General features: G+C 39.3%; 5 protein-coding genes across 7 annotated transcripts; 1 reads left to right on the forward strand and 4 right to left on the reverse strand.

The window, feature by feature from the left end:
- Positions 1-1,865: 1,865 nt before the first annotated feature.
- On the reverse strand, positions 1,866-13,359 carry cacng7b (calcium channel, voltage-dependent, gamma subunit 7b). Its single transcript, XM_041988102.1, has 6 exons — positions 13,133-13,359; positions 9,015-9,210; positions 8,635-8,721; positions 8,057-8,197; positions 4,381-4,526; positions 1,866-3,483 (listed from the first exon to the last, which is right to left on the reverse strand). Exons 2-6 carry the CDS (start codon positions 9,208-9,210, stop codon positions 3,028-3,030), a joined length of 1,026 nt encoding a protein of 341 aa, XP_041844036.1. The 5' UTR covers positions 13,133-13,359; the 3' UTR covers positions 1,866-3,027.
- A 3,342-nt stretch (positions 13,360-16,701) lies between these two features.
- prkcg (protein kinase C, gamma) lies at positions 16,702-39,926 on the reverse strand. Of its 3 annotated transcripts, none has more exons than XM_041988100.1 (17): positions 38,679-39,926; positions 37,430-37,697; positions 32,565-32,596; positions 32,368-32,450; positions 31,298-31,409; positions 30,244-30,372; positions 29,924-30,080; positions 29,627-29,828; positions 28,927-29,124; positions 23,207-23,380; positions 22,851-22,942; positions 22,287-22,349; positions 21,987-22,125; positions 18,781-18,861; positions 18,547-18,654; positions 17,694-17,834; positions 16,702-17,120 (listed from the first exon to the last, which is right to left on the reverse strand). In XM_041988100.1, the coding sequence occupies exons 2-17, from the start codon at positions 37,669-37,671 to the stop codon at positions 16,959-16,961; spliced, it is 2,115 nt and encodes a 704-aa protein (XP_041844034.1). In that variant the 5' UTR covers positions 37,672-37,697; positions 38,679-39,926; the 3' UTR covers positions 16,702-16,958. The 3 variants fall into 3 exon arrangements, with proteins under 3 accessions (XP_041844034.1, XP_041844033.1, XP_041844035.1); XM_041988099.1 differs by having other exon boundaries at positions 37,430-37,747; positions 38,679-39,925; XM_041988101.1 differs by lacking the exons at positions 21,987-22,125; positions 22,287-22,349; positions 22,851-22,942 and having other exon boundaries at positions 37,430-37,747.
- Positions 39,927-48,584: 8,658 nt separating this feature from the next.
- Positions 48,585-83,914, reverse strand: LOC121641400 (glutamate receptor ionotropic, NMDA 2D). The gene is made up of 15 exons (XM_041987505.1): positions 83,627-83,914; positions 83,149-83,355; positions 81,925-82,191; positions 78,352-78,680; positions 77,088-77,202; positions 71,790-71,995; positions 71,018-71,186; positions 69,173-69,326; positions 68,440-68,565; positions 67,335-67,564; positions 66,832-66,992; positions 64,361-64,430; positions 64,137-64,254; positions 58,056-58,291; positions 48,585-57,184 (listed from the first exon to the last, which is right to left on the reverse strand). Exons 1-15 carry the CDS (start codon positions 83,912-83,914, stop codon positions 54,962-54,964), a joined length of 4,899 nt encoding a protein of 1,632 aa, XP_041843439.1. The 3' UTR covers positions 48,585-54,961.
- LOC121641399 (proline-rich protein 36-like) lies at positions 53,971-54,504 on the reverse strand. Its single transcript, XM_041987504.1, has one exon. The coding sequence runs from the start codon at positions 54,502-54,504 to the stop codon at positions 53,971-53,973; it is 534 nt and encodes a 177-aa protein (XP_041843438.1).
- A 34,902-nt stretch (positions 83,915-118,816) lies between the features above and the next one.
- pitpnc1b (phosphatidylinositol transfer protein cytoplasmic 1b) lies at positions 118,817-136,585 on the forward strand. Its single transcript, XM_041989016.1, has 10 exons — positions 118,817-119,388; positions 123,646-123,794; positions 127,420-127,508; positions 127,732-127,739; positions 127,897-127,968; positions 130,747-130,839; positions 133,182-133,337; positions 134,012-134,075; positions 134,237-134,323; positions 135,789-136,585. Exons 1-10 carry the CDS (start codon positions 119,341-119,343, stop codon positions 135,944-135,946), a joined length of 924 nt encoding a protein of 307 aa, XP_041844950.1. The 5' UTR covers positions 118,817-119,340; the 3' UTR covers positions 135,947-136,585.
- Positions 136,586-144,179: the final 7,594 nt, after the last annotated feature.

Consider the following 144,179-nt stretch of genomic DNA (forward strand, 5'->3'; position numbering starts at 1 on the left):
CTTACACTAGTTTCCCTCCATCACAGAAACCAGCCAGAAAAAATACTTTTATCCGGTATGTTACATGCTGGCATCTTATTAATACAATATCTGACAAATTAGAACTTTTTTTTTTACTATTCTGATGTCACATAAATAGCAAAACAGATAAAACAGAAAATATACTTACCATATTTAAACCATTTTATAAGAAATATATATAAAGGAGAAAAATCAAACCACATTTGAAGTTTTATTACTTAACGTGAGTCTAAGATTTGTTCAATTTATAAACAGTAATCTTATAACAATTTTACTGCATTATGTGACTAGATTAAAAAATCAGCAGTCTCATTGTAGCATTAAAAACATTTATTTTAGCTATTTTGGAGTTACAAAAAAAGATAAAAGTCTTAAGCAAGGAGACTAACCTTCATGCAGAAGCAAGCACAGCTGCACCTCCCCTTATATAATCAAATAGACAAAAAAAAAGGTTTAGGGTAAAGAGGTCGGAAAAAAGAGATGAAGTGAAAAAGTAGAGAAATTCTACAATTTAAGAGGCACTAAAATGTTGAAAGGGTGGTGGAAGTTGTTGATGTAGAGGAAGAAAAGAGTCCTTGCTGTTCACAGGTCATGATAAAGTTTTCAGTCATCTGAAGGTTAATGATGCAGATTTAAGTAGGAAGTTCAGTTACATACTGGCTGCAAAAATACTTTGATCTTCTTCAATAGCCAATGCTGAAATGCCTGTGACCAAAGCACATGGCCCCTTAACTGACAGCCAAATCCACAGCAGCAGGCTGCAACTGCACTGGGCTTCAGTTCAGTTTACTGCATAAACAAAATAAGAAAAACAGGGAAGTGTATCAGACTGCATAAATAAAACTTCAGTGATATAGTAACAGGCCTAGTTTACGCTCCCCCCTGTCAATCTGTAAGTTTCCCTCTCTGCAGCATCACAGTGATAACTCAAACCATCCATTACACAATGACACTGGTTTGATTCCATTTAGGGTGATAAATCATATTGACATGCCACCATGAATAAAGTGCCTTTAAACAAACAACAAATATAATTATTCAAAATGAAGATGTGGTTGTGTTTTTTATTTATGTGCAGGTACTTCTGGTCCTGCTGCCTTGTCACAATGTGAGGTATCAACAAGAAGTTTTGTATGAAGATTAAACATCTAGCATCTGAAAATTTAGTTTACCACACACTACAACCTCCAGGAAATAACCATGTGTGGTTGAAGCAAAATCAAAGTTAGCTCTAAATGTTATCAGAGGGAATTACTATTGAACTGAAGGTGTGGAGGAAGTTGTTTTTATTAATTATAAGAAACATAGTTTACAACTAGTTTAGTCATCCATGAATTACTAACTATAAAATGGTACAATTTTATGCTTATGATATGAAAAAAATGCTCATTTTGGCTTCTTAACTACTTTAGAAAGTTACAAGATACTTCTTCATTTTATTTTCTTAGATTTTGCTAACATGAGTCACTGGAGATAATCAGCAATAAGGATTATTCTCTGTTTGCTGCTCTCAAACATAATCAAAGAGCTAAATAGTTAATCTAAGCAAATTGTTTGTACGGCAATGACGACCTGCAATAGTTTAAAATAAATCTAAAAAAAAAAAAGTGTGTGATCTTGGAAAGACATTAAACCTACTAGTCCCAAACAGTGTTGTTATTATTCAAGCAGTAAGTGCAAATTAATAAATACTTTTATCATGTGAGTTATAGAGATGTATCAACAGCTACAATGTTTTAAAAATATCCCTAACTAGTCCTTTAAGTAGATCTGTTGCAGTTCTGTGTGCAGTTTGTCCTAGCGTGTTTTATGTCTTCAGACGTAGCTTCAGTTTGCCAAAACCTACAGATCTAGATGGACAACAGCTTCAATCACCTGTTCTGCCCTGAGCACTGACATACAGTGCAGGTCAACCAAGAGAGAGAAGTGCATGAGAAATAGCCAGTCAATCCCACAGCTGGTCCAGAGTCAATGCAGGACTGTAGCCAGTAGAGGGCATCAGAGTCCCACAAAATTGGCAGCGGTTCTGTAATCAAACCAGTATTCTGTGCATCCTGTGGGGGTGTTGTTGGTTGTGATGCGGCAGTGGCAGACTCTTCATTCAAAGCAAAATGAGTCAGACATTTTCTTGATGTTTTTGCTCTAAAGTGTCTTTCACAATTTACAACAGTAGTCCTCATGTGTCATTATGTACAAGTTAGAAATCTGCCTTAAACAAATGTAAAAACAATAAGTTCTCCTTATGATATTTCATCATGTCATTCACTTTTCCCTGTATATTTATTTAAAAAATATGAACAACATTCTTATATTCTACAGTCTTTATATGTAATAAATTAGTTAAATTGTAACTAATACTTTTTACTTAATAGTATTGATAACACTGTCTTGACCTGGTGAGTTTTGGATCTGGATTGATGATGTAGTAAATTCAGAGAAGACAATATAGTTCACAACAGTAAAAAATGTACATAGTCCATGTTTCAGCATGATTTATATAGATTAAAAAAAGAAGAAAATATGTGCATTCTCAGTCTTTGAAAATCTGTGTTTTGCATTGTACATTTCCAAGTGCATACAAATGACCTGCAGCACTGCAGTGTCTTCAATTATACCGCAGCCTCTTGGTCTCCTTCCTTCACTCTGCCTCCCTAGTATCTCCTTCCCTCAGCCTAAACTCTACTGTCTTTCTAGGAAACACGTTTCCTCTCTCCAACATGGCAATAAGACTCGCATTATCTTATTCCATGTTCTCTTAATTGTTTTTTTTACTCAGTCCATCAGTTTCTGTAATATCTTCTATTTCAACTTTCAAAACGGCCCCTCTTCTTGGTTCATAATGTTCCAAAGCTACATTTTTTAATGTGTGATCACCTCTTCCTTCACTTCATCTGAAGTGACGTGTGATACAAGCTCAGCATTTACTCACAGCCTCATCTAAATGTACAGTACAGATGATTATGAAGAGTCAGTGTCTCTCCTTCCTTTTCCTGCAGCTCCTTCTTCCTAACAGGGAGAAGCGCTCATGTGCACGTGTGTGTGGTAGTGAGGGGGAGGTATGGGTGATGGAGGCATGGTCATTGGAAGAGCTTGGCCCTGGGGGTGTGAGGAGTGCGACCTGGGTAGGGTGTGTGTGGAGGGGTAGCCCACAGACTGTGGCTGCATCTGGTAGCTCCCTGCAGAAGAAGAAACCGAGGGTGGGCTGCCCTGGGTGCCTACTTGGAGGCTGCTTTTTGGCGGCGGTGGTGGTGTCTGATTGAGCTGGATAGAGATGTCGCTGGAGGCCTCAGAGGTGCTGCGTCCTCTCTTTGGTGGAGGCCAAGAGGACTCTGGGTGGAGGTACTGGCCACTGTAGTCGCTGCTTTCAGATAGACGGGGGCGGTAGATGGCGGGATGTGGGCGATACATCTCTTCCTCTGCGTAGCGCTTCATGAATAGATAAACTGACAGCACACCGGCCCCCTGAAAGAGTAGAAAAAGAATGAAAACACTGGGGACACTATACACGACTCAAATTTCAAAGAAACAAGTCACAAGTGACCAAGAAAATGAAATGAAAAGTGACAAAGGAAAAGAGTCAAGAGATGTGTTTGAACTTGGAACAAATAAACTAAAAGTAAAGAATAAAAAGCAGGGTGATGAGATAAAAGAGGAGAAAATATGCTGAAAACTTGGAGGCGACAGTTGGATGTGGATGAGAAAGAAGCAGCTGTAGAGGTGAATAGTAAAGAAGGGGACAGGCTGAACATTCATATGAAACTACACCATGCAAGAATGCTCCCAAACCCTCCAGTTCTCCATCATAACCACAGATACCTCACATTACCTTCAAAATATTAATCTTCATCACACACTCAGATATCAAACAGATATCAAAATATACCCTGCATTTAGTCTACTTAGTCACCAGAAAATGTGGTGGCTAAATTGGTCCACAATTTTATAATAAAGGCTAAAACAATGGTAAAATCACAACACCATCTGCATTTCCAAAAATAATTAAATGATTCATCATTACATGGTTACATTTTGCATTTCATGAAACTGTCATGCATGATCAGAAATTGTAAAATATTGAACATTACATCCCTTAGTTGTCCTTTTCAAATAGATGCATTCCTGCATCATGTGAAACTGTCTCAGAGGTGATACTGCACAACTACAAGTCACTAGTTGCTGGTTTGGGTTAGGCATAAAACTACGCTGTTAGATATGGATAGAAAACAATTATTATTACATTAGATTATTACACATTTTTCTATGAGACTGCCCTTCTGTAGCATATATGTGCAGCGACAAAATCACTCACCCATATTTCTCTTAGTAATACACAGACATACACACATGGCCTACACTGACCTCTTTGAGCAAGAAGGAAGAGGCAGCGAAGGCAAAGGACCAGCCGTAGTGGTAATTGAAGAACTGCTCAGGCTCCCTGGGCCGGTTCATCACCTCATCATTAATACTGGAGATGTAGAGCACCAGTCCCACCACCAGACTAAGGCCTGGCCGCAGCGCATTAACAGTGACAGAGAATAAGAGAAAGACGGTCAGTTGGATACAAGTCAGGTCATTACATAGTGATTTATACAGCTGCAGCAGTGTGGCCAGACAAAGAGAATGATATGGAGTGACCATGAAGACCAATTAGCTTTCAAAAAGCTAACAATCATGAAGAGGTTGGAAACACATCAAAGTGAAAGAGTCATAATAACAGGCATGAAAATTCACACAATTCTTTCTCCTGTTGTATAAGAAAGCAGTCTGCTATTAGAAAAATATGTCATCATTATGTTAAAATGATAACAACCTTGTCCTTAAACTCAACTGAGTGCTTCTGTTACCTTATAAGAAAGTAAATGTGCTGCAACTGGATGTGAGTATGCATTCTGAACATGCAGCGTCTCATTAAATATCGTCAATAATGGCAGGAGAAGAGTTATAACCACAAGAATATTTATATAAGTAGCCAGAATTTTACTCCCACTAACATTTTTATCAATTTAATATCAATATAATATTTTATCATTATGTTAACAACATATGTCAGGTCCATTATGGTTATGAAAAAGATGGATCATTTCTTGTAAGCAGGTTTCCTGCAGAAAGCCATTTAAATGCACAGTGTAATTCCTTTATTAATTCAAAGGCTTGAAAATCAAATAAATAGATATTTGACAAAGGAGACTGGTAAAAAAGGAAAAAAGGGTAATTGCAAGATAGCATCAAAACAGCTGCAATGTCAGGAAGATGTAAAATCATACAAATGTGAAAATTTTAAGTTCATAGAGCAGTTTCAGACACTGCTTTATTTATGTTTTATATAAATGTTTTTTTTTATATAAACTGAGAAGGATCCATGATCCCTCTTTGAGAGTTTTCTTAAGTTTTTAAGTATTATAAACCCTTTTACGACACTTGCAAATGACATTTGGATCAGGATCAGGGCATAAATACATACGACAAACAGTCTGCATAAGCTTTTACAGTTGGTGGTCTTATCTGAGTGAGAACTTAAGACATTAGATTGAGAAAACCATATCTAGACCCGCTATTCACATAGCTACAGGCACAGAACAGATAAATGATACAAGAAAATTGGAGGACAATTATCAGGAATCCACTTCCTGGGAGGTACATGAAAGATCCCCAAAATGCTCTAAATGAACTACTTGTAAAATCGTTCCTGCAATAAAATATGGTGATAGCAACATGATCTTGTAAGAATGTTTATTTTATTTTATTTTTTTGTTTTATTTTTGTTGCAGAAGCTTGGAGTTTAGTCAGAATAGAGAAGAGATGGATTCAGTAACTTGTAAAGCAGCTCTGATCAAATCTTTAAATAGGGCAAATGTTACATTGCAATAAGGTAAAATCTCGGCATATTGTCAAGGAAACGCAGGAATGGCTTTAGGAAAAAAAAATGGAATAGTCCAAAACTGACCGAGCCAAATGCAATGCAACGGAACAACCCAGGACCGAGCAGAAAATGGCTATCCTTATCCATCAACCTTGTTGAACATCAAAATTAGGAGAAATTAACAAAACAAAGAGATTTACAGAAAATGTGAAGTTCATATCATCCATTGGTTTGTTTAAATGCAGTGTGTTCTTCCTTACTTGGAAGCTTCCTTATGTTTGAACAATTGCACAAATCCTGAATTGTAATAATGAAATAAGGTTTATGCAGGATATAAAACTCTCCCCGTGTCCTCCACACTGGAGAAGTGGTTCCAACAGATTCCTGTAGAAACATCAGACATCCACAACTGGAAATGTCTCCAAGAGCACATTTTGCTATGATGATACACACAGAACCTAAAAAGATGAAACCAATATCAGCTTCACTCAAGGTTTCACCAGGATTTCAAATACAGAACCTGGTGAAAGCTTTGTTTTATAAGTGTAAAATATCAGTTTAATTACTGTATACAGAAAAACAGAGGTCACTTTCTAAAGTAGAAGTATATACTTTTCACCCTGAAGCAATCCATACAAGATTAAAACCTCTATTCTCTGAGGGACACATACATGCTTCTTTGCTGCCTTGGAAATGTTAAATGCATGAGATACAACATATGGCCAGCATCAAAGAATCAATATTCAAAGGCAGCTGCATGCTGTAAGCACAAAATATGAATATTTTTAGATTCAACTGCAACATTTAAATGTACCAAATGCCCCCTTACACAAATGGCTAGTTGGGGAAGTTCTCTTGTCAGCTTAAAATAGTAAATCATGGAAAATGCAGAAACCATGCTCTTGTCAATCCTGAAGCTTAAGTACATCTTTGTACATGGAGCACCAGAAAAACCAGGAAAAAAAGGAAGCATGTGTGCACGTGTCCAATGAGAGTCAGCGAAGGCAAGGAAATAGTGTTTTGTACAAGAAAGAAGCAAAAAAAGAAAAAAAAAAAAAAAGAAACTGAGGTAACTGCTGTAAGTACACATGCATCTTCAAGATGTCTGTGGCATGTTTGTTGGGGCGGTGGGATAGAGAAAGAGAACAACTTCAGCCTCTTAGCAAGCTTAAACATCTGCGGCTCCGTGAAGTGTTTTTGTTTTGCTTTGTTTTGGTTTTTGTTTGTTTGTTTTTTGTTATTTTGTTTCCTCGTTTTCAGCTCTGAATTCTGTAATATTAACCAGAACATGGTGTCACTGTACACAGACTATTCTCCAGACCACTGCCTCAGTGGTGCTGGTGGACTATTCTAATAATCTGCACAAATTACTACACCACAATGACACCTAAATAATACACTCTGAATGAAAGTGTAAGAAGGAAATGTGAGATAGCCAGAGGAATGGAATGGGAGGGTGGAGAGAGAAGGCAGGAAGGAGTGTTAAGAGGTCGGGATTAATGCAGCAGAATATCCTGCTATTAACAAACAATTCCATACAATTGCCCCTGATTATCCCCCTATTATCAACATACCTCATAAAGTACAACACTGTGACACATTGAGCACAGACTATAAACATTATATAACCTCTGTTGCATAACATTTTGTTCTGCAACACCCTTTATCACCAAGTCCCTGCAAGTCTAAACCATCAAATCAGACTCTGTTTGTTGCTCTGAGCTCTGTTTCCTCTTTAAAATTGTTTGGAGAAACAGCCATCAGAGAACACAAACTCCAGCGTGGCTCTTGGCAGTTTTAACTCCACACATTGGGCACCAGAAATGGAAACATTACAGCCATCTGCTGCTCAAGAGGCTTAACTACAATGTGAAGAAAAACCTGTTAATTAGGCGTTTTAGCTTTTTATCATATGGAAAACTGAGAAAACCCTTCCCCTAATCATGAACTCAGTTTTATTTTAGGCAAATTTAAAAGGAGGAAAACTCTCAAGCAACGGGGGTCATGAAAATGAATCTTGCCACCTTTTCTGATGACCACCTTACACACCTATATCCCAAACCAAAAATAGAGCCATAACGGAGGGTCTCCATGTGTGACACAGGACACGCTAGACTGCTGCAATCAATCACAGAGTGAGAGAGGTGGTGACAGAACATGAGCAATGAGTCCCACCTGAGAGGATGAAGAAGATGCCAGACACAAAGGCCAGGATGGTGTGCTGAGGCCGGATGTGCCCGATGTTGCTGATGACGAAGGCTGTGAAGACAAAGAGGAGCGACACCATCGGGAAGGGTGTGGCTGTACGAACCATTTCTGTGGGGACAAAAGGTTTCAGGGTTAAAAATAGCTAAAAGGAGGTGTCTGTTTGAATCAGGAAAATTATGTAGAAGCTTTAAAAGTACTCAGATATAGTCAAATATATTCAGCAGCTATACAGCTTATATGACTGATGGTTTCATCAGAAAACAAATTATTGCAAATTAAATTCTGGATGAGAGGTGAAGCTCCCTGTTGATCAAGACCTCACATTTAGTCACTTCACCCCTACTTGATAATATGGATATTAGAGAGTCAACATCATTATCCTTTTAAGTGAACTGTTGACTTGTTTTCTCTTGAACAACTAATTAAGATGACTACTTATTCTTGAAGCTCTGATATTGTGTTGCAGTTCCAGTACCCCCAATCAATCAGCAGGGGGACACACATGCAAATTCACGTGTGTAACATCATGTCTGTGTCTCACTCACTCAGTATGTTTGCAGTATTTTCTGTGGTGATCTCTATATCAGGTTCAGTGAAGTACTCTGATGCAACACATCTCCCGTTCTCTGATCCTATGAGAAAACAGAAAATGGAGAATGCTGGGTAATGCATGAAGAAGCACAGGTCTCTGCAGTCCTGCTCGCAGGTTAACGATCATGCTTTTTGACAGCTTTGATTCTGGAGGTCACAAGCTCCCCATCTTTCTCTTCTCTCCTTCAAACTTTATTCCTCTAGCTCGCAGGTCGTATCTTCCTCTTTCTGCATGTTTGTCACTGTAATGATGTGTGCATATGACCACACAAGATTATTTGCATGTCAGAATAAATGTAAACATTTACACACAGATCTAATTTTGTTCTCCTACCAGCCACAAAGCAAACTCTCCAGAGGCCTGAGTGTAGCGCCATCTTCACCTCCATGCTATGGTTCTGTTGCAGGATGATTCCCTCCACCATGATAAGCCAGTAGTCAGTGGACACAGCCACCCCCACCAGCAGCAGCCCACAGGCTCCAAACACCGTGGACAGGATAGTCAACGCACGGCTGCTGCATGAACTCATCTGGAGGGGAGAGTAGTAGAGTGAAAAGGTGTTGGAGAAGAACAGAGATTAAACATCAAATTGAGCAAGTGGATGCAATAAGCAAAGAGTCACATAGGGAGGTCACCAGAGATTGGGATACCCTTTGACAGACATGTGGCACAGCTACTGGCTATCCTCCTGTCTCAACTTGTTATTGCTAAAGATAATTTAGTACCACATGTGCTGGCAACCAATCATATTAAAGGTCACAGTGGAGTCAATGTAACATAAGATGACATCACCAATGAAGTTAGACATGGACTTAAAAAACCAAAAGATAGAGGGATAGAAGCAGGAAGGAAGGAGTGTCTTTTTTTTTTTTTTTTAGCTCTGGTTAAATAGGAAGTGCTTTGCTGCAGGTCCTTATAGCATGTTGTCTGTATAGATTTATGAGTTAGTGCATATGTCTATTTGCATGTAGTTGCTCTGCCGCTGGCCTCTACTTAATTTGGAGCAGAGTTTATTAGCATTAGCTTGGGAAGCAATGGAGGATAAATGCATGTGGAAATAAAGGAAATGTTGTTTAACATATTCACCCTCATTTTCTTAGGTTATTTAGTACAGTGGGGTTTACACTGAGATGAATTTGATGTACCAGTGACCTGTCATTTACCCTCTTATCTTGCTGCATAATTACTAAAACTTTAATCAGTATAATTTCAAGCTCATGTTCTTACTGAAATGTCTTTAAAACACATCCCCTTATTGTCCTACCACAGTCCAAAGGAGAGAATAGAGATGTCAGCTCATCTGAGCTGCCTTCAGTTATGCTGCACTACGCACACAATAAGCCTAACAAGCAGAAGGGAGTGCTTAGAAGACTTTTCTGCCCTGGTTTTTGCCTCTCAGGAAACATCTGTACCTTACCTTATTAGCAAACATTGTTAGAGTTTTAAGGAGAATGAAACAATGAAGACCCCAGACATTCTCACTAATTGCATGTCTGCTTTGTGCTAACGTACATGTTTTTTTAACATATACAAAGAAAATCAGTTTTCACTGTATAGATTTTAATGACCTTTAGATGTTCCAGGCTTATACACTCAGCAGCATTTTAATTGGCCATTTGCAGTAACTGACTGTGCAGCTTTAATTTTTGGATTCAGGACCTCTGCGTGTAACGTAGCATCTGTCAGTGGTTGCATAATTGTATTTATATGGATGCAGTCACTCTTATTGTATCTTGCAGACTGTGCAGTCATTAAAGTCTTATTAAGTCATTCAGAAATAAATATGACCCTGCAATTGCTGCTGGAAACAGCACAGCTGCAGCTATGAAGCAGTGGATGCAATTAAGTCACTATAAGCCAAAAAGTGTTAGCCAGGGAAACTCTCTCCCTCTCGTTACATATATATATATATATATATATATATATATATATATATATATATACTGTATATATACATTACTCAATACAATGACAATTTATGTTTAACTCCAGTAATTAACCATTTATCAAGCACTTTTGAACGCCGTTCCAGCAGAAACAGCAACATGAGAACCACTTTATCAGTGTTCTCTGTCAATGTATGACACACCTTTAAGCTTTTAATAAGTAGAGCTATAATAGTAATCTTCAAACTAAAGGGGAATTAAATCTTGAAGCTTGGCCTCATCTTATTTGGACAACTATTGTGGAAGACACTTTCTATGCAACAACAGGGATAAGAGGTTCTTAGTGAGTAGAACAGTGATTAAGAGCAGACCTAGCTGGTGAAAACAGCTGCATATCAAAAATCTTTGTGATTTGTCAAGTCGGGTTTGAAGTAAGCAGTTGAAGTAAAGGCTGAGTTATTAAAATGCAGTCAGACAAACTTGATGCAGAGAAGGTGAGATCAAAACAAAAAAGTTTTAGGACTGATAAAAGTTTGGGTGTAAATTAACACCTGAGACACCAGGGCATAATTCAAAATTTTATAAATTCTTAGGCTGCACATTGCTTCCCTGCAGACCAGTTCTTAAATTTTTTACTTTTTTGCTCTGAACTAGAGGCTGTGAATCATACAGAAGACCTAGAGTGGCATTGAGCTGGTGGGCAAGAGTTTGAGGCAGTTTAAGTGAAGCAGTGAAGAGGCAGTTCAAAGCAGAGTCACTATGAAATCAGCGACAACTCACTGAAATGACGTAGCGTGACTGGAAGCACAGATGAATGACATTTACAAGATGACCAAAAACATACAAGAGTGGGGATACAGTAATGAGCAATCACACCTTCCAGCAGTTGCCAGTTGTGCAAAAGTTGTCAGCTATAAGAGTGAATCAGATTAAGTAACAAAAAAAAAAAAGAAAAAAAAAAAAAAAAAGGTGAAAGTATCCAAGTGGGTCAGACTTTTTCAGCACCACGGATAGCACCACATCTCCCATACAGATGCTCAGAAGTAAAACACATAATTAAGTGTTAAAAAAATAAAAAAAGAAAGAAAGAAAATCCAGCAGCAATAACTTCGAGCCCAGAAGTCATTACTGGTTGTTTGTTTGTCCATCTGGCTGCAGGATTATTCAAAAACTATACTTAATTGAATTTCATTCATTGATGTAAAAAAGGGCTATGCATCACGAAAGGAACAACATATTAAATTTTCTTTCTTGCAAATTGGTTTGTCCAAAATGTAATTAAAGCTGCAAAACAGGTTACTGGCAATTTTCTTATTATACTGCTGTAGATGTCTTAAATTATAATTGCGGGGAAAAAAAAGAGGCAGGATTCGTTTCTCTGTTAGATTTGTAATAACAATCCCATTTTTGTGCTCTGAGACAGCACCCTCAGCTCCATCATCTTGAAAGCAATGAACCAATTAAATTGCTTAGATGGGAGCCAAAAGGGTGACAAAAGGTTTAATTCACTCTAATCTATTACAATCTACAAACTGACATTATCTGGAAGCCTCTCAGGAAAAATAGGCACCAAGAAAAAAAAAAGGGTAGAGATGTATAAACATTCAGGCACAGAAAACTGCAGTTTAAGAATGGAACTATGTTTGTATGTATGTATATATATATATATATATATATATATATATATATATATATATATATATATATATATATATATATATGTGTGTGTGTATGTATGTATGTATGTATGGATTAAAGGATGGATGGATGGATGGATGGATGGATAGATAGATAGATAGATAGATAGATAGATAGATAGATAGATAGATAGATAGATAGATAGATAGATAGATGAACAGGAGTATTGAAGATATACAAGAAAGACCTTGGCCCAAAAAATGTAAGAAGTGCCCAATGTGGACGCGCAAGACGGGAATGCGCCTACACGTAACTAAATTGTGTGCAGAACTAAGCAGAATTAATAGTTCAGTGTCTCAAAATTAGACTGAAAAAAATAATCAATAAAATCCCTCTTCAAGCAATGAATGACTTCAGGAGAACTAGATGTAGATATTATGACTCAGTGGGTGGGTTTGAGCTCTGGATGCATTTCATCTGCGCAGCCACACGCATGTAAAACTCGCAGCATTTTCACGCAGCAGAGCGGTGAGTTGAACATCCACGCTGTCCTGTTAACTACACGTATGTTAAACAAAATCTGGATCTGAGTGATATGCGCATAGGCTTGTAATGGACCTCCTCCTCATGCCACATACTCACACGCGGAGTTTTGAGATGATAAACACAAAGTAAGAGACATGTGAACGACTCAAATGGAAAATTTCACCCATACTGTTAGAAAATGAGAGCTGCTTAATGACTTGGCAGTCAGGTCCAAATTGTTTTCCTGTGTGTTCTCAAACACGACACGAGGACACGTTATGATTCCAGCTCTTTACACAGCTGTCACCACACACGCACTCACACACATACATTTTAAAAGACTGAGTCATCATTGCCATAACTACCAAGAAAACACAGATATTCAAAAGGAGAAATACTCACAGTGCCACGAGAGTCGTGCGCACACGTCAGTAACCAAAAAAAACTCACACCAGGGAGGCTTGCTGGATTTTTGGTCTCTTTCTTTCCTTTCTTCCCTTTCCCTACTCTCCTTCTCTCCTTTGCGTTTTTTTACCCTTAAGCCCCCCTGCCCATCCTGCAAATCCCTCTCCACTCCCTCTTTTACTCAGTCTGTCCCAGGCACTGCGGTGGATCGTTCACGGAGCTACTTTGGCTTCAAAAAGAGAGATACAGCAGCGGGAGCAGGAGGGAGAAGTGTTGGAGAGGGAGAGAGGGGGGGAGAGAGAAAGCGAGAGAGAGAGAGAGAGAGAGAGAGAGAGAGAGAGGACGGGTGTGCGTGAGTGTGGGGTGGTCACGTCAAACAAATTTATCGTTAGTAAAGTAGTTTGTTTTCATTATTTTCATTGCTTTTGCGCTATAGCACAATTAAATAATATAACGTACTGTATGTTGTTTTGTGATGTAAAAATACGATTTTTCATAGATTTTCATTTTAAATTATTGAGCTTTCCTCATAACGTTTACATTTTTATGTCTTGTGTGCAATAGATTATTATAATGATTGTTGTGTAACCTCTAAAACACAAGCTTTAACTTGTCAGATTTCTGACCTTTTAAATGAAAGATACAATATGGCTAGGATCCTTGTTTAGAAGAGAGTTTAAATCTTAACATGACTTATCCTAGGAAAATAAATGGTAAATGAAAACATGAATGAAAATAAATATACCTTCTTGGGTGATAAATTAGGGCTGAAAAAGACAAGAAAAGCTGAAAAAGAGGTAATGTGTGAGTTGAAGTGGCGACAGGAAGAAAGTTGCAAACATATTTACAGTATAAAAGATTAGATCTAAACGGAAACACAGATAACATATTGTTTATTATTTACTTATTTTCTTAAATGGCAGTAAACGAACACTTTCATTTTATTTCACATTATGTGTGCAGATAATAACTGTGTACATGAAGTATCCTTCTCTCCTCCTGCTCCCTCCTTCTTTGTCTCCTGTGGTCTGTGTCCCTTTATGCTATTTTTAGCTGGCTGGTGGAGGAATCCTATATTTTTAGTAACGATATCAATAGTCTACAGCACACTCTGACCTCAGGGCACAAGCGAGAGAAAGAGAGTTTGAGAATTAGAGAAGGAAAGTGGTGAGAATGAGAGATGAGGAAAGCTTGAAACAGAGGAGGATATAACTGGAGAAAGAGGAGACAGCGTTGAAGGAGAGAGATGATACAGTGTCACAGTGACAGGGAGTGATGGAGTGCATGCACAACTCCAGGGTTTAGGTTTCACAAAGACAGATTCAGCCAAGGTTGGGGGAATGGTTGAAAAATCAACATCAAACAGGTTTTTCTTTTCAGATAATGTGATTACAAGTTTTACTTGCTGTAGAACATGCATAACTTTAACTCCCCTTAGACAGCTCTGCTGTCAGTGTACATGTGAATTTAGTCATGACAGGAATTCATACGACATCCACACTTCCAAGAATTATCAGGAAACACACACATTTATATACAATTTTAAATTCCTAAGATTTTAAAATAGACCAAACTAGGTTTAGAAATATTTCTGTGCCCATATATCTAGTACTTTCTCTACTTGAGCACCATTAATGAAGAATATAAACCATAAGTGTGAAACCTAATAATATTCATATAAATTCGGGACATAAAGTATCAAGATATAGCAGTGGGGGCATCTCAAAAAAGACATTTGCAGCAACAATAAATTCTGACAGCATGAGTAATAGAGCATGACATAAAACAATACAGCAAAGCATTATCTGTACAGAACTGACAGACAATGAGTGAAGAAGAGACATGAAGGGCGGCTAGAGAAGAAGAGAGGGCGGTAGAGAGGGAGATGGGAAGTTGATGAGATTTTAATGTGAAGGTCAACTTGTTATAACTCAGATCTCCACAGGGATATTAGTCCCATCTTGATGCTGGAGGGGCTGGAAGGGGAGGAGAAGAACGTGAGAGGCAGCTTCAGAAGAGGAGAAGGAGGGTGGGAGGGTGAAATGCCTGAGAGGTGGTTTTGCTGGTTCGACAACTACAGTCCCACAGCAAACAGAAGGGTCAGCATCTTCTTTCTGTGTGTGTGAGTGTGTGCACATGCTGGAGATTGCACTTTTTTTTGTTTTAGTGTGAGTATGTGTGAAAGTGAGAGAGTGACAGAGAGGCGTGAGAAAGAAACACAAAGCGAGAGGTGGTGCATGTTTGTTTCTCAGCAATTTCATGAAATATCACAGAATGAGACGGCACTGATCTTGTTTCATGACTTTTCTCAGTTTATTTTTTTCAGCACATAAAACAAACAAAAGAAAAAGATTAGCTAAACTAACAGGTACATAGATGACCTATTATCTATTGCTGATCATTATATAATGTATTTACTGTATTGAAGGATTGAATGTTGTGACTTTTGACTCCAACGCAAGCTGAGCTAAAATAACCTTCTGACCTCATGGATAGGACACCTCCACTTATGCACAATTTTGCCTACACAGAAAGTGATAATCATTTTAAAGAAATCACGTTGTCCATTAAAGAAACAAACCATATTTCTGTGCACATGAGATCGCAGCCACCTGCTCCATTCAGACAGGTTTAAACAACAGTGCTGCAAGTATTTTTTTTTCCATGTATTGAACAGTCCCATTGAACCTCACTACTAATTACTCCCAATCAATGCTGTGACTACATAATGACACAGCAAAAACATTTCTGGTATTCACCACTAAATACATAAGTACTTGTACCTGTACAAGCAAATAAGACTCCTGTTGGTAAAATAAATTATTAGGCGATCTTTCTCTTTAAAACTGTGCTACAAAAAATCATCTTTGCAGTAAAAGGGGGGCATTAAGTGTCATCCAGTGACAATAAAGTCAAACAGCATGAGTCTTGGCTGGAGGGTGAGTGTTGTCTAAACTCACTGTCATATTATGTCCGCTGCATTGTTAGTGCATCTCAGTGGATCAGCTAAGGTCAGTATTTTGACATTAAACTAAGAGGTCAAGGCAGACCAGAGGGATCTGACTGTGCATTTTGACATGATGCCTATATAATTTTAAAACAAATAAACACAGAAAACGTGGCTATCTGCTCAGTTTGCTTCATAGTCAAAGTGTCATGTAGGCAGAGCTTGTAGACACAGCATATTGTTATTGAATCCAAGTCACTGCAGTGGCCAAACTGTTTAAAAGAGCTTTTAAGAAACCTCTTTAATGGGTCAAAATAATGAAAATGAGTCTTATTTTACATACTATGTTATCTGCATAGGAGTAAAAACCTGACAAGGAAAATTTTCACTTGTAAAATTGCAGCTTTGTACAACAGGATAACTTCAATAAAATTTAGGAAAATGTTAAACATGTTTATCTTTCTGGGATGATCTAACACTATAAAAACTAGCTGCATGCAAAGAAATTCATTTATCAGGTTGATACTACAGTACGCTCATCTTATTTTAAGATATATATATATATATATATATATATATATATATATATATATATATATATATATATATATATATATACATATATAAACTAAAGTGCTATCTGTAGTACTGGCTTTGTTTGCAGTGTTGATACAGATGCTGTAGCTAATTCATACATACATCAAAGAAAGTTCATGAATATCAAGGTGTCTTGGTATTTTCATGTAAACGTCAGAATTTGGTTATTAGTGGTGTAATATTTGCTGCTAGTTCTCATGCTCAAATTCTCTGCTATAAAAACTACTATTTGAAGGATTATAGGGGGGACACTTGAAGGAGCAGGTTTGGGAGCCATTTTCAAACAGCGGTGAGAGGTGAGGGGGCAAAGTCTGGGTTGAGGAAGGAGAAGCCCTGGAAGTCTTCCTGATTGATAGCTGCAAGCACATCTGGATCGGATGGAGTGAGCGCTGATGGAGCTCCTGTGAAGAACTTGTCAAAGTTCTCACCTTTCCGTCCACCCTAAAGAACAAAAGGGGTGTAAACACAATATATAGATTAGGACACATGTTTGTGCTTGCATGATGATAATTAAAAGTATTACCTTCCTCCTGATGAAAACAACCAGCATGAGAAATGTAAAGGTAGAAAAAAAAAGACAATGGACCTAAATATCCTTTTATCTCTTCACAGTGCCACTCTATTCTAAGAAAACTGGTCACATCTCTTCTTCTCATCCTTGACACCACATCACAGCCACTTGGCTGGATGATATGAATCTCATTTAGATAATAGGGCTGGCCTTTATCCTCTGAGCATGATCAGCTCACTCTAGGCATACCTCACCATTGGCCAGTAGGTCAGCAAACGTGCAAATGGGAGCCTAATGATGACACACATTTGCATATGGAGGAGTAGAAGACACCCCTGGGTCAGGGGGTCCTGTCTGTTATATATATATATATATAGAAAGAAAGAAAGAAAGAAAGAAAGAAAGAAAGAAAGAAAGAAAGAAAGAAAGAAAGAAAGAAAGAAAGAAAGAAAGAAAGAAAGAAAGAAAGAAAGAAAGAAAGAAAGAAAGAAGCTAAAACTGACAGTTCTGGGTTTGAAGGGCGCTTGGATCTCCAGCCTCTCCAGACGGTCCCAGTCAATCCAGCGGAAGAACAGATGCTCCCTGATCTCCCTCTCTGCATCTTCTCCTCCACCCAGACGCTTGGCTGGGTGCTTCGTCATTAGCTAGCATGAAAGTAAGGATGCCAACAAACATGGTAAACTTTCCAGTATTTCTAAATATTCCAATGTATTTGTTTAAATATAATATCACTTACTGTCCTTCACTGCCAATTTTTATTTAATACAGAGGCATTTTGGAAAATTAACTTTATTCAATTTCTTTTTAGAAGATTAGATTAAGTTTTTTATGTATCTACTTTGTTTTCATATAGTTCCAATGAACAACACAAGTAAGAGTGGGGTCACTCTTACAGCTTTCATGTCTGAGTGCTGATCATGAAGCTAACAGGTAAGCTGTGCATTTTTAATGCAAATTTTCTAGATAAGGAGGGTAAAGGGGTTTTTGGGGGTTCACCACTGTGACAAGGCACCTACATGCCCAACATCAGCTTCTCTCATGGAGATAATATCAAATTCAGATTTTTAAAAATTGCATGTAAACTAACTTTGTTGTTTATACGTTAATCTGTTAAAAAATTAAGGTGGTTTAAAAAGATTTATCTCTTCACTAATGGTTTTGATTTTGACAGCCCTGGTAAAAATCCCAAATTTATTTGATAAATGTAGGCAATATATATTTTTTACAATTATCTGGTGACCCCCATGAAATTGTCTTACAACCCCCATGGGGATCATGGCCTCCAGTTTGAGAACCACTGGCTTAAGTCAACAAAACTATTTTATTTATAAGAAAAGATCAGGAAAATTGACTTACTCCCTTGCAGATGGCGACTGCTTCACGTGAGAGACATTTTGGGTAAGACACACTTTGCTCCATGATGGACTGAAACAGCTCCTCCTCATCAATACCGTCAAATGGTGGCTTAAAAGAAACAAGTTTAAAAAACAGTGTAATGAAATCAAACATATTTGGAAGTCACTTTGAAGTGAATATGGTGTACTAGAGGCTTAGGTGTTTTTGTTTTTTCAAGACTGAGCTTAGTGTTACCTGTCCTGCCAACATTTCATACAGCAGTACTCCATAAGACCACCAGTCCACTGCTTTATTATACGGCTGATATGCCACAATCTGAAAGGATGGTGAGAAAATGAGAAAAGATAAAGCAGAAGAATGGCAGAGTAGATAAGGAAACAAAAAAGAACAGGAAAGGGAGAGTTGTAGCAGTCAGCTGTCTGAACAATATACAGCTTTCAGAGACAGCAGAGCAGGAAAAGAAAAAGTAAGTTATTATGGAGAGTAATTGCAAGAATGAGCTCAGAAATAATCAACACATGACTTTGAATTTGTGAGTTTGTGTTTGGCTGCTTGTTTGTTTGATTGCTGCATGCATGTGTGTGCATGTTTGTGTGTGCGAGCAGGGACAAGGGGCACGAGGGAATGATTCCTAGCCCCCTCGGGAGATATATCGTACTGTATCTCTTCCAAAATGGCAGATGCAAGGGAATCAATGGGTGTTTACATAAGAGAGTCAATACCCAGGGGTTTCATAGTGAGGCTTACAATATCAAAGACGAGTGTAACAGTTGCACCCTCCTTTCCTCTCTGTTCTTTATCTCTCAACAAGTCCAGCAACCAGACAAGCTCCTTCACTCTTTCTATGCTTATTTACACAGAAACACACATACATACATCAAACGTTTTGTAAGCTTAAAATCATACATGCAGACAGCTAGATTTTGCATATCAAAATGATCACAAATAAAACCTTGACTTGTACCTTACAGAAAAGAGGTTGACATTTGGATTACTGTTGCTGTTTTTAGACTCTAACTATTTTTCATTGGTTTGTCTTACAGATTAATTAATTATTCTATTTTCAATTATTCTATTTTCAAATTCACATATTTAGATGAAAGTGTCAGCACAGAAGCAAGATGCCATCTTTCTGAAAGCTACAATCAGAGAATGATTATTTCTTTCAGACTTTCCTTAACTATGCCTTAAGACCCAATATTAATCCCATGGTGAAAACATATATTTTTTTTACTTTTATTGGCATTTGGTTAGGTTTAAAACAAACCAAGTTTCCAACCTTAAACCCCTTTGTTCTGACACCTTTTGATGGTACACTGACATTCATTATGCACATGCCTGGAGCTGTTGTTACCCTGCAGCATCCTGGGGCTGAGAAGCCACACTTTACATCTTTGGGTTTCAGCACAGAGCATCACATGACAGCTGTGTTTTGCTTTACCACACCACTCACACACCAGGAACTGAACTTCAACATACTGGTCATTTTGAACCTGCTCAATAGCTGATTCAGCAGAGAAACCCAAGGAAGGGTAGAAAAGAAAGAAAGAAAGTATCGGAACAAGAGATAAGACAAATGTCAACATCAGACTGACTTTTTCTCACTGGAGAGAGCTCAGAGAAGAGACAGGATGCAAGACAGATGCCAAATTCGTCAGGGGGCGTCAAAATGAGACAATCTGCCAAAGTTCAGCAGTGCTGTTTTTCACAAGATAACAACTTCGGTAGAGAAAAGATCCTGGTTTGGGTTGAAATACAGCCTGCGTGTTCATTAAAAAATGTCAGATTTTCACCAGCTATCACTTTTAGCGAGCTTGGTCCCAGGGCTCGGATTACACCAGGGCTTTCAGGAGAGCCTTATTTTCGGGTGTGCACTGCAACTTTGCAAGTCATGTGCACATGCACGCATATTAATGTATGTAGCACAATCAAAAATATAGTTACTGTCAAAAAGCTTCTGCTACTCCTACATCATGCTTATTTAATCAGAAACAGGGATGGAGGGTTCTTTAACAACTACATAAAGAAGCATATCAGGTGGTTTTTGTATGGAGCTCCCAGCACAAAGCAACTAAACAATGTCGCTGTCCACGGTGCTGAAGAAAACAGAGCAGCTCACCTGCGCCATTTGGATTTAATTAGTTAAATAAAACAATTAAACACACAACCCAACAAATTAATGCTGTTCTTAAAAACAACAAAAAAAAAAAAAACAAAACATCCGGAATCTTATGGAAAAATTAAACACAATCTAAAACTATTTTTAGGGCTCCCCTTTAGAGTATAAACTGAATGTCTTTCGGGGAGCTCCTCTGCTTTTTAGGGGATCTGAGCTCCCCTTAGCTTTCCTGTAATTCAAACCCTGCTTGGTCCTCAGAAATAAGAATGTAGTGCTTTTTAGATTAGGTCTTTAGACTGTGGAGGGTTATAATCTGTAAAAACTACATGTCAACAACCTCCATGGGTAATGAGGCTTGTCACAGAAACAGCAAATACAGAGAAACGGAGATAACAAAACCGACACTTCTGTAAAAGATCAGAGATTAACTTCTTTTGGGTAATCAGGCTGCTAAAACCATAAGTTTGCCAAAACTATATATTTGCCTATAACAGAACAAATGTGAATCATCTAAGCACATCATTTTAATATATTACTATTACTACCACAAAATGTGACATGAAAGAGGTGGTTATTTCACTGATCTATTTGAGATTAGGCTGGTTTTGGCTGAGAAATGGTGAGATTGTATTCCTATCCATGGTTGTTTTAATAGATCTGAGAGACTGGACTGAAATATAGAAAGTGGAAACGTACTACTGAAGTACTAGCATGGCTGTAACTCTAAATGACACCAACTTATTCTACAAACCGACACCCACTGAGCCTTATATTAATTTTAAATCAAGTTGAACACTTTACATGCTGCGACCTTGAATACAGATGGATAAATTGATTTTTCTCATGGCAGGACTGCTGATTTTGTCTCTTATACCTATAATGGAAACATGTTTGGAATGGATCTTTTAAAGGCCAAACTCAACAAGGATATCAATTCCAGAAAAGAAGTTTTATGTAGCTGTCTTTATCTTTTATTAATAAAGACTTAAAAGTTGTCAGATGCAGGAAGAGAGTAGCTACACCAGTATCACAAGGTCATTGAAGGACAATAGTATTTCTATGCAACAATCTCAGTGCACAGGCACACACTGCTGCTAATTGAATAATGGGAAGTTAATTATTCAAAAACGCTGACAAGGTCAGAAAGGACAGAGGAGACGAAAGGAGCTGCAATGAAGCAGCTCGCCATCTCACAGCAAGGCAAAACAGGTCAAGCAGACAAAGAGGGGTGAAATGAGGTGAAATGGCAGATTTAAGGAACAAATGAGAGAAGTTTCAGGAGACACAATGGACAACTGAGTGAATACAGGTGCCATCATACCTCAGGGGCAATGTAGTCAGGAGTGCCGCAAAATGTGCGTGTGGTGTCGTCCTCGTACATGCCCTCCCTGCACATCCCGAAGTCAGCTATCTTTATGTGGCCCTCACTGTCAAGCAGCACATTATCTAGCTTCAGGTCTCTGAGAAAGATGAAGATAAATCACACAAGTATGAATCATTTTGATAGATAACATCTTTATAACAGTCATTAGCCACAAAAGACATGATAAATCTGCCATGTCCATGTTCTGCAATGACAGCAGCAAACAGGCCACAGTGGATAAGCAGCCCACATGCCTACCTGTAGATGATGCCTTTGCTGTGAAGAAAGAAGAGGCCGACTGCTATCTCTGCTGCATAAAACCTGGAGGGAGTGAAGAGGAGGAGGAGGAGGGAGGCTCACTGCTGGTTGCTTTATCTTTCAGAAAATTGGACAAGGTTTTCAGCTAATTCAAAAGAGGATGATAAGAGGAGAAGGAGCTTGAGAGGGTGATGAAAGTGGAGAGTAACCAAACAGATGAAAGGACAGAAGCTATAGAAAGAGAGATAGAAATGAAGAACAGGATAAGAATCACTTTTTAGAGGATTGATCAAAGATCATTGATTGAATGAACAGCCGCAGGAGGGAAAATTTAATAAAAAAAAAAAATAATAAAATAACAATAATAAAGATAAGATTATTGGGAGGAGAAATTTGGTGGAAAGTAAGACAGTTGGTACATGAGCTGATTAGTTACCAGGTGTAATGAACAAAGCAAAGACATGAATGTGCATCTAAAGCAACAGAGGATAAAAGGCAGGCAGGAAATGAGACTTGTGTAGATGAGCGCATTAAAAAAAAGGTAGAAATGATCTGACTACATACGCTGCATGCGCCTCTTTGAACTTCCCAACTTGCTGAATGTGAAACATCAGGTCTCCTCCATTGACATATTCCATCACATAATACAAACGGTCCTGCAGAAACAACATGCAATCTCTGCACATTTGATCACCTTGTGTTAAAATTAAAAAGCAATCTGCAAACAATGTTTCTTTTAAGAATAAAAAAAGCTGCTAAGTATCATATTTATTAAACCAAATTCACCCAACCTGGTCTTGTACAATTCCTGGGAAGACTACGCAGCCAAAATATCAGACCTGTTTATGCTCAATTTAATGAAAATAATGTGGTTTATTTAGGACCAGTAAGGACTCACTAACACACAGAGGTACACACACCTCAGTCTGGAAGGCGCAATACAGTGATGTGAGGAAGTGAGGGCGAGAGGGGAGCGCCAGTACCCTCCTCTCTACCAAAGCACTCTCTGTGTCCTCGTCCTGGAAGAGAACATCTTTCTTCAGGACTTTCACAGCAAACAGACGCTCACTACCTCGTTCCTCCGCCAAGAGCACCTAAGCAAGAACAGAGAGATAGAAAGTTATCTGAGTGACATGTCTCCCAAGACTGAACAAAGAGCTACTGTACGTCTTCAAACAGCAAGATCCTTTTAGTTATAAACAATGCTTCACAGACTGTCTGCCATGGGGAAAAACAAGCAAAGAAAAGTATCAGTTTCCAATTCCTAATTCATTTCTCTTAAATTTCTCACACATTTAATGAAGCAGCAGATTGCTTTGCCACATAATGAATACAAACTAAACACAGCTAATTAAATTTTTAGCTCTCACTCAGGTTTTATTCGTCAGCCCAGAAAGAAGAACGCATGTACGGTACCACAGTTCTGGCGGTTTTTTAGGTCACTGTGCGATGAGTGACAAGGTGCTCTAGTTGGGTGAAAACTAGTTTTACTGCTTTAGTAAACCAGTGAGCTTTTGAGGCACAGTTACAACACGAGTTCATACAAATGCCCGGACGTAATATTTTCTACTCTGAATGGTGGAGGGTAAGTAGAAAAGGAATCAAGTTAAAGATGGAACATTTTCTTTGATGTTTGTGTATTAATTCTGGTTTGAATGGCATTTAGATATAATGAAAGTCTGTAACATGCAAAAGTTTGGGCACCCAATCTGCTAAGCCCCCTGTTGCTAGGATTTCATCTTGTTCACAGCCATCATAGGGAAAGTCCAGCTTACACTTTAAAATTGCCATGGGCTCCTCTGACTGGTTCACTTATACAGTGAAAATTATAACTGATTACCACAAGGCAGAAAAATACTGCTAGATTATAGCACAGTGTTTTCACTGAGCTCTTTTCTTACTCTGTGTGATTGAAATGGTGGTTAACATTAATTGTTAAGGTCAAATTGAGAAAAGAAAATGTTACAAGAGAACTGCTGGTAGGACTTCTCACTACAAAAGCAAATGAAAACCCCCTTTTCAAATGTAAAAGACCCTCATGATGTCTCATGAGTGGTGGTGCATTGTTCTTCTGCAGCCACATGAATGTCTCTACAATCTTTGCTGAGAAGTCATCAGAGGAAGGTCTTCCTTGATTCATTGTTTTAGAATTCGGTCAGAACATTGTAAAGTAACAGTGTGATGTCCTTTTTCTTGTCTTTTGGTTGCAATGAGCAAAGATGCTTTTGGAGTTTAGAGAAAGAGATGCATTTCATGAAAACACCTTCCTACTTTTGTAGCACAAGCATGCTGGCATTGCAGCCAGTAATACAGAGATCATTTCCCCGAATGAGGTAAGCATCAGCAAATACAGAAAGAAAACAACTGAAAAATAAGGATAAGGACCTTAAACACACCTCAAAATCCAAAGAGACATAGACCATTATGGGCAACAAAAAATGTATTAATATTCATTGTTGCTCGACTTAAAGATGTTTTTAAAAAAAACATCTGCAAATAGATTTTAACAGAGAAAAACATGCAAGATGGCCCAAAATTCCTAAAAAACTAGAACCCTTTAAAAAGAAGCAAGGGGGAAAATCTACAGAGGAACTTGTTGTAAAAGTTAAGTATGAGTCCTTCACAACCAAGTGTCTGGGACACAACATCATGAAATCTCATCAAAGGATTGCTCTGACTTCAATGGTCTTTTAAAAGATTTCCTTTGGTAAAATTTTAAAGACCCATTTTTATATATCCTTAGCTTTAAAGATGGCAGAGATGGATCAGTGTCAGCACAGTATGCATCAAAAGTTTTGACTTGTTTTCATTGTGTTGTTTTGTCACCTCAGAAGTTGTTAGTGTTGTATTGGTTCCGTCAATGGACATAGGAGGAAACATTATCAGTGTAATTGCCTAGTCTAAACATTTCCAGTTAATGGTGGATGTTGATGATGGGACTGCTGTGTAGACATATGCCCACTTCTTTATGTGTTTTCATTATGTGTTTTCTGAACACAAAAAAAGAGAGAATCCACACATTACTAAAACATATGGAGACACAGAACCAACCTCAAACCATCCACTCTCAAACTATTAGACAACTTTGCTAACTATTGCACCACCATGCAGTGGGCCTAATTGTGAAAGGTGAGGGCATATTTTTCACAACAGCAAAAATATGTTCTCTTAAGACTGTTTCAGCAAATCAGCAAAGTACAACAAGATGTGTACTGAACAGGAAGTAAGGAGAAAAGAACATATAAGGGTGTGACCACAAAATAAGACAAAAAAACCACAAGACCCAAAGACAACTGAAACTAATGAACAGAAATAAACCATAGCAAAATCCTAAGCCAGGACAAATAGATGTATAATGGGATTTTCCTGAAACACACTTAATTCTTCATTTCACATTTTTCCCCATGACATTATTTGACATTTACCTTTAGAAAATATTCATTTCCATTCTCTGTTTTAAAATGATAATTCAACTTTATTTAGTTGGAGTTGTATGTGGTCATACTGAGGAGGTAGTGTGGTACCTGCAGCAGACAGAATTCAAAACAAACAAATTAGATTTTGCCCAAAAGTAATAAATTGTGCCTAACTCATGTCACAGTCCAAATTTCAATGTCTTTTTTAGGGGTAACCATAAAAGCAATATCCATGGATGTCTGGTGTTTGGTGGGTGGCTCGACCCAAACAGCCTCTACACTGTATAAAAGGACAGCCCCATGAGGTTATATGTGCTTATTTTATTACTTAAACTCCACTGTTTATAATGAGTTTTGCATTCAGAACTTACGTTAATGTGTTTTCAGATGTTTAACTTATAGTTGTAAGTTGTCTTGATTTTTGTTTAGGTTGTCATCATTGATTGAACTAATGCTGTTAAGTTTAAGCTTGCAGGGGGCGGGGCTACTTTCAAAGTTCAACATGCATGGACCACAGTCTCATGGGAAATGCAGATTCAGGAAAGGAAACTTTGCTAAATTGCTTTGCTTTAAATTTATCTGCTTTTGTTCTTGTATTTTCTTTATATTTACACAATGTTGGAAAGATTTGTTCTGTTTGAGCTTTAAAGTTGGTACCATGAGTGAGAAGGACATTAAAGGAAAACAAATGTACCACAGTCTCCAGATTATGTACTACCATGGACATATTTGCCATTGAATTAAATGGGATATTGTATTCAAACACCTGACTGATCGTGTTGGGGGTTTTGTGTATAGAGGTGGGTTTCATGGCTCTTTGAAGGGAGCTGGATCTTGAGGAGCCATTCCTTTCAAAGAGCCATTTAAAAGACTAGGTTGTTCTTAAAATATCTTACAAAATTTCACAATATATAAGAATGACAAACAATCAAAATATGTAACTACATAAAATCAACTAAGGATAAACCTGAGCAGTCAGTGCAAATGTTTTGGATAGAACTCAGTATTTGTTTCTGAACAATACTCTGCCCATAGATGCTTCACATGAATGGAGCGTGTTGGACATCAGACTTCTATGATGTCACAAATGTGTTTACAGCTGTGACTCAGTTCCCATCGTTTATTTAAAAGAGCCGTTCAAAAGAATCGATTCGTTCATTAATGTCACATCTCTATTGTGTGAATATATATAAATATTTAGTTATACCACCAGATGGGGGTTTTGGACACAGTTTCCCACCAAGTCCAACAGGGGAATGTGTCTAGGCTAGCTTGAGTGTAGATGAGGTTATGTTGAGTTGAGTGAGTTGTAACAGCGTGGAGTTCTTCAATAGTATAACATAATGAAATTCATTCGAATAACATTATGGATTAAGTTCTATCAGAAGGATAATGCAACAAAATAAGTAGTTATAAATCATAGCATTAAGTTAATAGAACACATAGCCATTAGTTAATATACTCGTAAAACTTGCCTGTTTGAGTCGAGACCGTGCTAATCTGAAAATTGAGTTTACTCAATTTTAAGGCAACTTTTGTGCTTTCGTTTCTAAGTTGAACACACTTCTAATTTACTGCAGTCTACAAGCTTTTGGATGGATGAAATGGAAGCTTTAATGAATGCCAAAGGTGATGTAACTTAGTACTGAGCATCCACAGGATTCCCCTTTTCATAGATGTTTTAGTGTAAAAGACTGAAAAAAGAAAAAAAATGCTTCTTGTATTGTAAATATGTTAATGAATTCTTTATTGAAATTTTTTGTATATCAGGAAATATTTCACTCACTGAGCCATTTCTAGCAAGTTTGGCTGGCAGATATTTATTTAGTTGTTTTCTTTAACATAACTTGTATTAGACATAAGATATGCAAGCAAAAGAAAATAAATGTTCAATACGTTTTTCTGACAGGATGAAATAACTGAAATAAGGTAATGTTTAATCAAAGTTGATTCATGCCTGAAGATTTCCAGAAACATTAATGTCATAAATGAAAAAATGCAAAGTGGCTTCAGTGTTATTATCAGACATTAAAAATACATTCAATGGATATTTCCACACTCTTATGGAATTGCCTGCTAGTGGGTCATTCTGACTGCTAATGGCACTATAATTTTCCACGATGAGAGCCACATGTTGCAGATGTCTGTGAGAAGGAAATGGTCAAGAGTGCAATGAAATTCTGACAACAACAGTTAAAAATTGTCCTGCCAGCCTGTGCTGATATGCTGTGATGGTCAATAGCTGTTGGAGATAAAGGAGCTCATTATACTTTCAAATAAAGGCGAATAGTAGAGAAAATTATACAGTTTCATATTTTATAAATCAATGCGTCTGGGCTATTGAAGAAAATTGTGAGTGTGAATTTACAGTGCGGGGCTGCTGATGAACTGCTGTTCACTGAGAGAAACCCTGCCGTCTTCTGTGATTGTGTCTCCTGCTCTGCCTCATGATTTCATACTAACTCAAATGAAAACTGGGCTCATCAACCTCCAGAGTATTACAACTCTCAGCATTATGTACTTTTTCTCATTCTTGGTGCTGCAATTCCATTTCCTTTTGGTCATTTTGTTGCTTTCTGCAGCTCAGTAATCCTCTCCTCTGTTTCTCTGTCAGTTTCTTTCTCACTTCCCTCACTCAGCAGCCCCGGGGTCTGTCACTCCTTTCTTAGGTCACTTTTTTTTCTCACATCTTACATAATTTGAGTCTATTTCTCCTGTCCTCTGTGGACTCTCCTCTGACAGTTATGAAACAACACAAGGGGATTTCAAAGGAGGAGAAAGGACTCAAAACTACACTCTCTTCATTATTCTTCATCTTCCGGGGAATTAAAGAGAAAATGAAGAGCAAAGTCTCCCTTGAAATGAACACTTCTAGGAGGACTGCCTGTGTGGCATGTGGGAGGCCAGTCTGAGCTCACGACTGCTGGAAACTCAAAAGAAACTAAGGGTTAAGTGAATCATTTGGCAGTGGAAGGAGAGAAAATGAGCATGCTAGTAAGAATGTAGATTTTTTTCAAAGAAATTCATCTTTGTTATTTCCAGAAGCTGCAGGATGAAATGCCACTTGAAGGTCAAGAGCATAGAGGAGATGCTTTTTAAAGCCAAGAAGAAATCTGTTGTTTTCAGCATGAGCGACCTCTTTGATTTCCCCTACAATTGTTGGATCAGGGGTGCTTGATTGTGTGTAAAGAGGATGGTATTTCATCTCAGGCTGCTGTGGTTACCTTGCCAAAGCTGCCTTTGCCCAGCACCATGAGGAAGTTGAAGTCGTGGATGCCCACTTTGACTTTGCTGGGACCTGGTGTGTGGACAGGTGGGCAGGATGGGACAGGGGTTGGGGATAGGACCACAGGGAAGGGTTCAGGTACTGGGGCAGGTACCACCAGAGGCAGAGTGGGTGTTGTAACATCTGGCTGAGGTTCCTAGTAAATCATAATGGAACAGTTTAGAAATGAATGGTTTGGTGCAGTCCAAGATACACACAATATAAAACATAAAACAGCAGAAAAGCCCATCATACCCCCTGTTGTGGAATACAATCAGGCAGAACAATTCTGCACCCTGCTGGAAGCTGAGCATATCAGAAGAAAGGGGTAGGGGGGTCTCCCCTGTAATTTATTATCTAATTATTTAGTCACGACACCAACATAAATCCTCCAGTTTTGTTTTTTTCCCCTCAAATAGATTTGTGAACATTAGGACAGTTCAAGACCCTGACCCAGAGTTAGCACTGGCAGCTGTTCTGTATAAGATGTAGATAATCATCAGCTGATAAAGTCTCTGCCAAGGATTAAGGATAAATGGCCCTTAGCATGCTAAGAAATAAGATATTGCTTCTTTCTCTGCTAAATAAATATTCCCTGAGCTGTTTTTTATTCATCATTTACAGGAACTCATAATTTTATATGCAGAGCTGTCTCCTACCTGCAGGTCTGGATCTGGCACAGGGATGTTGTAGTACTCCCCCTCATCTTGAGCCAGCAGCTTGAACCAACCACATATAGGGCGCCTGAAGATCTCACTGACTCCAAATGACAGCGCTCCCATAAAGTCATTCCTAGATGTGCGGTCCCAGTCCCACACCTCCACAGACAAACGCCTGTCCCACTGGTGGCCACGCACTGAGCTGGAAGTGTGAAAACAAACAGTTAAACATATATATATATATATATATAAGAGAGATCCATTTTCCATCTTGGAACAAATTTCACAAGGACTCACAAGGTGAAACTCTCATTCCAGACAGGATTGAGTGTTGAACGGATGGTCTTAGTCTTCTGTTTGCTGTGGCTCTTTGGGTCTGGAATTAATTTCAGTTTAACGTATGGGTCTGACAAGCCATTCGGATCCATGGGCATCAGGTTCCGAGCCTCTCGCACTTAAGAGATAAGGCAGAAAAAAAAAAAAAAAAAAAAAAAAAAAAAAAAAAGAGATAAGGCAGAATAAATAATAATAATAAAAAAAAAAGATACAGAGAAACCCTTAATCTGTCGCTTTTTGATTTGAAACAACTCCTCTGAAAACCGAGGAAGTCCTCTTACCTGTAACATAGATATCCTCCTTGTCTCCTCTGATGGTCAGATGGATTCTTCCTCTCTTTTCTGTGTGATCCTGGCCACAGAGACTGGGGACGCTGGTCTCACACCGCCGATGAACGTTCATGTCACAACCTCATCAAAGATAAAGTAAACATTAAGTATTAACACACACAAAGCATGTCGGGAAGGAGACTTGATCACATTTTCATAAGAATTATAGAATATTAAATCTGGATCTCTTTCTTACACAAGCACAACCAACATCCAGGATTTTTTCCAAACACACGCTGCTCTGGTGTGAAGGATAAGGAAGCTCATTGAATCTCATAGTTTTCCCAGAAATCTTGTATCCATACAGACCACACAGACCACACAGATCACAGTTGTGGATCTGTTACTGAAACTGAGGATGTTTTTCAGGTGAAAGTTTTAAAGAATAGCCTAGTGCTAGAGGGGTCAAAGAAGCTGATAAAATGTACTCACATTTTTATGAGAAAAAGATTGAGACTATGGTCATGTATTTATAGTGCCTAGACTGCTCTTATAACAGTTTTATAACATAACGGTGACCAGTAACCTAGCTTTGTCTGCCAGCAATCAAACTATTAACAAAACTATATTTTACAAGAGCTCACGTGATCTCCCTGCATTCTCAACTGGTAACCAGTTTTCCTTTTTAAACTCTCAGAATAAAAAAAAAATAAATTTTTATTTACATAATAATGAATAAATAATTAATTTAAATAACATAAAAATGAAAACCTAGATTTTAAACCTAAATAAAAACAGTATGCTTGGGACCAAAAGGTTGCCAGTTTGTTTACTAGATCAGTAAGAAAAATGGGCAGGTGTAGTGAATAATCAGAGGGGTCCTCTTCCAATACCCACATCTGACGTGTTTAAGCAAAACACCCGTCATTGCCAAACATGCTTTCTGTGTGCTGCACCTGCGGCTGCCCAAGTGCTTGGTAAATACAAGATTATTTTATGTGAACTGCTTTTTACCCCTGCAGTACAGTTAATGCTGCACATTAAAACTGTGGGAGGTGAAACTCACTGGAACATTTCATGCCCTGGTGGATGAGACCGTACAGCAACGAGCCACAGTGGTCACAGAATGTGGGACTGGAGTATGTGTGGACTTTAAATGTGTGTCGGCTCTTCAGGTCCTGCAAGGAAACAGAAAGCAATCTGCACTTAGAATTCACACACACACACACACACACACACACACACACACACACACACACACACACACACACACACACACACACACACACACACACACACCATGGTAGAGACGGGGGGCACACATTTCCACACAAATGCAGAGTATATGATAAGTGATGAAATGGTGAGTGGGATTTCTGTGGACAAGCCAATTAGGTTTTTTTTCACCTGGAGAGGACAAGCATCTAGCTTCTAGGCAAGGCTGTGATGTTTGAGTGTATATATACAGTGCAGGCAAGGATTAATCATTTTTATCTTTCTGCAGCTCATCTGACCACCCTGCCATCACGCTTCGAAAAACACCCTCTACACACCACCCTCTTCCAAACTGTATTTATTCGCTCGTTGCTCTGAGTCACTATTCAAAACACTGTCACCCTGTTTCTCCTTTTCCCTTCTGTGTGTTCACTATATCCTTTCCTCTCTCAATACACACACACACATATATGTGCAAACACACACTTTCCTTGACCTAATTTTTTAAGGCTTTTTTATTGCTAGTGGGGAAAATGGGGAAAAAAAACAGGGAGAATTGACAAATCTCCCTTAAACCCACAAGATATCACACAGAAGAGTTTTTTGCTCTCTCTCTCTTGCTCTGTCTTATCAGTCCCTCCCACCCTCAACATGCATCTCCTCACAATCTCAATCTCAATCTCCAGCTCCCTGCATCTCTGAGGCTTCGTAGGGTGACACAACATGAGTGTAGACGTCACAGATGAGACAAGGCTGAGCGATGCGAAGGATGCATGGATTGATGGATGAGTCATGCATGCATGTCGCTAGCAGTGAGTGAAGGGCTTAATATGACGATAACAGAATAAATCTTGACAAAGAAGGAAAAGAAAACCATAAAGAGGTAAATTATGTGATGAATACACTAACACATGTACTCACATCAGGTCTGGGGGCAGTCACAGAGCCAGGACAAGTGAAGGTCACAAACTCGTGACATCTTTTGTGGACCACAAAACTGCAAACTAGTAAAAACAGAAAAAGAAGAAAATCACCAGATTTCTTTATTTTTCCAGAGAATATATCCAAGAAGATTAAATACTGCAGAAAAAGAGAATAACACAAGGTTTTATCTCTACCTTGACACTGGAATCCCTGCTTGCCGATTCCCCTGAATGAGAAAGGCACATGGATTAAGATAGAAAAAGAATCCTCTCTGTTCCTGTTTGAGGTAAAATATTTTTCTTTGGAGACAGAGATAGTGCTGTTGCATTATCCCATCCTGTATTTAGACCAAGAGACTTGCAGGCACAAGCTCTGTCATAAAAAAGAACATTAGTTGTTTTAGGGACTACCGGCTTGATAAACAAAGTCATTATGTGTGAAGTTTAAGTGTCTCCCTTTAAACAACACTGCTGACCAGGTCAAGTATATGAAACACACATGCAATTGCACACAAACACAATCCTTCTGTTTCTAGAGCTGCAGTGTTAGCTAGTTTAGTGTCTCCTTAGAGCTTTATTTGAATAATTAAAACCATTGATTGACTAAAGTGTCCATTCAGCAGCTTGCATGTTGTGAACCAAGTTTGATTAGGAGGTTTAGAAAGTCAGACAAACAAGGCACCTCTGAGAGCTGCTTTACAATCATACTGGAGATGCCCTGGGGTTCTTAGGAAACTGGCCATAATCACTGATCTACAATCAGTTCACCATCTGGCTATGTAATAATTAAAGATGAGGTTGCAGAGGGCAATCTGATTCTTGATCAGCATTCAAAAGGAGTCTCTATCTGCAGCCTTGAGTGTATAAAGCCAGTTCTGCTTTTTGACCAGCAGAGAGCATTACACTACCAGATATGTTTTTTTTAGCGAGAACTCCGTGTTGCCTGCTGGTCTAACAGATACAGATTCTGTGTTCTGCATTGTGGGTTTGATAAAGGTTTGAAGAAGGGGGAAAAAAAGCTATCATAGACGAGATACCCCTTCATGTCTTCTGTGTGAAAGTGTTGTTCATAAAAAAGAAGAAGAAGAAAAAAAAAAAACATGTCACAACAGACTGCCAAAGTTCACATGCTTTACTCAAGTACAGTGAAAAGAAGAACACCACACAGTAAAAACATACATGTTAACAAGCAAAGGTCCAGCTGTGAAAATGCTGATTGGGTGAAAGTATCATCCAATTTATTGTGCATTAAATATTACAAGTGACAGCAAGCATGTGAAAATTTGTTAGACTATCAAATATTGATGTATTTTAGAGATGATTATCATTCAAGTATCATTTAGAAGCTGCTGAATGATGTTTCGAACTCACTCTAAACTATTTCCAATGATTATTTTAATTATGGATTAACTGACAGATTGTTTTAATTGGAACTGTGAAAAAAAGAAAGAAATGCTGTGTCACATGAGATTTTAATTACAATGATTGTCAATTCTCTGTCAACTGACTTAATGATTCATCTTTTCTCCTGTACCCATTTAAAATGTTGCATAGTTTTATTTACAATTTAAGATGGTATTTTATCTTTGAAGTCAGTGTAAAGCAAATTAGATTTCTTTCAAAACACATTATGTGTAAGGAAATAACTGCTGAAAATGTGCACGGTTTAAGATCTATCTTGCTCTGAGATGAGAAATATTGGTGAAAAATTAGAATTTTTGTTTTAAAATGCTCTTTGTGTTTAGGTTTTTTTGGGGTTGGTCAGAAATTATAACTTGAGGATGCAACAGAGCCTGTATTTAAGACAACCAGGAACAATGTAATGTTATAAAGACCACTGTGAACTAGCCAACTTAGCCATCTACTTATGCATCAGGCATCTATATAGCTGACTACTGCCCAGCCTGTATAATACTGACTAATCTTTATAGACAGCCTATTTTGATGACTATGTTGTGCTCAATAGATCTAAACAGAAAACTAGAAGTTGATGTCAAGGTAGATAGAATTTTGGCTGTCTCCTCATAATCATACTTTTATGCACATACTGTAAAACCAGCCTGTAAAATCTTGTATTAGTCCATTCTTACTACATATAACAAAATGATAAATATCTGTCCACCTCAACCTTAAAAAAGCATAACAAGTTGAAAGTATATCACATTTTTATAAACAATTTAACTACTCATAGCCCACTGCCTGTAACTTCATGAACACAGAGATGAATGTATCTGAAAGTGCTATATTTGGCTTACTTTATTAAAATAGCCAAAACAAAAAGGGAATTGGACTTGCCATGGAGTGGGAAGATCTTAACAAAAAGTCACAGCAAAACTGTTTTTTCCTCAGATTTGTATTTATTGTAATACAGTACTTGTGCAAAGTACTTCGACTCACTTCAAAATCATAGTTTCTCATTTGCAGGAAATTTGAATACAGCAGCACATCAGAGTTACTTGTCCAGTCCAGCATATGGATCTGTATTGTTTATCAAATTTCTTGAAGTGCAGTTAAATTTTTGATGACAAGTCCTATTTCCTCTCTTTTCCTCATCTATCTGTTTTTGCTCGCCACCAAATTTCTTTCCAATTTTGAGCAGTTTTCTTTGCCAGACTTAAAGATTACCAGACAATTACAGGGATGGCAGATATGACTGCGGAGCAATTCTCTAATGTAATATAGTTATGATAAAATTTTCTATGACTTGTAGTAATGAAATGGAGAATAAATGGGTTAATTTAGTGAAGCTGAAGAATTGCATCATGGGTGTTTGGGAGCTACATGACGACTAAATTATTAGTTATTTAAGTTGCTTTGTGTGGTAAATTTGTACTTGAATTTTAATTGTAATAAAGATGAAAACCGAACCAAATATTTAATTTGATTTAAACAAAGTCAGTCCTGGTTCACTGGGGCTCAGAGCCAAGCATACAACTTATTTTTTTCATGGTTTTGAACCACTTTTTTTTTTATTTGGCAATTCTTTTAACAAATTAAATTTGGCTAGACATATAATAATTTTTCTTTGGTATATAAAAAAAAACCCTTTAACCCATGATTATTACCACTATAAACAGACTCTACATTCTTCATTTGTTTTATGTACCAAGGAAAATCTTTGTGAAGGAAATTGTAGTTAAATCTGTCAGATGATCATATTTCCATCAAATGTAGTAAAGTGAAAATAGTAAGTAGCAGGAAAAGACTAAAAGTAAATATGATAACCCAAATGAACACTAAAGTGCTGCAACTGGCTGTAAATATGTTTTTTGTTATTATTTCAAAAACATGGGAGTAAGTAATGCAAAGAATTGACTACTTCAGTTATTTGTTTAGTTAATTTTTTCAACTTTGCCAAAGCAGTGCCTGAGATTTGTTGCTATTAGCCCTGAGATTGGTTTTGTATTTTCTTAGTTTAGGGGTTTTAAAGAATTGAAACTTGTGTTTTTGTTTTACTGTTGAAGTATCAAGACATAACTGAGCTGTCATACAAAATAATATTGCAGGACCCTAACAAGGTGCAAGGTATACCCTCTTAAATGTTGACTTAACAACACATTTTCATTTATAAATTAGAACTATCTTGTCTTAATCTTTAATTAATCTGACACTTCATCTCCCAGGGGCCTCAAACACCCAGGTGAGAGCTGCTGCTCTGACATCTTGTGTGAAGGAAAAGAGTTTTCTCTCTGAATTAAGTGGCGCTATGGCCGCCAAGTCAGCAGCTAGTTGGAGAAATGTCCTGAAAGATACCCAGAGGCTGCTGGCAAGCACAACACCCTGCACCCGGCATATGGTACATCCCCACCATATGTCCAAACACACGACCACTTCCACACACAATGACTCACACATGCTGCAGTAAAGTCTTCACTGGACTGAACAGGCACACAGCATGTAATCTGTTCAAGATATCTTTTTTCTTAACAAATGCCAATGTGTCTGCATGTCAGAGGTCACATGTAAATGTTTAAGAATTGCTTACTTACTTGCAACATTGCACTCTACACATAATCTAGTTTAAACAGTTTGAGTAGTAGAAATGTTTACAACTCACGTGGAAACACCAAATTCCACCATTTATCTGCCAAATTTGGAGGCATTTGGACAAATATCAAGTCCAGAAGTCGAGCAGAGCTTATTGTAGCTCTACATTAGATTTAGGATTGAACCTAAATAGACACTAAACAGACATTTGGACATTTTTGGCATTCATCCATTACATGTCACTGTATGGGACAACTTGTTTTGTTATGTTTTCTTTTCTTTTCATGTCATGTTTTTTCATTGTATGTTGTACCCCATAACTGAAATTATCTGTTACTTAGACAGATAATAAAACATAAACATAAAGACCACTGATTAGATCATTAGATCAAGTAGTACTTGCAATTGCCCAGTTTTAAAAAGAACAGCAAATCTACGAGCAATGCCTTTTATTATTTTGTTTTGCGGACAGGTCTTCAAATAACAATGGAAGTCCATAAATCCAAGCCATGGTCAGCCGGGAGGGGCAAACTTGTTTCGATTTGGTCATGGGCCAAGATGATCAAAATGACAGCCAAAAAATATCTTTCTTGAGTAGAGGCTATATTACCTGTTATGGAAAAACAACATTTCTGCAGCACTGAACAGCTTCATTAAATTTTCTTTCAGTTGTACTCCAAATGACCTCAAATTTAAAAAAGTGACAGACTCAGTTAAAGATCTGTGTAATTTCTCCACCATCACCGTCTATGTATTTTTGTGCTTGCATTGCAACAATGTGTGCACATTCAGGAATAAAGTTCATGTTTCTCTCTATGTGTGTCTCCATGTGTGAGATATTGCATTATGTTCCAAAAGAAATTTCTGTATGGTGTAGGCAGAAGTGTGGAGGTAAGCTTATATGATCACATCAGGTCAGTGTGGGAAGAATCTCCAGCAGGCAACTAGAATTGGTGAAAGAGAGAGTAAAAGTCAGCACTGGATGGAGTGGTGGGATGCCTGAGGAGGCGGCATGTGAGCTGCCAGGGTGGTTTCTGTGTAAATGTACTGTGCTGAGTGAATTTGTGTGTTACCATATGAAGTCGGTGCAGTGGCTGCAGAAGGTGGGTTGTTTGAAGAAGCGTGCTGTGAACTGATGGTCTTTCACCTCCACAATCCTCTTGTGTTTGAGCGCTCCTTTCCTTTGAAACACGGGCACCCTGGGTGGAGGGGATAGTGGCGAGGGCAGAGGGGAAGCACTGGGAGATGTTGCAGATGTAGGGGAGGCCAGTGTCAGTGGGGAAAGGGAGGGGGGAGGGGAAACCGGAGTGGACATGATGCCTAAGAGATGCAGCAGAGAGGCTAGAGGAGGGAGAAGGGGAGTGAATGATCGTCAAAGGAGGTCTTACAGGCTAAATATGTGAGAGAGCAGACAGGAGGAAGCAAGGACAAGCAAAAGGAGAAGAGGGAGGATGGACGAAAAGTGTAATGGGTCATGGTAAAGACATGAGTTGTATTAATGGGGCGTGAGATGTTGGATAGAACGCAGGGAAGAAATGTGATGGAAGAAAAAGATCAAGAATGGATGAGTGGATTGGAGGTGTAGAAGGAGTGCAGAGACAGCGACAGGTAGATAGAGAAAAAGAAAAGAGAGGTATAATGAAGGAGACAAGAAGGTTAATTTACATACAGAAACAGAAGTCTCCTAAGAGACTCTGGGACACTGAACGATTACTGCAACTCACTGAGTGTCCCACATACTGCCTGTCTATCCTGCCCACATCTCCCTCTGTCTGCACCCCATATATCTCCATGTCCCTGCCAGCTCTGACTACCCCCACCCCACCCACCCCCTGGTTGTTATATCAACTACCTACTGTTGCCATGTCAACAACACCCCCACCAGCTGCTCCAGTAATAGAGCAACCTCTCTCATCTTCCTCCCTGCCCTTATTAGCAATTAGTCCCATTTCTGCATAAAAGTTTGGACCAGAATAACATGTACATGTCTGCGGGGACTAAGACGTGTTATGAAAAGTGCAAAATGGCAAATATTAGCTGGAGAGATTGTGTTCAGAAGTTGCATACCACTAAATGATAAATTAAACACCAACTGAGGTTTGATGAATAAATAAAAAAGCCCATAGCAACAACCAATACTAGAAAAATGAAGTAGTGAGATGATGGTGTCTCAGCAAAGAAGATGGAGCAAATCAATCAAAGCGGTGAAACAAGAGAACTAAAGCAAAAATGGCACTTTGCTGAAAATGAGTAAAATAATGACAAGGCAAATAAACTGTATACATGTGTGAAGCCTGTTACAGAAAAGAAGAGGCAGAATACCTGAACTTGTAAATTTGCAGAGTCCGGGCCAAAAAACAGCTTTGCCCTCTTCCTCTCTTCGTCTGACTCAGTTCAAATCAGAAGCTAAGGTGTCACACCTGTAGCTAGTCACCTCAAAAAGAGAACAAGAAGAAAAAACAGACACACCAAGAGAAGCAGTGGCTAGCAGAAAAGAACGAGACCAAAAAATTACAAAAAAAAAAGAAAAAAAAAAAGAAAACTTCAAACTTCAGGACCCCTGTAACAAAGAATTTGAGCGATTCAAGCTTTCTAAGAACCAAAGATAGAGTAGTGAAGTGGTATATATATCCGTTAACCCAAAGGCAGGGTGAGGAGGAGGATGAGGAGTGGTAGTATTCTCTTTCCAAGATTGATTCTGTTTTACGAGGAAGAGGATGGGAGATGCAAAGAGTAAGAGAGAGAAAGGGAGGAAAAAATAGAGGAATAAAGAGAGAGAGAGAGAGAGAGAGAGAGGAGGAAGATTGAGGGGAATAAGCAGCGATTCATTTAAAAATCTGGGTTACTTCTCTCAGGAGAGGGTGAGGGAGGCAGAGGAAGGAGGACGGATGAAATAGAAGCTACCATTTTGCCACAATCAGTACAGTATGGACATGCCAGTGCTAGCAGTACCCAACTTCTTCATTTGACAGACAAAGGGAGGATGGAGTCCAAGAAATGGCCAGTTAAGCACAGCTAAGCCTGGAAATAAATAAAAGTTTGAACCAGAGGATCAACAGGCCTGTAAAATAAATAGCACTGCTGATCTGTTCTGCAACACTGCAGTTCTGGATGTTCACAGCATTTCAATGATCTGGGATCAGAGCAAGTAGTGACACGATAACACTGCTCCAATCTGCACTGAAACCAGGTCAGCTAAGTCTGATGGGAGGGATGTCTCCCTTATATAGGGTGTGGTTGTCCAATAATTGCCCACATATGCGCACACACACTAATTTATCATATAGAAGAACATTAGATCAGGAAAACGTAAAGTCTCACAGTTTTAACAATTGTTTAACATTTTAAGATACCAAGACCACAGCAAAGGCTGGCAGCATCAATAGTTCTTGCTGCTCATCTTTTATTTAACTAATAATGAACAGGTCAATAATAAAAAAAATGTTGACTTTTATATTGCTTCTGAAGGGGGCATGTCATAAAGAAATGTTTGAGAACCACTGCTTTAGCTACACTGGTCAATGCACTTAAAGAGTTTAAAGACCTAGCAAGGTTTTACCCTTTTTAGTCCAAATAAATAAATAAATAAAACATAAAAAAATAAAATAAAAAAGCAAATGTTTGTTAAATTTATTAATCAAAATTGGAAATATGCTTAAAAAGTAATGTGTGGTAAATATGGAGCTGGAGTTAGTAGATAAACACAGCAAAAGATCTGAAAAATTATAAACCTAGCTATGTCTGAAAACATAAACCACCAACCCATAACCCTTAAAATCTATTTTCATTATATTAAATTAATGTAAAAACCAAAGCACTAAAAGGACTTGCTGTTTTGTGGAGTTATAGGTACCAAACTATTCTAGGGTTAGTACTATGGGGTGACCCTTGCAATAGACAGAGGACCTGGTAAATGGCGTCAAAGAGTTACACAAGTTCTTTGCTGCAATTTCATGCTTTGTGTTAAACTGTGCTAACCAGTAGCTGGATACAAGTTGGTTTTTATTTAATCTTGTGCCATTCAACGAGACTTTGGAAAAACCACTGAGACCCAAGGTTCTCCTGATGGTATGTGTGTGGTGTGTGATTTTTGTGTAAAGAGAGTAAAATTCTTTATATTACCTATAGCCAAGTTGAAAAAGTGTAAATAAAGACCATTAGATCTTAAATCTGACCCGAAGGCTGATAGCATTACATTAATGTTTTCCAAGATGTCAAACTACTCCTCCAACCCTAAAAACTCAATGAATTTTGTTCTTAAACGAAGCTCTACTCCCAGTAGCGTGAGAGTGTGAAACAAATGTTTGTCCTCTCACAGTCAGTAATACAAGTAGCCACACACACAATTAATCACAGCCCCTGTGTGCATATGGTCTTTGGATGATCCTGTGAGACAAGAGCAGCAGGCAGGAGCAGAGATGCAGGCAGGCAGGGGATGAAGGGGTGGATTGGTGTGGGACAGAGAGACTAAGAGAGGGAGCGAAGGGTTGAAGGTCTAATTAATGGAAATGTAGGTTATTAGTCTCCTGATGAGGACACTGGCAGAGAATTAATTAACAATTATAATTAGCAAGATTGTTAGAGAGCAAAATGGTGTCAGCCAGAAAGATAAGAGTGAGCTAGCGTGCAGAAAAGAATGAATGTGTGTGTTTGAGGCTATCATTGCATGTCTTTATTTGATGAGAGAGAGAAAAAAAAAAAAAAAAGAAACAGCTGTGTGAACATGCCCTATCTGACAATGATATATGTCATTTCAGCATCAGTCATGCAGAAGCAGCAGCTGATTAGAAATGATAGGGGGGCTTTCCTTCACACAAACCAGCAGCAGAACTTCCTCTACACAACCCACTCAACTGCTGTCATTTTCTGACCCATAAGAGTCTCAGTCTTTATCAGTCGTATCTTGGCTGAGTCATGCTCTCGTTCTGGCATCACAATAAATTTGGAAAATACCCTTGCTTAGGGAAGACTGAAAGAGATGGAGAAGAAAAAATATGAGCTGCAGATGATGCACTCAAAGTAATCAGTTCATTAAAAAATTAAACGAAATGGCTCACAACCTTACTCCCCATGCGACAGGATGAGTAAGCACTTGTGGCTCTCAAGTGTCCGTATCAGTGTGCTTTTGCTGGCCCATCGAAGCTTGCTTTCCAGTGTTTAATCATAACAGTGAGTGTGTGTGTGTGAATAAAAGCAGAGGGACAGGTTACATCTTAAAAATTATGATAGATGAATGTAAAGTACCCCCCATTCCCTTTTTTAGCTTAAGTCTACAGATGGCTATATTATTATTTCTGACCATGGCTTAATGAAACAGAAAATTCTCCACTGAAGGAATCTTTTTGGGGGAGCAATCAGCACTTTACCAATTACACGCATCCATTACCATCTAACAAGTGCTCATTCGCAGTGAGCAACGACTTCAACCTGGCAGACTGGCTTTCTCATCCAATGAAATTAAGGTAAATTGACTTGCCTAACTGTTGTTTGTGGAATCAGGGGAGAAGTGTTGTGTGTGGTAATCATATCTGCCTATTAAATTTGTCTGCTCAGAACCAAATTGGCTGGGTTTGCCAGTATTGGTTTTCTGTTGGGGAGCGCTTCTGTTTGCTTTTTTAATGAAGCGTGGTCTGCTGTGTGTTTGGAAGAGAGCAAAAAACCTCCACGCCAGTCAGATGAGACATTTGGCAGGCGAACAGGATCTGTCAACATGGCCTACAAACTCAGCGCCGAAACAAATAAGCCTGCTCTACATATTTATTTTACTGCTGACCTGCCTCTCACTGTAACAACGAATAGTGTTGAACTGAAAAGTCAGATGGACAAATGAGAAGCGAGTGTAAAATCAATTCAAATCTGTATGGTAAACACGTGAACACCCAAATATCTTGAGTGAGTTGTCATTCCGTATAAAAGCATTTAATAAAGAACGATTCTGCAGTTGTTCAGATTTTGACCTCTTTACAAATTCATACGTTAAACCTGTTTATTTATGTTTCTTTCCAATGACAGTGTAAAATCTGGGACTGGTATTGTATTTACCACATATTTTATGCGTTGTATGTATTTATATTATAGATTACATATAAACAAAATTTAAAGTATTGCTTGTGGTTTAACCCGACACACTCTCCATATAGGAATATAATTTATGAACGTTTTTTTTTTACTTTAAAACTTGCAGTGATTGCATTTTAATCCTAAACTGTTATGGTCTCCTGTAACAAATCAGTAAGTTACATATTTTTAATTACTGACACAGTATCAGTAGTTTATTTTTTCTGAGGCATGTAGGTGAGTCAGAAATAATTTTTTCCTTTAACACCTTAAGTCCTGGCCAATAATAAAATTCATATACACTTTCTTGGTATTTAGGTAAATTTGGGGACCTCAGAGAATGCAGTTTGGGTATTAAAATTTTTGTGCCTGTTGCTATGTCTGGGTAAATTGCCATAAAACAGAGGCGAAATGTGAAATGTTTTATCCTTGCCTATTTTCCTATAATTTAACAGAGGATAACATTATGCTAACACTGATCTCATGCACACAGATACCATTGCAGCAAGATCATTTCTAAACATTAATGTTTTGCACTAAAATGCAATTTTTGTCTAAAATTTGAGCCACAGTTGAAAATGATTAGCACTGTCTTGTTTTATTATTTTCCTTATAGCTGCTGATTATGTTTGTAATTTTTCAGCCCTTTTAAGGGCCAATCCGTCTTAAAGGGTTAAACAAAAGTTATAGTTTGCATTAGTTTCTCAGTAAGTTGCTTCCTACATAACTGGTCCTGTTTTTGTTGCAGTAATGCTTAACATGCAGCCATATTAATACAAGTTAAAAGTTGATAAAATTGGCATATTTCCTATGAGTGCATTGAGTTATCCTTCTTTGTAAAAGTGAAGTTAAACTAAAGCTTTGGCTGAACACAAGAGGTTAATCTGTTTATGAAGGACATAGTAGAAAGCTTTGTGGAAAAGGGTATTACTTTTTCAAGTAAGATTGTGAGGGGTATATGTATATATTTTTTCATTTTTATTTTTTATTTAAACTCTTTTCCTAAAATTTCCAACATTTTGTCAAAAAAAGAAAATTAAGAAAAATTGAACCATAAATATAAGCAGTGATATGAAAGAAAGAAACTTAAAAAAAAAAAAAAAAAAACATCCTATGTGAGCTTTAGAAAAAAACTGCTTGGTTCATAGCAACACTTCTTTTTTCTTCTTTATTTTTCAACAGCATTTAGAAAAAAAAAACTGAAATTATACATATCCATGGATTCAAATTTTTACTTTTCTTTTTTTTTCCTAATTAGATCACTCTTTTATTTAAGTGTAATTCTTACTTACTCTTCTTGTTCAGTTTAAATCCTGAGTCTGCTTAGCAAGGACTAAGAAAATGATGTGGCTTATCTTAATAATGCCCATTCACTGTGTTAACCACATGTTAGAGAACTGCATTTTCTACTTTTCCTCAGTGGAGAATTCACATAAAATTTCTTTGTATAACCTTAAATCATTCAGTTTCAGATATAGTGTGTAATAACAAATTACCATGATGTTTGATGGGTACAGTTTCTAGCAAATTGCTGCATAAACTGGTAAAAGAGGCATAATAGCATTAATTTAATTTTTAGCGTGACACCTTATGATCCATATATATATATATATATATATATATATATATATATATATATATATATATATATATATAAACTACTGAGAGAAAGAGGGCTCTACAGCTGTTATACTGTGTTGGTAAGCTTGTTGTTCACTGTATGCCGCCCTGTTCTGTGGTGAAAAGGAATTTAACAGCAAACAGTCTTAAAGTTGTGTTTTTGTCTGTGAGTGGATCCAGAGGATTCAGGTGCTTTTTCTGTGTGCCTTTTAAGGTGTTACTTATCCCAAATGGTTCTCTAGCACCTACCAAACAAAGCCAGCACTGAAATTTTAAAGCTAAGAGAGTTCTAACTTCACACGCAGAGCTGTTTGTCCATTCAGAGACACCGCAGTAAAAACAGTGGCACAAATATATTTGCTGCCATGTATCTGAGCCCATGGCAAATGACATGCTCTAAGAGAATAAAGCTGTTAGATACCAAAATAAAGACAATTTTTAATGATATATTAATCTTTGCTGTCATTGACCTTTTTCATTTAGTTACACACTGCACCTTTAAAAAAATAATGATATTTGACAAAACCTTTCCACTTAGTGAATGCTGAGTTTTATGCCTTGAACATATTAAGTTTAGGACGATTACAAAGCCAGAAGGTCATCTACAAACTAACATGAGTGAAACACATGCGAGTTAAAACCTATTACTATTTATGTAATGTGCAATATACTAACAAGAACTCAAAGCCTCAGCAGTGGGCTGCCAAAGCTTTCTTACTGCTGAAGGGAGGAAGAAAAGGTTGTGAACAAAATGCGCTCAAGGGGAAGGATGAAAGGAGAGCAGAGGATTCAGGATAACAGGGGCAATTGGATAATGAGGCGAATGGAGAACAAGGTAAAGTCTGAGGATATCTTAATCTTTATCCCAGTTCTCGAGGATGAATTCCCTTTGGGCAGGTAGCATTAGACACACAGACACACAAACAGACAAACTGGAATATAGCATGAATAATTACTGCACTCTAGGTGTAGTGGTAGTGTTGCTTCAAACATACTGGTCACACAATGAACCAAATTTAAACTTTTTGTAGATTGTATAGGTTTGTCTGAAGGACTGCTACCATACAAACTGTCCATCCTCTCTACTGTACATTCTGGCAATGTCGGAAACAAAAGTAATCTAAAATACCAAAGTAAATAAACAACTTAACTCAGTACACAAAGTAACAAACATTTTCTTGTTCCATTTTCTGCCTTCCTCTGTTTTACCTTTATGTAAATGGAATATTTCAGACTAACAAGTTGCTTTTAAGACATCACCTTAGGCACTAGGAACTCATAAAGTCCATTTTGTTCATTTTTACTAGAATAAGAAGTTAATAGAGAATATATTAAAAGGAGGAGCCTTAGTGTACATTTTCCTCTGTGTTTCATTGGTTTCTGAAGATAGGAAATTCATGTATATGATAAAATCTTTATTTTTGGTTTTCCTTTGGGTACAGATAGTGCAACAAGTAGGTCTACTGTGGACCAGTTTCAGTAAAAGCAAAAGCTCCATGAAAAAACAACAACTGGAAATACACATTGCTTAAATGTTTTCAGCATGATAGCCTGAGTACGAAAAGTGAAAGTAATGTCAAATTTGCCTACAATACGGTATTTGTATTATTATGCAAACAGGCACATCACTGTTACTACTAATAAAATACTGCTCGGTATGGTGACAAGTATGCAACCGTACTAACATACAAACACACAGAGACACAGCAACTGTCTCTCTCACATAAATAAACACTATCAGCTGTGGGTCAGTTAGCTCATTTATTCCTGGTCGAGGCCCAGTGTGGCTCATGTGAAAATGGAGGAAGCAAGAGATTGGTTGTGTAGCCGCAAAAAAAAAAAAAAAAAAAAAAAAAAAAACGAGATGAAAGGATGCTTGGATGTTTTTTTTTCAACTCCAGAGATCAAGCTGATGAGTTGTAGAAGCCTGCGGCTCTGCACACATGATAAAAGAGAAACACAACACCCTTTCCGCATGTGCTGTGTGTGTGTGAGAGAGTAAAGATTGTGTGGATATACACAGATATAGATATTCAATATAGAAATTAGATATAAAAATTATAAATTAAAATCAAATGGAAATTTAAAATGGTCAAAAAAGTTTTTTCTGCTTTTTGTATGCAGCAGATAGTATCACAGAAAAATTGTGGATAAACAAAAGAAGATGCATCAATAACATGCAGAAGAAAGGAAAACTCCTCTGTGAGGACAGAATGGTTGTAATGAAGAGTAAGCGATAGAGAAAGGCAGAGTGAAAATGAATATCAGTCAGTTCAAGGAGAAATAATTAAAACAAAATAAAAACAGAAAAATAAAGGGGATGCCTAATTGGCAGATTACTGAGAAAGATGGAGGGTGAAGAGGTGCAGGAGCGCAAGGCCACTGCACTGCATAGCGACAACACACTGAGCCAGAATGAGACAGACAAAGACAAAAGAGAGTGAGAGTGTGTAAAGCCCTGCGCTGCAGACATGCGTTACAAATCCCCAGGGAGGCGGTGGAAGATCAGTACAGGATCAATCTGCTGCACCTCAGCAGGGACGCAACGCACCACACTCCTCCATTCCCACACACCGTTGTGTGTGTGTCACTGTACAGTGCCTGCGTTAATGCCTGTGTATGTGTGTGACCATGAAGTTGGAACTGAAGTGACTGAGGACGGGAGGTGCTGTAGCGTGGAGGACAGGGGAGGTGGATGAGAAAAGAATCTGAAGAAAAGCATAGATTGCTTCACTGGGTTAAAATCAACCAATCCACAATATACATTGGATATATTTCTATATGTTTATCCATATCTATAGCACAGAAAGGAAGGAAATTTGTGTTATTATTCTTCTCATGTAATAATACCAACTGATTTTGTCCTATACATTTTTGGAAAGCCTGATTAGTCAACTTTACAGTGAGGTATAATTGTAAGGATAATGCTTCTGTGGAAAGAACAACACAGTTAAGCGTGGGGTTAATGCCCCCCCCCCCCAAAAAAAGTCCCAAAGTCCCCTCAATATTCTCCTGTTTGTATTAATTCTTGTTTTGAGATTCAAGTCCTGTCAGGTGTGTGCCAATCACTAATGTATGACTGTTACCTGATTGGCACCTAACTGACCAACATAACCACACTGTTTGATCTTTATCAATTCCTTGCTGAAGAATGGGATGTCATCTGACAGCAAAATGTGACCAGGCTTGTTACCAGCATGAGGAGGAGGTGCCAAGTTGTTATATGAATCTTCTACACACCACTGAGGTCCCTGACAGTGAAAAATAAATAAAGGGTACAAATATTCAACATGTTTTTTCCTTAATATTCAGAAATAGTGCAGTCATTCAATCCACCAAACAACTCAAAACAAGTCTGAATGTCAACTGGAGAATATTACAGGGGCTTTTGGCACATTTTTGATGGTATTACCCACCCATTTGACTGTATTGTTTATTCAACAGAAACACAAACTTTACAAGGTAATCAGGCTCATTTATTATATATAATACAACACCAACTGGGTATAATTAAAAATGAGAAATTGTTGGAAAAAGAAAGGTTGTTGCCTAGTATTTGACAAAACAAACTCCATCACTGCTGGCATCAAACTGCATCTCTAAGACAGATGACAGGACATTATGCAAGTGATAGAAATCCCTCTTGGGAGTTTGAGGATCAGTTTATCTCCTCCAATCTCTCATCATAGTCATTAGAGAGAAAAGCATAACACTGACCTCAGATCAGTGTTTGGGGAGATCATGATCCAACTGCCTGTAACTCAATCTTATTAGAGCGTTAAGTCATTACTGCATGTACACACAGAGGCCTCACAATGCAATTAGCCATTAGCCCATCATACTGACAAAGCATGGCTAATTAGCAGATCGCAGGCGCAAAGGGAGTAGAACAAAACATATTTAAGGCCCCCTCAACACTTGCTGAGTATCATGTGTCAGGTTCTTATTAGATGTCTTCTTATACTTGAATAAGCTGTATTCATGGATTTTTAAACTTTACGAGAACTTTCAAACAAAAAGTTTTTAAAATCATAGGGATTTTAGTGTAAATAAAATTTCTACACAGGATGATTTCAGAAAAGTGCATTAGGGTAAAGTCAGTTCAATTTCTGTTCTCATCAGCAAAACCACTGTGTGTAGACACGTGGATGATGTTTGTTGCTGGAAGAGGTTGAGAGTTGAGGAGAAGCATTAGGTATGATGCTTCCTTTAAGGGCGAAGAAAGAGGATTACACTAGGCTCGCTTTGGTCAGATCAAAGCAGAAATCTGACAAGAACTGAGAAACCTCTGGAAATTTTGTGCTAGCAAGAATGCACAAACATACACACAAACACTCTCACTGTGAGAATACCATAGACAGCATTCTTCTAGTTCTCCATACATTTGTTTTTTAAGGGGGTCTGACTGACTCAAGGTTTGTGTGAAGAACACTGTCACAAGGTGAAAGATACACTCGGACATGCCAAACTGCAAACCACAACCCCAAAGCTCCTTATTCACACTCACATTTAGCGACAAAAGAATTGGAAGGAGACACAGCACCACTGGCATTAATTAAAGAGAATCATATTTTATGAAGCAATTCTCAGGAAGTAAGTGCAGCACTGACCCTCCAGCCCCACCCCAGAAAGACAATGTCAAATAAACTAACACATTTAAATTAGGGCATAGACCAGACCAGTCTGGGCTAGGAGCAACATCACCCTACTAGCAACCCGCCTTAGCAACCTGTAAATAGGCCTGTATGTTGGCAAGGTTACTAGAGCAGAACTGGGCCTTGTACAATGCTGAGAATACACACACTGGTTTCTGTGGGTATATGGTTTCTGTTACTGCAGCAGGATAAGCTTTTCATGGTGCAACATGCAGACCCTAGACCTGATGAGTGCTACGTGTAACACTCCTGTATTTCCTTGATATAATTCATGGCCAAATGAGCCAATGAGGACCCTGTTTGAATTCTGGAGCACCACACGTATTGGTTCCCAGGTCATGGGCCAATAGAGAAAGGGGATGAGCTTGAGGCTGCATTAGGATTACTTACAAACTCAGGCCCTAGAGTTGCCTGGAGCACACTGTACTAGACTGGACTGGACTATTCAATGCACGCCAGGAGAAAATCTGATAATTTAAAGCAGATTGTGACAAACCGATAAATTAAAAAAAGGGCAAGTCTGCAAAGTAAAGCAAACTGAAACTAGACTGCTTCATACAGGAGCTGCTGTATGAGAAAAGGTAAGACAGTAGAAAGTAAAGGGAATATGTAAGTAGTCTAAACAAGTATCAAATCATTGTGAAAGTACTTAGCTCCCTCGGGTGGACAAAATTTTTGACATCTTCAAGAAATTAGTGTATTTATTGAATGAGTGTTTGAGTGTTTTTAACGCATGTGTGGAATGATCAGACTACTTAAAATGATTAAATGAAATGCTATTGAGTGAGGGCTGACAGAAGACGAGGATCAGCCTTGGTGATGTATGTATTGACTCTTAAATATGAATGCACAGCAAATTTGTGTATATGCATTTTTTAGAAATTGTGGAAGATGAAAAACAAGCAAGCTGGAGTCAAGCTGGAGTGGGGTCATAATTTGAGCTCGTGCAATACATCATGTTCTTTTTCAACATGAAACACATTTTATAATCAGTATGAGAAATATGGAAGCAAACGCACATCTGTCCCAACTGGTTTCAGGTCATTAGTGATATAAAGCGTTAGGGATCGCATGCAAGGCAACACAAACTGAACTTTAAGGGTTAATCAGCACAACATCAACATCCTAAGTAATTTCAATGCAAGCCAGTCCAGTCTAGATCAGCTCTGACAGTAGACATGTGCTGCGTTACAGCACTTGTCCAAAGCCATCTTTTTAAATATTTCACTTCCCATTCATTGAGGTCAGCACTGATAAGCAGATATTGACCAGTATTTTAAGGAAAGTGAAGGACATTAAGCTATATTACCCAACAGGCACCAGGTGGTGGCGGTGCAGAGGACACCATGGCAACACCATTAAAATGCCATGGCAACACCATAGCAACTGTGGCCCCACTTGCTTGCTGGTGGTGTGGTACAGCCCAGACTTGCTACAGTGGTGTGGTCGTCAGATACACACTTCAGTCACATCAGTAATTGTAACATCGTTCATGAATTATTTCATCAGTCAATTAATTGATCATCATCATCAACAATCAGTCAAAAGGAGCAAGAACACAGTATCTACTGGTCTCTGTTTTTTTGCTAAGTGAGAGACAGACAGAGGGATGAGCTGATATGAAAAGAAAGTGATCAAAGGGGAAAAAAAGCAAAGGTCAATGGATGGGTTAATTAAAAAAAAGATGTGGCCACCGTGTGATAGAAATTTAAAAGAGAAGAGGTGTCCACGGTTTGTAGGCTATTAATGAAAACCAGGAAAAAGAACCACATTGGGCTGCAGAAAGCAAAACAGACAGCAGAGTGTGTAAGAGAAACATATTGATATGGAAAAGCAGCATATGTCAAAATGCAATGTTAGGTAGTACTAGAGGAGTGACAGACTGATAGCTATAGTAGATACAGATGAACAGAGTTTTGACTTTTACTTGTCTTTTTTGTCACAGGCACTAATGTCTTCACAGTCATATAGGAGGAATCAAAATTCAAAAATGATTTCAGAGTCTAGAATTTCTACAAAGCTAAAACATTTAAAACTATTTCATCTAACACTTCCTCCAAATATACCAAACTTAACTAATATATATATATACCTGTATGTATATATATGTATATATTTATTTGTACATATATATTTCTTTATAGATAAATGATAGAATTCAAATGATGATTGAATACAATAAAATATCTCAGTTAAATCACAGTATAACATGGTACATTCTCAAAAACATAGTATATTTCAATATATTCTTTTTTCTCAGCTTAAAATAAATAAATTAAACAAAATAAGCCAGAGGGTTTTAAAGAGTCACTTCTGTTCATGCAGTCACAGACTTAAGTATTAGCGCCTCAATAGAAATCACTAATGCTCAATGACACAGCAGGTTTAAGCCCTGTTAATTGGTTGAAAATAACTGTGTTCAGCAACACAGGAAGCAGTCGGACTGTTGCCGTGGTTTCAGCTACTGGGGTGTAGAGTAGAGTGAGCTTATTATCTCACTGATAGGCGGCTGTCCCGGTTCCCAAGCATATCCTACAATTGACCTATGCAACCCTCCCCCCACAAATCTAGGCAATTTCATTCCGTTAAACATGCAATGAGTCTGGGGCTTTCTGGAGGATGGGGAGAAGCATTTCTCTAAAATCAGATTGTTTTCAAAATTTCCTGATGCAGACTTAGGAAAAAAAAGCAATCCATGTGCAGATAAAAAGTACAGTCTGGGCTCAAGAAGGGCAAAGCAATGAAAAAGGGGACATGAGAAGGTCAACTAACCCTTTGATCTGTGACGACATGCACAAACACAACGCGCAGCCCTTCACATACCAGGTCAAGCCCCCCTCCCCCCACATTTCTAGCCATTATCAACAGCATCCAAAAAGCTACAAAGTAAAATAGATGTTCTTTTGCTACATCATTTCAACGCTACATTCAACTACAATAGAAGAGCTGGGCTGTGGCTGGTCTTAGTGTGAGAGATGAGTAGATATGCCAACATTATGAAAATAGAGTATATGTACTGCATTATTGGCACATTTGCACAGTAAATGGCTTTTGGTGCCGCTCACAGAAGTCACCATGCTACACATCACTACACACTCTGGAACATGTAGCATTTTGTATTCATAGAGTATTTGTCACCAAAAGTCATGTGCTGCAGATTTGATTAATCTTTTACAATCACAATCTGACCAAATTAGTTGACATGTATTCTATTGGCAAAAGCATAACAGAAAATGTGGAACATCCAACCCTGATTGAAGCAACAGATCAGAAAAACACCTACAATGATGTGCCACTGCATCCCTGTCACATTGAAGGTGGAAATATTGCTCAAAGTCAAACAGTCATCTGATAATCTTGACAACAGGAGTTATCACTGCATTCAGTGAAGTGTCAGCTACTGTGTATGCACCTCAAAACGTTCACAGTATGTCATTCAGTCTTATTTGCCAAAAGTAAAAAGGAATACCAAATCACTTCCTCGTGCAAGTGTCTTGGTATTTTACTGTTTGACCCTTGGTTACAATGAAATCTATATTCAACAAAAGCAACATTAGTTAACATCATGTGAATAGCTATATCAGCAGAATATGTTATCTAGAGATTGTGCGTTTACCACTGTGGCACAAATTTCTTTTAAAAATACAGTGAGGAATTGTGCTTCACGTAATCCATCATCCACAAACCCAGCTATGGTATAATATGTGGCAACACTGAATCTTATCCTAAGAGAGTTTTAGCTATGAACTGCAGTTAGTTTGAATTCCTCATATTTCCTCTGAATAAATCCTGACTTAACACTTTCATAAAAATAATTAAATTCATTGCTACACACCTCATGCTCTGTATCATGCAGCTACAACGATCAAACAGCCCACAAGACTTTTCCACAACTGTATCAAAAGCTTATTTGAATATTATGCAGCCATCTAGTGCCAATTACAGATATTGCACCAATCATCCTCCTGATCCACTTACATGAGGGTGAATTAGCTGTTGTTCATGTGTGGAAACCAAAGACAGGATTTTATCTAAGAAAGCAAATTACTTGAAAACCAATCCAGCTTAAAAGCTCTTGAGTGAAAATTTGGCTCTGGTATAAAATCATTCCCACTTCCAACACTAGCCACATCCAGCCTCCTCTTTATTAAAACACTAACACAGTCTGAGAAATATATTGATAGAATAAAAAGAGGGGATTGGGAGAGAGGTCTTGATAAGAAACGTAAAGACAGACATAAAAAGAAATTCTGCTACATGTCTTTTTTTTGTTCTTATTGTCATTTCTCTTTTAATGTTGAGTTTGTTGTTCTGATTTTTTTTATACTTAGTTCAATTTTCCAGTTGGACCAGAGGTGACATGACAAGCTCCAACAGGTTAGAGGAAAAAAAGGTTCCTGTTCAGTCTGACTGGTTAAAAGGATTTGTAGTAAAACGTGACATCACATAGATGGTCCTGGGGTAGAGCTAGATGGGTCTGATGGTGTCATGAGGTCAAAGGGCAAATAAGTAGCTTTGTCCTCACTGTCCAATGAAAGGTGATCAGACAGAGAGTGCATGAGAGAGGTGACTGCATTGCTTTTCATTTCAACTGATTTATAAAAGGGAAGAAGAGGGAGTAGTCTCTCTATCACCAAGAAGCAGTCCATCAGTCCTTTTCAGAAGCCAACAGCCAATGAGGAGCCAGAAGCTAGAGACCAAGTACTGGCATCTTTTGGGAGTAAGTGGGTCTCTCCTCATCCCACCAAGGTGTGTTCTCAAAGCCAGAGGGAGGGAGACGTTTCAAGCATATTCTCTGTGTTTCTGTGTGCATGCATGTGTGTGCAGTCATGACATCATTACTCACAGGTTGGAGACTACTGTTATCCACAGTTGTGACTTGGGGAGGGGAGGAGAACCGAAGATGACATCACAAAACTCATTTCTGAGCAGAGAAGAAGTTCTGGGGCTGCTGTCTCCGGTGAAGCAGCCTCGCCGTCACTCTCGTCGTCGTGGGAACCATCCAGACGGATGTAACTCACCCTGGTGTGGCGTCTCACTGTGGCCCTTACAAGAACGCGTACAATGGAGTGGGTGGCAATAGTGTTGCTCTCGCCAAGAATGGCATTAGCAATAGAACTACTGTCCATATTAGTTCCTGTAGTGATGTTTGCTAATTGATTACCTAAGGTCACCAAGGCAGCCATTTCTCTGCTGTTATCCCTGGCTCCTGCTGCCGTGGCACCATGGTTTTCAATAGCAGTGGCGCTTGCTTCCATGTCTCCCTCTCTCCTCTCCCCCTGTCATACCTCACTCTCCAGGCTGGAAAAGTGGGCCGACCCTCGACGTGAGCACAGGCTCTTGGCTTTGAGTGGCAGGTGGGGAGAGTAAAACCTCCGTGGCTGTGGCACAGAGCGCAGTCTCTGATACTGGAGTTTGGCACTGGCTGAAGCCTGAGCCTGGGCCTGGGCTGCCATCCCTACCCCTGCTGGTGGTGAGACAGAGGATGACGAAGGCGGAGGTGGGATGGCCATTGGGAGGGAGGTAGGAGACATGGACGGCTGCTGTGGTGGTGATGGTGAGGGCTGTGGTGGATGGTCTGTAGGCTGTGTGCTGAGGCTGAGGTTAGATTGGCTGCCTGATTTGGCCTGGCTGGAATCAGGTTTTGGAGGCAGGGGCTTGGGACGAGAGCCCCCGCTGAAGCTGTGGCAGTGGGGGAGAAGCTCCTCTTGGCTATGGGAAAGTGCTGAGGCTCCTCTTTTGGAGTGGGAGGTGTGCGAGCGGTTGTGGGGATGTGGATAAGGATGCGGTTGGGGGTAAAGGCTACAGGAACACATAGTTGACCGTCCTGCTTCTTCCCCTCTTTCCCTACTTCTTGCTTTGTTTTTCCCTCCACCACTCTTCCACTTTTTCTCTCCCTTCACAGGAATCTTGTCCATAGACCAGTAACGTCTAGGTGGAGGGAATGCTGTTGGGGGTGGTGGCCACTGTGAGCCCAACCCTCCGCTTCCACCCCCAGATCCCCAACCAATGCCAGGTCCTGACCCCCAGAAATCAGCACCGATCCAACCCTCTGCACGAGTTCCTAATAAGGAATCATCTCGACTGTTGATGCTGCCTCCTTTCTCTCTGGAGGGATAAGTACCAAAGAACCAGCCTCCCCCACCTATGCCTCCTATTCCAGTGCTACTTCCTCCTGCACCTTCCTCCCAGTATCTTTCAAAACGACCAAACTCCCCTGATGAGCCCTCATCTGAGTAACTGTCCTCTACCCTGGCCCTGTCCCTCTCTGACTCAGAGACCGCCCCCCCTACCCGCTCTCCTTCCCCTGTCTTGTATTCGCTGCCTCACTCTATCCCTCTCTTCTTCCTCCTCCTCATCATCATCGTCATCATCATCTTCGTCAGAGTCCCACTCATGAAAGGACAGCCCTTCTCTAGTCTGTGCTTTTTCTTTTTCATAATGCATTAACAAAGGACGCCGCTCTCCAATTCTGCCACTATCTTCTCTTTCCAAACCTCCACTTCTTCGCCGCTTGGATGATGGAAGAAGTGGGTGGAGGGATGTCGGAGGACCACTGGAGTCATTTCCTCTTCCATTCACCCAAAATTTAACTGATGCGGGAAGCTTATTCAAGTTGGGGTATCGTTTACTGGGAGTACGATGTCTAGAATGTGAGTGTGAGGATTTGGGACGCCTCTCCCTACTTCTTCCACTGTCGTCCTCTTCCCTATCATTGGCCTCCTCTCCTCCATCTCTCCTGCTTCTTTCCCTCTCTCCTTCCCATGAATCCCGCCCCTTGTCCCCAAATGTGCTCCTATACTGGGCAGAAAAGGAAGAGTAGTCTTGTATTCCTCCTTCCCTGTCTCCTTCTGCGTCTCCTTCCCTTTCTGGTTCCACATCTCCCTCCTCAGGCTCAGACCGTTTTCCACCAGTTGATTTCTTCCTTTTCTTTGTCTTCAGTGCTTTCTTCTTTTTCTTTTTAATCTTTCTGCGCTTCCTTTCTCTCTCCCGTTCTCTTTCCCTTTCCTCCCTCTTTTTCCTCTTCTTGTTCTTTTTCTTTTTCTTCTTCTCTTTCTCTTTTTCTTTTCTTCTCTTCTTATCCCTTTTTTGTCTGTCGGCATCCCCACCTGTTCCACTCCTCTCTCTTTCACTCCAGCTTGCCCACCATTCTTGGAGCTGAGACAGTTGGCTCCCTCCTCTCTCCCTCTCCCGTTCCCTTTCTCTGTCACCCCATGATGTGCGTGGTTTCCTAGGGGGTATGGGTGGTGGTAGACGTCCATGGCTGAGGGAACGAGGCCGGATGATTGAGCGTTCCCTCTCTCTCCCCCTCCCGAGGAGAAGGCTCGACTCCTCTGTCAACTCTTCATCGTCATCGTCATCCTCTCCATCTATTCCTCCAGTCCTGTCTCGTGTGCTCCTGGAGGAGCTGTAAGAGTAGGTGGGAGAGGTGGAGCGAGAAGATGAGGCAGATGAGGACGTGGATGTGGACGAGGTGGTCGATGAAGAGGACGAAGATGTATAGTGCAAGGATGCAGAAGGAGAAGGAGGGGTATAGGAGGGGCTGAGGGGCACTGGTACAGGTAGTGAGAGCGGTGGAGAGAGGGGGCGTGCCCTCCTCCCTCCTCCCTCCCTCACTCCATCTCGTGCTCCTGCCCTCCGCCCTAGGGGTAGAATGTTCTCATACAGTGGCCCACCAGGCTCTTTGGGCTTCTTGGGTCTGCGCTTTCTCCAGAAGGATGAGGGGAGAGGGGGAGAGGGATGTGGCAGTGGGGGTGTAGGAGGCAGAGGGGCCTGACTCTTGGGAGGCAGTCTGGGAGTACCCAGAGCTTTAACAGCCCCTTTCCCCTGACTTCCACTGCCACCTCCCACCACCCTCTTCCCCACCCCATGGTCCATGCCCTTCTCTGAGTAGAAAGCCACAGTAGCTGGAGGGGGTTGGGGGTGGCCCCTGGGCATAGTCTTGGGGGTCTGGGACCCTGCCTGCTGCTCCATGCAGGGCCCCAGTCCCTCAGGGTCAATGGGACCATAGTATCTCTTATAGCCATCAAGTCCCCCACTCCCTCCAGCAGTTGACGCCCAGTTTGGTGGGACTTTCTGAGCAAAGGGCCCCATGTCAGTCATGCCCCCCCTTGCAGCCATGGGGTTGGTGGCTGTAGCAGATTTGGGCAGCCTCCAGCGATCCACCACAGCCAGTCTGCGGTCTGGCCGGGGCAGGAAGGTGGAGCAAGGAAGGGGTGCACCAGCAATTGGTGTACTGGAAGAACCCAGTGCTGTCCCAGAATGCACTACGGTGGGAGGAGAGCCTGGTAGAGGTGTTTTGTAGACAGGCTGTGGTTGCTGCTGCTGTGGCTGTTGCTGCTGTTGCGCTATGGCAATGGCTGGGTTGGTCATAGCGGTTGAGACAACATGTGCCTGCGATGGAACTATAACCATTGCAGTGTGGTGGTGAGAAGACAAAGATTTAGCTCCACTTGGTGCTGTTTCATCTTCAAAGCTACAGCAGCTATACATGCCCTGAGAAAACAAAACAAGCGAGAAACATACTGTTTACTCTAGAAAGATGCTTCACAGATTAAAACCTGATAGAAAGGTTGACTTACTAAGAAACACTATTATCGTAATGTTAATTTGAAAGTAGTACAAATCAATACTGTAACACATTGTATGTAAAGACAAATTATAAAGAGATGAACTGACTGCATTTACCCCAGTGCGGAAGTAGAATAACAGTGTTGTACAATATGTACAAAAAAGCAAGGTAGATAAGAAAAAAAAAAATCAGAGCAAATCCAAATAACTTCCATTTTCAAAAGAAATGCAAAAGTGCTTTTTTCAAATAACCGTCTTTACTATTTATAGTACAGTCATGCATTGTGTGGTTGCACACAGAAATGCATAAATTACAACTATAGTGGCAAACACAGGATAAACTATAACTGTAACTGGCATAATCACATGCATATGGTGTGTGTTCTCTCTGCAAAGGTCATTGTCAAACGAACAGAATACCCATGATGTGAGCAGAATTGAATTTCAATTAATCTTGCAAATTGACTGAGTGGAATTGAACTGACCCAAGACCTCACACTTTCCAGCACTCACACTCATTAACAGAAAAGGGTTTGAAAAAGCTGGAAAGAAAAATAAATAAATAAATAAAAAACAGCTGCTCACACGTGTGCCCACATGGTGATATGCACACCATTCTGTTTACAATAATCTTGCAGTGTTTTGTGTGTCGTGCAAAAAGCAGTGTTAATGGTAAAGGGTAATGTGATGTGTGGTTCTGAAACACTTTTCAGAATGTCGGTAAAGAGGACATGTAGGGCGTTTAGTGAGCTAGTGCAGAAAAAAAAACATTACCCACCCAGACAAAAACACTTACCCTACTGATTGCCAAGAGAAAGTCCAATTTGCCTGAACTAGTGGCCATGCAATGGCGCAGCTTCCAGTAGACTAGGTGTTCCCAGGCAAACACCAGCAGACTGAGGCCCATAGCCACCAGCAGCATGTAGAAGACCCCAGCCATGTTGTCTATGTCCAGTTTACTGCTCATCACCTCAATTTTGTCATTATGGCAGATACCTGACAGCCAGAGGCGCTCCAGCATCTCAATTTCATCTGGAGAGGAAACAGATGAGAAAGGGTGGGGGATTGGGGTGGTGAGAATGGAGGAAAATAAGTAAGAGCAGGGGAATGGAGGGAGGCGAACAGAGACAGGAAGGAGAAGGAAGAAAATAGGAAACAGGAGTAATTGTGGATTAAATAACACTCAGAAAGCAAGTAAAGTATGGCAGAAAAAGACAAGGGTTAAAAGGTGAGGATCATGTTGGTAGAAGGGTAATGGTGGATAAATTTAGCTTTATTTCATTGTTTTAATAGAAAGCTAATAATAAATACTTAAGTGCAGATATATAGTCTTGGCAGATATATAGTCTTGGTCATAGCTTGTTTATTAACCAAGGTGACTCCTCAGGGTCAGAGGGCAGTAATATAAAGCACTGTGACGGAAACAACAAAGAAAAAGGACACTAGGACAAAGAAGGATAGAGAGTCTAAAACAATGAAGTCGCAGTAAGAAGTAAAATGGCATCGACAACCTAATCTCAACATAGTAACCTAGAGTAAATGAGCAGAGGAGGGGAAAGAGAGACCAGGAGTCACAGCAAGATGGTTGATAGTAGAAACAAGCATGGACAAGAGGGGGGAGGTAATGAGAGCATTGAAAGAATGCCCTTATAAAGAAATAAGGGAGCTGCATTCTTTCTCTGTCCACAAAGGCGTCAGGGGAAATGAGATGGTGTTAGAGGGTGCTGAATGGAGGAGAGCAGAGATGGAGGACGAGAGCCTGAAATTGTGTCATTATGACAAACAGTGGAAAACTCTTCAGCTTGAAAATCATGAGAGGAGAGAAAAAGGAGGTGAAATGGGACAAGAGGAAGAACTGATAGGCAAGGGACAGAGACATAGGCAGACACAGAGGAGATCATAATCTTTTAATTGTACTGGAAGGATCGTCAGAATCTCTGTCCAGGTGGTAAACTCTGGGGGATTCAAGGTTCCCATCATTAAAACAACCAGGAACACAGCAAAGGCTGCTTAAACTTCAACTCTGCCTTTTTATTTATGATCTCATCGGCATAAGGAATCTAAACTTCCCTGTTAAACCTGTGATTGGCTGCAAGGATTACTGGTGTAACCATGGAGATGGACAGTGATAAGATGCAGCATATGATTCATGATGGAATTAAAGAGGCCCATTCTCCAACAGAACTTGTAATGAGAGCTTTCTGTTACACTAATAACAATAGCAGGATGAGCTGTACTGCAATAATGAGGTCTGAAGGTTGCCTTTACTTCATGCTGCAGTCTCTGAACTATTTCACATCAAATGGCTAGAATACAGTTTAAAAGCTGACAAGTCACACATCTGCTTGCAACATTACACCGTGCTGAGAAAGCTCAGGGTCTTGCCTTTTTATTTGAGCCATCATTAAGCCAGCTTGCAAGGCTTAGCTGAAGTCGGTTCAGTCATCTGTGTGATCTGGCTAATGTGTCTCCTGTAGAACATCATTAGCCAATCAGCCGTGGCCTCCAGCTACAGCAACAGATGGACACAGTGCTACTACAGCCCGCTGGCAGACTCAGGTAAAAACTACAGATGATGTAAAAGGCTAAATAAATAAATATACTGAGAATTAATAAATAAATAAATAAATTAATTATTTAATTAATTAATTAATTATTTAATTATTTTATTTGTATTTTCGTTGCACTTGTTGCAATGACAGATGAAGTTTTATTTAATTACCAGGTGGCACCAGAGCTAAACAATTACAACTGTTTATCTCTTGCAGGTGACTAATCCTTCTTTAGAACTGGATAAAAAAAATGCCCCCTTGTTACTATACAGAAATAAATTAACTGAAAATATATAAGGGTAGCTATGAAAAACAAAGAAGGTTTAAAAATTATAAAGTAAATTGATCAAATAAATGTAAAATGTTACTCATTTACACATTTTGAGTATGAATAAATAAATAAATTATATCTAAGAAAATATTTTTAAATACCTTACTATTTACACTGTTGCATACAAAGTTGCAATAATTTTTAGGGCTGTCAAATATAAAGCGTTAATTTATGTAATTAATTGCGTCAAAATTTTTAACACAATTAATGCATGACAAGCCCCGTATGTCTGTCATTTCTCTGTTACGATGGCGGGATGTGGAGAAGCACGATGGGAAAGGTTCTATGGATGGAGTTGAAAATAAACACAGCATTAATGGAGCAACCCATAGACGTTCCCTTCGTGAAGAATAAAGGTGTTTTAACACACACTCTTTTCCCGGTGAGAGGGTTCCACACCCTCACCCTTTCCCACATTCTTTTTTAAACTTGCGACAGCCCAGCTGCATTTTGCACTAACGTATCTGCTCTAGTGGATCTCTGGTAGAGCCGCTTCCTCCCTCTCCGTGAATAATGACACCAGCTGTTGGTGATCAGCTGATCAACTTTTCTCTCGTTGCGTTTGTTTGTTGTTTAGCTGAGAAGGAGGAAACTAGTGAATCATGGTTCACATATTTACCACAAAGTATTGTTTTTGGCAGGACCTTCTCTAACACAGTGGCCAACAAGAGGATGTAGCTGTATAAAGGGTTTATACTTCAGCTATGCAGGGCCGAGTCTAGAAAAGTTCTGACGGGGGGCCAGGCAGGAGCACTGACCAGGAAAAAAGTGTTAAAAAGTGAAGAAAAATTACTAAAACAAACAGCCAATGATATAGTTTATCAACGGTTATTTACTTTGGGTAATGCAATGATAAAAGGAAAAAGCTGTTTTTATCCAAATCATCAGTTTTATCAGAGTTTCTTCATCAATGTTGGCTGTTTAACTTCAGCCGTCAAATCCTGCTGGTTTTATGACAGAAATTATCACCACGGAGACGGTTGGTGAGATGATGATATATGAATTCTGAATTATTCTAGAACATGGTAGAGAGGATTTAGAACAACATGTAGAAGTACATTACATGCTGCATTTACTGACCTTTGGACATCTGATATTTACCCAAGAGAGAGTCAGTTAACAGTAAATATTTGTAGCACTGGCTCTTTCTGCTGATACAATACAGTAAAAACGGGCAAATTTCAAGCATATAAAAACTCAAAACATTTTGAAATGACTTGGAATTTGTGATTAAATTTAAAGCTGTGATTAATCTCATTGAAATTTTTCATCATTTGACAGCCCTAATAATTTTGTTTCCAGAAATGTTGTTTTACTTATTCTCTTCCCTAAGTTGATTCCCTATTTTTTTATGCCTTTGGCTGAGTGTAATGAAATGCCATTGGAAATGTATACACTTATCTATCACAAAAAATCTATTTTATTCCAACTCAATTATTTCTGATTATGGCATTTTTGGTTCAACAGTTCTGTCTCAAGTTCACCCATATACACATACATTCCAGGACAGAAAGAGCTGCTTTTTGTTTCTTTCTTTTTTTCTTCAAAATTGAAAGCATAGTCCAACTGAAGAGGATTTATCAGTGTCATTGACCTTTAGCAGAGGATCTGTGGCCTCATGTGAAAACAGCAGGTGTCTTAGAGAAAGGTATAGATAAACAGGTATTCTCATGTCTGTGTTCCACTTCACAAATCTCAGCTGACTTTTTTCCCCTGAGCTTTAAGTCTCATCTCGTGGGTCGGCTGCTATTTGACTCACAGTGATTCATCTTGTGCTTCTTCGTCTCCCTCTTTTAAATCTGACTCTCCTCTTACTGTGTACTTTCCCAGCCTCCCTCGACCTTTGTGATGGCAGTTGATTCTACCTCTCAGTCGCAGCCAACTCAGGCCTGCCAATTCTGACAGGTGTGTCAAATCCACTCTCCACCTATGTTGTTCCTGGCAGCCCAGGTCAGGTAGAGCTGGCAACACTGTAAATTCAAAGCTGGCGTGCACCACAAAGACATTCAGTAAAGGACACTGTATTTGTGTGTGTATAGATACACATGCATAATATGAATGTGCTCGCGCCAGCAAGCATGTTTGCACTTTGCAATATGCCAGATGTGGCATAACTCCAACCACATCCAGAGACACTGAGCCTCAGTTGTTGAGCAGTAAACCATGACCCATACAATACCATGCTTCTATCACAACATGACAAACCTCTCTGCATTCAATACAAGATTTCTGAAAAGAAGAAGAAAAAAAAATCTGCTGGCCAAGGGCTGAAAACCCCATTTCTCACATTTTAATATCTACTCACTGAATAATATATTCTAGGAATCAAAGTCATGAGACTGTGCAAAAAAATAGGAGTGGATCTGATAAGAAGGGAAAAGGAAATCTTGCTACTCAGCTCTTTTGCTTTCATCAGGAAACAAGATGCAGTGGGATCAATGCACCATCTCTTAAAGCTGTGGTGTGAATCGCCAGAGACAGCAACAAGGAGAACAATACACTCACAGAGCTGAGAGGAGCTCTGCTATCCTCTAATGCAGTTGTAAAATGATACGACTCAACACGACATGGAACAATAATGATGTAACAATGTGACATGACTTAGCCCAGTTAAAGGTGTGATGTGAGTTCTTCAGCCGCAGGGTGATTGCTGAGATGCAGCCTTCGAGGGGTAGGATGAGTGTGAACCCCCTCCTCACTTCTCTCCAAAACCAAACAAACTAATCCTCTTCCTTAGTAATCCACTCCAACAATGCCTACCTACAACTAGAACCCTCAGCATGTAAAACCCCTCATGCAGCCAGAATCATTCAACATCCACAGATGATGTTCAGATTTTTAATACACACACACAGAGAGAGCATGAACAGGGTTATTTACAATGAATTACAAGAAACAACAAACACAGCCTGCCAAGGCTGCTGGGTTTTCTGTTTTTTCTTGCACACTCACACACACTACCACTCACTCTGTTTTCCAGGTCCAGCTATCCAGCTCCAGACGTCAGTCTTATTTAATAGATCTTGGCACCAAATTGGCATTATCAGTGTGTAAGCAGCTAAAGTGTCGGCATGCCAGAAACAGCTAAAGGGCTTTGTCCGCCACGCCATAAGCAAAGCTGATTTAAAGCACGAGGAAAAGCCAAACAAGCTGCATCCAATTGAGACAATAAATGCGTGTGGCGGACTGTGTAAAATGACAATCAAGCATTACTGAGCTGGCATCTTTTGCTTAAAACAGATTCCCTCAGTCAAACACAAGAAACCATCCTCTCATGGATTAATCCTAAACACAAGTGGACAAACAGCATAATAATAATAACGCTTTCATAGCTATCAATTATTGAATTATGTAATATGTTTCTATATCTTTTTTTTTTTTGTTTGTTTGTTTTGCCTCATTGCACTCACAAGTTGCAGGCTGTTTTCAGGTGTTTCTTCTCAGTTATTTCTCTCTCACACGTTTTCAGCCTCTGTGTCAGTCTCAGTTAATCTGTATTTGTACAAATCCGCTACCACACAAGTTGTGACTTTTTACAACTCTGACTCACTGAAATAAATCCTTTTTTCTTTTACAGTCCTAAGCAGGAAAAAACGAAAAGCAAGAGGAAGATAAGTTTATAAAAGTGATAGGTAAAGAGTGGGAGCTCATTTTCACCAACAAACGAATAATGTCATTCTTTCTTCCATCCCCCCTTTTATTTCTCCTCTCTACTGGCAAATAAAGACTCACAAACCTCTTCAAAAGCCCCATCAAACCTGTCCTACACATCATTATTGCTTCTGTCACAATCAAAACACCTTATATTTTTTTCCCTCTCTATAATTCCCCCCACTCCACTTCTCATCATCTTCTCATTCATCTACCCCCTGCATCCTCCATCCACTCCCCATTGTTTCTTTCCCAACCTTATTGTTTTATCCATAACCTCCCTTTAGCCCCTGCATTGTGCTAATTATTTTACTCAGTACCCTCTCCTTCACATAGCTCTTACCATCTCCCACCAGCTGCAGCAGGGCCAGGTCAAGAGGACGTTTCCAACGTGAATTTTTGTGCAGGGCGATACCGTAGCCTGTGGTGGCAAAAACCTTCCCCGAGCCTATGGTCATCACCTTGTAGAAAGGACAACATGAAGATAATGAAAAACTTACCGCAAGGCAAGCACATGTCTAATCCACAGTGGGTGTGCAAAAGTGCTGGTCTGATGTCAGCCCTCACCTTACAACCTTCGTCCTTCCTGGCCATATAGTTCAACACTGCAGCATCATAAATAAAAGCATCCAGTTTCCTGTGAAAGGATCAAGGAAGAATTCATTCATCATTTAATGTGAGAAAGGCAGCACAGGGATGGAGAGACTGTCTGAGGCAAGGTAGGATGGATAAAGGTATATCTCTGCAATGTACCTGTGAAGAGAGCTGCATGTAAAAATATACAGCCGACAGGCACGGAAAATGATGGAGAGGGCATAAAAAGTTAAATGACGACAATAAATGGGAGAAAGGGTGGAATAGTAAAGCAGGTTTGGCAGCAAGAGTGAAAACACAAGAATAAAATAAAGCAGAAACCAGCTAAAGATCTGTGAGTAAGAGGAAGGTGGCGGAGGAAGCAGAAGGGATGAGGGAGAGGATGGGGATTTATACTGTACGAAGAGCGCAGTGACAGGGAGAAACATAGGAGGTGGGGGGGATTTACACACTTCAGGGGGGCAAAGACATGGGATATAGGCAGAGAGTGATGAGGATTATAAAGTTTAAATACAGGCACACATTAAAAGCGCACTAGGAGGGGAAAATGGACCAAAAAAGAGAGAGATAAAGAAATAGTGACTAAACATGCAGATAAAGAAAATAGTAAAAAAAAAAAGAACAGGAAAAAAACTGATGAAAAGCAGAAGGTTTTCATGTTATTGTGTATGTTAATGCAGTTATAATGGTGACAGAGAAATGTGGATGATGACAGAGGATTAGGATGAAGTAAACTGGGATTATCCAACACATGACAGGTGATGGAGATTCTACTCCAAACTGAGGAGGGAAATGCTGCTTGCACTGTTTGGGCGGGTGGAGATAGCTGTGAAGGTGGAGATGGAAAGAATAAAGGTGAGAGAATCTGTGCAGCAAAGCATGAAGTGTGACAAAAGATGTGAAATGTTAGTTGGAGTTGAAAAGAATGTCACTGTGGATGATGGCCTACTAGAGCCAGAGTGAGAACATTAATGAGAAAAATACAAAAAACAATAATGCTGGCCATGCCTGTTGACACCATTTGTTTTGACCTTTTACACTTTGTCCCATAAAAAAAAAGAAAGAAAATGTAACATATTAAATTTATTTTCACAGCATAATGAAGAAATAGTCATAATAAACAAAGTTTTTGTAGTAGGTGTTTGAATGTGGTACACAAGTAAAGTTTTAATTGTGCACAAACAGACGAGATGAGTCAAGCAGCGACGTGTTGTGGATGCTCAAACAAAGATTTTTGAAATCTTAAAATCAGCTGTATGTATTCCTCTGATTACAACGCCTGAATAAAATGCAATCTACAGCTAAAATATGTTGCTTTGAAATAACATAGAACTGCTAATGTTCTCTCTGTAAAATCTGAAATGTATGATTATCCATTATGACAGTTTTGGGTTATTTAGCTAGCTTCCTTTGTGTAATGAAACTCATTGAGTTCATTTGTAATAAATATTATCATGGCCTTTTTTTTTTAAAATAAGGGCTAAATTTTTAAATTTATTAACAGATCTATTCATAAAATTGCTGCACTATTTGTTGAGCTAACGAGTGAATGAGAAAGATTGTCTGCTGTAACACCAAAGCAACAAATCAATAAAGTAAGTCGTTACTGCCTGATTGATTCACAGTAGTTTAATTCTAAGACACAATGGTCTGTACAGTCCCGCAGGAAAGTGCAACATGGCCAGATTTTGTGCAAATGCAGCAATAGTGCACACTTTATTTTATTTCCTGTGGTTTCACCTTTTCTTAGTTTATGTTGATGATTGCACTGTAGCTCGGCCCACCTGTCAGAAACACAGGACTGCAGACCTGATTAAGACAGGAAAGCAGAGAGCCCTTTTTGCCCATTGAAAAAAGTCTCCTGGGACTAAAACTACTGGATGATGTTGGTCAAAACAGTTTAAAAGAGCCCTTTGCTTCTCTTTGTATACAGGCTCAGAAAGATGAGCCTATTAGAAAAACATTTGAGAAGAGAAGCAGCTGATAAGACACACCTGATGAAGGTTTTTCTAATTTATTCAGCTTTTGTAGGGCCAAGCCCTATGCAGTTCAACCAGGAACAAAAAATCTGGCTGAAAATAAGTTCTGAGTTTCTTTCCCTCACATATAAATAGCAGCCTGCCTTCTGTGCCAATTGACCATCCAGCATGGGCTATCTGGGGTTTGAGGGGGGGGGGGATTAATACCTCATGGACATTTATATTATGCAATCTGAATCTCTTGCTTGTAAACTTGTACTTCTCTTCTTTATTTGTCTTGATTTGTCTTAAAGCCTGAAAGGGCCAAACAGATTTTAAGTCTACAATGAGCAAAAAATATTTTTAAGTTGAAAAACAATGAGCTGAATGGCATAGTTAAATAATCTACTGGAAATCTAAAAGGACATCAACTGAGATTGTAATTAAGAAGTCAACTTGTAAGGACCCTAGCGTTCGCATACAAACCCAGTCTTGAGGTTCAGTATGGCATCTTCCACTCCTCTCTGGTTGTATTTGCCCATGTACTGGTGCATGTCTGGGTAGTTGGAGCGGATATTTTTTTCTGTGCTCCCGTTGGGCACTGTGCCAAACTTTAGAGGTGGGTACTGCTCCTCTGGATGTTGAAACTATCAGAGCAAAAGAGGGAGAAGGAAGGGGCATGAGACGCACCAGGCTGTACACCAATCTGTCTGACCTATTTCTGTCCACTTTCCAAACTAACTTACAACACCCCATGCACAGTCAAATATGAAAAGAGAGCAGTCTGTGGACTAAAAGTACTATTCAGGACTGTCTTTTAAGAATCCAAGAACTGTGGTAATTGAGTTATGTTAAATGAGATTCTATTCATTTTTAAATTCCCACGCTTTAATCAATTTAACATTCCAATGCATGGGATTTGGTTCACTCTGAGACTTTAATTCTCATTCTGCTTTCTACACTTAATCAGTATTCAAGCAACGAGGTACCTTCTTGTCCGAGAGTCCTGAAACTGTGTCAATGTACTCCTCCTGGATCATGAAAGCAGCCAGGTTAGCAGTGTAGGAGGCCAGAAAGATGACAGCAAAGAAGGCCCAGATCAGCACCATGATCTTGCTTGTGGTTCCTCTTGGGTTCTCCACTGGCACAGAGTTGTTAAAGACAATGGCCCACAAAAGCCAGACAGACTTTCCAATGGTGAAAGTGGACCCTCCAGCCTCTGCTCAGAGTGATAACGGGGAAAAACGAAAGTGAGAAATAAGTAGTGTAATGAGAAGCAGTGACATCTTTTTGTTGAAAGCAATACAGTCAGTAGAAGACACAATGGTGCATTCACTAGGACGTGAATGCAGATGAAGCAGCAAATTCAGATGAAATGTCCCTCAATGATCAGCCAAATAGGCTTAGAACATGGGGGGGGGAAAGGGCTTTTTGACACCAGACCTCATAAAGCGGTAGCTATACATTTAGAGGATTGCAGTCTTCCATTCAGCCGCTACATGATCTTATAAATGATTAAACCACAGTGTGCAACTTGCCACTGAAAGGGCTCAAATACTCCTTCCTATACACGATGATAGTGAAGGAGAAAAGAAGAGCAGAGATGAGAGTGAATGGGAAAATATACAGGAGGGTGCTGCACAGGAATTATGCAGTAAAAGAGGTAAGTCTGGCTGGGTTTTGGACCACAGCATCAGGCACACTGAATATCACAGGGATACAAACTATGCTGCTGAATAATGAATGGCTGCTTTAATATTGAGAATATATAGAAGCAGTTCAACATACTGTATGTATGATTTCCTCATACATAACGCCACACTCACAGTGAAGGATTAAGGGCAGCACATTCAGCATATGCCCATCAGTGTAAATGGGGAAGCCAAGCAATTGGACTTGCAAGAAAAAATCACCTAATTTGAAACAAAAGATTGTCTTAAAAAAAATCTAACTTCTCTTCTTTTTGTTAGTTTTAGCCACTTTTTCAGGAGGAGGTTTAGTGTTTGTCCATTTGATCCATTAGGTAACAGTGATGGACTACACAGACCCATTTATCAAACTAGAAAACACAGAGAGCTTAGGCTCATCACTCACTCTTGCCAGTCTGCAGGCTGCGGTTGTAGCCCACAGGGCTGAAGAATTCAAAAATGAAGACAGTCACAGCTACCACAGTCAGGCACATGACAAACATCATAACCCACACCGCTGGACTGTAGGGTTCTGTAATAGAAAACAAAAAATAAACAAACAGAAGAGTTATTTTTAAAAAAAGGGCTTTATTAGTCTTTTTTGTCAGAAACAATGCAAAGATCCACATATAGAACCACTGATGTTTTGAATTTGCATTAAGCTAATTTGAAACTCCTGTCCCTGGTTGGGCTTTTCTAATAAAAGAAAGATATAAAGAAAGGGGGAAAATCTCTGCTTCTAAGCTGTTGTTACCTTATCATTAAATAAGGAGCATTACAACATTTTATTAAACTGGTACACGTATGCTAAACCTAATGAATAGGTATCCTAAACAATGAAAACATGAAGTACTAGAGCAAATAGTCATCAGAAGTCCATAAACACTCTTTCTTTTTTCTACAATCTTTTCAGTGCAGTCTACAAGCCAATAAACTGTTTTCCCACTGGGCCTTAAGTCTGCTGACAGAGTGAAAAAAGAAGTTAAGAAGACATGAGCTGCTAAGAAAAAAAGAACAGCTAATCTTGATTTAAAGGCCGGCAACCGAAGATCGAGGCATTTTATGCAAACTCAACACTTTTACAATTAGATTAGATTCTGTACATCAGCTAGATGCATCACATAAACATAGCCTCTTACCTAAGAAAGCTGATGGTGATACAGTTCCGTTGCTACGGGAGACCATGACACTGATCCCCGTTTCCACAAAGGGGACAGAGAAATCCACAACCTCTGACCTCTCTTCATTGATTGTCAGCGAGCCAATGGCCATATCTGCTCGCTTGTACACCACCTAAAAGAGGGCAAGAATGGTGTTAAGGAAGAAATCTAATTACCAGTAATTCATGTAGCTGTTATGGATAGTCAAAGCCAATCTTTGACAGTCCACAAAGGTTTATTTCCAGGTGAGATCCTGACATTTCTACACCTTGAACCTTTGCACATCCATGAATGTGCCAACAAGAGGGGTGCCAATGATTCGATGCAGTACAATTACTAGACACGTGTCCTTTGTGCATCTATTTAGCATACAAAATTAGTTCAGGCCCATCTCCTCCCTGCCACCATCTAGCAAAACCTGAAAACCGCTGTGTCTGCTGATTGTATGAGTGAAATGTTAATCTACATTAGACATGGCACATCCGCTCTTCAGAGCAAATCAGCAGAAAAATGAAGCGAAGCAGAAGGCAAAGCAACCTCCTCTCAACTTTGCCAAGTATGTGGATTACCTGATCAAAGAATAGCAGGCTTTGGTGCAGCTGATCAAAAGACAGACATTAGTTAAAGAAAACAAAATTTGCTTGAGAAAATAGATTTGACAGACAGCTCTGACCTGTGGTCAAGTTATAAATTAAACATGTCAGGTATGTGTGACAGACTACGTGTCTGATAGAAAAAAACAAAAATTATTTATAAATATAAGGGCGGGAGAGCACAGTGGAACTGTTTTGGAAAGCGTGACTAATGCTGTTTGGCAAATTCCCTCCGGGACAAAGATCGAAACAGCAGGGAGCTTCGATGGAGCAGAAGCCACTGAATTGATCCCAATGTATGTCTGAGTACTGAATGTATGCTTCTCTGTCTTGCTTGTTTTTTTTTCCCCCTTAACTTATTTTTTCACTAACATCTGTGTTTTTTCTTGATGGGAGATCATAAACTACATGACCAAGAAAATATCAAGGACTAACTGCAACTAATCAAAGGGTGTCTAACATTGTGTGCGTGTCCTTATATGTGTTTGTTGGTGTGTTGGGCGCCGTGGCTCGGTGGGCAGATTTGTCGTTTTGTAACCTGAGGGTTGCCGGTTTGATCCTCGGCCTGTCAAGCTCATGTCAAAGTGTTCCTGAGCAAGACACCGAACCCCAAATTGCTCCTGATGGGTCATGGTTAGCGCCTTGCATGGCAGCTTCCACCATCAGTGTGTGAATGTATGGGTCAATGTGATGTATAATGTGGAGCGCTTTGGGTATCATTCGAGGTACAGTAAGGCGCAATATAATTACAGAGTAAATATGTGTTTCTGCAGCTAATCACACTGTGGGAATATATTTTAAGGAAAACATGCTTCTTGCATATGTTACATATAGCGTTGGTCTTCCAATTTATTTAACAGTTTTTTTTCACCCTCTAATACAGTAGATGTTTGTGTCTGCACATTTGTGTGTCTATGTGTATATGCACATGTTTGATAAATGACGGCTGTCTCATTACTGACAGTTGTTAAGTAGCCATAACTTTCAAAGCGATTGATGTGACACATAAAATTTAAGTGGTCACCCAGGACATGGGACCACATGCTGAGGCAGGCTGCTATGCAGCTTGATGACTGAAAATGCAACGCAAAATATGCAGAGGCACAGCCGCATATACCCAGGTATTACTGGACTGACACTGAGAACACATTGCTCACAAAATCAGACAGGCAGAACCGCAGGCATCCACACATACAAGCACACACACACACTCACACAAACAAAGACTTACCTCTCCAATCATGCCGTTCCAAACCCCATCGATTTTCTTCCCATGCTTCCCATTGGTCACTAAGTACAGGTCATAGGTGAAGCCGACAATCTTGGCAAGTCGCTTGAGGATGTCAATGCAGAAGCCTTTGCAGCACTGCTTCAAGGGGGCCACACCCTCATGAATGGCACTGTAAAAAAGACACAAGGAAGAAAAATAACTACAAACAAATAAATAATTGAAAATGTGTAACCAAAAGACTTAAAAGCTGCATCCTGACTGGTGTGGAAAGGAAATTAGATGTAAGGAAAGGAAAAAATCAAAAGGGTCGCATGAAAGAAATACTGTGGCCAGGTCCTTGGTGACAGGCTTGATCGACCAGTGTAGGATAGGTGCTGTCATCCCTTCTGAAGCTGATGAACCATAAAGCTCCTCTGTGGTCATATCTGATTCCAGACTCCTGAGTCATTCTGCTGATCCTCTGGAGAGCAGTCTATTATTGATTATGGCCACGGAGTGAAGAGACCACAGTTTTGATAGGTGACTGATGTCATTTTAGTTCGATGGCATCCTGAGAGTGTAGGAACTCCATTCACAACTCCGGTAAATGAAGTAGAGCGGCTACCACTTCTCTTTCACTCAGTCTTTTCTGAATATCATTTCCTTTCAGTGTTGTGAATATAAATGAAACTTTTAATACAACACCACAAAAAATTATAATAACATTACATAATAAAATGAATAGTTCAAAAATTTTTTCTGAGATATTCTCTTTTACCCAAAGCTTTCAAACCTGGCATTAAGGGGTCGTCTGCAGGGAACGGAGTCACGGATGCAGGTTCCAGATGCAGGGTCTGCAAGCTCCACAATGACAAATGGCCTCTCCTCCAACGTGACCACACGCAGGTGTTGGGCATCATCAGGTGGTTTAAGGAACGGCCCATAGCGTGACCAGGCTGGGTACCGAAGCCTCAGCACACCATTCTCCCACCAGCCTACCTAGGGGAACAAATCAGACAAACATTAGACAAGAGTGCAATGTACAATTTATGACTTTTGTATATATATATATATTTTTTTTTTTTTTAATTCTGTACTACTTTGTTGAAATTGATCAAATAAAGATGTGATCTTTACTCTACTGAAACACAAAGCATCAAAAGCAATCAAACAACGCTGACTCTCGTTTTAAATCTTGAAGATAACAACTGTACCAAAAGGTTCCCAGAACATTTTAACTTAGACTTGAGGTTGTTTTTAATAAATGGCAGAATGAGTTCATGTAGCAATTTTTGGATTCAGAATGTTTTCAACTTTAGAGAATATTTACGCTTGTTCTATTCTCATCTATAAGATTTCAAGAGTTGGGTAAAGTAACCTCCAATAACATCTGAAAATATCTCTAAAGTCAGTCCTATTATTTCACATTTATCTGTCACACTTACAGACAGAGAGAGTAGGGAGGTAGGTAGGAACAGAAGCCCTAATTATGACCTTAATGACCTGAAGGTGTAGTCAGATTACTCTTACTTACTTCTGTTCATATTTTTCCTATTCATCAATGCTCTGATAGAGTTTTGAAAAAATCCCTTTTTGCTACAACCACACAAAATCATAGATTTGCTTTACTTCAGTGACATACATATTAGTTCTGCAGTAGTATGAACCCCAGCCATTCATACACTTATAAAGATTGCTATAATTTTACATTCACTGAATGAAAAGTGCTCATCCACACCACATATTTTCACTGACTAAAACTCAAGTTACACCATGTGTAAATTCCCCAATGTCTTTGAAAGCAGATCTATAGTAGTTTTGACAAACACAGCAAAAATACAGTACCATTTAGAAACTCAGCTTCTTCATTTTAAGCCATCAGAAACCAAAACATCATCAATTCCATCCTGAAATTAAGTATTCACTTCGCTCACTTTGGATTTGAATAAGTATTCACATCGCTCTCTGTGGTTCTGACTGATGGCGGAGCTAAGCTTAAGGCTAATCAGCAGAAAGTCAAAGCAAACCTTTGCCGTCCAAAACAAACATAAAATCACTTATCTTTTAGGTTATTTACTCGTCAACTATTTTCTCGATTAAATTATGTCCAATATTACTCTGCCTCCCTGCATGCATGGTGGCTGGTCAATGTATCCTGCAGATGAATATCTGAGTCTGTTGGGTATTATTTCAGACTTTTTTGCAGGAAAGTCCTATTTTTTCCTCCACAGACTTTTAGATTATTTTCTCTGTGGGAGTTTTGAGACAGTTAACCTAATTAGTAATAGCCACCCTACCACCTATCAATGACGATATGTGATGCGAAAGTGATGTGGTATAAAACGCAGGTAAGACACCGAATGCTTCAACATACAGCCCCTCTTGAAAACACTGAATATATGCTTATTTTAGTATCAACCAAGAACACCGTTTGTTCTTTTTCATTTCTATAAATGTGCATATTTGTGCAACAGAAAAAAAATGCAGAAATAGGGAAAAATCATAAGCTACAATATGAAATAGTACAGGCCTACTGCACCAACTTCATAAACTAGACTCTAAAGGATCACAGAAATAAAATAACATCTCTGACTAAAATGAAAAGTATAAGCCTTAAAGGCAGTACTTCCTGCAAGTCATATAGTCACTTTTGATTCTACTGTACGGATATTGTGCCAGTGTACCCTATTTTAAAACACCCACAGCAAAATATTCATTGTTAAGTGGGATGTGAGCATTGCCAGACAAATCTGTGCAGCGGTACAATTAATTTATGCATTTAATGCATTTAAAGGGTTTGCACTAACTTTTCACATTAGCATTAAACTAGCTTCTGAATTAAAAAATAATCTACAAATCATTGCAAGTAACTCATTGATGAAAAGCGGGTTTAACAGAAGGATTTACAGTTACAGTTGAGCGAAAATCCCAATCTTTAAATTCAAGGCTGCTGAATAGCTAAGAGCCTATGTTATGTTCCAGTTGGACCTGCTTCAATTTTCAAAATTACTTGTGATAAGGTTAAGTTAAATATTTTGTTAAATCTAAAAAAATAATAAAATGCTTGAAGTTGTCTGTAATTTCTGAATGATTAGTAAAATTGTAATGATGCAAAACTGCATTGGTCTATGTCCACCATTAGAAAATGTCCTGTTCATTATTCCTTTGGTTATATAATTATTTTTTCTTTCACACTGCATTGTTTATGTTTACTCTGAATGCCATGGATCTACAGGGTGGTAAACTTTTGAAACTGAGACTCACATCTAAGAAGACCCACATTTTCACAATACTTCCATGATCGGTGACAGGATAAAAAAATATAATAGCAAGGGCTCATGCATGCTGTATATCTTTGCATGTCCATAAATATAAAGATATACACATACATATGCACACACACACACACACACACACACACACACATATCTGTCAAAAAAAAAGAAGTAAATAAAAATGTGAGTGCTCAAACAGGCCAGTGAAGTAAAGTTTGGCAGCTCTGCCTGTGTGTATAATGCAAACGTTGGCAGAGAGGAGGCGGCAGTGGAAACAATGACAGTGTCTCGACTGCACTTCGAACCGCAGCTTCTCAACAGACATTCAATCAAAACACTAAGGTAACACAGAATGAAAACAGACTGAGCTCACTGGAGAGCATGCTGCTCTCTATAAGACAAATATCCGAAAAGGCGCAGACGCACACATCATAGAAAGAACAAGTAAAAAAAACATCACTGCAAACTCTAAAAATTGCTCGAATATTTAAGTACTTTGGCTTGGAGCTGAAATTTAACCACTAGGAGACAGTTAAAAGTATAAATCTTTAGCTGCTGAGAGTGACTTTACTAAAATGTTCATTAAATTCTGGTAGTATCCTGGAACATCTAGCTCTGTGTGCTGCCCCCATAGCAGAAACAAGTCGTGCTAATGCTGGACAACCTTCAGCACTTGTCTGCAGTGTTTCAGTGAGCTAAGCTGGATGCTCCGAGGCTCTAAGTAATGGTGCAGTCATTGTAAAGAGAACATTAAATATTCAGGGAGAGCCAACAGCTTGGATGTGCATAATAGGCAGATACAGGCGTCTTATCCTCAATGTGTGTGTGCGTGTGTATGAGTGCAATAGGATTTATGCAAGGAGGGTGTAAGGATATGTGTGGAATCATACGGTATGTTCTCATTTGTGTGCACATATGTGAATGTCTGTACATTAGCTATATGCGTTTGTGTTCATGCATGTGTGTACATGTGTGGGTGGGTTTCGTACCCTGGGTTTGCACAGAGTGGAAGGACCAGCGCAGGAGCCTCTAATTGAAAGGGATTTGAGGGATATGGCAGGAGTCAGCAAGTTACGACACGCTGAGACTGGACTCTGGTGGGCTGTTAAAACCAGCAGGAGGCTGAGAACCACCAATGTGTGTGTTTGTGCTTGTGGGGGTGCATCACTGTTTGTGCCTTTGCAGACTATATGATCTGAGAAGGTTGTGTGTCCTTATACATGTGTGGTGTTGAGAAGCTGGTGGATAGATGAGAAAATGAACATGGCTTTTTCCTCTGACACTGACAAGGGTGAAATCTGTCTGTATTAATGGGGAAAAATCTCCAACAGGTGACAAGGCTTCATGCTAAGGATTTCAGAGTAAATCAGTTTTATAGAATATGCATAACATACAAATGCTGCTGTTGCTTGGGAGATGTGCATGCAGTTATGCAGACAAGACACTAAAACACACAAACTAATGATGAATCTACAAGCAGCTTTGACACACAGAAATGTTTAAGTCTGCACTTCATTTTGTAGCAAAGACTTGTGAATATAGGCAGAAGGTAAGAACAAATCAACAGTTACTGATCATAACAACATCAGTCCTTTCAAATGGAAAACAAAGGAAATATGACTTGTGAATGTACTTAATCTGATTAAGTACATTAACAAATCATATTAACATAAATATATTTAAAAATCTTTTCTTTTACATGAATTAAGGTTTATTTCCCAGCGCACCTCCAGTATATGCTAATGTGAATCTTAATGTAGGTTAGTCAATTCAAGTGGTTATCCTCTACAGATGTGTAAGTATCCATGTCTGTGTAACTGTTCCTCTATGCATCATCTGAGCAAAGAAACACTGTCCAGGGAAACAAAAAGAAGGAGTTTCATTCAAGGAAATAAAAACACTTGATTTGCATAAGTCATTCCATTTAGGTTTCATATTATTTTTGCCTTGAATTTTTTCTTTTTCTTCCTTTCTTCCTTCCTTTCTTCCTTCCTTTCTTTCTTTCTTTCTTTCTTTCTTTCTTTCTTTCTTTCTTTCTTTCTTTCTTTCTTCAATAAGAGTAGGGTATAACTTAAATGCCCTATCCATGGATTCACACAAAGTGTAACTTCTCTTTTATTCTTTTTTAACCCATCATAATTTCCCTCAGGCAACAATGTTCTCACACCGCTCATCTGTCAGACCAACTAGTACAAAATATTAACTTTGCAGTCATACAAAAACAAAAATAGTAGCAAATAATCTCATTATATGTATATTTCTGTCATTTTTGTTCAATTAGTAATTGAATTAATCAACTATTTTATATAAAACTAACCATTTCAACAGACTTACCAGGAAACCAGAATTACAGAGAAACAACGTAACAGGAATATCAGGCCAAACAAAGTGCAGTTATCTCCTCAGCAGCCAGCTTCTGCCTCTGGGCGATTACAGTCTTTGTGAACTTTACATGAACACTAACCCTTGTGATCTGCCTGTCCTCGATGTCAGATTTATGTTCTTTCTCCAGATGCCAATACAGCATGGCTCTACCTTTCTATCTCACATAGAGAGATGAAGATATAAATGTTGTGCTAATCAGCAAAAGACCTGCTCTGGGTTCTATTGCCTGAAAATTTTGTGCTTTCGGTTTCATACAAGACAAAATTACAATATCTAGAGAAAATCTCAATATTTAGAAAAACTGTTTATGCAGAAATTGAAATAATATACAATGTATTGTATTTTTTTAAGCCTTTTCCATTTATGAGCATGACTCTTGTCTGACATTCTAATCCATAAACACACTCAAGAAACTGATATCATCTTCTTACATCTTCCCATCCACGTCCAGGTGTCCAGGAGATGACATCCAAGAAGGGATTGGCCAGGTAACCATCACTATTGAAGGAGTAGTCTCGACCGCCAAGAGTGATGTTGCCAAAATACCTGCAGTGTTGTTGAATAGAGGTAGAAGGAGACAGTGAGTTAGTAAGAATGTCACAGAAAGCACATGAGCAAATTAACAGTTTTCTTAAAGGAAAGAGGAAAACAGAAATATTGATGTAAGATTTGATGCAATAGAATGCCTGCCCTGTTCTCTTTCCACTTGAAACTAAATCACAGCAGCTCTGTAGTGTCAGTCAGGACTTGCCTGTTAATCAAATCCACAGACAAATGATCAGACACAGAATTGTCATGATCTTTGAAATCAAACAACTGCTGCTTTCTGCATAGGCATCAATCTCTATAGTGTGTCTGATAATCACACAGGACAGACTTTTAGATTGTCTCCATATGACATCTTGCTTGCTTCAAAACAGAAAATCTGAAAGCTTCTTTGTTGCACAACAGAAGGCTTCATATAGTACAGCAGCTTGCAGTTGCAGATAGTGAACAGCAGGTAGCAGTGTAAAAAATGGAAATGAGAGCATCTTTCTCCTCTGTTCCTGGACATAGTTTATAAACAAAGACAGAGGAATCCATTAATCATTTCCCAATAATTGCCACCCTGTTGATGCTCAGCATAATTTACAAGAATGACACCAAATAAACTAATTAATTACACATTTGGCTCAGTTTCAGTAGCCAGACTTAGAGTAGCCTCTAGTATCATACATATCATACATATCTGGGGTAAGAAAGACTAATGTTAAAAATGAACAAAGATGATAACCAGAACCACCTGTGCTACCTGTTAAAGTGTGCAGCTATGCGTTTGTGCAGCCTGTGAGGAATATATTAAAACCAGCTCATTAATATACATGAGACATGGTCCACTTGCTACAGATGCTGGGGTAATTTCGCCAACTTACTACTACATGCACCAACACCAGTTATTTTGCATGGATCATAACCAGCTCCAAATTCAGCTATCCCCTGAATGCCTGCTCTCTGACAGTGAATGCACCAACTGCACATATTCAGCCAATTTCGGCCATGAACCAACACTCCTTTCAAAGAGTACTCCTTATTCTATTTTTCTTTCCTCCTATTTAACATATTTTGTCTGAAGGCCACCAGTCATCTTACTCTGGAGCACCAGCCGAAAAATGCTCTTCTTTCCCCCTCATTTTCCTCCCCTTATCTCCCTCTCACCTCATCCTGCCCCGTAGTCTCTGAGTCTGATTGGCATCCGTCATGCAGTTGGTAACAAAGTTTGGCCCACCCGTGGTTCCGTATTCCTTGCGCATTGCCACTGCCCCGTGAGTCAGCACGGACACACCCCGAGCGATCCGTCGGCGAGGTTCATCCCTCCAGCCCTGAGGCCGCACGGCAAATAAAGCCCGAGGCAGGCTCTCCATGCCTAAACCTGAGAGAGCTGGCCCCACTGCAAACCACATGTGCGATGCTCCAGCTTGACCAGCAGCCCAGGCGGCTCGGAAAACCAACTCAGCCTCCTCCTGAGAGCAGTACAGCAAACGCACCTGGAGGACAGCAGGAAGGCAGGGAGGGAACAGGGACAGGGGGAGACACACACACACATACACTCTAGTGAGATAAGGAGGGGAAAGGGGGGACATGGAAAAAGACAGAGGGTGGGAGAAGTAAGGGGAGAAAGACAGAGCTGGAGAAGAGGTGCACCTGAGCGGGAGGAAATGAGGGTGGATAGAAAAGACCATATCGACAAATAACAAGGATGCTGGGAGACGCAAGAGGAGAGATAGCTGCAAGGTGATGTGATAAAGTTTATGGAAGTCAGTGGTATGATTTCAAGAGAGCAGCACACACACCAACAAGAGAGGAGACTGTGTAACTGCATGGGATGCGGGCTAACCTGAAGGTAGAGGAGGCAATGGAGGTCAGTGCTTAATGAGCTTGGGTCTGATGAAACAAGTTACAGTAATGAATAATGAAAACAGGGTGAAAACAAGAAAGGGAAAATTAAACAACTGTAAGCGGTGGAGCGATGAAATACTGAGGGAGAGGCGGAGAAGATAGAGAAGGAGGGCGGGTAAAGACTGAGTGAGTATGAAGGAAAATTACAGGGGAAAGGTTAAACGATGGCATGTGTTTTTAAAAGCAGGGTAGAAAAGTGACCTGTAGACAACAGGAGACAAGACGGAAAATGAGCGGCTAGAGGGAAATAGTCAGAGATGGGAATATAGTTGCTCCTTAGAGACTGGAAAGGAGGGTGGGGATGAGGGGGGGTGGTGGAGAAAAAGCAAAGGATGGCATATTTTTGTGAAATCAGGGCCTTGAGAAATAACTGATATTTATGAAAGAAGAGGTGGCACGATGGAAAAGAAGAAAAAACATGAAAGAAAACAAAGAAAGAACGCAGTGACTCTGGATGAGCTTTGTGCTGCAGGAGGGGTTAGGGGAGGAGGAGTTGCAATTGACCAAAGTAGGTTTTAAGTTAGGTGAATGATAAGCAAATGATGGAGCTGAGAAGAAAGATGGAAAAAGACAGAAACTAAATGCTAACATATATCAATTTAAGAAAAGAGAAAGCACTTAGAATGGAAGAAGTACACAAAAACTGATGAAGTGATAGAAATAGAGGAAGGGGAATTGAAGGACAAAAGAGAAGAAGACAACTCTTTCATGCAATGGGGAGGGATACAGACTGAAAGCACATTTTGAGAATTGTGCCTTCATTGAATTTTGAACTGTAATGGCTTGGCAAAACAATCCTGCCAGTGTGCCAATAAACCTCCAGTGAATCAGGCAGGAACTGAGAGTGACAGAGTGGGAGGAGAAAGGAGGGCGAAAGAGGGTGATAGACAGAAAGGAGAAGACTGAAGTGAGGAGGGAAGGAGAGAATCATTATAAACAGGCACACACAGTATCTAAAGATGGGAAATGGAGAAAAAGAAGAACACACAACACAGAGAGAAAGAGCAGAAGAAATACTGACAAGGCAGAAGCTGGAAGAGAAATGGAACAAGAGATAGACAATGAGAGAGTTGCGTAGTAATTGAGCTACAGATCTGCATCAGGTCATCTACAATGTAGAAGACATTACCATAAATGTAGCACAGAGGAAGAGCATGAGATACAAACATACACAGCTTTACTAAGTGATCACAAGCATTTATTAGCCCCGCATTAGAGGAAAAAGCTAAAGGAAGGGTAATGAAAAAGCAAGAAGGTTAGAAAGCAAGCACATCAAAGTAACCCCCTGCAACCAGTATGTTATATTAACAGTGACACTAGCAGAGGAAAGTCCAAGGAATCCAATATACATGCACACATTTCCAGACGCAAACACACATGCAGAGAGCTGCAGTGGCCATGCTGGTACATTAGCATTTACATTGAGACCCAGACTGAACCGAGCCGACAGACAGCAGAGCCCGTGGCCAGGAAGACACACGGATCGCACAGAGTGGACGGATGGCCAGTAGGATTGAACGATAACCATACAGTGATGGAGGTGCGAAGCAAAGCAGCAGAGGAGATTGAGCTTGTCTCTAGGCAAAGAACCGCAGGAGGGAAGGCGAGGGAAGGGAAAGTGGGAAAAGTAGGCAAAAAAAGAAAGTCATGAGTGAAAAATTGAACAGGAGGATCATGGGGGTCAAAGAGGTAGTTGATTGGATAAAAACATTGATAGATGAGACAGTGTGAGGGGAAATGATGGCAAGCTGATGGTGAAAGCAAGAGTGCGGCAGTAGAAATGAAAGTATGAAAGAATTTAGGAAGGAGATAAACGAGCAAGCATACTGTTTTAAGAAATGAAAGAAATCACGTACAAGCCAAAACCACGATCCACTCTGATTAAAATTTATCAATGTAAATTTGACATATGGTTGACTTGTGATTCAGATTTCTATAATAAAGATGTAGTGACAAATATTAGTATGTCTTCTATACTGAAGACAATGAACCAAATTTACATTTAAAGAATGAATCGGTTAGCTAAAGGTGCGATATTGAGCTACAGCTTTAAAATTAAATTATAAATTAAGATGAGCTGATGTTCAGGTGAAAAAAATCTTCAAAGGTCACAGATTATGCGCCATATACTGTCCTTCAACAAGCAGTTGTCCACCAGTGGATTGCTCATTACTCGACTCATTCTATGCAACCCTCATAAAAGGAAAATAGTCTCTATGGATAATATGCATTCGAGTTTTTATCTTAGTGCAAAATCAACAAATCAACTATTTAAATTTCTTAAACAACTTGAGATCAGCTAAGATCCTAACTCACTTCTGCAACAAGTGGGCTAGTAATTTCTGATATAATAAAATGCAGTGAAACTTCTGGACCTCTTTCTATTTACTAGGCATCAAATTCTATTTCCATTTAATATAGATACTGCACTCACAAAGGGTTCATGCATTAAATTGACCAACTTATCAACAGAGGAAAGCTCTAGCATGACTGTTTAACACCATCACGTTAGATAGTAGACATTTCTCCAACTTTAAAGCTTCCAATTTGCCAGTTTCTTCACACACATTTCACCCAACAGCCAGTCGGCAAATTAGACTGACTCGTGGTTTTTGTTGTACTGTCGAACTCTTAATGCCTCGGCAGATAGGAAGAGAAGAAACAGAGGGATAGAGGAGAGAGGGGAGAGAGAGCGATGGAGGGACAAAGGGAGAGACGAAGAAGGAAGGAAAAAGCTGGGAAGCCACCTGTTAGAAAAGGGGCCCCCATTGGTAGTTGCAGCACTTCCTCCCCTTTCCTCCCTCTTTCCCCCCTCTCTCCCCCCTGTCTCACCTGCGCCTCGTTCTCCTTCAGCAGCCTGCGTGTGCGTGCCCCCCCAGGGTCGTCGGTCACGTTCAGGATCACCACGCTTTTCTTCTCCCAGCCGATGAACGAGCCATCCGTCAGACCCTCTACCACAGACAGGAAATCCTGGTAGCCATGGTGACGTGTAGACACCACAGAGAAGGCAGTCCAATCATACTCCTCCAGCACCTCAAAGATGACCTCTAATTGGAGTGCAGTGGAGGAACTGAACTGGAGAAAGATGGAACCTGTTTCCTGATTTAGGGAGAAGAGCAGCAGATGTGGTTAAAACTCTCACTACAAAACTCTTCCTTTGAGTCTTAACTGTATCAATAATATCATGAGAAATTAAAAACCCTTTCACTGCAGAAAACTACAATGCTCTGAAATGCTCCATGTTGATGCACAACATAAAGGCATCATGGGGTTTGAAGTTTTTATGGAGCAGCAGCATTCATCAGCTGTAGGGCTTAAACAGCCTGGACTGTTGAGTTAATTCTCCTATGACATTCAGATGGGAGTGTTTCTAAAAAGTCTGTTAAGGGCCGGGAGGAGATGAGGACTAGGCTGGGGTACATCTTCAAAAGAAGTTTATCAGTAAGTGCTACAATTTAATTCCTCAAGAGGAAATGTTTAAAGCAGTTATTTTTTTAAGCACAAATATACATCTCTTTGTTCGTTTTTTTCTTCATTTGCTGATTAAATGTACCACTAGTTTTCTTTGATTGATACACACTTGCATCAGACAAAAATGAACAGTACATACACATTCTGACCAACCGTGCACACCCATGTCTGCTCATCGCTTCCCTACCAGAAACATCAGAGGTAGAGCGTCGACCCCAGTTGGTGCCATTTACAGATCAAACAGTGCAGTTTCTGCAGATCAGTGACACTGACCTTCAGCTTCCCCTCCATCCCACTTGCACTTTTCAACACCTTTTCTTCACACACAGGTGACTTTGTCAGTTATAATTAAAATAGAAGTAGCTTTCCATTCATACTTCATTCATAATATTGTCAGTCCACACTGCTTCAGGACATAGCATGTACCTAATTAACATTGCCCCACTTCTCACATTTGGAGCTGCACTATCACATATTTGGACGATTTGCCTTGTAATCTTCATTACTTCATCTCACACACACACAAAAAGCTGCAAACACTTCCTCTTCACTCTCCCACCCCAATCCCAACCTCCCTCCTCCTACCTGTGGCATCCTCCCCAGCCCTGCTCCCCCTCCTACAGCCACTATGGGCAGTCCTGTTTGTGCAGAGACAAACTCCAGCATGGGGGCCAAAGGGCCCCAGGCTGTGCGAGGGGGCCTCTCCTCTTCGTAAACCAGACCCTGCAGGGGCCGTGCCGCCAGCAGCTCACACAGCTGGGACAGCACCGTTTTAGGGCTACTGTCATTCACCTAGGGGTGGAAGGCAGGGAAGAAAGAAAACCAGAGTTGACCAACTAGGAGTCTTGATATAATGTTAGTCACGTTGAAGGTGTCTGTATGTATGACAGGTGTAACTAATAATACGAGCTGTGGTATCACACCAGAGTCTGCTCATTCAGCATGCCCTTCATACAGCAGCAATGTGTAGCACATTCAGTTCAGTGAGAACAACTACTGCTGTACTACTTCCCATCTTCAAGTAAGGCTGATTGAGCACTAAGTAGAGGACATAGTGTCTAACCTGAAGCCAGATGACGTTAGCAGAGCCCCACTGGGTGACCACACTCTCCCCCAGGGAGCCATATACCCGTCCAAAGCCGGGGTAGAGCACCCTTCCCCCAGGCCCCGCCACCGCCGCCTCTGCCTGCACTGTAGCACCAGCGTGGATCACAGCGATGTTGAAGTTCATCATGGCCCCAGCATCACGCTCCCGCGGGCTCGGCCGGAGCAGGAGGTGGGGGGATGCGTCCACCAGACCTGCCCACTCTGCCAGGACCAATAGGAGAGAGAGAGTAGGTATGGCGACCATGGCAACCTGCCGAGGGGGGAGGCAGATATATATCGCACTAAGAGAGGGTGCCTGAAAGAGAGACAGCAAGGAGAAGAAAAAGAAGATAAAGAAGGGGCAAAAGAAGAAGAGATTAACTTAAGCTCTTTTTTTTATATGTCCAGTACAGCAAAACAAAGAGGATAATGAAGAACTGAGAAATGAGGCAGCAAGAAAGACACAAAGAGGCTGTACATAGAAAAAATTATCCGATTGAATGCAGGCCAGACAACATGAGATAATAAAAGTTAGCTCTAGCTAAAAATTGACAGCAATGGAGGGACAGGGAAGAAAAACAAGACGGAGAGAAGATTAAATGAATGCTATTTATGCTACAGGCTGAAAAGGAACAACATGGGGAAAAATAGAAACAGTCTGTTAGAGGAAGGGGTGGTATGTGTGTGTCTGTGTGTGTGTCTGTGCGTGTGTGTGTGTGTGTGTGTGTGTGTGTGTGTGTGTGTGTGTGTGTGTGTGTGTGTGTGTGTGTGTGTGTGTGTGTGTGTGTGCGTGTGTGTTGGGGGGGGGTTAATACCCCACAGACAAAGATGGGGGCGGAAGTAGTTATTGTATGCTGAATAAATGATAACAACAATTAAGATTACTTTAAACACACTCACCCTCACACAGTTGCATCCCTGCACAGACACAGGCATGCAAGCTCTTGAAAATTCAGACATTTCTAAGATGAATTCATGACTGCAGTACATGAGAAAAGCAGTGTTACGATAGGGCAATATGAGGGTTAATGGATTATCCGCACACATACACAACCAAATGGAAAGATAATGACTACCTGTGAGATAGTAGGGTTAATATGTGAGCCACACACAAACACACACAAAAAGCGCAGCACATCATTTTCAATTTACTCCTTGTGCCAACTGGCCTCCCTCCCCTTCTTCGTTTCCTTCTCACTTTCCCCCTTCCTCCTCTGTCTTTCCATATTTTCCATCTCTTCTCCCAATTTTCATGGCTTCAGGCACCCAACAAAATTGCATTGATTAACAGGGGCCTGCTGACATAATATTCCCTATAAAGTCACTCTTCCTTGCTATGCCTCTATTTTCCTTTCCTTCTCTATGTTTCTCGCTCTGTCTTCATCCGACTCTTCTCTCTTTGTCACAGTCTGCCGATTCTTTGACCCTGATCAGTCTTTTGGATAGAAAAGAAGGTAGCAAAAAAAGAAAAACAAGAAGGGGAGGGTGGTAAGTGAGAGACCGAGCAAAAAAAAAAGTGACTGAAAGAATGAAGGATAGGGAGCAACAACGAGAGAGAGCTGCAGAGTGAATAGGTAATGAAAAGTACTGTAAATACAGGGCGTATGACTTAAGATGGACTGACAGAGTAGAGGGATGGAGGGGAGTGGGCGAAAAGGGGGGAAATGAGACGACAAAGTGGGCTGGGAGGGTTGGAGGTGGCGTAAAATATGGGAGCACAGCGGGAAAAGAAATATTGATCGCTGGGATGTGTATACGTGTTTGGCCTAAACAAATATAGCACAGAACCTCCTGTTTTGAGTGACAGGCTGTGTGTATGTGTGTCCTTCTGTATGGTGGGGGTGGAGAGGAAAATAGAGGCGAATAAGGGGAGGTGGAAAGATACGGGTAGGAGAAAGAGATGGAAGTGTGGAGACATCGGGAGAGACAGACTTGTTAATGGGAGAGCGGGAAAAGGAGAAAGTAATAATGAAGGAGAGCGAGAGAATAACAATTCTTTGTAGTTGGGTTTTTTCTTCTTTTTGGTCTTTGTTAAGGCAGTGAAGATGTGACAGAAAAGAACGGAGAGGACAGACAGACAGAGAAAAAAAAGAGAGCCAGAGATGAAGCTGCAGGAATACTGTATATCATATCATTTGGTGGAGATGTATTCTACAATACTGAGCCATTAACTGTTAGGCCTGTCACTGTATTTCACTCTCATGAGGTGTTTACGTTGCACTGCACAACCAGCGTGTACTATTCCACTACAGTGAGCCCTGCTGGAAATGTGAACAGTTTATCACTATATACAGTACCCACTTTTCTTGCAGTGTACCAAATGTTATCAAATGTGCTTTCACTGATGTGCGACACAATGATGCAAAGTAAAAGTAAAATATAATAAAATCCTCATCCACGTTTAACTTACTATACAGTTCATTATGTGCTCCAATCTGTGAAATTTTGCAGGCTGAATCATAAAGAGCATGCAATGAGGGGGACTTAAACACACAGGGAAAAGGAGAGTGGGAGTGAGAGATTAATGTTTTATTTGATTTCCTACTATAAATGAATCCTTTGTTAAAATGCAAATGTTCGTATTTTTGTATAGTTTTCCCCTCAGGCTTTAAAAATGATCCTCTCCAGTCTTTGGAGCCTCTTCCTATTGAGTATACTGCAAATACACCACATTTGGCAAGGGACAGTCTGTAATTAGGGGAAGGTTTATTTGTGATCAATTAATCAAAAGGTGTATGGATTTCTCTGAGGGGGATTTGAGGTAAGGAATCAGTTATTGATGTATGAAGAGAAATTCCTTGAGCCTTTGTGCCTTAATAGGAGCAATGCGTATCTTTGCCAAAATGATGAGTATTGAACTGCAGTCTTCTCTTGAAATAAGCAAACATTAAAATCTGAACTTGAAAGCTATTCAGATGCTTTCAAATAGCTTCCTTTGACAATTTTTTATAGATGCCAAAGCCTAAATTTCATTGCAGAGCATGGACTTTGAATCCTAAAATGCTGTCTAAATCCTTATATCAGCACTTCCAATAAAAATATTTGTGTCGATTTCTCAGTTTGTCATTCACTGGAAAAAGCAGCTTACTGTATCTACAGTAGAATTATTTTACTGCTGGGCAAGTTTAGTTTGTCTTTTTAAACAAAGAAAGTTGCTTCTGAAGCGACTGAAGCCTGTGCACATGCCAGTGACTGTTAGAAGCAAACTAGAATCATCTTCAAGACTATTTACCGAGTGCTTAAGAGAAGGAATAGTCTTACAGCTGACAGAGACAGCTAATCAAGATCATGAGAGAGAAATGGTCACACAGGCGAGTCACTCTCCTCTTTCTCTTCCAAAATTGCCAGCCAGTACTTGACAATCATCACACATCATATCATATCTCTGATTTACGCTGCATAATGTGCTCCCTTTGATTACAATTTATTACACATAAGAAATGTTGGCTAGTGTATGCAAAGCTTATGCAAAAACTGTTCCACTGGTCTGAGAAATATCAGAACAGCTTTGCAGCTTTGCGTGCTTAAAGTGAATTATTTACAGTGAGCTACTGTATATTTATATACAATTGGGCTGATGCTTGAACTCTAGTTTTTTCTACCAACAAACACACTGCAAAAAGATGTTAGGTGGATGTCACTAAAACACTTTTAACCTGCCATACCTTTATTTTGAGTCCTACTGGAACCTGCTCTTGTTGTTTGTTTTTCCTTCTTTTTAAATTTTTTAATCATATACCTCCGATATAACTGCTTTACACTGAAGTCCTATTAATAGTGTTTTTCCACTTTGTTAGCATCACCAAATGGAATAGCTTGGACATTAATTCCTTGTATGGTTAGAAAAGAAAATATCTTATTAAGTTGAAATAACTGGGTAACATTTAAACATAACCTACTGTACCTAGCTAGAATATATATATATATATATATATATATATATATCTACCATTTATTACCATGTGATGCTTACCAACAAGAAAGAGGAAGAAAATCCAGCTCATCCATTGGCCAAGACTTAAGTTTATGCAGTCTTGGGGGTTTGTTTTTACTTAGTTCACACATAATGCAGTTTTCAACAGAATCTGTCAGAGAATCTGAGCAGAGAGGCAGCAAGATATCTGACCTGTTGCGCTACAACACATCCCACGTCACTTCCTCTCTTTGGTTCACTGGATGGTTTGGTGGTTTGGTTCACACTGCAGGTGAACCACACCAGGGGTTCTTTGTAAGTGAACCGAGACCCCTGATTTTCAAGCAAACCAGAGTTTGCTTCTTTGGTCTGCACCAGAGTTTGAATATGCATTCTAACTGCTCCAAATGAACCATGCTATCCATAAAAGTGGACAAGGGTTAGTTTAAAGCAGACCAAACACTGCTTATGAGAATCCGCCCTTATAGAGTATCCTTTCTCTTCTATCTGCAGAGTAAAATACCAGAGCAGAATGTTTTCCTTGTTGTGTAGCTATGTGCTCCAGGTGAAAGACCATGTGAATCAGCCAAAGAACAGGTGCAGCGAGGAGAAGAAGTAGTAGTAAATGGAGCTGACGAGTGGGCAAAATGTCATATTACTTGGAACAAAACCTTCCCAAAATGTGATTTTTTGTGTTCTCAACAAGTGTAAATCTGTCAAAACTGCTCAAAATATATTTACAAACTATAGGCACTGGATTTTCTGCCCCTTCTGTTTAAATGTGTTGTCACAGTTGTTGTCCACAATAATGTCTGCATGTTGCACAAACAGAAGCTGTCTTCCAGTGGTGGATAGGGAAGGAGCGATATGGGGCACATCAAGGCAGAGGGGAGGGATGAGGCTAATTTAAATATTTACAGATCCTAGAACACTAAACCAGTTACATCCAGTCCATTTTAAGGCGTAAAGGGATTATTTTCATGGAGAAAATTGTCTAAATATGAAATATTAATAAAGAGAGATGAGTTTTTATGGGTTAAATCAATGCCCAGAGAAAATCATTAAAGGCAGTGTGCAGATTCTGTAAGTGTGAACTACGTGCACATCATGAAGATTTTGTTGAGCATGCAGCACTAATAAACATAAAAAAAGATAAACAAAAAAGAATTATTCCTGGCAAATTTCTACTTCTTCTCCACAGCATTTTAGAGGCAAAGGGGCAAAAACTGAACTTTTTATTCAGCATGTGCCTATCAAAAACAAAGCAGGATCACATGGAACCAATCAATGAAGACCAACTGTTAAACGTTGTCATGCTTAAAACCAGCTTGTTTCTACCAGCATAAGATGCCGACTGGTCTGAAGTTTTGGGTAAACGCAGAATCCAGCTGCTTTGCTGCTTGGATTTCCATCATGCACCGGCCTATTTTCTTTAATTTACAAATTCATCCCTCTATGTTTGCCATTTATAAATTTATCTGGATTAATAAGGCGCCCGTTGTCTGTCAGGTATTGGTGAACATAGATCTGGTTGCTTGTTTCTCTAGCTAGACCTGGCAGCTCTGTCTACAAGACAGACTCAAACAAGACCCAGCACTGCTATCTTAATCTATCGTTTGGCTTTGTTAATGAGATATGATGTCTAATTACTTGTAACAATGGAGTTTGAGTGACTAGCCTAGCTAGCCAGATCTCAGGCTGATGTGGAAAAAAAGTACCGACAGCCTATAAAAACATTTCTTTTCTCATGCACCAAGTACCTCTTAACTTGTCTCGCTTTTAATCATTTTAATTTAATTTACGATTTTATTGTGTTTTTTTCTATTTGTTGCTGCCTTTTACTATTTATAAATGCTTTGTGTTAGACCAACTATTTGTCAGTTTGTTTGTTTTGCATTGTTTTGTACACCACAAATATCAATTGGAGAATTCCCCATAGATGAGCTTGTCACAGTTCAAGCTGACAATTGCAAATTAAAGATGTTTTGTGTGCATAATTTGTTCCATTTATAACAAAAAAAGTGAATATAATCATCTGTTGCATTAGAAGCGTGAGATGCCAGCTACAGTTACATTGTTCTGGTCTATTTTTGGATTATTCAAGGAAGATTTTAAAAATAAAACTCCTTCATTGGGTTGATGGTACTATCTTCAGAGTAGGAAGACTACTTTATGGTTATGGTTAGCCCTGAAGAGGGTCTGTATATACAAAGCTACAGAACACAGTGCAGGTCATTTTCTTAACAATGTTTTAGATTTGTCCCCATTACATTATTAATTTAGATCATTACCGGTAACATTTAGTGTCAGGACTCAATAAGATTTCTTACTTTTCTGTCTGACAGTGGAATAGGTGATACGGCAACAACAACTCCGTTCATGTTTCTGATTATGAGCCTGGTGGCAGTTTCTGCCCTTGTGACTGGTTTCCATAAAAAATAAAAAAAAATAAAAAAGTGACTGTGATGACAACAGCACCTTTTAGCAAAGTGCATTGATTTTCAACTCCATATGGTTGGAGCAGCTACACAAAAAAAGGCAGAAAGCTTTAAAGAATGATGTTGGGTGCAGTATTTCACATAGGTAGACATTTGTGGCTTCAAATGCTCTCTTTGTTGAGAGAAACAAACAAACAAAAAAAGACTATATGAGTCAGTAGCAGTACAACTTATAGCATCAAAAACAGATTAGATGTGACTCTAGTTACATTTTTCAGTTTTACAGAAGAGTTTTTAAATTTGTTAGCTAATGTTAATGCAGTGTTGTTTCAAAACACAAAAATGTTTTGTATATTAGGATTGACACAAAGTTTAGATGAGCAATTTTATGATTAGCAACAAAGATAAACTAATAAAGATGAAGTATTATTAGTAGGGTAAATAAATCATGCATATCAATTAGTGTAACATACATGTTTGAAGAAGTTACTTTCCCAAACATTAGCCTTCAAATTCTTACAAATCTTTCATAGGTATGTGTGTAAATGTTGACTAAGGAGCGGTGTTTACACCATTAAAACAACATTTAAATTATACTCTGATGCAGAAAATGAAGAAATTGCTGCCTAAATTTTACTTGTTGATTTAAGTGTTTGGCATCCACAGTTTGTTTATGTGCCACTGCAGTATTCAAACAAGATATATGAGCTTGTCCTTAATGTGGGTTTTCTTTGTGGGCATCCAATTATGTTCAGTCATCTTCAACCCTTGACGTAAATATAGATTCATTTTCAGTTCATTTATTTCTTAATTTTGTAAACATTCTCATCTTTTTATTCCTTTTCCTAAACCGCTAAAAAATATCAGGCTCAGCAGTTGTCCTTGCTTCAAGCATTGAAAGAGTGAAGTCTACATTATTACTACAAACACCAAAGAGATGGAAAAACTTGTATCGTCGCTAAGGACAAAATGAAATTGATTTTTTGTGGCAGGGAGATGGTAGGGAAACAATCAAATCACCTCCTCCCACTTTACTGTACATGCTGAAGCTGCAGTGAGGGCCTGCGGTGACTGAGGAAGACTGAGTCCCGGGAGAGGAGAGAACAGCTCAGGTAGAAGTCAGTCGCTGGCAGCCAAGATTCGCTGAACCCCATGTGCCGACCTTGTGCTGCATCGAATCTGCTGGGGAAATGTGAATGGGGAAAGGGGTTTGTGTTGTTTGGAGTGTGGAATTGCAGAGGTGCAGTGTTCAGTGTTGTGTTTAGCCCCCTTCGAGGCTCCGGTGCCTCATTCCATGCTGTCATGCAGAGTAATAGACCTGCTCCCTGCTGCCTATGGCACGAGCTGCACTGAATCAACCCAGGCAGCTTTTCACAGCCAACACCAAACTGCAATGCAAAATATGCATTCTAATATAGAGTCCGGTGTAAACGATTAGAAAAGAACAGCAGCATCTCACTGTAAGTTCTCCTGACAATAAAAACCTAATCTTTTTTTTTTTTTTTGTCCACATTTAAGACGCATGGAGCTTAAGGGAGCTGCTCTATGTAGCCTCTACAATTTTCTATGGCCCATAGCTGGACTACTCAAAGATAAGATAAAGTGCCAGAGTAGTGTGGTACTTACAGTGTGCATATGAGGAAGCGAATCACTTTTTGTGTGTGTCGTGTGGGTTATGATGGCAGTGTGTGGGAGCGGAGGTATGAAGAGAAGAGTGCAGCTGGAGCTCAATGCTCCTCATGTTAATTGGCCCATACTTCAATCACAGCCACTGGAGTGTGTCCTCGCTGACGGAACAGATCCTCTCCCCCCTTTTCTCCCTTCCCCAATCTTTCTCCCTCTCTGTCCTGCTATACTTGTTCATTCACTCATCCCTCTCACTAACACACTCTCACTTGACACACACATGGACACACTTGCAGATACACTTCCTTGCTCAGTCTCACTTAGTTCAATTGTGTGTTTTTGCTCAATCATTCATCCTCTCATCCATTCATTCAGTTACCTATTCGACCCATTCTACAGCAGCTCAGTTCCCTAACTCCTTCCACACCGACTCTCATGTTCTCTTCTACACCTCTTCATTCTTTCCTTCTACAAGTCTTTGTCCTGTACTTCTCTTTCTCTTCTTTCTCTTCCTCACTTACTTCCTCTCATTTCTCCCTCACTATCGGTCTCCTTCTCACTCTTTGATCCCTGTTGAGTAAAAGAGCCACCAGGCAGGCAAGCAGCTCTTGTTCCCATTGTGCATAGTGTGCAGAGTGATCGGCAAGTAGCGCAGCACGCATCAGCAGGGTGTACAGTGCTGTGTGTGTTTCTACTGCATGGCTGTAAATAGCAGTAGTAAAGCCTGCTGCTGCAGCCACTGCCTCTTTTGGACTTGATAGCTTTGGCTATCATAAGCCATTCAAATGAAAAACGATGGAGCCATCTATCAAAGCCTAGTGGTACTATAGGTCCTTGCAGGGAAAAGCAATGCACCATATTTTTAAATTACACATGCCACAGGCTGATAACCAGATTAGAGCTGCTTGCTTCTGTTGAGAAACATTTTTTATGTGGATCAGTTAAATTTAAGGGGCTAGCTGATGCAGAGGATGTGGGAAATAAATTGTGGTTTGCAAATTTAAGACAAATTTACATGGAGAGACACACATGAGAAGGTGTTTCTCTTAAATTAAATGCTACACTGCTTGTGGCAAATGCAGAAAAAAATACATGCAAATCATATGTGAAATTATTCTTGGGAGGGAAAAGTGAAACCTCAGTTGGTTCTACATGCCAAACATTTGTTCCTAGCAGGTAGTCTCCACTTGTCCTTTTCATATTTTGTAACCTTTTGCTAGAACAAAATGAAACAGTCACCATGACATCTCACTTTGATATTTCTTCACAGCAAAACTGCATTTCATTCTGACATTTCAAGCCCCTTTAACTCCAATGTGGTGGTATAAAACGCCTATCGCTCCTTTCAGGTTTAGAGTATCTTTCTTTTTATTTAAAAATAATTTTCATGGGTTTGGATTAAACTCTTCTGCCAGTAGAGACAATGACATTTAATTGGACTTCCCGTCTCTTCATTGAGGGGATAACTTTCATTTCTTGAATGGTAGGATACGTCTTGTTTCCCCTTCCCTCTATGGATTGATGGAAATTAGATGAAGCTGACCCTGGACCCTGCCACAGTGCGCCACTAACAATTCTCTGACCTCTTTTTTTTTTTTTTTTTTACAAAAGAAGGAAATGTCATAGTCATACCCATTGAGCTTTCTGACACACCAGACAAAAAGCGGTGACTGCAAATCACATCCATTACAGATGATTAATACTGAAACATTTGACATAATCCACATTTCATCTTTGGAACTCACAACAGTCTATAATTACCCATGGGGGGAGGAGTGTTTAATTTTAAATTATTGTAACTCCACACATGCCTTGTAATTGAAGTAGTGCTCACTAATGAACCCATCTAACCTGTGAGAAAAATTAAAGACCGTCAATTGTTTAGCTTTTCTGTGTGTGTACTTTAGAGATAGGATGTGTCTGCAGCAAATACATGCACATAAAACAGAATGATGGAAGCACAACTTGTGTAGGTGTGCGAGTTATCTTTCAACCCCCTGCCATTCATTTAATTCTCAGGATACTAGAAGCTCACACCAGTGTGCTTTGACTTGTGCAAACCGCATGAAAAAAATCAATTTGTGTATGAATGATGCTCAAAAGATTTCAGTACTGTCTCTTTTTTATATTCTCTCTCTCTCTCACATGCACACACAAACACATCTATTCAGAAGACATCACCTACAAATGGTTTACTACCCTCATGAGTGTTCACACATAAATATCAGTAAGGTCAAGCTTTCATGTGAAAAGGCCAGTGTCTGGGGATCTTGCAGCTGGAACACATATAGCAGAGTGCAACGCGTTATTTCAATAGACCTAATGAGCCTGGACTAACTCGACTTGAATATATAAAAAGAGTTTTGTAAAGGGGCTTTATAGTTTGCATGCACACTGCCAATTCTAGTCTAAGTGATCAGTTTAAGGCCAGCCAAAGAGCCAGAATATTTAATCTTCTCACCTCAACACCTGACATCTTGTACAGCAGGGTACGGAAGCAGGCTCTGATCGCTTGCCTGTGCTTATATATGCTCCCAGGATTACTATTATATCACATAATTCACTCAATAAAAATTATTTTCTTAGGTTTTTCCCAAATGCCTCATCTAAATGTCCTTACAACGCACAGCCTGAGGGATTATCTTATTATATTTGTTTTAAGAGGACTAATTTCTAACTGCTCAACCTTTTACAAGCATCTCTACACTAATGGTTTTGGAGAAAACGGCTTCAATATCAGTTTGCCCCCAGTGTAGTTCAGTCATATAAGGATAATTATGCATCCACACTGTGGATTTACATAACATACAGCACAATCATGAATTAAATGCTTGGCTGATTTAACAAGTATCAAGATTGAAATCAGGAACAAATTGGATGAAAGATTCTCAGATCTGACATGGCAGTGAAAGTACATCTTGAAATATTCAGAATCTTCTAGAGTCGTATTATTAAGCAATTGAAAAAAAAAAAAAAAAAAAAAAAAAAACACTGCTTTTAGCAATTATGTTCCATGGATTGTTTTACCTTTCCATTCTTAGCCAGTAGTCACAAAGTCACACTGTTTCACTGTTGTGTTTGCACCAAAGCCTCTATTAATTCCCTCATTGATTGGCCAGACTCTGGGATCACCTAGTCAGATCTAAATCAGTCACTAATTAAAAGACCAAGATGAAAAGCAGCCGACAATGCAGCCCTTCAGGACCTATAAGGTGAAACATTCTGTAACATCTACAAACTGGGAAGCTGCTTAAGACTCTCAGCAAGAAAAGCACCTAGCTCTGCATAGTAATGACTTACAATCTTATTCAGAGGATAACCAGGTTAAACTTGTGTGGGGAACCTTAACTGATAACTGTGATGCATCTGTGCAAGGTCGCACAAAGAAATGTGCGCACATACACTATCGCACACACACAGTCACACAAGTGGGCATGAAAGCAGAGTCTATGCATGGATGTACAGCTTGTCAGTCACGCTTGCACAGACACACAAATATTTAACAAAGTCATGCTGGATTCTATCTGCTTGAACACTATGCTACACATCAGTATTGGAGTGCAGGTTTGAGCTGAATTCACAGCACATCTGGCACTGCCCCTGTTATTAACCATAGGTGTTAGCGACGCTTCTGTCAGCCTATCATAAACACTGGTGGATCACTTTGGCTCAGAGAGAGAGAGAGAGAGCCCCAAGCAGAGGGCAGCTCAACAGGAGAGAGGACTTTGAGGACTGAGACCAATGAATTATTTAATTAATTTTCTCTCAATGCTTGGTGAGAGGTCATTGAAGTATATTTCTGAGCCCTACCTTATTGTCTTCACATGCAGTTCACTAATCTTGTGAATATTTGTCTCACAACAGAGAATATATTATATCTGACTTCTCTACTTTTTATGGCTCCAGAATCTCATCAGACAGGTGTTGAGTAGTCTGATGGCCACAAACCTTTTATTACCTTATTATCCAGAACTTAATTACACAAAACCAGATTGGGAAAATTACTCTTGTTAGGAGATATTAGCAATTTATGACAGCCACGATTTTCTTATTTGGAGAAAACAGTAGCACAAATTTGTAAATGTATCATTATATATCATCCGAATAATATTCCATGCAAACAGTTTATTTTGATTTATTAAAGATGAGCCATCCACTGTTTGCATGTATTTGGTTGACTTGTTTCTAATAAATAATCCGTCTTAATATGATTAACCTGGTGTGACTAAACTTCTTGGAATAAGCAGCATTAGGAGTGCACTAACACATGAACGATGGCTTAACACAATCATGTCACAAATGGCATAAAAGACCGACGACATGCACCATCATGATATGCGAATGCTTATGTTCTTATAAAAGTAGTTCATCTTTAGTGAATGACTCTACCCAGGGCACTTCTGTGATAAAAGCTGTAAACAGCTGACTTAATATTGGGGTGAAGATGATGCAGAACAACCAGTGCCAACAACTGATCTTGCTATTTCCCTTCACTACTCAGTACAAAATATATGAATGAGTGTCTCTATTTCCCAAAACTGCAGCCTTTGACAGAGAGTGTGTCACTGCTAACTCTGAACAGATTACATAACAATAAACCTGACGAGTCTGATCAGCACTACATCAAGGTCAGGATCATTTATTGGCTCATTTGAAAGATTAGATTGAAACTGCTTTGGCAAAATTGAATAGGGAGCATTTACTCCAAATTACCTTTCAGAAGAGAAGCTAAAGAAAGCTTTGGTGTGAAAAAGAGTTTTCAATTTGAATAATAAAAACTCAAAACTGGAATGAGTACAAATTAATCACAACCCTCAAATTAGATCAGCATGTGAGTATATTGTTCTTTTTGTCATCAAAGTGACTATTTCATATCAACTGACTAGTTTAAGAAGTTGAAGCTGTCTACAGCAGAGCTGAAGTACCTTAAAACAAACCCCAACAACAAGCTATCGCAAGCTTTTTTCCATCTCTGCATTGACATTCCCCTTCCTTCGTTTGCCCCCCCCCCCTTCCCTTCTTGTTGTACTCTAGATAACATGCTGTGCAAATTCCATTCAGGTGCAAACGCACATATTTGCATTTGTAACAGCTACATACCTGCCATCTGCTTATTGATGGAAGTTCACATTCAAACTTAAAAGAAAATGGAGAAAAGCTGTTTTTATAAGAGGTGATAAGACTATAAAACAGGTTCAACTTTGCACCTGCTACCTGCACATCGTAAATCTGGCACCATCATTCCGGTACAAAGCCAGCTATAAATGCCAGCTCCTAGATTCTTTGAGAGGAGAATGACATGGAGTTTTAACAAAGCTCACCCTCCACCCAGCAAAGAAGTCTCACAGATCAGGACACATGACACAACAGCCTAGGATGACATGCGACAAGGGCTGCAGACACAGCCTAATGTAGTTTTTATAAATGCCTCCATTTCCTCTTTTTAATAACCACTTATGCTGTCATTTCCTGCCCCATCCATCATTATGAAGGACTGCACCACATCGCTCGGTAATGCTGCACTCCGCAAAAAATTCCTGCACATCTTTCCTTCTTCATCCAGTACTTTTCTTTGTACTCTTCTCCTCCTTGTGTGTTTTTGCTTGTAACATTGCAGGATGCACACCAATGAATAAATACTGTACGGTACAAGCAGTGTGTGAATTTGAATCCCAAGAGTAAGATGTTGAGGTCCTGTTTTATCCAAAATTGTGACGTGAGTGTATTTCTGTGATGCAGTCCTTGTTTGTGTAGCTTGCCACTGTGTATGTCTGTTTCTGACTGCATACCCATGGGTCTCTCCCTGAGTGTACTTTCTGAGAGTTTGTGTGACTGTGTATTGCATGCAGCCATGTGAAGCTGTGTGCCTGCTAGCTGCCTTCAGACTTGTATTCCCAGAACACGCCGCAGGGCTCTGGCTCAGGTGTGTGCGCGTGTGTCTGTATACGCACCTGTTTGATAGCAATACTGTGCACGCTAAATTGTCCCTTGGTGTTGTGTGTGATCTTTTGTATGTGATAGATTTTTTTTAATCAATCTATCTGCCAGCCTTTCTATGTGTTTGTATGTACACCAGTTTCTTAAACAGCTTCCTGTTATTTTATTCACAGTATGTGGTTATATGTCTTTGCTAGCCTGGCTCACAGTTGGGCTCTAACTGAGCCAGAGGTGGTACCCCAGGGTTGCCAAACTATACTGTAGCAGCTGTCTCCATAATGAAAGCATGCAGATTCAGAAACAGTTTGGTCGATGCTCAAAGAATTCTACAGGATAACATCTGCTTACTGCTGTACTGTATCATACTTTGTGCTGGAAGACTGCATTTTAATCACACCCAAAGCAGCATTTGTACCTTTTCCAGCAACTGGGAACTACAGCTGCTCTATAACTACTGTATATTATGTGGAACTGAGCAACACTATTAGTGATGGTTTTTAGATCATTTATTTTTCTTTGATTGTTTTTCCTGTGACCTGCCAAAACAAAATTAGTTCACTGTTGAAGACTGTCAGATGGAAGTATAATTTAAATTAAAACGTGTGTAAATTTGTCAATAACCTGCTAATTTCTTATTTTTTCAACTTGAGACCTAGAACTGTTCAATGAATAAAGGTGGTTATATGCCTTCTTTAATAAATATCTATATGTGCTCAATAGTCAATTAAATTTTCAACAGAGTAAAAACATGCTATTGGTTATCAGTGAATAAAGTCATAGTTAAAAGGTCCAAAAACAAGGTGCAATCCAATTCCACAGAAAAGAATCTGCTGGATCAGTGGGTAAAATTAAGCTGTTGACAAGTTGGTACAAAACAATTGTCCATATCAGTCGTATCCGATGAGTATTACAAAAGGATACTTAAAAGAAGTTGGATGTGGATAAAGAGAGGCAGAATTAAATTTTTTAAAAAGTAAATAAATACATAAATAAATAAATAAATAAACTTTACGATTCTTCCTCATATCTGGTTGATTCACTGTCACTTTAGATCCTCATACTTTTGGCATGATAAAGTTACTTGTCTAGTTGCAATAGAGATTTAACTGTAGCCAGCTTCTTTAACATATTACACATAAAATACAAATTAGATCAACACGTTATAAAATGTCATATATCTTTCTGGTGAAAAAACGTCTTGTTAATCAACTGGTACACATTGCTTTTAATTAATGAATAACTGAATCACTGCGACTTTAATTTTTTTTTTTTTTTTTTTACTATTTTATTATTACTTATAGATAAAGGTAGTTTGACTTGAGTTAGCATTTGGGACACCCTCTTCCCAACCAAAAAAAAAAAAAACATTTATGGGCTAATTATTTATTCAGTCTCACATCGTAGTATGTATAATATTTATTCTCATGTCATAACACTGAGAGTCACTGTGATTAATGTCCACACATTGTCCCTACTTTAAGAAAAAAAGTAAGGCTCTATGTTAATTTAATTAACTTAATTTAGCTCTGGCTTTATCGAAGGACAGGACTACATTATTTATGGTGAGAATCTCACTTTAGAGATCATAAAACCAAGCATGGTTACAGTACAGGTTGAGGCAGGGGGTCCATGACTTTCATGCATGAAGGGGGGTCCCCAAGGAAAATAGGTTGGGAACCATTGTGATAGAAGATCAACTTCAAGCCTGAACTAAATAATTGTTTCACAAAAATAACCAAACTGAGTTCAGGTGAATGCCTTAAAACTTTAGTGTGCAAAGATTTTAGTGCAATTCAAGCTGTAAAAAGAGTTTGTGTCCCCTGTTGTTTTAAAGGAAGACAATAATTCCTGTAATTATATGGATTTATTTAAAGTAAGAAATTCAGAGACATTATCAGAAGAAAATATGTTTGTAGGTCTCTTGTGTGTGTGTGTTGCTATAGGAGTTGTCAAATAATTGGTCAAATACATCCCATCTCACATGACACTGCACTACTGTCACTTTCATTTCCAACAATCTGCAGAAGAGTCCAGAGAAGCACACAGTGAAGGGGGAGCACTGTAATCACCCAAAACAGCAGCCTCTGATCTCGTTAAAGGCTAACTGATGTTCTAACATTAACGAGTTTTACCTTAATTAGAGGTATTAAAAAGAACATTGGGCGCCACGTGTAGAGAGGGTGGGAAAGGGGTTTGGGTGGGCGGCAGGATTGAGGAAACTACCCACTAATGTTGCATCAAACACAAGATGAAAGGGGAGGCGGGTGAACGAATGGAAAAGAAAACGGTGCAGAGGAAGTCACAGGTTGCAGGGGTGAAGGAAAAGACTCAGGCAAGAAGGAACAGGGGATTGGCAGAAGAAAAGAGACAAGCAAACGGGGGGATTGAGTTAAGCTTGAAGCTTTTCTGTGCTAAAGTCGAAGAATCAATGCGATGAAATTGATGAGGAGCATTGAAGAAAACAAGCTCACAAATGTTGACTCTGTTCCTCTCATCTCTTCTAGTGTGCCTTCCAACCATGCCGTCTACTGAAATTCAGTCCAGCAACCCTTCTCTTTACTCTCCCTTTCTCTCAGTTCTCTTTCCTTCTCTCACCCGGTTCTCCCCTCATACTCTCTCCACCTCCTCTCCCTCACACCTTCTCTCATCTCTCACTCCCTCCACACCTTCTGTCTCTCTCATCAGATCTCCTCTTCCCTCCTCTCCTGCCTACCCCTTTTCACAGCTGGTACAGTATAGATTTCACAGGGTAACTGTACAGAAAATCAGCGAAGAAGGGGACACTAAAGGCAACACTTTAGCGGCAGCAGTGCATGCAGTGCTGCAGTATGCCTGTGCGTACAATTTCACAGGGTTTGTGAGGGAAAATGATGAACTGAGCAGAGCACATCACCTGTGGGTGAAAGAGCTGATTGAAATGGATATCAGCTGTAGATTTCAGCTGTGAGAGGAAGGAGAGAGAGAGAGACCTAATACTCCACAAAAATAAAGAAAGCATACACATTTATTCCATTAATTATCATCTGGGTAAATGCATCCAATGGCCTCCCAATGCAGGCCATAAATTTGACATTGCCACTCTAGAGCACTGCAGTAAATCTGGGAGAGAAGCAACACTGTGCCTCTCCATTTTACAGGTCAACAGCATGATGTTCTCCCTTGGTGGTTTTTATGGTCCAAGGCCTTTTTTTCATGGGAAATGACAGGTGCTGATCGAAGCGTCTGTTTCTTATTAATTTCTTTTCTGTTAAAGTGCGGCAAGGATAAAGCAAAAGTTATTCTGGCACCCAAAGGGAGTGCAGCTATGAAAAAAAATCTAAGGGAAATCTCTGTCTCACACTCGTTCACCCAGCTTGGAAAAAATCGCCTGTTACAGCTGTCTGAGAGTGTTCAAGGCAAAGTCAGCCGGCAAGGGAAGATTCCTAGGTGGCAACAGGAGGATGGCTGTGTGCTAACATACGCCCAAATATGCCGCGGATCGGAATATAAATAGATCAAGACGAAAACTGATTGGTAATCTTGCGGGCTCGTGGCGCTGGATTTCTAAAACGAACAAGCAGACGCGCTCACGCACGCACACAAACACACTCGCGCACTAACACTGACCACGCAGGCGGAGAAAATGAGCATCAACAGATATGATCACTTCAATTAATATACCCGCAGCAAAGTAAAAGGGAAACTGCAGCCAGCTTCGGTGTGTGAAAGACTTAAACCCAAACTCTGCCTTTAATTAATAATACATGGAAATATTCCGGCAGACCAAATCACAGCCTTAAGGTTAGTCTAGATGATTAATTGAACTGCCGGTAAACTGTGCGTGAGTATGTTTGGGCTATCTATCCCATCTGCTGTAAGGGACCTATGCGCTTGTGAGTTTTCAGGCGCAGCAATGACAGAGGGGTCAAAGCCCTGGTGCGCCGGCCGTTTCCACCTCTCCTTCCCCGGCCATCCATCTCTCCATCACAAGCGTCCGTACAGATGCTGACACCCGAGCCCCCTATTCCTGTCTCAATGACGCGTAGCCCCCTCTCACTGCCCGAGCCGCAATTAATCCAAACAGCATAGTCTGTGTGCGTGTTTGCGCGGAGTGAAGCAGCGAAAAATGCCTCCGCACTGCCAGTATCATAAAAATAAATGTACTTACTGTTTTCACCAGCCTTTCCCCCCTCTTTTCCTGCGTCCCTCCATCCTTTTTCACATCCTTCCTTTTTTGAGGTATCCGTTTTGCGGGTGTCTCCCCACCGCCGACGCCGCCACCACACACACACACTCACACACACACAGACACACACGCTGTGAAAATATATATCTAAATATATATATATATGTTCTATATGTATTCAATTTCTCCGATCTCTCTCTTCACCTCTCTCCCTCCCTCTCTCCTCTCCTCTCTCTCACACACTCTCTCCAGCTCTCCCTCTTTCCCTGTTCTTTTGTTAAAATTCAGTATATGCGCCCCGTCACCTAGCAACCGTCAACCTCCCTCTCTCCCCCTCTATCTCTCGCGCTTCCTCCCCCCTCCCTCCCTCTCTCCATCTCAGGCGACACGTGTTGAATGCTAAACTTAGCGGTCCGGAATAAAATTAATAAAGGGATGGACTCTCTATATTTCCCCTTTTCTCTGCCTTCCCCTCTCCCTCTTTCACTGTCGCACGTATCATAATGCAATATAAATATTTACTAGAACCACTCAGCCTTCTAATACCCCCCCCCCCCCCTTCACCACCCCCACCCCCATCCATCCCTTGCGTCCCTCTGCATTTCCCCTCCCTCCCTCCATCCATCCATCACTAGCTTCCTCCCTGCATCCCTCCCTCGCTGTCCTGCCTTTTTTTCCTCCTGCCTCCTATCGCCTCTTTCTGCTTCTCCAAGCAAAACGGAGGCGCCACACCATCGTCTATGGATCCACGTGTGAGTGTCACCCAGTTTGGTGCGTCTTAGCATGGAGAGCTGCAGCTTGCGTGCGTGCGTGCGTGCATGTGAATGAGAAATCTATACTACAACAGCATGTCAGAGACCATATGTGAGCAGCTTGCAGCGAGTGAGGGGACGTGCAGAGTCACATCACTGCAGCTTGGAGAGCTCAATGTTTTGGCTCCAGACTTAACTTTTTATAATCATGATTCAAGATTTAAGATCTTTATTGTCATTGTGCAAGCATAACAAAATTTTAAGGAGTCTCTCGGTTTAAGCACACATAAATAAGAAAACAGAAATACCAGTGACACATAAATAAGAAAAAAATAAACATGCAGAATATATACAAGGTATAAGAACTCATCTATTTACAGTTTTTGTGAGGAAACATGCAATAGGAGACCTTACAATATATTTGCTCACCTGTAAAGCGACAGGCATTCATTTTGGAATTTGTTTATTTAAACTTTTTCTTCTACTGTTTATAATCTGTGATCTGAATTAAATGGAATTAGATGTAAGCCTCATGTCATCAGTAGATAGTGCTCTGTCAGTTTTCATATGATTAACATTTAACCTTTCAGAGGGGCTTTCAGTTGAATTTTTACCCAGAAGTATAGAAAATGAGCAAATTTCAATTAGGCAGTGAAAGATGACACATTTTAAAGTTTGGCACTGTTTTTTTTTTTTGTTTGTTTTTGCTGTTTTTTTTTTTTTTTGTTTTGTTTTTTTTAGCTTTTTTCAGTTTTAAAGTTTGAAAAGCATCATAATAATTTATTAGTGAGAAGTACCAAGCTATTTCATTTTAAATGACTTGGTCGCAGTAGCTGAAAATGATGTTGGTGGAGTTAAACAGTAACCCTCATCTGCTGGTTCCCACGCCAAACAACATTTTCTAAATCCTTCACTTGGTTACGTGTATATTGGTTAAATTTAATATACATGGTTTGTTCTAGGTATTTCAAAATACATGGTTGGGATTAGAAAATTATACAGGGGCTGCATATTTTCACTTTTATTGTTCAGTGCTCATTCCATAACGCATCATCTTGCAATAAGCAAAACACCAAGAATTTGCTGATGTCTCATGATTTCAAGCCATAGACTATAACACAATGTTTCGGAGATGTGGGGATACATACGATAAATTCCAACTGTTTTAGCAGCTGTTTGCATGCTGAAAATGAAAATAACTAATGTCAACTAATCAAGAAAACAAATATTACAAGATATTAAATCTTGTTTAGGTAGCTGTTTCTGCAGTTTAAGATAAAAAAAAAAAAGAAGTTGAGAGGAGAGGCATAGGTCAGATTGAGTTCTAAGGGAAGAAAGTTTGAGATATTTGCCTGAATATAGACTTATTTAAAAGATAAATAAAAACCCCAGGTTAACTGGGAAAGATTTAGTAGACTGTGAGTCCTTTTGATCACTCTTGAACAGTTGGCATATAGGTGGAAGTCAGGAGTACCAGATAGTGATCAGATGGAAGATGAATAGAAAAGTTGCGTGAATCTCTTATAACTGCATAGAATAAATCCAATGTTTCATTTTCTCTGGTGGAGCATTTGGCAAAATGCTGGAATGTTGGATGTAGATCAAATCAGTGATGTGGTTGAAATCTTCAACAGCTGCTATGAAAGCATTTGGGGTGTATTGTTTTGAACCTGGCAACGACTAAGCAACAACTGATGTCGCAGGCAGCATAGGGTAATATGCACCAGTACTAAAACAACAAAGGTGAGCTATTTTGGTAGACAATATGGACAGAAACCCATGGCTAACAGTTCAATGTCCCTGGCACTGATCCTCAACATTGGCATTTCTAGGATTACACCATCTGTTTTTAATAAGCAAAGCAAAACCTCTGCCTTTGCCTTTGCTGCTCCTTCTGGTGTCCTTGTCTGCCTGTATTGTTTGAAAGCAGGGTAGAAAGGCATTTTGTCTCTCTAATGTCATAAAATACGACTCTCATGTCTGACACACTTGTAAGAAAGACCCAGGAATATTCTGAGATATTAGTCAAACGGCTTTCATGCTGGAGAGGATTCAAGATCTGTCCCACCGTTTTTCACAGTCCTTTCACTTTTCTGCTTTGCAATCAGTCACCAGTTAGAGTTAGGAGTGAAAAACAGAGAGTGAGGGTTAAATTTCATTTATAAGGTTAAGGTTGTTGATTTTACGATTTATAAGGCATGATAACCACTGTGTCACAAGGATACCCGTAAAACAAACATCCTAGGGATACAAAAATAAAAAGAGGTGGGGGAAAAATCTTTCACTCATACACAGACTTGTATGTTTCTCTCTGGAATGTTGGTAAAGGATTAATGCACATCTCAATTCTATCTTGCTGACCAATCATTAATAAGAGGTTGATATAAACTCTTGTGATGTTCTCATAATAGTTAAAAGAGAGTGTCTAAATCCATCTGTGCATACAAATTACCCTTTATTTTATTTATTTATTTATTTATTTATTTATTTATTTATTTATTTTGTTTTTTTATCTCAGTCACCCCTAAAATGTAATCACTTCTTCTTTTATTCCATTTCTGACATTTCCTAATAATTTTATTAAAATCTGTCCATAACTTTTAGCGTTATGTTGCTAAAAGACAGACGGACAGACAAACTGAGACACCCAAAAACATAATCAAAAAAGCTGAACAGTAATAGAAGATGCAGAAAAAGCTTTGGCCATGCTCCAGCAAATGAATGCGTAAGACTCAGATGAGGGGGAAATGGTCACCTCCTCATACTACAATAGGACCAAGTTAGGAGTAGGCATCCTTGACAAGATGCCAAGGCAGTATTCGTCTTGAGCTGCAACTATAAGATGGACTGTTGTGTTGTTTTTTAATGTTTTGGACATCAGGGGCAGACTGGGACAAAAAATTGTCCTGCCATTTTGGCCCAGAATGGCCCCTATACGATCATGCACACCACTAATCCCTTAAATATGAGTATCAACTGTGCAGCTCCTTAAAGCCACAAAAACTACGCAGTTAGTTAGCAGCAATCAGTGAGCGTAGACATGTTAAATACTTCCAAAAGGTGTAATTTGTTAATAAAATAAAAATCTGTACTCCAGTACATTGTTGGATGTTAGAGCAGTATTCATCCCACTTTGTGTTGAAAGGAGAAAGAAAAGAGAAAGAATAGAAATGAGAAATGATGGATCCGTGTCTCTGTGTCCGCTGCCTGCTTTTCCCTTCCATGTTATCGCAACCACTTTTAACTGAAGATTTAATGGAAATTTATTTTCTTTTTACCATAATGATGCAGTCAGGTCCAAAATTATTTGAATCTCTGGTAAAGAGACAAACAGCTGCATCTGTAACATGTGGACATAAGTGTAGGCTAACTAAATAAATATCTTAAAAAGTGTTTATTTCTGTATATTGTCCATAAATACCTACACAGAAGCTACCTGTAACACATTTTGACCCAAAATGATCCAACTCTCAGCCCACAACCAATAACAGAAAGGCTGATAAAGTAAATCTGCTGAGTCATTGTTAATACTGATGAATGACAGTTACACAATGTTTCACTTTCAATGAGATGATTTAGTTCAGAAAGACATTAAAGGGCTAAATTTAAGATCTGCTGTTTCAACCAGTGAACTCTAACAGTTAACCAGGTAATACAACAGTGATTTCATTGGCATGTTTTTATCACTTTATCATGTCTTTGTTAACAGCTACCACTAACTTGCTCGTATTGATCAGACTTACTGGGTTTCTTTACTGAGAACAGAACATCAATGATGTGAAAGCAGTGCAGCTTACCACACCTTCCACCATCCTCCTCATCATCATCCACAGCAGTTGATGAAGGTCCTGCTGTGGTCAAACTGTCAATCATTTCAGGAGCTTCACCGGCATTTTTTTTTTTTTTTTTTTTTTTTTTTAATTGTATACTTTCTACCCTGCTTCCTCTCTGTTTTTACTCCTCAGGCCAGACATGTAGCTGCATCCACTAGTAAACAGCCGAACAGGGTTTAAAGTCACTTTATTGCTGCATCGGCACAGTGTCAAAATAAACCCCTCTGGCGGTTCTAGGGGGTACTGGAATCTTGGCATTCTAGTGTTGAAAAAAAAAAACACTTCATCAAAATCTGTCCATTACTTTTTGAGTTATGTTGCTAACAGACACCGCCAAAAATATAACCTCCGCCTTAAGTTGCACAAACATGTTCTAACTCTTTGCAGAGATAATTCTTCCTAACATAAAAAGGAGGGAACAGATAACCATATGTGGTGTTCTCAACACTGTAAAGAATTCAATCTTAAGAATTCAGCAGAAGCATCTCTTTCCAGAGTCAGTGTCCTCATTACTCTACATTATCCAAACGACTTCTACAATTTATTTTCTCATTAACAGAAACATTTAAACTGTTAAATACTAGTTTGACTATCAGCCTGAAGCAAACAAAACAGATGTTAGATGAAGATGAAGAATTAAACAGAAAGAGCCCTCATACTATATTGAAAATAAATAAATAAATAAATAAATAGTTGTTAAAATGTTTGCTTTAAAATGACTGAGATGACTGAAGCTTAAAATCGTTACTCACACAAAAGCCACACATTCACTTCTTCCAGTATTTGTTCCTGCTCAGAATGTTTTGTGATGGAGTGATGTTGCCCTGGGGATGAAAATAAACGACTGCTCGTTATTCTGCTTGTGCACTGATGTGTGGTCAGTTTTAGGACTCAGTCCATATCATAATAAAGGTTGGGATGTAGGGTGATGAAGCTGATCTGTTTGCCCCATCGTAGTGATTACATGCCAGGTGGTATAGAAAGTCTTGACACCTGCTTATCCTGGACCATACGATCTGTGATAAGGAAACTGTATCTGGTTTAGTGGTGTGTTCACTGTCACTGCTGTGGTATTAATAGGCCAGATACACATCAGCTATTCATATTTTCTGCCAAAGTAAAACAGCGAACCAGCTGCTGTTCTCTTCATATTCCTCTTGTTATCTTTATTTGCCAGATGCATTCATCTTCATTTGCATTCATCAATCAATTCATCATTTGAGCTTCCACGCGCACTCCTCCCTCTTTCCTCCTGTCTCTGTGGTGGGCTCTGTGTTTCGCCTGAAGCCCATCAAGATATTGGAGTAGTGACATTAGGGTTTATGAGGCATGTGATGGCACGCGTCATTGCTGTATTTACTACACATTGTGTATCGGCATGCTTTTTGTAGCACACAAAGGCTTACACTGTCTTAGTACATTCATTTGATCGTTAAAGTGCAGGAGCATGCGCTCTCCTTGTGGTTAAATAAAGTTGGATGTCAGTTCATACACATTGCTTTGCTGATGTGTTGATTTTGACTGTTTGTGTGTATGAGTGAGTGTTAGAGACAGTTTGATTTTGTTGGTTGGTGTAATCTGATGTGACTCGGCTCTCCTATCTCTATTTACGCATCTGTTTAGCTCAGAGCTACCAATCAAACAGCAAGGTTTTCTCTCTTTCTTTTACCCTGACTCAAACACACACACACATACACATTCACATATAGCATGTACACATTTGCACAAAAGCACAGGGGTGGAATTGCACTTGGTGTTGATATTTAAATTTAGCATAAGAAGAGGCATTTGGGTCATTAATTAAACGAAAGTACTAATTCAAAGCAGCCTCTAGAGTGCTTTCTTGTATTTGCATTGTATAACCAAAGTAAGGAGCGTTCTTTGCAAAATGATGCTGAAAAAATGGGTCTAAGCATTCATTGCATCTAGGTCGGACTACTGTCTTGCCTTTTTTGCTAGCTGTCCAAATAATTCCCATTAAATCTTTCAGTTGATCCAAAATGCTGCTGCCAAAGTGATGATTGGTACAACCAAGAGGGAACACATTTCTCCTGTGTTTACCTCTCTGTATTCTCTAAAATTTAGATAACATTACTAAACTCTAAATAGCAAACTCCACATTATCTGAATGATCTTATTGTTTGCAAATACCCCACATCAAAACATTGTCTTGCTTGTGGTACCAAGAATTTCTAAACTGGAATGGGAGGCAGAGTTTTCGGGTCCTTTTTGTCTAGAACGTGTTTCCGACTTTGGTACAAAACGCTGGCATGCGTTTGTTTTTAAGTCTACTCTCTTAGGTTTTATTAACGTGTTGTCGTTAATAAAACCTACGAAGAATAATGGATTAATTTTTAAGCTGTAATACGACTCAGAAGTTATCAAAATGATTTTAGTTTCGGCTTGTTCAGCTGCATCTCCATGATGGACTTGATGTTCTCACCATAACACTAGTATTTCAATCTTCACCTCCCTGGGAGGGTATAAAAAAAACTGGATTTCTGTCTGATTTACAGGTAGTTGAAGTTTCATATTTTACAATATGCGTTCTCTGCTGGTTGGGGTGTGCGCATCTGCACGTTCACACATGTCTGTGTGTCTGTAGCATCAGGGTGAAACTCCATCAAAGGAAAAACCTGTTCTAGAGAAAACCTTAGTGTTTTGGCTACAGGTTGCATTATGTAGTTGGTAAGTAAAGCCGTTCATAGCTTAACTTTTTGTCTTTGTTACATTATAAAGCAATTCATATTTTGATGCCATGTGATAATCATCCATCTCATCCATGTCTAACTGAGAGAGTAAAATCTCTCTGTTAATCATCTAAACACACACATTGTCAAGCTCTGGTCTTTGAGGGCCATTGTCATGCAGGTTTTAGATTTTTCCCTGTCTCAACATAATTGACTCAAATTGATGTGTCATTGTGCAGAATTTGACAACAAGCTGTCCGATCCATTTCATTTAAATCAGGTGTGTTGGAGTAGGGAAACATCAAAAATCTGCAAAAACAGTGGCCCTCGAGGACTGGAGTTAGACATCTTGGGTCTAGTGAGTCTAGCAAAAACAAAGGAAGAGTTTTTAAACTGGAACCAGAGATATTACTTTTTTCTCACTGAGATAAAAAACAAGAGAGTCTCTAGGTGGGACCCCCTCTGAGGGGACGTCTCCGAGGGGGTTGCTCCTCCTCTATCTCCTGTTGTCTACATCTTCGAGGGCTTCACTCCTTCTCCGTCTCCTGTGGTCTACTTCTCCAAGAAGGGCACTCCTCCTCCGACTCAGCCACACATGACAGGCGATACAAAATCAGTTTAATCTTTTGTGTTGGTTTGTGATGTACTTTTGAATAGTGATAGTAATATAGGCTAAACTTTTAACTTTACCATGGCAGCATAGCTGCTCAGCAGGGCTGTTTAATCAATTTACGATTTATGATAGGATGAATTTAACCTGGAGATGTAGCGAAGTTAGTTATTCTGTTTCAATAGATGGATGGACGGATGTTACTTTGTCCAAACATAGGTTTGCCGTTCCTTCTTATACGCTGTACAATGGTAATTGCTGGTGAACAATGGCAAGTGCCATTCTCTTCCAACAGTTTATAATCGGCTGGCCATTTTCTTCTTGATATAACTTTCCTAATGTGTTCCAGTTTATTAGTCGCACCAGAATATAGGTCGCAGGACCAGCCAAACTATGAAAAAAGTGTGATTTTTAATCCGGAAAATACAGTAAGTTTAATTTTGTTGGTATCAATATTTTCTGTTAATTTATTCTATTAAATTTTCATTACATTCATTAATCAGATTTAATATTCAGTTTTATAAATAATTGAACAAAACATTTTACAGTATATAAAGTTCCATTAATGGGAACATATTTGGACATAAACAAAAAAAATGAAGAAATGGAAAAGTTACTGTCCTGAGTAACTTGTTACTTTTATAATGCTGTAACTTTGTCAGTAACTCAGTTCATTTTTGGGAGCAGTAACTAGCAACTATAACTAACAACTTTTTTAAAGTTATGTGCCCAAAACTGACATTAGTTCAACTTGACCAAACAGGAATCCAAACAGCAAGTGAAACTAAAATTGAAAAGTCGGTAAATTAAATAACAAGCAAGTAGGAACAACATTTTTAGTATGGTCTCATCTTTTCTTTAAATCTCTGACTCTCACCCACTTCCCATCCAGCTTTCTTTTCAAAGGGTTGTTGTTTGTTCATAACTTGATCCAGAATTAAATTTGCAGATAAATTTGTTGCAGTAACAGCACTCACAGTTTGGATAATCAGAATCAAATCCTGACAAGCAAGGCAAGATATAAGCTACTCTAATAGAGTCATGAGAAGAGCTAATTTTATTTCCATCCAACTTAGCCTTAAAAAAATCGTTACAAAATGAGAAAGAGCTACATTACGGCTTTTGAGCCACACCACATGTATATCAGATTGCTCTTATCTGTGCCACTACATTCCTCTGAACTACCGAACGTCTGTGTTGCAGCATGCGCTGCAGGCATCAGGCATGCAGGATCATGTGGCAGCATGAACCAAAGTTACATGAATCCAATCCCTATGACTGATACAGAAGTGTAAAAATCCAAACAAAATCTTAGACTGCTTTGAAACTTTTGAGGTTTGAGTTCTTTTAGACGAAAAAAAAAAAATTGCTTTACTTTCTGAGTAGCTTTTAGTTTTAGCATGCCTATCAGGAAATCACCTGAATGTGCCATGAACTACATGTGAGACATAACTACTCTTAAGTACTTCATCCAAACGCATTTTTAGTAAAAGTCCCTTAGAGCTGACATATCAGATTTTAAAATTCTGACCAAGGTGAGTTAGATATTCACTTTACATTTAACTAAAAAATAAAAAAATAAAAGAAGTGTTCTGTATAATCTTTAACTTACTGTGTATAATCCAAAGACTTTTATTGTTATCAACATAATTACTCACCATTTCAAAGCAGAACTTGCTTGAAAATAATTTTACAATTGGCACTGATGTTTTTACTTATATACATACATACCATTCATTTATGTTCTCCTGAGAAGAGGCCAGATATATGGCTTGTAAGTCAGCTACTTAACAGCTTTGTTTTTCTTTCAGTAAAAAAAAATGAAACCAAAAAAACAAACGGTAAGCAAACATGACCAGCCTGGAGCTTAGCAAGTCAACACAATAAGTTTAAGACTTTTTGTATCCCTAAACATAATAAATACAGAGTTGTTTGTTTTTTCCTTTTCAATGACATGAAATGGGATTTTTCTGGTTCAGCTGGATACCTACTATAAAGGATGTTGTTGTATTTGGGGACTGCTGAATGTGTTTCAAGGAAATGACTTCTAAAGACAGAACCATAAGTGAAAGTAAGGAGTGGAGCAAGAAATGGGGTGTGGAAAAAGCGTGACTGATTCTCCTGATGTCTCAAGTAGAAAATGCTTTAAACAACATTAATAACCTAACCCCCAATTTCTGATTTTTGACCAACTAAAACAAAGAGCAATTAACAGATGATATAAAGTATACTAGATTCATATAAGAAACACATCCATGCTAAATGTTGTGTCAGCGGAGTTCAGATATTTCATAGACTCATGTCCTACTCAGTACGAGCAAAGACATTTACAAGGTGTAAAAGATTGAAGTATTGTAAGAAGTATCTCAGAGAACTGGTGTCAGACCAGCAGCAGCAGTTTTTACTGCCTTGCTTGGCTTTCAACACTGCTGTCTTGTCCACTGTAAAAATATTCTACAAAATATGAAATATTTCTCACATTTCCAGTTCTCTTGTTTGCAGTTGTCACGATCCTCCATCTGGCATGGATGTTGATAAACAAACAGACATAGAGCTCTGGGGAGCCTCATTTCCAGTTCTATTCAGCCATTTCAGAACCCAGTAAATCGTATTTCTTCTACCGTACAGTACAGATTTTAAAGCCATTGTGATGACTTTATAAGCCATGCTGGATAATGTAGTATTAACATGCAAGACATGGAGCTTTGACGTGGAGTGTGAGGGTGGATAGTGGAAGGCTGGTTAGATGAGATAGAGACAGAGTTGCGGTTAAGATTTGGTAAAAGAGAGTCATGGGGCCACAGTTACCTGATGTGCCAGATGGTTTGTTACACAGAAGCGTCTGGGAAGCCCCTATTGGAAACTGTTTGTAAAAGAGTAGACATTTTCAAAAAAATACTTAATAAGTGATTGGATGAACCATCTGTTAGTCACCATCTATCACTGAAAATCAATTGGTTCACTGGAGTGGAGCCAGTTTGTAAAATTAAACCATTTTTGAAAACATTTAGGAGAAGTATGATAACATCTTTACCCATGAGAATCACCTCTAGTGTTATTATTATGCTCTTCTTTCATTAAAAAATATTATCCAGTTCTGATTTTACTGAGGCAATCGCAGCATCTAACTAGTACCAAATCTAAGATACGGTTGTAGTTTCCAGTTTGGGAGGCTTATTGCTTCACCAGCTAGACTCTCATTGGTGTTTGATCTTGAAAATCTCCCAATAAAGATTTCAGAGTATTGGCAAGTCTTGAAAGACACTAAAGGTGTCTTTTTCGACTTTCTGTAAATTCCTCAACCTTGCATAAACTTTGCATTTAGTCAATCTCTGTTCCTTTTTTATCCCACTCTCACATGCAGTAAAAAAGTGGCAATTGAATTTTCGTGTGTGTGTGTGTGTGTGTGTGTGTTGTGTGGAATAAGAAAAAGTAGGCCCACACTGAATGCAGCCTTAATCCATTCTTCTGCCCTTCTCCTTCCACACACTTGTCTCCAATGCTCCTCCACTCCATTCCTGGAATAAATTATTTATTTTTTGGTCCGCAGAATTTTTTATTCGTCTCTCTGGTGCAGCTCAACTTCTGTCCCTGTGGAGAGCCCTGATGAATGTGTTGGTCTCCCACCCTCTGATCATCTTGGCTCTGAACGCCTTTAGATACACACTAGCCTCTGGCTGCCTCCAGAGCTCATAAGAACTTTCTCTCCTCCCATAACCCTCACACTCACAAATACACAAAGGAATATTGCAAGCTATAGAATAGATCTGGATCTTTTATCCTTTTCTTTGCACACACAAACCCTTCAGAGGCAAAAACACATTTACACTCTCCTCTGTGGAGATGAGCTGGCAAAGTTGCTACTTGTTCAGATTAATGATGACATTTAAGAACACTGAACAATTTCAAACAAGATCTATAATTCATCCAGGAACATACATGCAGCAGTGAATAAACTGTGTGGAATTTAGTCTATATTGCTTAGCTCATGAATATGGAGAAAAGCTGCAAATAAATTATTCTATTTTATAATTGGAGTTTCAGGAGTTGATTACAGGAGTAAGAGGCCTGTGTATGTGATGACATATGTTTATATGAGTGCAGTATGAGTGCAGTATGTGTGTGTGTGTGTGTGTGTGTGTGTGTGTGTGTGTGTGTGTGTGTGTGTGTGTGTGTGTGTGTGTGTGTGTGTGCACGCTTTGGAGGAATTAATGATGGCAGTTGTAGCGTCTCTTGTGCCAGGTTATCAAGTTTTGGGGCTGTTTGGATTGGTATGTCCTGGAACACTGTCTGGAGCCCCTAACAATGTTGGATAAGCCTTCACCCCCCTCACTGGCGTGCACGTGTATTTCAAGATTGGGATTCGATAAAGATAAGTGAACGCTCTGTTTCATCCAGGTCACAGGGGGATTCACTTTAAGCTTCTAACACAGCAGAAAGCGCACATACACAGAAACCACATCCCTCTGGCAGGCGGTCCTCCAGTGGTATCAATTAAGGAGTTGGTCCAATCAATGTCTTAGCACTAGCCTGATACTCAACTACAAGGAGATTAAAACTAAGCTTACATCTTAACACAGTGGAACCAACCACACAAACATGGAAAGAGCCCCCCACTCACAGCACATTAAACACCCATTACCCATCAGATGTTAGCACAACAACTAGCTTGCTTTGTGTCTGCTGTGCAGTTGCATCTGGCGGCATTTGTGCTTTGAGATACTTTCTTTACAGAGGACAATAATGGCATGTGTACTTTCCCTCGGTGTTATTTTACTCCTCTTATCTTTTCCTTTGCCAAGCTAAAGTCTGACCTAAATACTTCAGGGTTTTGATGATTGGACCAAAACAGAGATCAGAGGCGTCCAGCAGGCTTGTCGTGATAGTGGAGAGCAGGGAGAGAGGCAGGGGATCTGAACAAACTCACAAAGAGATTCTGGTACTTACCACACTTCCTAACTGTACAACACAGAGCTCATAAACCAGTCAAACTTTATCCTCACAGACTGCTGAATTCCTCATCTTAAATCTTACTCCAAAGCTTTACCTTTTACCCTGCCATGAGATGACAAAGCTGCAGTGTCTCAGCTCTGTGCCCTCTTCCTAATACAGGGCAGGGCAGGAGCGGTCCATCATTCACATGCTCGACTGGCGGCAGGACACCAAAGAACCTTTGACCTTGGCTTTCCTTGAGATGGTAATGCAGCAGTGGCACCTAGCCCACCAGTTAATTATCTGTTTCTTCCTTTTCTCTGCTTAAAACAGATACTGCTCACTACTGTTGTTGAACTGACATATACTCTCACATACACACACAAAAACACATTAAAAGGAGGAGACATAGAGGTCAAAGAACACCTCACCAGTTTTAAGAGCACCCATTCATTTTTCATGTAATGACGGGAAGGGATGTGATAGGTATAAGCACCAATATGATGTCCCCTCAAGTTTAATCAGCACCTGCTCTCTCTTCCTGCAGGACAGGAAATAAAGACAAGCAGCTCCGACCAGAAAAGCCATTTGAAATATCTCACTCAAGCACTGCACCATGTTCTCAGATTAATTTTACTCATCACCGAATTATAGAGTTGATCACAAATGTAACTTTTTTTTTGCTTTAATTCAATTCATTGTACATATCAGGTTTTTACACTTCCTTATTATTGAACGATTTGCTGCTCTAGAGGTATTTGAAAACTAAAACATTTTAGTCAAAGAACATGACAAGATGAACTGAACATCATAAGAGTGGCAAGTTGGAGGGTAGCCTGAGAGTTAAATGATTAAAAACTCAAATAAATCCCTTAAAGATGTGCTATCCCAGTGTGTTTGTGTTGCTAAACCCAGTTCAGAAGATTCCACTACTGAATATTTGAAAGGTGATAGGTTTCTTACACATAAAACTTCAAGAAAAAGTTGATTAATCTCAACATCAAAAGGTTTAAAAAATGCTAATACAAAGACTTAATTTAAATGATGATTAAAAATAGTGGTCCTGAACATTAGCATGTTTCTTAATGTTGCTGGAAAAAAAATTGTCTAATTGAGACTGGTCAACCTTGTTCTAAAGTTGTATGTGTGTGTTTCCTAATCTTTCAGCAAGCAACTGTGGATTAAAAAAATTCTTCCTCAACAGTTCTGGGATGACTCACTGTCAACCGCCTAAATGTGGAACTTCCTCAAAAACTAAATACCAACCCAGCCTGTTAGTCATTTGCATTTGCACAACCAAGACATGAAGTCAAATTCAGTTTATTTTCATATCCCCTCCGTCCAGCATGGAGTTCCATGATCGAGTCAGCTGTTTACATGAATTACTTTTCTGATAATTACAGTACCTATTTTTTCAATAGTAGTTTTTAATTATCCCTCCATTTCTGTGAACAATCAGTAAATGATTATGTCTGGGTCAACACTGTAGAAGAGGCTACTTCTGGTAACTCCAGTTTTTGGATACTATATCACCTCAGATAGGCACTAAAACCAATTTTAGTAGAAAAGTTTTATAACAACAGCTATTTTCTTGATTTCATGGAGACTTGACATGCAACAAAAGAGTAATTCAGTCTACAGTTGTAAGAGTTTTGAACATTTTACTCAAATTTTAATGTACCCTTTTATATGTTAAGTTAACATTCATCTGGGAAACTTTAAACCAGTTTTCAACCAGCATTAATATGACTACTTTACATATGCCTCACCTGAGACATGTAATTCACTTATTAATGCAGGGTATGAATAGACATGGGGGGTATTGTGATTTAAATGTAATTAACCCAGCTAAACCACATAATTGGGAATTGAATCTTTATATGTCAGGTCTATGCAGTCCATACTGGGATTGCATTATCCCTCCATGCTGAAAAAGCAGAGAACTCTTTCTCCTCTTTATGCTTAAGCTGTTGGTGTGCTCTTTCAGGAATATGAGAAATGAGTACAACTTCAGAACAAAGAATTATGTGATAGAGACACAAAATGTGTTAAAATAACGAGAGAAACAGCTTCTCCACTGACATGGTTACTAACTAAAAGTCTTGCAAAAGATAATGGCAACAACACCACTGCTTCTGAGTTACAGCTGGGAATTTCAAAAACTAAAACTAAACAATGGCTGAAAAAGAAAGTAACATAAAAACATAAAAAACTTAGGAAAAAGAAAATTAAAAAACAACTCCACTTAGGAGTCAAACCAGAATCTTTTGGTTTAAAATTTTGACTTCAGCCTGATCAACAACTCCTCCTGCCCTGAAATTGGACTTCAGTGAGTCCTTATACCACAAGAATTTTTTTTGTATTCACCACAATCCAGAAATTCATTTGTCCATGACAAAACAGCTCAGAGAGACTTTCTCTTTATGTGGTAACACCATGTGTTAACACAGTATTTTAAAAGTATTGCTCTGATGTTTTTGAGTGATACCAGTTTTAAAGTTTATTAAACTTATGTGAAAAATTTATTACAAAAGTCCATCATGTTGCTTTCCCTGACTCATGTCTAAAAGTGCTGGCATGGCAATGTCAAACATTTGTGTGCAGTTTTGCATTTGTACATCTATATGTAAAACATCCTGGATTCTGACTTATTTTTGTTTGTTTGCACTGTCATCCTTTTGCTTTGCTCTGCCACAGTAAGGCAAAAGTGACTGTGGACAAACAACTGCTTTGTGGTAAGTTGAAACCAAGAGCTACAAGTTACTAAGGTTTTTCAGTGTAGTAACTATATGTACCAGTCTTTCCTTGGCTCAAGGTCATTTTTAACTGATCAGCATTCAACCTACTGTATATATTGTTTTATTTCTTAGTGATACTTAATTGAATTTCCATAATCTTTACCTCAAACGTGAATATTTCACCATAAACCAACCATAGCTGTGTATTGAGTCAAGCAGCTCAGTGTAAATACTTGCTTTTTTAAATTCTAATGGCAATGTAGACAAAACATAGCACATGTAAATACCAGGAGAAATGCAGAGGCCTGCAGATCAGCCTAATTAAACTGATACAGATGTCATGTAAATACCAAATACCAATGGAGCCGCTGCTTCATGTCTGTCTTCTCATTATCTGTCAGATATCCACCGGCATGTCTCCTTCTCCACAATTAACTCAAACTCATATATCTGTGTCTTGCATTGTGGTAATCAATCTTATGATCAGGTCCATAAGCTCATCCAAAAGGGCTGCCATTTTTCCCACCATCCTTTTCATTGCAGTTAAATAATCCAAGTAATTGATGATTTGATCAACTGCTAAAGACACTTAAGCCACAACAAATCATACTTTGAATTGCAGTGCTGTGTCTGTTGTCAAAGCTCTGAAAGTCTGGGGGAAATCCAGGCAGAAGCAAGCAGAGCACACCTCAGCTATCTGAAGTGGCTTCCCTTCTCAAAACACTGATCTGATAAGATAAAAGCAGACCCCACCAGGAATTTGTTTTCACCGCTCTTTCAGTGCAGATCTGATGATAGCAAGGACATGTAGACAGAACTACTTTGGCCCTGTCTCGAGACACACCCAGAGGAGCAAGCCAGATCTGCCAAAGATTAAAAATCCAGGACTAGTTATTGGTTTGGACTATACCATCAAATAGGAGAAGCAAAACATCTGCTTCTCCTATTTCATGAGGAAGCAACAGTTTGAGGTTGGCACTGGCTGAGCAGCCTGGGACTCAAGGACGGACACAAGCTAAATATTATGGCTGCTTTGATTCCAAGACTCATTGACTGACTGTGGATTCAATTAAGCCCAGTTGAAGGTCATGAGGGAATACAATGTGAGTGAGTCTGGTGCTGTGTTTCGTGGAAGCTTTCTTGGCTCTGGTAATATTTAATCCACTGGCCAACTCTGACTGCCCTCGTGATGCAGCCTCCCACAACAATAAGTGTGAGCATGTTCAAGGCATCTGCTTCAAATCTGAACAGTGACAAAAAAGAATCTGTTTTTCTTCCATCTAGCCAGATACAGGAAGACAAGAGTTATTTTTGACAGCATTGTGTGTGACGAAGTGAAAGAACATATAACGATCTTAGAGGGAGGGGGGTGACACAGGTGGAGAGGTAGTAAAGTACAGTGGGCGGGGAGTGGATAGTATGGGAGGGAGAGAAAAAAAAAGAGATGAGGAGGGAACCGGCAAAGGAATTTGTGAGGAACTGAAAGCATTGGAGGGTGGTTTAGGGGAAAGGGAGGAGCACCAAGCAGGCAGCAAGGTTGCACATGAGGAGGAATTAAAGCTCAGGGAGGAGCAGAGAATGGAAGGAGCAGGTTGTTTGATCACAGTGGGTTCATTTTTACCTCCACTAATTACTACTTTTTTCTCACAGCAGTAAAAGAAAGCAAACAGGAAGCACGAGTTTAACAGCTAACAGCAAGGACAGCTGAAGGTAGGAGAAAAGAAAGGAGCAGCAGCAGCAAGAAAAGGAAAGATAGAAGTTTAAAAAAGTCAAATGAGAGATTAATTGAGAAAGAAAAAACAGAGCAGAGACGAGGCTCTGAGGAGTGAGACAAGTAAGAAAACAACAAACACTCATTGACAGAAAGGACTGGACATAATTCCAAGGACCACTGACATCAGCAAAACAAGAGGAAGAAGAGCAGCAGAAAAGAGGTCATTGTGGTCAATGTGGTGCGTGCCTGAGCGAGTCTACTATGCAAGCAAGACATATGAGATAAACAGACACAAGCACAGTCACTCCGTTCAGTTCCAAAACACAGCGCTCCCTGTCGCAGCATGTTGATGAAAGAGTACCGCATATGTATGCCACTGACTGTGGATGAGGTAAGTCAGTTTGTTTTTCCCACGCTCACACACACGCACGCACACACACGCAATAAACACACATGCAACACACACACATCCACACCCCTGCAACTTTAAACTGACAGACAAAAGAGAGGGTTCACTTCAAATGCAGACATGTCTTTTTTAGCTTGCAAGCTTGAACGTGTTAATGTGCTGATAAGAAAAGTGCCAACAGAGCACACACACATCCTGCAGCCGCTCAGTGGGAGCTTTGGCATTTTGGGGTGCTAAGATGTCCTTAGCAGAGATGAGCTCAGGCATTCTGGCAAAGCCAAAGCACAACACCTGGCCAGCAGTCTCACACTGTATCCCAGCTATTTTGTGTATTTTGTGTCTCCCTGTGTGAGTGTTTGAGTCTCTCACTACAGCAACACACAAACTAGTCAGACTGGTTACAACCTGAGCTCAAACAAAGGCATTCTGCCGGCAGTTTTCTACAGACTCTTTTAAGAGGGAAAAGGTGAGGTTGTTCCATGAAGTGCCCTTCATGAGGAATGCCCTTATCCCCTCCTGTACACACCCGCACCCCTCTTCACCTCTACCTGTTACCACAACAATGACAGTGACAAATAGCAGTCCAGAATAGGATTTACAGTATCAGTGCAGGGCACACAGAAACTTGAGCTTGCAGCAAATCCTCTTTGGCCTGAATGTAATGCAAGTTTAAATGCAGCTTAGTTGAGGAGCTACCTCATTCAATGCCATTTACAACATACCAACTTGTGCCACACTTTTAAGGTTAATAGCACTCCTGTAACATAACACTTCTCCTAAAACTAAAACAAAACTGCTTTGAGGAATATCAAGTTGTATTTTGCTGTGAGGAAAGCTTAAAGTTGATGGTTCAGTCTCCCCCTCCTCCTTGCAGTTGCTGAAAATGTCCTAGAGCAAAACAGTGATCCACAAGATATTTGTGACTGTTAGCGGAGGGTAGATCACTTTGGACAGATACAGCTATGGTTAACTTATCTTCCAACCTGTATATCACAATATATACCCTGCCTGTAAAATGCATTCAAGCCCTCTGTGAGAGGTCATGATTTATGGTTTTACAACACTTGAGTCACACAATGTAAATATTTCAAAGGCCCAATTTCTTATCAGGGTTTTTCACAGTACAATAATTGTCTCAGAGCGATTATTCATTAGTAAAATTGTTATTATCATTATTCTTATCAGTTAAAGGATTGAAGCATGCTGTTATTCTGGTTGAACAAAGGCTTAATTATAAATACAACTTAAAACTGTTCTCTATCAGAAGTGTGTGTGTGGTAGATGTTATGCAACAGACTTGAATCAGCTATGAGCAGAGCTAGTTTAAAATCTGTCAAAAAGTGACATTAAAGCTGCTTTGATTCCAAATTTAAGGCTAAAAAGCATGAAAACAAGAACATGATTGCTTTTTATAGGCTCTGCGTATCACCACTCTACAAGGAATTCCATTTAAGTGGTTACTCTACTACAATGGGTACTGCATGTTTAAGCTGAATTTAACACCAAGTAAAAATGTTTGGTCAAGGTTTCAGTCATAAATCCTTTTAAGCAGAAATTCAACCTTTTACTTGCATTCACACTGACACTATCAGCAGAGACTCCATTCTGATACAATATGCTTTATTTTCACATCTCTGTGATTTATGGCAACCATATTGCCTGTAAACTGGTGCTTAAAAAACACTGTTGGAAGGAAAACAGGACAGAAACTGTCAATTTATGACTCATGGCAGCCATTCACAATGCATGTCAAGGACAGAAGAATTTAAGAAAAGAGCAGTCTTCAACTTTCAGCCAAGATCAGTTGCAAAAGCAAAAAAACAAGGATTCTCAACCTGTGTGGGAGGAGCTCACTGCTCTGCTGTCTGTTATTCTTACGGCAACATTAACGCACACACCACAATGATTAATTAAGTCCCATGAATAACCAATAAGTAAATATTGAATGTTGACTTTCCACTGTAATTGGAACAAGAAGGAGGAGTGTCGAAATATGTCAGCAGTGAAGAATGCAGTACAGTTGTCTGCCCTCCTCTTTCTTTATCACCATCTTTCTGTTTCTGTTTTTAATTTATATGAAGCTTTTGTGCCACGCCAATATAGAGCAACAAATTAGCTGCAATAACTTTGCCAAGTTAGTTAAGACAAATAGAACTAAATGCAGAACGTTTCACAAAAAGAAAAAAGTTTTGTGTGAAGAACAGATTGCTTAAAAAACTCTGATTTAGTCAATCTAAGCTCTAGATTTCCAAGGCCCTGTCTATTGTAGACTCACATAAAGAAAAACTTCCCACCTCATCAGGGTCAAGAAGAAACTGGGGCTGCAACAGAGAACAAAGTGCAGAGATGGAATTTCCCAACTGGGACCAATAAAGTATAATGTAATAAATAAATAACACCAAATAGTCATGCCCAGGTCATGAAAAGTTATAGATAATGCCTACGCATGAGTTACCAGTTGCTTTGTCACAAAGTTCTAAGTAACTGAAAAAGACCCAAATGCAGTCTCATGAGGAAAAGGCTGGTAGATGAGGTCAAAGGATAAACTTATTTTTGCTTAAACAAAGGCAAGCATTGGACTTGAAATATGGGGAAACAACACAGAGACAAAATCTCACACGGAACAAAATAAACCAGGATGTATTTCTACAGATAGAGATGTTGATAAAAGGCCCACAAAAAGCCAGACTGACATACCTAAAAGACTGAGTACAGGACAAACGACAGCTTTAAAAAAAAAAAAAAAAGCCAAACACGTGTTTAAAGGGGAACTCTTTAACTCATATTTATGTGTGGATACAAGGAAGACAACTGGTAATAAACTCAGTTTAATCTACACTGAATTACTAGAATTTATTTGTGGAAAAAAACAGCGAACCAGCTCTGATTTGTTCACCTCGAGGAATGTCTCGCAGTGTCTGGCACTGGATGTTGGTGGTGCACCTTTTTTTTTTTTTTCTTTGTGGACCAGAGATTTTTCCTGATGCTTGCCAGGATTTGGATCAGGGGAGCTTGTCGGAGAGAAAAGTGTACAGCCAGGGGAAGAAGCAATGAGTGCTCTTGCTATGGGGAGAAGGGTTTGCTTGGTCAGCAACAATGTTTAAGTAGATGTTAAGTGTCAAAGTAACATCCACATGAATCTCAGGACCCAAAGTTTCCCAGCAGATAATTTCATTGTAACAAGATGAAGCATTCACTTTGTTCAATTCACTTTGATAGTGTGCAAATCGAAATAGTAATCTGCAAACTAACTGTGGTAACAAAATCTGTTAATTGAAGTAAAGTACTAGTTGTACTAGCAGAAGGGGTAAAAGGTCTCAAAACTTTGCTGCAGTCCAGCAGCAAATCTTCAGAAGATGTTCAATGGAGGAACAGAATCTTTACTGGTTTATTGCTCTGTTTTAATTAAAAATAAGTTTTATTTTTTTAACTTTTTTCATTTTTCTTTTTTTTTTTTTAACTTGTCCTGACCGTAGCAAGCAGAATGATGGTCTGGCTGCTGTGTTGTGCTGGACAAATTTGCTTTGCTAAGGGCTCCTGTTGATAATCTGATTTTTGTTTGTTTGTTTGTTTGTTTGTTTGTTTGTTTGTTTGTTTTTTGTAATTCCTATTTATTTATTTTGAATTATGGAATTTACATAATCTTGCTGAACCTGACTGGAGGGGACATAAAAAATAACATTATTGGATTAGAATTATATAGCACTTTTCAAGCCACCCGAAGTGTTTTACCTTATCTATTCACTCCTCATTCATACTTGGTGATGGGAGGCTACTGTACACGTTTTAGACAGTCGTTCTGGGACAGACTGATGGAAATGTGGCAGCCAACCCATGCCTACGGTCTTTTTAATCACTACCAAACATTTTTCCACTGGTGATACTGACGCTGGTGGACTCACATATCCCCCCACCCCCCACCCCCCTCCCCTCCCCCACCCACTCCATACTCCCATCCATCCACCCATAACCCCTCACTCACAGCCTCCTCCTTACTGTCCCACCTAATAGTCTCCCCTACATCCTCCTCCATCTGTCCTTCCCACCAGCCCACCTCCTCCCAACATCACCCTTCCAGTTTCCAACCTTATACCCGCGGCCAGTGTACTCAGAATTTATCATTGGATGGCATTGTGAGGATTAGGAAGATGATTTTTTCCTTTGTGTATCATGTTATCTAACCACAGTTTTTCTCCCTCACCACCATAAACATCTTTTAAATCTCTCCCTGGGTTCCAGTACAGGATTGGGCAGCTCTACATGATCAGTAAGCACAGCTGTGAGCAGAGCGGTGGGGGAGAAGGGGTGGAGGTGGTGAAGAATGAACCAGATACACACCCTCAGCACGGTCCTGGACAGCTGACCGAGAAGCGCATCTACCTCAGCAGGTAGGGTTCATCTCTTTAACAACGCTTTTTCTGTACCAATAACCTGGGCAATTTACGATCCCAGTCTTATCCTGAGGTTGTCAGTTCTGTCATTACAATAACTGATGCTGTTCGATCTTAAGTCTTTGGCCTCACTGTAAAGCTTTACATCTTGTAAATCCAACTGACAAGCAATAAAACATCATTTTAGCACAGTTACACCCGCTGTGCAGTGTAACCTGTAGGCATCCAAAGTCCAAGTACCCTTTGTCTGCAACATGCCGAGGCCTCTGTGGTGAGGTTATAGTGGAGACCTTATTGTTCTATGAGCTCATTATCCAGTAAACCTTTAAGTCGTCTAATTGTGTAAATACAGGCCTACAGCTGGGAGGGATACGTCAACATCATCCTCATAGTGGTAATTGCAGGATGTGTGGGAGGTTTTAGCCTCTCATTATTTCCTTTTTCATTGTTGAAAATGCATCTGTCAGCAGTCAAAGTCTGACTCATGTGTAAAATAAAGAAAATAAAAAAATAAATAACAACTATTAGCCTTGAAGATCAAACATTCAAATAAAACCTCTTTATTGTAACTCTTCATGACCATTTTATGAGTTAGGGTTAGGGTTAACTAACTAACTAACTGAAGATTTTACAATAGTGAACCTCACTATAATGTAGCTGTAAGCAAATTTAATACTTTTTTTAAAAGCTTTGTTTACAGTATTATGTTGTTTCACAGGGTTTTATTTGTCAGGAAGCAGTTGTCAGAAAGACACTAGGGCTAAATCAATGACATAACCCACAATGAAATTGAAACAGCTGATTTTAAAGGTTAATTTGCCAATTTAGCAAATCAGAAGATGAAGTTAGTTAATGAGTGAGCTTTAAAAAGACTAGTGAGTGAGGTTTATTTGTTTATATGTTTCAGGCTTTCCAGTAATTTAGCTTTATCTGAAGTCAGAATATACTCCTTTGTTGATGCATACAAACACACACACTTGTGGAATTGTGGACACCACAGACATGAATCTGTTATAGTTTGTTTCTTTATTCTGTTTAGAGACAGCTTGAAGTGTACATTCAACATGTGATGTAAATAAGAAAGAAAGTCTGTCCGCCAACACAAATAGTCTTGTTTTCCCAAAAGTCTGGGTGACCATTCTGTATGGATGATCACACATTTGATTTTTTTCATATTCTTTTAAAGATTATTTACAGAGTCCATTCATCCATCCATCCATACATACATACATACATTTTCTATACCTACTTATCTCAGTGTAGGTTCAAGGGTGGGACTCTAATAGAATCCCATTACAAAAATTTTAACTTATCTTATGAGTTAGTAACCTAAAGCCATATTTGAGGCTTCAAAATGGCAGTTTAGAAACCAGTGGCGCCAAATTTTTCAACCAGTATGTGAGACGAATAGTTTTTCAACTATAGCTGAAACGTCTGCTCTTCATCTAACCATATATCAATATTTTCAATTGTTCCCATTCACCACTGTTTTGGTTGACAATGCTCTTTGTTAGCTTGGTAAGAATTCCTATGATGCAGCTTGTCTTTTGGCAACCTGCCATGACAGTGCTGAAACACTGTCCTCATTGTAGTGCAATTAAATCTGTATAATATAATAACACTGACTGTGCAACAAATTTTAACAAGAGGAAAGGGAAGTTTCCTGCAGCTTCTTTCAACCACCGTTTTGTCTCACACAACCAAAACATAATTGGCACACTAATATGAATAATTTTGGGCAGTAGGACGTGCTGTTGTCAGAAAGTTGTTAAGGATTTTTATGTTATATCCTTGTAGCCACAGCCTAGCACTTCTTTACTTGGTCATACACATATTGCAAGTTTAAAACACTGACCATTGTTCCTTCCATTACGTTTACAGGAAAGTCTGAACAAAGAGTGAAGAGCATTAATGGGAAAGTGTCCAATCACCAGTTTCCATTTCTTTAACAAATTGATAAACATGTTATATATCTCATGTCTGAAATGGGCTTTATATATGGTCAATGATAGTTTTCTCACAAGATTGATGGTAAATTGGATCAGCTGGAGAAAGACAAGAATGAGGCTTTATTTTGCTGATTGGTGGTTTCAGTTCATGACTCTAATTAGCTGTTTCACCATAAAGCAGCTAATAACAGTGAAGACAGGTCTCCAGAAATAACATTAAATTTACAACATTGACTGCATAAATATAGCAGCAGCATTTTCTAAAGTGGTTGGGTTGGTTCTTAATTAGCTATCAAGACAGAGTAGAAAATATATATGATTAGGGTTAGAGATAGTTATGTTGGGCTGGATTGACATATGTGCTACAGGCTGTGCCTCTCTGCCTGTGTGTGGCTATAATGGGTGCGCCTCTCCATCTCCCTGGCAGCTTGGATCTGTACATGCTTTCCATCATCTTATCAACAACAGTTTATCTACCTAGTCAACATCCCACTCCTCGCCAGATTGTTTGCCTTTTGGAGATGTTGCCTGCCTGTTCCTCCCTGCCTACTAGTCCAAAAAAAATTCCACTTGAGCTCCAGTTTGCCTCCCTGAGTTTTAATAAACTTGTAATTTTTACATAGTTCTGTGTCTGTTTCCAATACAGCTGATGATAATAAGAGGGCTTGGGATATTGATTTATATCAGGAGCACACCTTGATTTAGTCCAACAACTTCAAATGAATTTTCTTTCAAGGTTTCATTCACGTTTGCTGGTACAACCCAGAACATCAGAATGACCTTCTCACTAATCCAATATAGCATTACTACTTACAGTACAAATTATTCTCATATTGTTTTCAATTCAGTCTTAAAGCACATGCAACTTCCCCAAACCTCTGGTGGACCCTCATCAAAAAGAAAATGTATAACCCAAAATGAAAAAACATAGTTACTAAATTGTGGAAATGCTTACATAATTTACTATATTAAAACACTTCCAACTCTTCCTATAAATTGGGTTCTATATACCTATTTTGGCTTGCAACTACAATAACTACTATAGCATATTTTAAACCAATCAAGGATTTATATATGCAAATAAGTCCCAACAAGTAGATGTTTGTTTTAAAATTAAAGCAAACGTACAAGTTAGTGCAGTCTCTGCGTCACTGTGCTGAGAGAATTTATTTTATTTGCTATATATGTGCTCAGAGCTTCTTTATAATGAAAGACTGGTTTAAAAAAGAAAAAAAACTCTTAATATTTTCTAACCATGTGACAACTCCTTCCACCCACCCTAAGGTAACCTCAAGTCATATTTCAATCAATACAAAGCTAAAGTGTAATCCTTAAATAAACTCTTAAAGAAGTGAAGGCATGCGCTCATTGTGGAGGATTCATTTAGTCTTTTTGTGCTTGTGGGATTTGATCTTCATTTGTGAAGTTATGCAAGAATACACACAGACAGGTACAGTGGCAGCAGAATGTCTTCAGTAACAATTCATCACCACAGGCATAATTGAGAATGAGTCATTCAAATGAATACTGTGGTGAGAGTAGCCTACAGGTAATCGAGCTATAAATGGAACAAAAAAAAAAGGAAAAAAACACCTAAGATCTAAGGTCTATTCTCTAGCTCCTCCACATCTTCTCTCTGTCACTGATTCTTCTTTTTTCTCTTTTGCGTTCAGTAAACTGCCATCATGGGCAAAAGCTCTTGTCCCAAGGATCTTCTATGTGACAGAAAAGGCCTGGAACTTCTACCCATACACCATCACAGGTGTGTGTGTGTGTGTGTGTGTGTGTGCACTTCATTTTTTGTAAAACATAAGGATATACAAAAGCTATTTACTTGCAACAGATGATTTTTTTTTCAAGTGCTGTCAAATATTTATCACTGTGTATGTGTTGCATTGGTGGTAAAGTGTGTGCATGTGCGGCTGTGCATATGAGTAACTAATGATGTTTTTCCCTATCCATATTGAATGTCCCTGGTGCTGCAGAGTACTCGGTAGGTATTCTCACACATCATTTATTGTACATGAATGCAACAGAGCTCATCTCTTTCCAGTGTCTGTGAATCTAACCTTTTCTCCCACACTCTCTCTCTCTCTGTCTCTCTCTGCCTCTGTCCCCACTTTGTCCCCGTTTTAATCCCCATCCTGTAGGTATCATTCCTCCCCAGGTTCAGCATCCGTATTGAGACAAGATTTGAGAACAACAAGGGCAATAACAACAATGTGAGTATGGACTCAACTGAGGGAAAGCAAGATGTGGGAAAGATGGATTGATTAGAAAGAGAGGGAGGAGGAAGACAAGGAGAAAGAGAGGGATTGCAGTTTTCTCTGCAGCACCTAGAAAGCGTTCATCAAATTGATGTGCCCATTACAAGGAAAACAAGTAAAGCACAAAATGCACTATTGGCAGATCTATTAACCAGACGTGCAGCATTCTTATCATGGCTGCCATGCAGCATTTTGTCCTAAGCCAACACGCATAAACACACTCAGATAGAAATTCCAAAGCAATTGCAGGTCTGTCTGGCCCCATTGTCTGCTTGGTAATCAAGAAAAGTCAATAAGCAAGACCCAACAGCTCTGAATTTGGAAAACTTATTGAGAGTAACGGGATGAATCTTGGTTCATATCATGAGGTTACAAGCCACACAATTATATTTCAGACGAGCTCACATTTGTGGAGAGTCAAATAATCTCATGATCACAAGAGTTTTAAGACTCAGATGTGTAAACCTGCAATGACAGATGTTCTACGTCACATCAGGTCAGTGGAGGCAAATTGTAAACACAATTGTCACCAAAATTCATAGTAAAATTTCAATTTTAAAATTTTAATTTTTTTATACCAACTTTTTTTCTAGATTAAACTTAAATAGTATTTTCTGATTCTCTTAACATGAACAAAATGTTTTTTTTTTTGTTGTTTTTCTGTTGTTGTTGTGTTTTTTTGTTTGTTTTTGAGTGGGCAATAATCTAATTTAGCTTTTAAAAATTCTGATCTTAGTCACATTATGGAGATATAATTTAAAGTTTTCACATCATCTGTGCTGCCTGCTTCATAGCACATGCTCTCTGCCAGCTGGGTCTTGTTTATTTAAGAACACTGTTGTTTCTTTCAGACTGTTTTCATAGATCAGTTTGCTTGTTTATGTCAAAAGATCTGGCAACACTGGTTCTCTGGTGGAGTGCAGTGCAGAAGAGAAGCTGCAAATAAAAGGAAGAATTACTTTTGGGGCAAGAGAGAAACCCAAGTAAACTAATGCTACTGTATGTGTTTTGAGTAAAAGTGGCTATAATTTAGACTTTGGAATGGGCACAAATGTTGCTGCTACTTACAGGGGACGTGATGCAGGCAGTACTCATTAATCGGATTTTGCATTGTAACATGTAAATAGAAATATGGGTGGAATATCTTATCTGCAGCTCATGTAAACACCGTAATTGGATTTTTGTTGTATTTAGATCAAGATAAGTGGGTCAGAATATTGCTGTACAATTACACATAGTCATTGATATGTCATCTTTGATTCCAGGATTTTCAGAACTTTGTTGTGAACTGTTCCTTATTAAGACTTCAACAGTAACAGAAAACATTGTTGTTCAATATTATTTACGCTCTAATTTTGATTTCTGTTTAAAATATCAATGATTAAAGCTAGATTTACAACAACGTATCCTTCCTCTGGAGCTTTGGCCTTTGACATAACTTTGAGATTTCACTGCAAGGGCCACATTCATAACAATGTTTTTTGGAAGTTAAATAAATTCTCAGTCACTGCAAGTTCCTCCTTTAAGTTCAAGAATTTGTGTCACTTTACATGTCATCTTTGTGTAATCTGCTGTAAACCGGAAACCTCCTCCACAGTGGAATAAGTTCTGGTAGTCATGGGTAGATAAGGCATGAAACTTTGTCACATTGCATTTTGGTAATTTTACATAATTACTTGAGACAAATTTTCAATACATTACTCAAATGATTATTGTTAAAGTGAGAACTATCCAGACCATAAAAACTATAAAGACAATATTGAAGAGACTGTGAGGGAGAGTCCTGAGTTCACTGTAAAAGCAGCACAATATCCCCAACTAATGCAGCACATTCCATAAGAGGGAGCAGGACCTTGGTTAGACACAGACCAAAACCAGCACCATGAGTGCTTAGCAAGATATTAGCTCACCCCGGGTTTTTCTAATTTGCTGGTTTTGATCTGTTGAATTAACAACATCAGCAGGGCATTACAAAAATTTCCATACAGGTCAGGTGGAAGTGCAGGCTCCTCTCTCCCATTCTTTAGGCTCACTCCATGATTTCTTAAGTAAAAGTGTATTCTGGCTTCATAGCACCTGTTTTTCCCCTTTATTCTATTCTATTCTATTCTATTCTATTCTACGGTCATTTAGCAGACGCTTTTATCCAAAGCGACTTACATTTGAGAGTAGGAACAACACAAGCATGAATTCAAACAAGATGGGACATCATAATTAAGTGATAGTCAGACCGCTTTTGAGTCCAGTTGGACCCAGGTGCTGTCATGTAGTGCTAGTGCAGTGCATGTAATTAATTTTTTTTTTTTTTTTTTTTTTTTTTAGTCATTTTATTTAAATACAAGATTACGATTTCATCACACAATATCAACTTGGTCATAAGTGCATGATTTCATCACATAATATCAACTTGGGCATAAGTGCACACAGCTTCTTCAGTACTTGGTTGAGCCAAAGAGCTGGACTTTAATTTAATATCCATCATGCATCCTTGTTTTTTTTTCCCTCATCCCCAGCCCAGCTCTCTGTCTGTTTTCTCATCTGTTTGCTTCAGTGTGATTTCATCCAAGGGCCTCAGGGTTAGATATAGTGAAGGATGTTAGGGTGTGTGACCTCCGTTTTTTACACAGTTACTTATCTACTCTTATCCAGCTCTCCACTGAATTAGCTATGTTTGAGTGTATCTATGTCTGCTGTCATTATGCTGTATGACCTCCTCCATCTGTCTGGATGTAGGTGTTTGGGGACACGCCAACCCCAGCAGAGAATGTGTGCTTTCTGGATATCCTGACTGACCCAATCCCTGAAAAGCACTATAAAGAATCAGAGGTATGTACTGCATTATTTTAAACATGCGAAAAAAGACAAAAGGTTTTTGAGGTTTGTTTGGGTTTTGTTTTGTTTTTGTTTTTTGTTTTTTTCAAGAAAATATGTTAGGTAAATATGCTTTGCAAAAGCAAAACTATGACTATCTTGAAGGAATTCTTCAGCTTTTGGGGAATAATGTTAAGAGGTAGATGAAAATAATGACACCCTAGCTTGGTTTTGAAGCATTTTGCTAGAGGACATCTTATGCACTTGTACTACAAGTTAACACGATTTTATGATCTCCTAAGAGGGAATTTATGACCAGTTTTGGTCAAAGTACCACAGAAAAACATTATGAAAGCCCCGTTTAAACCATGTTTTTATAGCACTGTCATAGCAGACAGATTTATGGGGCGGAAAGAGCCACTTGAATCCCCTTACCACTTTTCTTTGTGGCTCAACATGATGATGCAAACAAGAATGTGGGGTTGCAAAGACTACGTTCCCATTGCCGGTCTTAAAACACAACTACATTATGGCAGATTTTCTCATTGAGGTCCTCACTAACAAAGGTTAATTCAACATTTGTTTTACATGCAGTCTCCTCTCTGATCTCTCTCTAGAGCAGCAGTATAAAAGTAAAAATAAAAGAGGCCCAGTTAGAAAAAAACTTTTGGAGCCAAGTTCAGGGTGATCATAATGACTATTTAGTGTGATATATATATATATATAGCTGTAGGGCTGCAGTACTAACAACCTCACCATGGTGCAGCCCAGGTTGTTTTCATCTTTTATCTTTTTCTCTTAAGCTCATAGTGTTTGAAAGTGGCATTTATTCACATGCATGCTGTCAGTGTGGAAAATAACTGCTTATGGATAAGACTAAACCCGTTTGTGACGTTTACATATATATTTATATATATATATGTATGTGTATATATATATTTTTTTATATATATAATGTATATATATACAACCTAGTCCTCCGAGCTAGAAAACTTGCATGATCTAACGTTAACAAAACGAAGAGGAAGAGCCATGGCAACAGCCAGAAAACACAACATCCAGCATGGAAGAGGACATACAGGATGAGGGGATGACGGTGGTATTAGGACTATTGTTAACAGGAAAATCTAAGCCTGAAAAACATAACAGACTAGAGACAGCGTGAACATGGACTTTATATCCTTCCTTGCTCCCCAGTCAGCTCGCTCTCTGACTGGCTACATTCCGTTTCACTTCACAATCCAAACGGTCACATCTCGAGTCGTCGGCTTTCCTCACACACATGAAGATTTTTGGTGGTAAATATTGAATGTTTAATACTTCCGATTGTCGGCCATTACTCGTTTTGGAGTCGATTGTTGGGATGAATTCTCTCTTAACACACCTCAGACCAAATTATAATTTTACAGGAAAGTTAAATAAGACTTAAGATAATCGGGCGTTTGCCGTCCTTGGTCGGAAGGGGCAAAATCTTGACAAAACCAGCTCAATAATCTTTATGTGTGTACCCAGCTTAACCTATTGTCATAAAATACACCTATCAAATCCTGTATTACTCACTGTCTAAAACTATTACACATTTTTTATTTTAATTCACACAGAAACAATTAGGATAAACACAGTGAGTTGTGGTTTTATGAGAATGTTTTTTTGCCTATGAGGCAGCAACTGGTTACATAGTAACAATTGTTTGTAATTTGCTGTTAAAAAAAACAAATTGGATCCCCAATTTCTGCCTTTATTCTAAGCTAAACTAGCACGTCCTTTAGCACACACAGACATTAAACATATGGCTAAATATTCCTTAAATATCTAAATATTCTTTACAGAGGTTAGGTCTGTGTGATGCATTCATGTGGACACAGAAATTATTATCTGCTACACAAAAACAAAACTCTTTTAATTTTGTTTTCCTCTCTTTCCTTGCTCATATTTTTTCATGTGAAACAACAAACTCTACATTCTCTATTTTACACCCATTTACTGCCTAAATGCCCCTATCAACAAAGGTCAATTTGCATTTTGTACACATAAGCATACACTCAAGTCTTTAGTAGAGATGTACACATAAATGTTTGTACAAACAACAACATCAAGTGCCATGGTGAGGACATAAAATCATGAACACAAACCTCTTTTGGTCTCAGATGCAGAATGCCTGTTATCACACTTTCCTCTTAAGGGTTGTGTAGAGCAATAACCTGCTTACAGCTCCACTCAGAGATTGTGACACTCATTCTCACATACACATGCTTGCAGCACACTTGGAGACATCTATACTTTCCTTTGATAACACCCCTCAGAGCCACAGTCTCTGCAGATTGTGCTTATAACTCTTCACTGTTTGCTCTGTGCAGGACCTGAGTCGCTGGCAATCCAGTAAAACTGAGCGTGGACCTCTGGAGAAAGGCTGGAGAGACTGCCACAAGCCCATAATGTGTTCCTATAAGAGGGTTCAGTGCAGCTTTGAGGTCTATGGCCTCCAGACCAGGACTGAGGAGTTCATACATCGAGTGAGACTGGGATTTCTTTTCCCTTGTGGCTTTTCTCTGTTCTTGTGTTTGTTTGTTTTTTTATTATTTCATTATTGTTGTTATTGTGAGTTGAGTCTGCCATGTGTGCAATGTTGACACAAATAAATCATCACCACATTAATTTCCGGAAATTAGCTTAATTACCAACAGCATCGCCATGAGAGCTGTTAGTCTCAAATGACCTCTGCACTGCATTTCATATAATTCAACATTAGCACCGATTTGTTAGGAAATTTGCTGTGTTGCTTTGTGCCACAAAACAGTGAGCAGGCATCTGCTATTCCAGTCCTAACAAAGCATAGTTTCTCACAATGGAGGCTGGTGGAAAAAAATCAACTTTTTGAACATATTTATCCTGCACAATGAAGCAAGGCAATGAAGCATGAACAAAACCCAAAAGTTGTTGTTTATGCTTGTTCATGAATGTTTGAATTGCAGTTCTCATTCTGCCAAAGCTTCACACAACCCAGCCCACTGATAGAGGTTCCCACATGATATTAAACCAATTAAGCACAGGATTGCAATGATTTTGACATTGATGTGCTACATAATAAAACTGAATGTAGCATTTCACGCATGGCCACACATGACAGCTGTCTTCTTTTAATTGCATTTTCTTTAATGGCATGGTCTTGTTTGCTCTATAATTTCAGAACATCAAAGACATTCTTCTCGTTGGCCACAGACAGGCGGTAGCATGGATCGACGAGTGGCACGGTGGGTCAGAAAAACAGCAACAATGCAGCACAATTAAAAGATAGAATTTTTTTAGAAAGCTGGCTTTGCCTTCAATAATCATTCTGTGAAACCAAAATCTATATTTTCCACCATGTTTTAATGCTGTGTGCATGTGTATGTGCCTTTGCTTTTCCCCGCAGGTCTGAGTTTGGAAGAGGTGAGGGAGTATGAGCAGGCAATGCAAGAGAAGACCAACAGCAAAGTCAAATCCAGTCAGAGCAACGCAGGTGAGGTTGCAGCTCCTTCCTGACCTGCACTGTACTGAAATACCACAGAGAATAGGATGGGAGGGTGAGAATGCGCAGCTGCATGTGAGAGCAGTGGATGCAGAAAGAGGAAGGCAGAGGTGAAAATGGGATTGCAATGAGGAGTAGATGAAAAGAGCAGTAGGTCTGAAATGTAGATTTGTGCTCTGCATGATTATCCCTGCATCTCAATTCACCATATAAAGAAAGAAAAGAAGGCAGACAGGCAAAAATACACTGATTCAAAATGAGTGCACTCATTTTTAGATAATTTAGAAAACTTCTGAAAAGGTATTTTGCATTTATGTTTTGTTGCCTGGCATGTCACCAGTTGCTGTCAATAGACCACCAAATAGTATGAATAAATATCTATGTAATGCTGACATGCCTGAAGAGAGCAGGTTGCTCCACTAGTGCCTTCGCTGTTACTACAAATACCCAGATGGCTGGAGTACATCTGGGGGAGAAAAATGAAGAGGGAAGAGCAGTTGGGAGGCATTTCACAACACAAGGAGCAACAAGGAGGGAGAGACAGAGGGTGTATGCCCAGAACAAGACGACAGAAAGACAGATGTAGTGTGTGTGTGTGTTTGTGTGTGCGTATGTGTGTGTGTGGTTCATGAAGTGATAATGCCACTGCGTCGCTCTGATAAACAGTGTAATGCAGCCACCTGCTGCACTCTCCCCATCATGAGCCTTCTCAACATAAATAACCAACCATTGCAGCACTTAGCTGTAAATGTCAGATTTGGTGGGGGTATGTGTTTGGGCATATATGTGATATGTGCATGTGGTTGTGTGTGCGTGTGTGCTCACCCTGCCCCCTGCTGGTTTGTGTGGTGAACCTCAGCAGGATGTGAGCTCTATCAAAGGTAAAATTCCCAATATGGCCTGTACCATCTTGTGCCTGCACTCTCTCTTTCTCTCCTTCTGTGTGTGATGATGAGAAACATCAAGCTGCAACAAATCTGCAGTCATTCCTCAACCTGCTGCAGCTCGCTGCACTGCCATGACCCCCTACAGGCCAAAAGCTGCTATAGCGTTTAGCCTTGCACTGCACAGACTGAAGAATACTGAAGATTTCTTTTCATTCATCTGCTGTAATAAAAGTAAATGGATGCCATTTACTCGAGAGAATCTAATAAGAAGTTGGGTGCATGAGCTGAATACCAATAAGGGATTAAACTAATGGGAGTTGAAGTGTTTGACACAGATCTTAAGTATACTTAATACACAGGAAACTCAAACAGGGCTCTCCCTTTTTTCAGTACTTCTTTTGATTTTCTTATTTATTTATATATTTTTTTGTACATGTGCCCTCTGCATTCAACAGTGCTTACTTTTTTTCCATCTTTCTTTTGGTCAGTTTCAATTTGCTTTACAGGCCTAAAATGAAACACATTTTTTTTGTCAAAGCATAAAGGATATATCTGTCTGTCCATCTCAGGTCCTCCAGATGCCTCCCGCCCTTTGTTCTCTCGCTCCATTTCTGTGACAGATGAGCGATCCTTGAAGAAGATGGGAGTGACTACAGCAGCCATGTCTGACACCTCAACCTCCTCTGTGCCACACAGTCCCCTTCGCCTCAACTCAACCCCTGAGTGATGCCTGACATACACTTTGTACCATGCAATCACAAAACCCAAACACAGAGTCAACAACTGCCAGTGTCATGTGATTTTATTCCTAAAATATGAACACATGCACACACACGTGCAAACAGTGAAACTATAGTAAAAGGCAATTTTGGGGAAAAGATCAATGTTACTCTCAGAAATGCAGGCTCTACTCAGTGGTGACAAAGTCCACCTAAAAACGCACAAGAAGCCTCATTTCTTCAGTTTATAGAGAAACCAAAGGGTCATTTAGGGGAGATGTGTGGTGGTGGTTCTTCTGACAGGGATTAGTGCCTTCCACAGGTAAAGCACAAATGCAGAAAAAAGTATTATCTTGGAAGGACATTATAGCTTTTGTACAGATTAAGCTAGCTGTTTCCCTATTTTTCCGTCTTTATGAAAAGCTAAACTAACAAACTGCTGCCTACAGATTATTTTCACTGTACAGATTAAAAGAATGATATTGACATTTTCATCTAATTCTACTAGAGCATCAAATATTTAGCTATTTTTTTTAAATATTACAAATCGGTTTAGTCTTCTCCAGAAGCATTTCTTTTTCACACTGACAGCATGTGCTTGATTTAAAAAAAAAAAAAAGAAAAACAATGGCCGACCCATGGCGTGGTGCCCCACAGCCTAACAGCAAGAAGGTCACTGGTTTGAACCGCAGGTAGGGAGGGGTTCTAACATGGGCTTTTCTGTGTGGAATTTGCATGTCCTTCCCATGTATGTGTGGGTTCTCCCTGGGTTCTCTGGCTTCCTCTCTCTGTCCAAAGACATGTATGTTAGTGTAATTGGTCACTCTTCCTCGGAGTGTGTGTGAGTGTGACAGGCTCCAGCGATCCTGCAACCGTGGATTGGAATAAGTGGTATAGAAAATGAATGAATGAATGAATGAAAAACCTTCCAGTGACTTCAACAGCCTCTGAACAAGGTGCATGTCAGCACTTTCTCTCAGTTTTCAGCCTGAGTGCTGCATACCCACCACCATCAGAGCTAAACAATTGTTTCTAAGCCCCCAACCTGCAGTCTACAGACAGATGCATAAGGAGTTTAATAGAGTAGATCTAATGAGAGCGCAGGGGAGAAGGGAGGAGGTGGTCAATGCAATGGATCAGCTCCCCTCTCCACCTCAGCCAATAGGTCAGACCAGGTGTATTGGCAGAGTGCAGTGAGGCGTTGTATTGGCTCCTTGATCGCTTGGCTGAGAGCTGTGGATGGGTCAAAGCAGGGCTAAACTTCAATTATGTGTCAATGATGCATCCATTAATAACACTGTTAGCTTGATTTTTTTTTTTCTTTTATTTTTAGAAAGGGTTGTTTTCATCAGGGGTTAGCAGTGGCAATGATGAAAACTTCAATGTTATAATAAGGAAGTTAAGTTTACTGTTACTCCATTTTTAATAAAATTAGATTTTATTTCCTAATTAAATTGATCAGGTGGAAATTTTGTAATAAATTGCTCTAGATAGTCTACTATGGTGGATTTGTATCAATAAATTTATCTTCTTTCCAATGGCAAGATCCACTTGTGTCATGATTTCTTTCCAAATAAAGCAAAAAATCGACTCACTGCACACATTATCAGCTATGTTTGATCTGTATTGACCTGTAAAGATAGACCAGCTGCTGGCATCACAGCACTCACACATAATCTACTCAGCAATTTCACACTTGTGTGCCATGTGGAACCTGTTCCTGCAGCTGAGGATGTGATTGTTTGTAGCTGATTTCTCACTGTAACACAACAGAGAATTAGGAGTGTTGAACAGATGCAGGGTTGGGAATTGGGCGTGTGTGCATGCCTGTCACTGCAGTGTTACTCTATTGTTCAAGACCTCAGGACAAAAGCCCAGACTTGTCAGAAAAATTGCTTGAAAGTTCTTGTGATTGACAGACATGACAGCTTGCTTTGAATGGCATCCTAAATGGCTCGCATTATGAGGCTCATTATAGCTTCTTTTATCCATACAAATCAGCTGGTGTGACAATTTGTTATAAGCTTCAGAACAAAGAGCTGCAGGCATGCATACACATACACAGACAAAAACATAACTACATTCATGCAAAAGTCTTTCTCTCAGCAGCAGGAGACTGATATGAAAGAGTGAGTGCTCACCACAACCAGGAGTTTTCCTAAGTGTTGCAGAGAGAGCAGCAACTGCTGGCTGCACTGCATTAACATTACCTCCTTCCCTCTTTCTCCTTTGTCTCATCTATTGAATTTTCTCTCTCATTATTGCCATCTCCACCACCCTCCTCCACTCCCTCTCCTGTCTCCCCTTCCACCTCTTCTATTCTCGCACTCTCATTCTTGAAATCTCCCTTGATCTGCTTTTCTTTAGTTCATATCTATCTGTGTGTCCTCATCTGCGTTCCTCAAGAGGGCCTCTAAAAAAGATGTACTGTGTTCATTATATGGAAATGTTCCCCATGGTACATTATCATAGATCCTGACCCCGTAGAGTTAAATCACCCTGCTATTCCCACTGCACCCATCAGACCCCACAAATAGCATGGCAGAGGAAAGACGGGACGTTCTTCAGAACTCCATCAGCCAGCTGCTCTATACTGTAAATTCATTTTCGGGTCAAAGCTTGAGTTAGGAATGAGAGGAATATGAGAGGAAGAGAACAGTAAAAATATATTTATTTTAATGGGGAATAAAGAGGGTCAAGGGGCTAAATAAGCAATAAAAAATATCATTTAAATAGTGAGACAAGTTCAACAAGCTGGAGTCCAACAAATGCGCTAAAAACGATTGTGTGTGTGTGTGTGTGTGTGTGTGTGTGTGTGTGTGTGTGTGTGTGTGTGTGTGTGTGTGTGTGAGTGTTTGTTTGTGTGTCTGTACATAATTTTTCATCCACCTAAATGGTATTTTGCTAAACTACGCTGATGAACGAGCTTCTGTTCCAGATCAATACTTGCTCTCCATTCACTAGACAGACAGTAATGCAACTGCCTCATTTGTTTGACGATGTGGTGTGGGTGGGTGGGTGTGTGTGTGTGCGCGTGTATGTGTGTGCACATGTTTTGCAAACTGGTCCCCCATTTCCTGGCCATGCAGTAACTTTTACTTTGCCGTTAAGTGAGAGGGACCATTAAGCCACGAGGTTCTGCATGTCACTTACTTAATCTCTCAGTCCAGATGCCAACATTGATTTGATAAAAGTTTACTGTGGTTGTGTCTGACCAGAGGTTGTTAAGCAAATTAAAGGGCACTTAGTCAACATAAATGTTATGGTATTATAAGAACATTTGCCTTCTATTGTGAAGCTATCTGTGTCTGATATGAAGTATGTGTGTCTGCATATGAATTCCCACAAGAATTTGTCTTGAAAAGACTAAATGGTGAGACCAAGATGCTTTCTATTCCCTCATTACAGCATCAGCAATACAGTTTTTAGCCCACTCAACCACATAAATGACTTTAAATCCTCTGTGTATTAAGCCTCACCACTAGGAACCCAATTTGTAACCTCTGCCCAGTAATACGTTAACTGGACTTTATCTAGAGACAGGCAGAGTGTAAAATTCATACAGTATCTGAGAGAACTAATTGAACCAATTAAGAAAGTGAATATGGATTACAGTGGGACTGTGAACATACACATTCCCTTCAGAATAGAATGGGAGACCACTGCTTTCACGCGATAATGATTGTCATTGCAAATGGATGGCAGTGCGGGGTCTCAGTGTGCTGCACAACATCACTCCCACAGCTTTTACACTGGTGTGTTTTCATGTCTTTAGTAGCTGATCCCAGAGCTGCTGTTCCAGGCAGTAATTAATTGCACACGGGTAAAGGAAAAGTCAAGGATAAGTGTTAAAACTGTTCCTCGGCTTGTATGTAGGCTCGCATCGCTCGCAAACACAACGGCACCGCTCGTTTTTCACACAAACACACATTTGCTGAAGGAAACAAAAGGTAAACAAGTAGAAACAAGACAATAGGCAGAAACTTGCACTAAATATAAAGCCTTGGGTACTTCATGCTTTAAATATCTTAATCAGCAAGCCCAAAAAGCCTCCCAATTTTTAATTACTCCACCATGACTATTAATTACATAACAGCCACTGCAGTCAGCATTCACATATTATTGCTAATGGGAGAGGATGGATTAGAATAGTGAGTGGAATACATTAGAATACAACAGTTTTTTATTGATCTACAAAGCTAGAATTACACTCCCCTCCAGGACGTACAAACAACAGCATTATTTTCTTAAAATAAAGAAAGAAGAATGACATTTAAAAAATGGTAGGAGACACTTAATATAGCATGGGAACAATGCAGCATTGTATTGTAAAGCAGCTTTGTTAGACAAGATGACTATAAAGCCGGAGCTACTTCAATGACTGCAAGGACTAAGCAACACATTATTGTAAAACAAAAGTTGCCTCAGAGGCTGTAGAAACACCATACTTTGTTGTTCTAAAACTAAAATTATGTCTCTGGGCTATATACAGTGTGGAAAATACAGAGCTAAGCCAGTTTTTGATTAGCAAAAAGGGTTCTGGTGTATTTCTGTGTGTGTTTCTGCCCCTGCTTCAGCAAACAAATAAATGACTGCTTGAACTGAATGCAGTTCATACCTTGTTTTCTCCAGTTGTTTAACTGCTATTTGCTGACTCCTCATAAACTACAATTCATGTTATTGTTGTTTTGTTTTGTCAATATAGGAGTATGTTGGCTATCATTTGATGCCTCTGCCTGCAGATGAGTTTAAAAAAAATAGAATAAAAGGTTCAGTCATTCATGGTCCCCACATGGACTATTTATTTTCTTCATATAAAAAATGGCTACTTAAATGTGATTGTTCAGTACAGTCTAGTACAGCTTGTTTTATTTTTCTAAAACAAATCAAATGTTCATAGCTGCATTATTAAATTATAAACTGTTGCTAAGAGTCATTAAGATCCTGTTACAAAGAATACTGTTATAACCAAACTTGTTCAGATGACTTGCTGATAAAGAAAAAAGCATCTTTGACATGATAGCGCTGATGGATCATAGAGTTCTAATTGTAGGAGGCACACAGTTTCATAACTCAGTGACCCAACCAAGGTAATTTAACACTAAAAGGGAAAAGCCAAGAGCAAAGGTAAATATAAATCTCAACCAAATTCATCCTTCTAGGATGACTCACTTTAGAGTAAATCTTTTTTTTTTCTTCTAAATCTTTACATTGTTTCTCTGTGTTTCTGCTGACTTTGTCTGACTCCCAGCCAATGCTGGCAGGTGGCTCCTAATTGATGATGCACAGGAAAATTGACAGAAACATGGCAGCAGATGACTGGCTCTCTAGTGACAGTTCAGTGTAACGATGGCGTACCTGGCAACCTGTACATTGGAGCAGAAGTATCATTTCATTTTCAATGGCCCACCTGTCATTTCTACCCACTTACTACCCCAGATTTAGCCCAGTGCTGCTGTTGCACTTTTGTAGGGTCAATGCCTTTATTGTTTTGATGTTCATTGAACACTCAGGCTTGTAAACAGAGATTATGTTTCTTTTGTGGAGGGTTAAGCTTTTTGACCCGTTTCTGGGCCAAAGGGTCCACTGAATGTTTTGTGTCTTTTAGCAAGACTAGCCAGGCTCTATGTTAGACCAGGGCTGGTCAAGAGCATCATTTTATGTATATGTATGTGCAAGTGGTTATATGCATGCATGGGTATTTGCCATGTATGTGTGACTTATTGGTTTGGTTTGTGGTTTGGGGGATTTGATGGGTTAAGATGTGTTTTTGTTCTTGTTTTTAATGCAAAGCACTTTATAATGAAATTAGTTTTGTATATAAGGTCTTTATTAAGAAAGATTGATTGATTTCCATTAAAAGTCCTCAGCTCTGTGTTCAGTTATTGTAAAATTCTACTATCATTAATTTCCTCTGTTTTATTTAGAATGTGTGGGATTGTATGTGTATTATTTGGAGATGTAAATTGAATAAAAAAACAATACAACCATCTAAAAGCTTGAAACTTAGACAGTATGGTAATGAGAAGCAAAGTCTTAATTCCATATAAACGCCTACATGCCTTTTATTCTCCTGCTGTTCACACAACATCTATTACAACTTTCTATAGCTCTAGGCCAAGCTTTCCTCCTCTCTCCCTGTGTCTTTATCGCATTCTCATTTCCAACTTTGCCACAGCTCTCCGTTTTATATCCAAATCAAAGTAATAAAATGGATCATCACTGAGGTAATTTTGTGGTAAGTGAACAGGAGGCTGTCATTACTGTGTCATGCAGAGGGGATGATGAGCAAAATGAAAAACGGGAGGAGGAAGAGAGCTGAAGGAGTCAAATCAAAGAGACCCGGCTGCCTGGTTTTCCTTTGTTTTAGGTTTCAACAAGATCTACAGCTACCGCCTTAGGAAAAATCTACCACTGAATACTTTCACACTGTTATAAGTCACCAATCTGTGTTCAGTAGATTTCAGGAGTTCATTTGTCATGGAGTGTTGGCACTTTTTTCCCTGTGTGACTGTGGAATGGTGGTGCAGAATCTTAGACCTAGAGAAAAAGCTCTTGTTCTTTTTTTGCTGTTGTCAGATGTTTTGAGACACAGGGGACTTTCTCTCTGCTATTCAACCAAATCAGTGTTTGTTATTGGACAGTGATTACTGTGAAACAAGTTTTAGATAAAGTCACCATAACAGCAGCTTTGTGAGGCTGTTTGTATAATTTATTTATGCTAATGATGCTAACATGATGATGATCTTGATTTAGCTTGCCAACATACCAGCTTTTTCAAGTCAGGATTTCTCAGTAGCAATTCTACAAAAACAGATGTCATTAGGTGGACCAGAATCACCCAACTTTCATATCTTTTAATAAGCAAGTCAAAATTTTCACTCCCAGACTTACTGTTTGTCCTGTTTCAATAAAGAAACTACTGTAAAACCATCACTATCAACTCAGCTCTGACAGCCTACTGGAAAGTCAATAAAATCACAAAATCCTCATTAGCACCTTGTAAATACACCAATGTGGCACAATCCAGATTTTCAACTTCAGAACAACCCACTTTCCTTAATGGCAGCACAGAGAAATCATTCACCTCCACTATTTATTTCAAAATAACCAGTTTATTTAATTTCATTTAAATTTATTTAATATAGTAGTCCAGAATTTCTGAGTTAAAATCAATTAAAATCCTTAATTTAATGAAAAATTAATGTCCTTAATAATCCATTTAAACCTTCTGAATTAACTAAAGAAATGGCTACTGCCCCTCAATTTTAACTGCAAACAACACACACTTCACAAACAGTCATGAGTGGGGAAGGTGAGGGAAATGGAGTCCCTTCACACCCCATGTTTCCTGGACACCACCAGGGTGGGCAGAGAGAGGTGGTTGCCCCAGGGGCCAGGGGGAATGAAGGGCTGGGAGTGGTGGTGGTGAGGGCCAGATTTGGATCAATTCTCATTCCTCATACTCTGCATACTGACACAGTCACTGAGTTGTCCAGTGGGTTTATACACTAAGAGCTACTTCTGTTTAGATTTTTTTTTTTTTGTATTTCTGGTACTTTGGTTGCTGTTGTGTTGTAGAAAAATTGGAATGAGTAAAAGTATATGAAGCTTATTACAGGAGAATTATTGAATACAGAATGACCTGCAAGTTGAGAGCAGTCTTCTGACCCACGAAGAGTCAGGAGAGGACTCTCCCGATTCATCAGAGAAAAACAGTTTTATGCAGCCCATCTCCAGCTGAAGGTCAATAACAAAACTGATAAAGTGAGTGAAAGGAGACTGAATGGTGCCACTCTCCTCCAGTTCTCAGAGCAGATTCACACACCCAAAGCCTGAAAACAGGCTGTTATTCTATACAGCTATTGCTATCTAGCAGGTGCGTCAACCAGTCTTAATTTTCCCATATCCAAGGTCTGGGAGAGAGTGGTCAGTCTGACCTCACACAATTTGCCTGCTACCATGTTGGACAGGACATGTTAAAAATAAATAAATAAATAAATAAAAAGACAAAGATATGATGATCTTGGAAGGACCACATTATAACATTTGGACAGAAGTTGTTTCCCTATTTTTCTGTCATTGTCAGAAGCTAAATTAACTAACTGCTGGCAACAGCTTAATTTCACTATACAGATCAAAAGTTGTATGTTCGGTATGTTCATCTATCTCTACTAGAACCCTAAAGTTTAGCTATTTCTTTAAAATCGTCACAAACAGGTTTAGTCTTATCCATAAGCA

The sequence above is a fragment of the Melanotaenia boesemani genome, chromosome 6, assembly GCF_017639745.1.
Source record: "Melanotaenia boesemani isolate fMelBoe1 chromosome 6, fMelBoe1.pri, whole genome shotgun sequence".
NCBI classification, from domain to species: domain Eukaryota; kingdom Metazoa; phylum Chordata; class Actinopteri; order Atheriniformes; family Melanotaeniidae; genus Melanotaenia; species Melanotaenia boesemani.

Excerpts from the sequence above, each read along its gene's own strand:
- cacng7b (XM_041988102.1), bottom strand. The coding sequence starts at position 9,210 with ATGAGTTCATGCAGCAGCCGTGCGTTGACTATCCTGTCCACGGTGTTT. Across the intron at positions 4,527-8,056 it reads CATCTTCTTCATCCTCTCAG|GCCTTAGTCTGGTGGTGGGA; the intron begins GTGGGACTCATT and ends CGCTGCGGCCAG. Across the intron at positions 3,484-4,380 it reads CTTCCTTCTTGCTCAAAGAG|GGGGCCGGTGTGCTGTCAGT; the intron begins GTCAGTGTAGGC and ends CTACTCTTTCAG.
- prkcg (XM_041988100.1), bottom strand. The coding sequence starts at position 37,671 with ATGTCCACTCCGGTTTCCCCTCCCCCCTCCCTTTCCCCACTGACACTG. Across the intron at positions 32,597-37,429 it reads CACTGCACCGACTTCATATG|GGGAATCGGCAAGCAGGGAT; the intron begins GTAACACACAAA and ends TTTCTCATTCAG. Across the intron at positions 30,373-31,297 it reads CCAGGGCATGAAATGTTCCA|GTTGTGACATGAACGTTCAT; the intron begins GTGAGTTTCACC and ends ATCTTTGATGAG.
- LOC121641399 (XM_041987504.1), bottom strand. The coding sequence starts at position 54,504 with ATGTGTTCCTGTAGCCTTTACCCCCAACCGCATCCTTATCCACATCCC.
- LOC121641400 (XM_041987505.1), bottom strand. The coding sequence starts at position 83,914 with ATGGTCGCCATACCTACTCTCTCTCTCCTATTGGTCCTGGCAGAGTGG. Across the intron at positions 67,565-68,439 it reads CAGCCTGCAGACTGGCAAGA|AGGCTGGAGGGTCCACTTTC; the intron begins GTGAGTGATGAG and ends CACTCTGAGCAG. Across the intron at positions 64,255-64,360 it reads GGAAGGACGAAGGTTGTAAG|GTGATGACCATAGGCTCGGG; the intron begins GTGAGGGCTGAC and ends CCTTTCTACAAG.
- pitpnc1b (XM_041989016.1), top strand. The coding sequence starts at position 119,341 with ATGTTGATGAAAGAGTACCGCATATGTATGCCACTGACTGTGGATGAG. Across the intron at positions 127,969-130,746 it reads ACAAGGGCAATAACAACAAT|GTGTTTGGGGACACGCCAAC; the intron begins GTGAGTATGGAC and ends GTCTGGATGTAG. Across the intron at positions 133,338-134,011 it reads CTGAGGAGTTCATACATCGA|AACATCAAAGACATTCTTCT; the intron begins GTGAGACTGGGA and ends CTATAATTTCAG.